General features: G+C 38.8%; 2 protein-coding genes across 4 annotated transcripts; one reads left to right on the top strand and one right to left on the bottom strand.

Annotated features, from left to right (window-relative positions):
• Positions 1–46093: 46093 nt before the first annotated feature.
• Positions 46094–113076, bottom strand: SGCE (sarcoglycan epsilon). Of its 3 annotated transcripts, XM_082846791.1 has the most exons (12): positions 112953–113076; positions 96735–96842; positions 87254–87376; positions 85254–85411; positions 79244–79316; positions 74705–74903; positions 63816–63978; positions 61212–61423; positions 60242–60268; positions 59326–59514; positions 49071–49114; positions 46094–46258 (listed from the first exon to the last, which is right to left on the bottom strand). In XM_082846791.1, the coding sequence occupies exons 1-12, from the start codon at positions 113059–113061 to the stop codon at positions 46242–46244; spliced, it is 1422 nt and encodes a 473-aa protein (XP_082702917.1). In that variant the 5' UTR covers positions 113062–113076; the 3' UTR covers positions 46094–46241. The 3 variants fall into 3 exon arrangements, with proteins under 3 accessions (XP_082702917.1, XP_082702915.1, XP_082702916.1); XM_082846789.1 differs by lacking the exon at positions 96735–96842; XM_082846790.1 differs by lacking the exons at positions 60242–60268; positions 96735–96842.
• A 6715-nt stretch (positions 113077–119791) lies between these two features.
• PEG10 (paternally expressed 10) lies at positions 119792–121009 on the top strand (the record flags this gene model as incomplete). Its single annotated transcript, XM_082846830.1, has 1 exon — positions 119792–121009. The coding sequence occupies one exon, from the start codon at positions 119792–119794 to the stop codon at positions 121007–121009; it is 1218 nt and encodes a 405-aa protein (XP_082702956.1).
• Between the last annotated feature and the right edge of the window lie 18541 nt (positions 121010–139550).

Below are 139550 nucleotides of genomic sequence, written 5' to 3'. Positions count from 1 at the left end.
AGTCTTTATGGATAAGAGGTTATTGTGGTATTAGTTACCACAATGATAGCATCTATGGTATGTTTTAATATTTTTTCTGCATTGACTCACATAGTGATTATTTGCATTAATCATACCATTCTTCAGAAAGATGTTTAACAGAATATTTAGATATGCTAAAATTTAGATAAAACCACAGATTCTCTAAAACTCAAATTTTCTATAATATAAATCATGTTGAAAAATCTATCATCTGGCCCCAAAAGGTACTTGCTTGACTCACTGTAACCCAATCCTTCCCCGTTTCCCTTGTCAAACGGTCCCATTTTTATGGATAGCCAACATAGCATTAAAAATTCAGAGCCTTCACCTAAAACCATTCTTTGTACCTATGAACTGGATCCTATTATTTGTTTTAGGTGCTGGTATAAGATAACATTTATATCCTACCATTCCATTGTAAGATAAGTTAACCAGTTAAAATTTTAAAGATGGGTGAATATTATTTCAAATGTTAGTGAGCATAGTAAGCTTTTGAGCTTGGTAAAATTAACTTTAATGATGAACATGTCTGTGTTTGATTATGTATATTTTTTACTACCTTGTAAAAATATGTATATAGGGCTTCCCTTGTGGCGCAGTGGTTGAGAGTCCGCCTGCCGATGCAGGGCACACGGGTTTGTGCCCCAGTCCGGGAAGATCCGACATGCTGCAGAGCGGCTGGGCCTGTGAGCAATGGCCGCTGAGCCTGCGCGTCCGGAGCCTGTGCTCCGCAACGGGAGAGGCCACAACAGTGAGAGGCCTGCGTACCGCAAAAAAAAAAAAAAAAAAAGTATATAAACTATTAAGCCTAAACAAATAAACCATAGGACCTAGGGCAGAACCTTCATAAAACAGACTCAGTAAGAACAGTTTGTCAAAGAACATGCAATTTCTACGAGAATGCCTCTCCCCCTTTAGATTGATAAGAGGGGAAGAGGCAGTCTAGTAAACTTGAGAGCCAAGTTGGAATTTTTATGTTGAACAATATTAAATCGCTAATATGCTATCATTTTGACCTACAAAAATGGCAGTTTCATAGGGCTCAACTTAACAGTTTCCCTTGATTAAAACATCAACAACAACTTGGGTAGTTTCCTGCAGAATTGATCTTGACAACTTCAAAAATTCTAAATATTAAGATACTCATGCTTGAAAAGCACGTTTAAATCTGTATTGGTCTTTTAATGAAATCCCTCCTAGCATCTTGTATTATATGAATTAGAATTATAAAACTTCCGTAGAAGAGCCGAAAGGTAGTATAAACGAGACTTATTTTCCAAAAGTAGAGATGAACATATTATGAGCTATAATACATCTAACATTAAGAAATAAGACTTAAATTTCTGTGATTAAAAAACTTCCGACAAACAAAAGTCCAGGACCAGATGGCTTCACAGGCGAATTCTAATAAACATTTAGAGAAGAGTTAACACCTATCCTGAAACTTCCCGGAAATTGCACGGGAAGGAACACTCCCAAGCTCATTCTACGAGGCCACCATCACCCTGATACCAAAACCAGACAAACACACCACAAAAAAAAATTACAGGCCAGTATCACTGATGAACATAAAAACAAAAATCCTCAACAAAATACTAGCAAACCGAATCCAAGAACATTGTAAAGGGATCATAAACCAGGATCAAGTGGGATTTACCCCAGGCATGCAAGGATTCTTCAGTATATGCAAATCAATCACTGTGATACACCACATTAACAAATTGAAGAATAAACGCCATATGATCATCTCAATATATGCAGAAAAAGCTTTTGAGAAAATTCAACACCCATTTATGAGAAAAACTCCAGAAAGTGGGCATGAAGGGAACCTACCTCAACATAATAAAGGCCATATATGACAAACCCACAGCTAACATCATACTCGGTGAAAAGCTGAAAGCGTTCCCTCCAAGATCAGGAACAAGACAAGGATGTTCACTCTTGTCACTTTTATTCAACATAGTTCTGGAAGTTCTAGCCACGGCAATCAGAGAAGAAGAAACAAAAGGGATCCAAATTTAAAAAGAAGTAAAACTGTCACTGTTTGCAGATGATGTGATACTGTACACAATTATTTACAAAATACTTTTTAAAATACCATTCCAAAGCATAAAAATGGGGTAGATCAACATTTTAAAAGGAAATTTATGCTTACCTAGAAGTGTTTATCATGTGCAGGCAAAATCTTCATCCTTAAAAGTAACTTTTATGATATTTAAATTCAGCTGATTGTATTAGCATTTACTTCACTAATACCTAGTGGTCCTATTATATAGAAGACATTTGAGAGAATTTTTTAATAATGAAAATCACTTAAAAGGATCATAAAATTAACAAATTTTTAAAAATTCTATAGCTACCACAGATGGATTATTTCTTTTAATCGCCACTTCTAAAATAATAAACTAGAATTTAGCACGTGGTAAAAGTTCTCCATGTTTATGTCTTTTTAATATGAATTCCAGCCAGACCAATCTTACTGTTCCCCAAATATACTATTCCTTTGTTCCCACTCTTCATCTACCTCGATCCAACTTCTTTAACATAGAATTTAAACTCCGCCTTTTCTGTGACACCAATACTTTATCTTTTAAACTATTCTAGCATTAGTTACCTGGTGCCATTATGTTGTCATTTCTTCCATTCCTTCAGTAAGACTGTAACTCCAGAGTCAAGATGGATATAGTAACGTGTTATACACAAAGTAGGTATAGAGAGGCTTGACCATCAGCTAACGGATTCTGGCTTTATTTTCTCCCATCTTAGAAACAAAATTCCTCTATCTCTAGCATTCCCAAAGCTAGTGCTTCGTTTTATCTTCTCCAGACCTGAACTGTTCTTGTCAAGATCAGCAAGAGCTTCCATACTGCTAAATCCATTGATGAGTTCTGAGTTTTCACCCTACTTGACCTATGGGCAGTATTTGACGCAGTTGATTTAATGCCTCCCTTTTCAACCATCTCCTTCACTATGCTTCCAGGACATCACCATTTCCCATTTTCTCCCTACCTCAGTAGCCATTCCTTCACAGTCCTGGATACTGGATCCTCTTCACACCCTCAGTCTCTAAACAATTTCCCAGAGGTCAGTTCTCAGAACTTTAGGTGATATTAAGGAGTGAGTATGAATAGTCACATGGCTTTAAACATTATCTATATTTTGATGTCTGCCAAATTTTTGTCTTTAGTCTGAACTTCTTCTCGAAAATTCAAATCCAGATACCTACCTGCGTACTTTAACATCTCCATTTGAATATCTAAAAGACATCTCAAACTTAACAAGTCTAAAACAAAACTAAGCTTCCTCACTACTGGCCACAAACAAAAACACCCACAGTCTTTTTCTCAGTAAATGGCAACTACATTCTTCAGGTGCTCAAATAAAAAATTTTTGACTCATACTTTTTGTCTTATATTTTAGTAAAACTTGTCAGCTTCATCTTCAAAATATATCCATAATTCAATAATTCAACCACTTTTCATCATCCCCTATGTGATCACCTTGTTCCAGAAGTCCACCAGCTCTTTCCTGGATTATGGTACTAGTCAGCTTCATTTTTCTCTGTAGTTCCAACATACTTAACACTTTTTATTTTCCTATTTTTTTAATCTTCCATCTCCCCCCATTAGAATGTAGTCTTTCTGAGGACAGGGATTTTTCTGTTTTACTCTCTATGGTATCCACAGCTCCTAGAACAATACCTCTCAATTATTTGCTGAATGAACTAATAAATAAATGCTCCAGAAACTGTCAAGTACTAACCCCATACAAGGCAGGTGGGCAGCCCTGCAAATGATGAAAAGGAAAATTATTTTCCCAACTGCCTTCTTAGTGATTTGGACAGGAGGCTAAAGATATACTTTATTTGGCTGTTAGCATGTTGTTTTGAATAATGTTATAAAAAATTTAACCCACTTATGCAGCCAGATAAAGAGTGAGTTTAAATAGTCACATGGCACATAACCTGTGACTCCGCAGCAGGGTAAGAGTCTTTCTGTCCTGGATGCAAACTACTTGCAGACCTGAGTGCTTGCCATACCAGGTAGAACATAAGCTTTCACTCGCTGTGAGTCCCACCGTTCTTCATTGTTTTGCTTTATGCTGGGGGAAAATGTCAACTGCAATTTGTCATTGTACTTATACTATTTGTTATAGTAGAGAGAATTATTTCTTTGGAATCCTATCTCTATCAAAATTGGAAAATGAAAAGATAAACTAAGAAAGCCATGTATTTTTAAAAAAGATTGTGCTTTTTGTGGAAGTCAAAAATATTCTTCTGTGTTCAGACAAAATGTGACTATGTCATAAAATACTACTTAAAAATACTACTTAAACCATTATGAAATAAACTATATTAAAAACTATTGCCAGTACCTAGAAATGTATATATGAGTGCCAGTATAAGTAAAATCAGATTAAGTAATTAAATGGAAACCTGAAATTTCAACAGGACTTTAATGAAAATTTTTAAAATGATAATGCTGTGAAATTCAGATATATATTAAGTGAAAAAATTGCACCAGAACATTTAACAGATGGTAAGTTTTAAAAGCATATCCATTGAATATAGCAGAAATTACATGCCAAAAAAATAAGCTTTTGAAAATAAAAGGCTAACTAGGAAAACTTATCTCCCTTGGTATATCAAGATATGGCTGAGAACTTACAGAGGAAGTTTATGAAAAGCGTAATTTGTGACATTTTCTATTGCAGTTGAGAGCACAGGTATCAGCAAACCACCTAGTTAATTATATTTTGCTTACACTGAGAATTCTAATGTAACGGACTCAGAAACATACCTATGTCATGTTCATTATAAGAAAATGATTTACTGATTTGATTGAGGAGATCTTAAAGTTTGATATAGGCTAATATTAATAAAGTTAATTAGTATGATAACAGAAAGTGCTATTGTGATGATCCATGGACTTACAAAATAAGACTGAAATTAACGATGTTTTGCAAGGACATGGAACTTAAGTCCACTCATTTCATTCCCTGGGAATGGCTTTATGCTAAATTTTAAAAACAGAATACATTCTGGATATAGCCATTGATATCATAAACTGCAAGTGTTTTGTGGGTTATCTTATAGACAGGTCAGTGTTTTGTTTGATAGATTGGATGTACCATATGGGAGCCTGCTATATGACAGGAGGTTAGATGGCATTGTACTTAGAGATCTTTAGAACTATTGAAAGAGATTAAATTTTATACATAATTTAAGAGAAAATGACCATTAGCCTAATTTCAAAGACTGAAATAAAGATGGCCAATTTTGACTGGCAGTTCAATCTGTCTTACCAGTTTGGATATTTTTCTGCAAAGACATTCAAAACTGAATATATGACTCAATTTGTTCATTCTCAGGATAATTGTGATTTGGGGAAATGTATTTGGCAACATTTATTCTGGTTCATTTTCTTATGCTAAAAATGGTTTCCAGAGAAGGAACGATTGGCAACTACATTCCCCAAATTATAGGGTTGACGACTAAATTCTAGAAAACTTTTTCTGGTTTTAAATCTTATAAAATGTAAAAGCGCTATATGTTTTACCTTTTCATGTTAATAGTGATAGTAAAAATGAGGTATGAGAAAAAAGTGGAATTTCTATGGTTGCCATTCAATATGGTACCAGAATCTAAATATGACAAAATTTTGGAATACCTGAATTCTATGTAATACTAGGAATAGTTGTCCTAAAATATAAAAGCTATTATACAGGTATTTTATCCATTATGAAGAATTTTGGGGACTATGAAACAGGATAAAATGAAATACTTTGTCTTTAAAGGATTCAAAGATAAAATTTTACTGAGCATCATAATGGAAATATCTGACACTTTATATCTTAGTAAAGAATGGTACCCAAGATTCTTTTTCCAAATTCAAGGTAAACCAAGAAAGAAAACATTTTCCCTTTTCTAATTTAAAATATCTCCGATATTATAAATGTTTATGTTATACTAAAGGCTTACACCCTCATACATTAAAAATAAAAAGGTTTGATTCTCTATCTGGCAGTTGTGTCTTGTTTTTTTTGTTTTAATTCTTAACCTTCTTTATTCTACTTTCTATCTAGTCAAAGTTCTTGACTTTTGACCATAGCTTTTTCATAACTAGGTATGTTTTGTTTTGTTTTGTTTTGCCTGATAAGTCATAGGGTCAAGGTGCTGCTAATAAAAGGATTAGACTCTCCTCTATGAGACTAGATTAGATATTAATGTTTGGAGTGGCAAGATTAGTTTTAACTAAGTAATTCAGGAGAAAAATAGTGACAGCCATCTCTGGTATAGAGAGAGTAAACTAGAACTAAGAACCCACATTTTCCTTACCTCATCTCCTTCCATCTCACCCCCACCTAGGAACACTATCACTAAGAGAGAAAAAAATGATGGAAAAACATTTGGTTGAAGGCCAAGGGGTCCAGCACTTTCAAAACACATTCGTACACAAGGGACACAGAGCTGGAGCACTTACAGACTACAAAATTAAAAATGGAAACTATAGAGAAGTAATACATGGGCACGGCTATCCAAAAAAGAATTCAAATAGTGTAATGAAAGGGGTAGGACTTGTACAATTAGATGTATAGACACATTAAGCTACAGTTATCAGTGTGGGATAGATGCAAGAATATATAGATTGACAGAATATGAAACAAAAACATTTTAATTCCAACAATTAGAGTAAGGTAATATTTGATTTCACATTACTAAGGAAAGATAGACATAGTCTTTAAATGGTCCTCAGACAACTGCTTAATTATGGGAGTGGGGGCAGTAAATTCCCTTTCTTACTCCGGATACTAAAAGATATTTAAGATGATTAAAAGGTTTAAAGACTATCATCTGAAAATGACCCTACTTCTGAGAAGTAGTGGTCATGTAGTGGATGATAGTGGTGCTGCTTTTATCTGAGTGTGATGAAATCCATGGTTTTACTCCAGCTAACTTGACAGATGAATGTGCGGTACTCCAGCTAACTTGACAGATGAATGTGTGGTAAGTAATACCACGTGTGGTCCTGTCCACCTTGCAGTCAGCTGATGTTCAGGCCATTGTTCTCTCCAGGTTTTAAGGAGGACACAGTCTCCAGGTCGGAAAGGATGTAAGGCTACTTCCGTTGGATAGGCAGACCGAATTCATGAACAGGGGTTAGTATAGTGCCCAAAGTTTTAACATGATAGACAACTGCTAGGTCTTTAGAGCATTTATAGATTCTCCCCACCCCCAGCAGACACCTGGAATGGTCTACCATACAATATTTCAAAGGGGCTTAATTTAAGCTTGCTTCTGGGAGCCACTCTGATCCATATCAGGGCAACTGTCAAGGCCTTATCCTAAGTTAAATTAGTCTCTTGACATTTTAGCAAGGCTCTTTTTTAATTGATGATTCATTTTCTCGGTTTTTCCTATTGATTGTGGTCTCCAGGATGAACATAGTTTCCAATTAATTTGCAATGCTTTAGATACCTGTTTGATTATACTGGAGACAAAAGCAGTCCTATTGTCACTTTGAAGGGTGTTAGGGAATCTAAATCAGGGAATAATTTCCATAAGGAGGACTTTAATCACTTCGGAGGCTTTTTCTGTCTGGGTGGGATATACCTCCACCCATCCTGAAAAAGTATCCAAACACTAGCAGGTATCTGAAATTTCCTGCAGCTCAAGGCATTTGAGTAAAGTCTATTTGCCAATCCTCGGTGAGGCAGGTTCCTTTGTGTTGAGTCCCCATCTGGGGAGGTCTGACAGCAGTCTTCAGGTTATTTTTAAGCACAAATCATGCAATTCTGAGTGACTTGCTGGATTATCTTTTGTAGGTTAGACCCCATTATATACTTTTTAGTCCATTGTAAGGTGGCATCTCTCATAATGGGTACTATTATGAATGTGCTGCAGCACAGTGTCCAAGAGTGTCTCAGGGATCAAAACAATTCCTTGTGCACTACATTTCCAGCCAAGCAAGGTGTGATCAAGAGTGAAACCCCATTCTTTGGCCCCCTCTTTGTCCTTTTCTACAAAGGAGATCTTGGCCCAAAAGAGGGATTGGAAACTCTGACATATATAAGAATTTTTGTTTCGGGGTGAGGTCTCCTAGTTGGCATTCTAGAGATTGTAAGAATGAATGATTTCATACTCCTCCAGATACTCCCGTGACCAGGACGGATTGAGATGTTTTCTGTGCCACTTTGATGTCTACCACAGACTACGTTGCACCTGTATCTATCAGAAGGTCAATCAGCTCATTCCCCAGGACTCCTATCGGGAAATGGGAATTAGATGCCTCAAGTCCAAGGGAGCCCCTGGGCCTCTTCATTCATCAGAGTGTCCCTCTCTTTCTACCATATGAGAGGCTCCCGTCTTTTATTATTCTTACGTTTTAGCTTATGGCAATCCAATGTCCTTCCTCCTTACAGTAAGCGCATTGTTCCTTCCCCAGTGGTGGCTTACCTCTCTTCAGGTTACTCGCCTCCCAGGAATCCAGTGCCACTACCAGAAGAGTGGCATTTCTGTTAATATTTGTTTTATGTATTTAGGTGCTCCTATGTTGGGTGCATATGTTAATGAACGTAATATCCTCTTCTTGTATTGATCTTTTTATCATTATATAGTGTCCTTCTTTATCTTTCTTTATGGCCTTTGTTTTAAAGTCTATTTTGTCTGATACGAGTGCCGCTACCCCCGCTTTCTTGTCATTTATTTACCTGAAATATCTTCTTCTACCCCCTCACTTTCAATCTATGTGTGTCCTTTGCCCTAAAGTGAGTCTCTTGTAAGCAGCATACTGTAGTCTTCTGTTTTATGTTTTTTAATCAAATCTGCCACTCTTGATTGGAGCATTTAGTCCATTGACAATTAAAGTAATTATTGATAGATTTAAAATGGCAAATATATATCTTGTTTTCCAGTTGATTTTGTATTCTTTGTTCCTTTCTTTGTTTTCCCTTTTGTGGTTTGATGGTTTTCTTTTGTATTATGTTTGTGTTTTCTTTTCGGTTTTTGTGAATCTATCGTATGTTTTTGATTTGTGGTAACCCTGCTTTTCAAGTATGTTAACCCATTACTATATCTATTTGCTTTAGACTGGTAGTCCTATAGGCTCAAACACATTCTAAAAAAAAAAAAAGTACATTTTCTTACTCTCCTCCCCCACATTTTATGGTTTTGCTGTCCTCTTTTACATTTTCATGTTTTCCTTTTGCTCTTCATTGTAGTTATCATTGCTTCCACAAAAACTTTTTTGATTTTCTTTTTAAATCTGTATACTGGCTTATTTAAGTCATTTACTTTCCAATTGTTATTTTCTCTTTCCTATAGGTTCTTGCTTCTTTTCTATTTAGAGAAGACCTTTCACTATTTCCTTTAGGATATGTTTAGTATTGCTGTATTCTTTTAGTTCTTGCTTGTCTGAGAAATTCTCACTTTCTATTCTAAATGATAATATTTATTAATACTCTACCCAGCAAGATTAACAAACATAAAGGGAGAAGTTGACACAAATACAATAATATAGGAGACTTTAACACCCTACTCACATCAATGGACAGATCTTCCAGACAGAAAACCCATAAGGCAACAAAGATATTAAGTTACACAATAGAATAGTTAGACTTAAAAATATCAATTAAGACATTTCAGATTTTTTTTTGGATATATACACATTCTTTTCAAATGCATATGAAACATTCTCTAGGATTGACCACATACTAGAACACAAAACAAGCCTCAACAAATTTAAGGATAGAAATTATTTCAAGCATCTTTTCTGAACACAATGGCATGAAACTAGAAATCAACCACAGAAAGAGAAATGAGGGAAAAAATAATTACATGGAAACCAAACAACATGCTACTGAAAAAACCAATGGCTCAATGGTGAAATCAAAGAGGAAATTTAAAAATACCTTTAGACAAATTACAATGAAAACACAACAATACAAAATCTATGGGATGCAGCAAAAGCAGTCCTAAGAGAGAAGTTAATAGCAATGCAGGCATTCTTCAAAAAACAAGAAAAATCTCAAATATACAACCTAACCTACCACCTAAAAGAATTTGGTTTTGTCACTCTTTTTCTAAAGTAAACAAAAGGAAGGGAATAAAGATCAGAGAGGAAATAGAGATTTAAAAATAGAAAAAAAATCCATAAAATCAAGAGCTAGTTCCTTGAAAGGATAAACAAAAATCAACAAACCTCTGGCCAGACTCATCAAGAAGAAAAGAGGACCCAAATAAACAAAGTAAGAAATGAAAGAGGATAAATAACTGATACAACAGAAATACAAAAAATAAAAATAAAAAAATAACAGAATACTATGAAAAATTTTGAAAAATTATATGCCAAGAAGTTGGACAGTCTAGGAGAAATGGATAAGTTTCTAGAAACACACACCTCATCAAAACTGAATCAAAAAGAAATAGATAATTTGAACAGATCAATCACTAGAAGTGAAATACAATCTGTAATTAAAAAAAAAAAAAAAAACTCCCTGTAAACAAAAGTCCAGGACCAGATGGCTTCACTGGGGAATTCTACTTAACATACAAAGAACTTCTTTTGAGCCTTCTCGAACTCTTCCTAAAGACTGAAGAGGGAACACTCCCAAAGTCATTCTATGAAGCCACCATCACCCTGATACAAAAACCAGACAGACAATACCAAAAAAAGAAAATTACAAGCCAATATCTTTGATGAATATAGATGCAAAAATTCTCAACAAAATATTAGCAAACCAAATCCAACAACACATAAAAATCATACACCACAATAAAGTTGGATTCATCCCAGCGCCACAAGGATGGTTCAACATAAATCAATGTGCTACCCCACATCAACAAAAGACAAAAAAGCACATGATTATCTCAATAGATGCAGAAAAAGCATTTGATAAAATTCAACATCCTTTTATGATTTAAAAAAAAAAACCTCTTCCCTCCTTATAGAGGGAACATATCTCAACATAATAAAGGCCATTTATAACAAACCCACAGCCAACATAATACTCAATGGTAGAAAGCTGAAAGCCTTCTTGCTAAAATCTGGAACAAGACAAGGATGCCCACTCTCATCACTTCTATTCAACATAGTATTGGAAGTCCTAGTCACAGCAAACAGACAAGAAATAAAAACATCCAAACTGGAAGAGAAGAGGTAAAATTGTCATTATATGCAGATGACATGATATTATATATAGAAAACCCTAACGACTCCACACAAAAACTACTAGAACTGATAAACAAATTCAGCAAGGTAGCAGGATACAAGATTAACATACAGAAATCGGTTGCATTTCTTTATACTAACAATGAAATATCAGAAAGGGAAAGTAAAACAAACAAAATCCCTTTTAAAATCACAGCAAAAAAATAAAATACTTAGGAATAAACCTGACCAAGGAGGTGAAAGATTTATATGCTGAGAACTGTAAAGCAGTAAGGAAACTGAAGATGATTCCAAGAAATGGAAAGATATCCCATGCTTTTGGACTGCAAGAATTAATATTGTTAAATTGGCCATACTACCCAAAGCAATCTACAGATTTAATGTGAGCTCTAGCAAATTACCCATGACATTTTTCACAGAACTAGGATACTAAAATTTACATGGAAGCGTAAAAGACCCAGAACTACCAAAGCAATCTTGAGGAAAAAGAACAAAGCAGGAGGCATAATCCTCTCAGACTTCAGACAGTAGCACAAAGCTACAGTAATCAAAACAGTGTTGTATTGGACAAAAACAGACATATGGATCAATGGAACAGAACAGAGAGCCCAGAAATAAACCAACACACTTACAATCAACTAATCAACAAAGGTGGCAAGAATAGACAATGGAGAAAAGAGGGTCTCTTCAGCAAGTGTTGGAAAAGCTGCACAGCCACATGTAAATCAATGAAGTTAGAACACACCGTCACACCATATATAAAAATAAACTCAAAATGGCTTAAAGACTTAAATATAAGACATGACACCATAAAACTCCTAGAAGAGAACATAGGCAAAACATTATGACATAAATCATATAAATGTTTTCTTAGGTCAGTCAGTCTCCAAAGGCAATAGATATAAAAGTAAAAATAAACAAATGGGACGTAATCAAGCTTATAAGCTTTTACACAGCAAAGGAAACTACAAACAAAACTAAAAGACAACCTATGGACTGGGTGAAAATATCTGCAAATGATATATTTCCAAAACACACAAGCAGCTCATAAAACTAAACAAGAAAACCCAATCAAAAAATGGGCAGAAGACCTAAAAAGACATTTTGCCAAAGAAGACATACAGATGGCCAAGAGGCACATGAAAAGATGCTCAATTTCGCTAATATTAGAGAAATGCAAATCAAAACTATAATGAGGGGGTTCTGAAGATGGCGGAAGAGTAAGACGCAGAGATCACCTTCCTCCCCACAGATACACCAGAAATACACCTACACGTGGAACAACTCCTACAGAACACCTATTGAATGCTGGCAGAAGACCTCAGACCTCCCAAAAGGCAAGAAACTCCCCATGTACCTAGGTAGGGCAAAAGAAAAAAAGAAAAAACAGACAAAAGAATAGGGACGGGACCTGCACCAGTGGGAGGGAGCTGTGAAGGAGGAAAGGTTTCCACACACTAGGAAGCCCCTTTGTGGGCGGAGACTGTGGGTGGCGGAGGGGGGAACTTCGGAGCCGTGGGGGAGAGCACAGCAACAGGGGTGCGGGGGGAAAAGCGGGGAGATTCCTGCAGAGGATCGGTGCCGACCGGCACTCACCAGCCCGAGAGGCTTGTCTGCTCACCCGCCGGGGCGGGCGGGGCTACGAGCTGAGGCTCGGGCTTTGGTCGGAGCGCAGGGAGAGGACTGGGGTTGGCTGCGTGAACACAGCCTGAAGGGGTTAGTGCACCACGGCTAGCGGGGAGGGAGTCCGGGAAAGGTCTGGAGCTGCCAAAGAGTCAAGAGACTTTTTCTTCCCTCTTTGTTTAATGGTGCGTGAGGAGAGGGGATTAAGAGCGCTGCTTAAAGGAACGCCAGAGACGGGCGCGAGCCACGGCTAAAAGCGCGGAGAAACAGAAACAGAAACAGAAACAGGCGGGAGACGCTAAGACTGCTGCTGCCACCACCAGGGAGCCTGTGTGCGAGCACAGGTCACTAACCACACCCCTCTCCCCGGAAGCCTGTGCAGCCCACCACTGCCAGGTTCCCGGGACCCAGGGACAACTTCCCTGGGAGAAAGCACGGCAGGCCTCAGGCTGGTGCAACGTCACACTGGCTCTGCAGCCGCAGGCTCGCCGTGCACTCTGCGCCCCTCCCTCCCCCCGGCCTGAGTGAGCCAGAGCCCCCGAATCAGCGGCTCCTTTAACCCCGTCCCGTCTGAGCAAAACACAGACGCCCTCCAGGGACCTACACGCAGAGGCGAGGCCAAATCCAAAGCTGAGCCCCTGGGAGCTGTGAGAACAAAGAAGAGAAAGGGAAATCTCTCCCAGCAGCCTCAGAAGCAGCGGATTAAAGCTCCACAATCAACTTGATGTACCCTGCATCTGTGGAATACCTGAATAGACAACGAATCATCCCAAATTGAGGAGGTGGACACTGAAAGCAAGATTTATGATTTTTTCCCCTTTTCCTCTTTTTGTGTGTATGTGTATGCTTCTCTGTGAGATTTTGTCTGTATAGCTTTGCTTCCACCATTTGTCCTAAGGTTCTATCCGTCCGTTTTCTTTTCTTAATAATTATTTTTAATTTAATAACTTTATTATATTTTACTTTATTTTATTTTACTTTATCTTCTTTCTTTCTTTTTTCCTTCCTTCCCTCCTTCCTTCCTTCCTCCCACCATCCCTCCCTCCTTTCTTTCTTTCCTTCCTTCCTTTCTTCCTTCCTTCCCTCCTTTCTTTCTTTCTTTCTTTCCTTCTTTCTTCCTACTTCTACTAATTCTTTCTCTCTACTTTTTCTCCCTTTTATTCTGAGCCGTGTACAGGAAAGGCTCTTGGTGCTGCAGCCAAGAGTCAGTCCTGTGCCTCTGAGATGGGAGAGACAACTTCACGACACTGGTCAAAAAGAGACCTCCCAGCTCCACATAATATCAAAAGGTGAAAATCTCCCAGAAATCTCCATCTCAACACCAGCACCCAGCTTCACTCAACGACCAGCAAGCTACAGTGCTAGACACCCTATGCCAAACAACTAGCAAAACAGGAACACAACCCCACCCATGAGCAGAGAGGCTGCCTAAAATCATAATAAGGCCACAGACACCCCAAAACACACCACCAGACGTGGACCTGCCCAGCAGAGAGACAAGATCCAGCCTCATCCACCAGAACACAGGCATTAGTCCCCTCCACCAGGAAGCCTACACAACACACTGAACCAACCTTAGCCACTGGGGACAGACACCAAAAACAACGGGAACTACGAACCTGCAGCCTGCAAAAAGGAGACCCCAAACACAGTAAGATAAGCAAAATGAGAAGACAGAAAAACACACAACAGATGAAAGAGCAAGATAAAAACCCACCAGATCTAACAAATGAAGAGGAAATAGGCAGTTTACCTGAAAAAGAATTCAGAATAATGATAGTAAAGATGATCCAAAATCCTGGAAATAGAATAGACAAAATGCACAAAACATTTAACAAAGACCTAGAAGAACTAAAGATGAAACAAACAATGATGAACAACACAACAAATGAAATGAAAAATACTCTAGATGGAATCAATAGCAGAATAACTGAGGCAGAAGAACAGATAAGTGACCTGGAAGATAAAATAGTGGAAATAACTACTGCAGAGCAGAATAAAGAAAAAAGAATGAAAAGAACTGAGGACAGTCTCAGAGACCTCTGGGACAACATTAAACGCACCAACATTCGAATTATAGGGCTTCCAGAATTAGAAGAGAAAAAGAAAGGGACTGAGAAGATATTTGAAGAGATTATAGTTGAAAACTTCCCTAACATGGGAAAGGAAATAGTTAATCAAGTCCAGGAAGCACAGAGAGTCCCATACAAGATAAATACAAGGAGAAATACGCCAAGACACATATTAATCAAACTGTCAAAAATTAAATACAAAGAAAGCATATTAAAAGCAGCAAGTGAAAAACAACAAATAACACACAAGGGAATCCCCATAAGGTTAACAGCTGATCTCTCAGCAGAAACTCAGTATGCCAGAAGTGAGTGGCAGGACATACTGAAAGTGATGAAGGAGAAAAACCTGCAACCAAGATTACTCTACCCGGGAAGGATCTCATTCAGATTTGATGGAGAAATTAAAACCTTTACAGACAAGCAAAAGCTGAGAGAGTTCAGCACCACCAAACCAGCTTTACAACAAATGCTAAAGGAACTTCTCTAGGCAAGAAACACAAGAGAAGGAAAAGACGTACAATAACAAACCCAAAACAATTTAGAAAATGGGAATAGGAACATACGTATCGATAATTACCTTAAATGTAAATGGACTAAATGCTCCCACCAAAAGACACAGATTGGCTGAAGGGATACAAAAACAAAACCCATATATATGCTGTCTGCAAGAGACCCACTTCAGACCTAGAGACACATACAGACTGAAAGTAAGGGGATGGAAAAAGATATTCCATGCAAATGGAAACCAAAAGAAAGCTGGATTAGCAATTCTCATATCAGACAAAATAGACTTTAACATAAAGACTATTAGAAGAGACAAAGAAGGACAGTACATAATGATCAAGGGATCGATCCAAGAAGAAGATATAACAATTGTAAATATTTATGCACCCAACATAGAAGCACCTCAATACATAAGGCAAATACTAACAGCCATAAAAGGGGAAATCGACAGTAACACACTCATAGTAGGGGACTTTAACACCCCACTTTCACCAATGGACAGATCATCCAAAATGAAAATAAATAAGGAAACACAAGCTTTAAATGATACATTAAACAAGATGGACTTAATGGATATTTATAGGACACTCCATCCAAAAACAACAGAATACACATTTTTCTCAAGTGCTTATGGAACATTCTCCAGGATAGATCATATCTTGGGTCACAAATCAAGCCTTGGCAAATTTAAGAAAACTGAAATTGTATCAACTATCTTTTCTGACCACAATGCCATAAGACTAGATATCAATTACAGGAAAAGATCTGTAAAAAATACAAACACATGGAGGCTAAACAATACACTACTTAATAATGAAGTGATCACTGAAGAAATCAAAGAGGAAATTAAAAAATACCTAGAAACAGATGACAATGGAGACACGATGACCCAAAACCTATGGGATGCAGCAAAAGCAGTTCTAAGAGGGAAGTTTATAGCAATACAAGCCCACCTTAAGAAACAGGAAACATCTCGAATAATCAACCTAACCTTGCACCTAAAGCAATTACAGAAAGAAAAAAAACCCCAAAGTTAGCAGAAGGAAAGAAATCATAAAAATCAGATCAAAAATAAATGAAAAAGAAATGAAGGAAACAATAGCAAAGATCAGTAAAACTAAAAGCTGGTTCTTTGAGAAGATAAACAAAATAGATAAACCATTAGCCAGACTCATCAAGAAAAAAAGGGAGAAGACTCAAATCAATAGAATTAGAAATGAAAAAGGAGAAGTAAAAACTGACACTGCAGAAATACAAAAGATCATGAGAGATTACTACAAGCAACTCTATGCCAATAAAATGGACAACCTGGAAGAAATGGACAAATTCTTAGAAATGCACAACCTGCCAAGACTGAATCAGGAATAGAAAATACGAACAGACCAATCACAAGCACTGAAATTGAAACTGTGATTAAAAATCTTCCAACAAACAAAAGCCCAGGACCAGATGGCTTCACAGGCAAATTCTATCAAACATTTAGAGAAGACCTAACATCTATCCTTCTCAAACTCTTCCAAAATATAGCAGAGGGAGGAACACTACCAAATTCATTCTACGAGGCCACCATCACCCTGATACCAAAACCAGACAAGGATGTCACAAAGAAAGAAAACTACAGGCCAATATCACTGATGAACATAGATGCAAAAATCCTCAACAGAATACTAGCAAACAGAATCCAACAGCACATTAAAAATACACCATGATCAAGTGGGGTTTATTCCAGGAATGCAAGGATTCTTCAATATACACAAATCAATCAATGTGATACACCATATTAACAAATTGATGGAAAAAAACCATATGATCATCTCAATAGATGCAGAGAAAGCTTTCGAAAAATTCAACACCCATTTATGATAAAAACCCTGCAGAAAGTAGGCATAGAGGGAACTTTCCTCAACATGATAAAGGCCATATATGACAAACCCACAGCCAACATCATCCTCAATGGTGAAAAACTGAAAGCATTTCCACTAAGATCAGGAACAAGACAAGGTTGCCCACTCTCACCACTCTTATTCAATATAGTTTTGGAAGTTTTAGCCACAGCAAGCAGAGAAGAAAAGGAAATAAAAGGAATCCAAATCGGAAAAGAAGAAGTAAAGCTGTCACTGTTTGCAGATTACATGATACTACACATAGAGAATCCTAAAGATGCTCCCAGAAAACTACTAGAGCTAATCAATGAATTTGGTAAAGTGGCAGGCTACAAAATTAATGCACAGAAATCTCTTGCTTTAATATACCCTACGGATGAAAAATCTGAAAGTGAAATCAAGAAAACACTCCCATTTACCATTGCAACAAAAAGAATAAAATATCTAGGAATAAGCCTACCTAAGGAGACAAAAGACCTGTATGCAGAAAATTATGACACTGATGAAAAAAATAAAGATGATATAAATAGATGGGAGAGATATACCATGTTCTTGGATGGGAAGAATCAACATTGTGAAAATGACGCTACTACCCAAAGCAATGTACAGATTCAATGCAATCCCTATCAAACTACCACTAGCATTTTTCACAGAACTAGAACAAAAAAATTTCACAATTTGTATGGAAACACAAAAGACCCCGAATAGCCAAAGCAATCTTGAGAATGAAAAACAGAGCTGGAGAAATCAGGCTCCCTGACTTCAGACTATAGTACAAAGCTACAGTAATCAAGACAGTATGGTACTGGCACAAAAACAGAAAGATAGATCAGTGGAACACAATAGAATGCCCAGAGATAAACCCAAGCACATATGGTCACATTATCTTTGATAAAGGAGGCAGGAATGTACAGTAGAGAAAGGACAGCCTCTTTAATAAGTGGTGCTAGGAAAACTGGACAGGTACATGTAAAAGTATGAGATTAGATCACTCCCTAACACCATACACAAAAATAAGCTCAAAATAGATTACAGACTTAAATATAAGGACACCTTAAAACTCTTAGAGGAAAACATAGGCAGAACACTCTATGACATAAATCACAGCAAGATCCTTTTTGACCCACCTCCTCGAGAAATGTAAATAAAAACAAAAATAAACAAATGGGACCGAATGAAACTTCAAAGCTTTTGCACGGCAAAGGAAACCATAAACAAGACAAAAGACAACCCTCAGAATGGGAGAAAATATTTGGAAATGAAGCAACTGACAAAGGATTAATTTCCAAAATTTACAAGCAGCTCATGCAGCTCAATAACAAAAAAACAAACAACCCAATCCAAAAATGGGCAGAAGACCTAAATAGACGTTTCTTTAAAGAAGATATACAGACTGCCAACAAACACATGAAAGAATATTCAACATCATTAATCATTAGAGGAATGCAAATCAAAACTACAATGAGATATCATCTCATACCAGTCAGAATGGCCATCATCAAAATATCTAGAAACAATAAATGCGGGAGAGGGTGTGGAGAAAAGGGAACACTCTTGCACTGCTGGTGGGAATGTGAATTAGTACAGCCACTATGGAGAACAGTGTGGAGGTTCCTTCAAATACTACAGATAGAACTACCATATGACCCAGCAATCCCACTACTGGGCATATACCCTGAGAAAACCATAATTCAAAAAGAGTCATGTACCAAAATGTTCATTGCAGCTCTATTTACAATAGCCCAGAGATGGAAACAACCTAAGTGTCCATCATCGGATGAATGGATAAAGAAGATGTGGCACATATATACAATGGAATATTACTCAGCCATAAAAAGAAACGAAATTGAGCTCTTTGTAATGAGGTGGATAGACCTAGATAGAGTGTGTCATACAGAGTGAAGTAAGTCAGAAAGAGAACGACAAATACCATATGCTAACACGTATATATGGAATTTAAGGGAAAAAAATGTCATGAAGATCCTAGGGGTAAGACAGGAATAAAGCCACAGACCTACTGGAGAACGGACTTGAGGATATGGGGAGGGGGAAGGGTGAGCTGTGACAAAGCGAGAGAGAGGCATGGACATATATACACTACCAAACGTAAGGTAGATAGCTAGTGGGAAGCAGCCGCAAAGCACAGGGAGATCAGCTTGGTGCTTTGTGACCGCCTGGAGGGGTGGGATAGGGAGGGTGGGAGGGAGGAAGATGCAAGAGGGAAGAGATATGGGAACATATGTATATGTATAACTGATTCACTTTGTTATAAAGCAGAAACTAACACACCATTGTAAAGCAATTATACCCCAATAAAGATGTTAAAAAAAATATATATATATATATATAAAATGAGGCATCACCTCACGCTGGTCAGAATGGGCATCACTGAAAAGTCTACAAATAATAAATGCTGGAGAGGGTGTGGAGAAAAAAGAACCCTCCTACCTCTGTTGGTGGGAATGCAAATTGGTATAGCCACTGTAGAGAACAGTATGGAGGTTCCTTAAAAAACTAAAAATAGAACTACCATATGATTCTGCAATCCCACCCCCAGGCATATATCCTGAGAAAACTATAATTCGAATAGATACATGCACCCCAGTGTTCACTGCAGCACTATTTACAATAGCCAGGACATGGAAGCAACCTAAATGTCCACTGACAGATGAATAAAGAAGTTGTGATATATATACACAATCGACTATTACTCAGCCATAAAAAACCAATGAAATAATGCCATGTGCGGCAACACGGAAGGACCTAGAGATTATCATACTATGTGATACAAAACAGAGAAAGACAAATATCATATGATATCACTTATATGTAGAATCTGAAAAAAAAGATGCAAATGAACTTATACACAACACAGAAATAGACCCACAGACATAGAAAACAAACTTATGGTTACCAAAGGGAAAGGGGAGGGGGAGGGATAAATTAGGAGGATGGAATTAACATATACACACTACTATATATAACAGATAACCAACAAGGACCTACTGTACAGCACAGGGAGCTATACTTAATATTTTGTAATAACCTACAAGGGAAAAGAATCTGAAAAAGAATAGATATATAGAAGTATAACTGAATCACTGCTGTACACCTGAAAACATTTACAACACTGTAAATCAACTATACTTCAATATTAAAAAGTAACAGAAAAAAATAAAAAGTGGCATTTTGCTTTGCAATTTCCTTTTTCTGTCATTGTTCCCTGTTGCTGAACACTTTAAAAGCAACATCTACCAATTGAGAACTGTTCACTCCAAATGCACCATTTAATTTTTGCAAATTTCTCCTGATACCTGAGGCACCTTGCCCCAAAAAAGATCAAATTTACCATTCTCATATTTTCAGGGGCCTTGGGATCTGCATCAGTATAACGTCCGTAGGCCTGATAAATCCTTTCCAAAAATTCAGAGAGGCAGACCAGTGGAACCGCTGCCAGCCCACTCTCGGTCCACACAGCCCGTGGCGCCAGCCACCCGCTGCCATGGGAGTGCAGGTGGAGACCATCTCCCCCAGGGTCCGGCGCACCTTCCTGAAGTGCAGGCAGACCTGCATGGTGCACGACATGGGGATGCTTGAAGATGGAAAGAAATTCGATTCCTCCCTTAAACAAGCCCTTTAAGTTTGTGCTGGGCAAGCAGGAGGTGGTCTGAGCCTGGGAAGAAGGGGTTGCCCAGTTGAGTGTGGGTCACAGAGCCAAGCTATCTCCCCAGACTATGCCTACGGTGCCAGTGGAGCTTCTAAAACTGGAATGACAGGAATGGCTCCCCATCCTTGGATGTGCCATGGAAGGATCTGGTGCCTCCAGATGCACACAGTGAGTCTGCAGGGAGCTTTCCCTGATGTTCCACTACACTCTTTGTATAAACATCTTCCCTGACTGAATGTGTTCTGTCACCGGCTTTGCTCTTCCCCTTTCTCCTCGTATGTACGCTGACCTGAACTATACGCCATAAACCTCAAGTTACTCATTTTAGCTTGCTTTCGTTTTGGGGTGAAGATTGAGTTTCAGTCGTTTGGATCTAGGTTTCCACTTAAGTATTAGTCAAGTATTAACAGCACAAGTTATAGATTAACTTTAGAATAGGAATTGGTGCATGGGGGTGGGGTGGAGTGTGTTCAAGAATCTATTTTATTTTGGGGGATGAAAGTTTTATCTATTATATATTAAACATTCTTGCTGCTGCTGTGCTGCAAAGCCATACCAGATTTGAGGCGCTTTTAAGGGCCAAATTATTCTCCAAGTTGAGAGATGTCCTTGGGTTGAATTAGAAGCCCTACCCAAAACTAAAATGGGATGCCCAGTGCCTCCACTGCCCCACCCCTGCCCTCCCCTTAAACCCTGTGCCTTTTGACAGCAGATCGTTTTCACTGAGATGGTAGACACTACAGCTATCTGTCCCCAGGCCATCAGGGACCTCTGAAACCTTCATGGCCCGGCTTTTTTTTTTCCCCCCCCTATCCTGTGATTTTTCTAATGGATATTCAGGACTCTTGTAATCTCACAGCTATACAAGCTCCACTTCCCAAAATTTAAAAACTGTAATTGAAAGTTAAATTGAGGGTGCTGTTTGTAGACACTTACCACCCATGAAAGCCCAGCCACCATGACAAATCCCATCGTCTTAAGAAAGTCATGTTGGCCATCACAGCTTCAGCATCTCCTGGTTTTTCATGCTCAGCTTCTCCCCTCTCTCACCTTTGCTGTCCTGTGTGGTGATTTGGTGAGAGAAATTGATGCCTATTCCCCCACCCCTATCCCCACCCCCTGCATTACATAGGTTTCAAGTTTTATTATTGCAATAAAAGTGCTTTTATGCTGGCTTTTCTCAAAAAAAAAAAAAAAAAGGAGTCTTCATTTGGTTTCTGTTGAATTTCTTGAGTTTTGTTCAAACTCTTGCTTTGGTATCCCTTTTCAAAGCCCTGCCAAGATGCACTTACGGTAGAGCTCATATAAGGGCATTCCTCACTCACTGGGGTCCCAATCTGGCTCAGCTGTGGGTACTGCCAAGTGGGCTTCAGGTGTATCGTTTGAGTCTCTTAGGTAGAGATGGTACTCTTCTTCCCTGGCCTTATCAATGACCATTCTTCGTTCATCTCCTGTAAGCACATCCTCCCTCTAAGGAGGGTTGCGATCTTTCCAATTTACAAGCCTGAGGTGGAGAAAGGAATATGGATCCACAGAAGCCCAGCTGGTTTCCATTTGCATTAAGGCCTCCTAGAGGCTATCGGCACAAGGGAAATTGCCCTGCTCCAGAAGCAGCTCCTGGTTCAAACTGAGCACCTTGTGGAGGTCTTAGATGGGAATACCAGACTAGGTCCCTGCGCCCAAGGAACTAACACAGGATTTTCTAGTTGCCCCTATCAGAAAGTGGGGCAGTCTGACCACTTCCTGATCCCCAGCACCGGGAATTGGGGCTGGGTCGGAACAGGAGGCAGTGGAAGGGGTGGATATATTAGTATAATGGCTGGAGCAGCGGGGACAGTCAGCTCCACCAGAGGTTGGAGCAACATATCCTCACCCTCATTCCCTTTCTTTTCGTCTTGTATGACAGATTTTCCCTTGGTTTCTTTTACCATAAAGGTGACGACTGTCTGACTTTTCCTCACCCTGATGTAATAGCACAAGTGCTGCACACACAGGATCATCATTCTTCCCCGCTCCTTCACAGAATAGCTACAGAGCCATTCAAAGTCCACCGTAAAACCATAAATAGCAATTGATCATCTCTAACCATTAAAAGAATGCGTTCTTCCCTTGACATTAGCCAACCAGGCTGAATTTTGGAATGGTGATTTTGGTGATTTTAGGAACCCAGTGGAAACTTTTTCTCCCTGAGAATATCCCGCTTTCAGACAAGAACAGACAGGTTTTTTGTTCTTGTTGTTCCTTTCCTCCATTGACATCAGTCTGTAAGTGGAGAAACGGTACCAAGACAAAATGAAATGAAAAACCCGAAGAACAAACAGACAACCCTCAACAAACCCTCAAGTTTGGTCTCAGGGTTTTACATATCACAAGAAACATCAAGTTAACCCCAAGGCAATGTGACTCCTTGGAGAGCTGTTGGATCCAGACCAACAACACAGGAGACCACAGACGATGTACTTGACACAACAAGGGTGACAGTACGTGGTGCACAGGGTCCCAAGGTAACCTATCCTAAACCCCTTGTGGAGATCCTAACTGGTACTGTGGCCACACATCGTTACAATAAAAAATCTTTCTCTCAGTCATGGGTTCATAGCTGTAATCACATCACTTAACCAAAATGTGCTTCAGAGAACTTGCTTTAGTAATAGTTGAAACATTCCCCCCTTTTTTTTTTTTTTTTGTGGTACGCGGGCCTCTCACTGTTGTGGGCTTTCCTGTTGCGGAGCACAGGCTCCGGATGCGCAGGCTCAGCGGCCATGGCTCACAGGCCCAGCGGCTCCGCGGCATGTGGGATCCTCCCGGACCGGGGCACGAACCCGTGTCCCCTGCATCGGCAGGGGGACTCTCAACCGCTGCGCCACCAGGGAAGCCCCTCCCCATTTTTTAAAGACAGAAATACAAGACAAACAAAACACAAATGGTGCACACAGATGCTAGCATTCAAAGAAACAAACAAACTTGTTCACAAATCGGGTAAAATTCCGAGAACTATTTTCTCTCTCCAACAGGGTACTTCACTCAAATACAAAACAAATTGGCTCATTCCAGAGGAAAAAGCCCCAAACAGAGGAAAAAGAGTTTCTGGATGTACAAACCAGAGTGACTTACCCTACTGTATTGAGCCCATCAGCTTCCAGATGTCGATTCCTTGCTCCAACTGCCAAGCCCTGGGTCAGCCAGTTCCGTTTTGGGAATTTTGAAGGAAAGACCCTCAGGACAAGTGGTCCTGGCAGCTGCTAGGGCCTTACCTGAAAATTCCCCAACTGGGGATGGCTGCCCACCAGCAGCAAGGCTCCTAGCTAGCTTCGTCAAAATTTGTTCACTAAGTTCAAGCTTGTACTGCTCAGTGCACGACCAGCCAATAAGTCAAGTGATGAGCTCTTGAGGCAAGGAATAGCGAATTTTTTGGAAAGCCAGCAGACAGAGAACATGGCGGGCTAGCGTCCCAAAGAACCATCTTCCCCAAGTCAGCATTCAGGCTTCTTTTATACTGAAAGGGGAGGGGTTAAAGTCCTGGTTCCAGCCAGAACCCAGAGGGCGTGTTAATTTATTCCTCCTGCGGCTGTTCACAGGTGGGCCTGGTCAGGATGTTTCCTTTGAGCTAAACAAAGGTATTTTAGCTAAATGCGTATTACCTGGGAGGCAGGGTTCCCAGATATGGGCCTTTATGTATAATTTAAGCTTATAGGCAACATCCCTTTAGTGATTCACTTGCAATAGAATACAAAGTTTCTTCCCTATTACAAGTAAATATTTCAAGATGAGAAAAGATCTACTAAGAATGAAACAAAAGATAAAACAGAATTGTTACATCCCATTACATAAAAATTTAAAACCAATATGCCAAAAGATATTAATAGAAAAAATACAAGCCAGAAAATTTTAGAACATGAGTATTTGACAAAAATTTAATGTCCTGTGTGTATATAGAGCTCTTAAAGTTTTGAAAAACCAAGATATTTTCCAAATTTCAGTTGGCTCCTGATTAATTCTAGACAGAAGGTCACTTCATTCAGATACCTTGATGTACATTACGCAAATAATTTAACTTGGAAGAACATCAGGAAATCACAGTACTCAAAGCTAGGCTTTCTATGGATGTTTTTTGGGAGTTGAGGGAGGGGAGGATTAATTTTAATGGCCACTATATTTAGTTTGCCTTTCTTACACATTTTGCAGACTAATATTAATTAAGACTAGGTTATATTGAGCAGAAGTTTGGAACCTAAATGGCCCATCTGTCTGAGAGTACATATTCCATTCTTTTTTTCTAAAGAGAATCTTGGCCAAGCTTTAGAGTACTCCCTCAGAAACTCCTGATTCTTAGACTCCTAAATTATCCCAAAAGGTGTCGCTCCTACACTTACTCGATGTCCTATTGTGCTACTGCTTTTTCCCTAGATCTCTGGAATAGTAGAACTCCAGGTGTAGGATATCCAGTTTTGAACTTTCAGTTATGTAGTATCTATCAGCTATGGGTTTGGCTTGGGCCAAGTGTGTAAAGGAATATTAAAGATTTGGTTTTTACCACTTCCTCAGATCCTTTAAAATGTACCTCAGAATTAAGTCAGGCAAGCACCCAGAAAAGACCACCAGTGCAGTATCTTCCTTCTGTACCCCCAGGATTTGCCTTTGGTTTGAAGCCCTTGGTCAGCATTGCAGGACACTCTACAAAACCATTACATGAAATTTATCATCATGTCACTGTAAGAATGTTGTTGATTACGTTACACAATGGCCTCTTTATACAGACTCTCAAGAGTTATTTCATTCTGGCCTTAGCACTGGATATTTGTGCTTCTCCTGAACAGTTAGTTCATTTGCTACTATCTTATGGACACTGTGAGCTGGCTTTTCAAATATGCTGATAAAAAACTAGAGCTAAATTTGTGCTCCATCCCAGAATACAGGGCACTTTGGTCTCTGTTATTTATATTAGCCTCATTCTTGGCCCCTTTTCCCTCTCATCTACTTCAAATGATGTTATCTGACTATACTTTTGCCCAGCCCTGTAAGCCATCTTATGTCCTTTCTTCGAACAAGGCAGTGTGGTGGTCATAACTGTCTTCAGACCATACCACCCAGGATAGCAATAGAGGCATACCCAGTGTAGCTCATAAAATGTTCCGCAAAGCATTCACAGTTCTCCGTCTAACTCTTCATAAAAACAAGGCTGAGAGTTCTCCTCCTGTTCCCTCTACCTTATTTCTTCCTTCTCAGCCAATACTGTTTCTTTTTTTTTTTTTTTAATTACCAAAAATTCTAGTGGTATCTGTGCTGGTTCCTTTCCTAACTCCCAGCTCTGTTTCCCTTCTGGAGGTTACTGCTCTGAGGACCAGATGCCAGGCCACAGCCTCAAGATGTTGGTACACATGTGCCCTCAGGAAAGGGCAGTGACCTCTTCTGTGGAAACTTGCTTCTCACTGTAACATCGTTATGCTACTGCTCTGACAGCATCTGGCCCCGGCCAAGTGACTTCATTTTAAACCATAAATCAGATGCTGTCTCCCCACTAGAATGTAGTCTCAACTGCCCCCTTTTTCCTGTATCCCAGAGGATGCTGGAGGATTCAGGAAGATTCCTCTGTTTCTTGTGGCTTTAGTTTTCCTGGCCCTTCAGAAAAATTTAAGACACCCTAACGACCTGATATGATGTTGACTGAAAGGAGAGTGAGGTCTGCCCCATGCTCAATCCCCACCCTACACACAGGGGCCTTGAGGGAAATAGCAGTATTATCTCTAGAGGGACTCTAACCCATGAATTCCCAATCTGTAGTCTGTGTCAAAGTGAGGAGTGACCCTTGGCAGAGAAGAGAGGAGGAAGAAGAACCTGGCACTTGGAGGAGGTGTTGAGTAGACCATTCAAGATAGGAGGTTACACTACTTCCTTCCTTATTACCTTTTCCATATTTTTTAAAAGGGGTCAGTGTTAAAGAGGCCTCTTCCATGCAAAGGTCAGAAAAGGCCTCTCTGAGAAGATCATATTTAAGCTCTGGTAAACTCATATATAGCTAAAGAATTCTTTGAGGGAAGGTGTTTTTGTTGGGTTTTCCTTTATTTTTGATGGTTGGGCTGATAAGAGAATCAAGTCATAATTATTTATTTTCAGTTTTCAATTTTTTTCTTAATAAAGTGCCTATTCATTTCCTTTATCCATATGGAACTAAAAGCTTGCCTTTCGGTAATCTGTAAGCATTCATTGTATAATAGGATGACAACCCTTTGTCTAGTTTTGCAAATACTTTCCCTGGTTGCCATTCGTCTTCTATTTTGACTGATTATAATTTTTTACATAAAAATGTTCAAGCTCAAAATTTATGTCATTTTTATTCATCTCTTTCCCTCAAACCATGATGCATTTGTGATACCTGTGAAAGGAAAGGGGAAAGGATAGAAATTTGGGTAAGGAGCTGCAGAGTGCATGAAACCCTGAGAAGTCTCAGGCAGGCTGTTGAGGAGACCTGGAGCAAGGATCACCCATTCAGAGGAGTCCTGTGTCAGAGGGGAATAGCTCGGCGAATGGACACCCACCATGCTTGCTGTTGGCTGGGGGCAGCCCAGGGAGATGGAGACCTCAGCCTGAACAATGAGGCAGCTGCAAAGGTGCTGTATCTGCAGACTGTCCACTACGGCCTTCTTCACATCGGGTTCTCTTGAAGGGCGATGTGAACAGGGCACCTCCACAGCCATCACAGGTCACCCCTGGTGTTGGACATGAATCCGTATCCACACATTTCCAGGAAATTTGTCCCACGTGATTTCCACCACTTTTTCTAAAGATAAATTTTCAAAAGAGAGGTGAGTGGGACAAAATACAGTCCTTGCATCTGCAGTTAGCCTTCGGGCCACAACTGATGCTCACACCTCCCTCCTCCCTCCTCCGCTGCCAATTCTAAATCCCTTTTGCCCCCAGCCATGCAGCTCTCCGTGGCTTACCTGGAGTTGTGATCCAAACTCTCCTTCTGGAAGGGTCTGCGTTCTTGGTAATCATACTCTTATCAGGCTGGGTTCCGCACACATTCTTTCCATCCGCCGTTGTGTAAAAGCAGTCCCACCTCCTATCGCTGATTAGGATCCTCTGTCGCTTCCAAAATGGTGACTCCTCTTCTTACATACTGGTTCATGTGTTTTGGGGGGAGATCTGAGCAGCACACCTCCATGGTCACCCCAAAGAATAATGAGGGAAGTAGTTGTACTCAACAGTAATAAAGAAACCCAGAAAATTACAACTAAATTCACGTGCTACATCAAAGGAGGAGAAGAAAAAGTTGGGAATAGCGTCTTATATACAGGACAATTCATAATATAGTGAACACAGGATTTTAAATTAGCAAGGAAAGGAGGGGAAAAAAATACAACTTAATTTTAATCTAATCTCTGATACAGAAAGTATAGCTTAAACATATACCCAAAAGAAGAAAACAAAATGCACAGGATTGGGATACTCATTTATAAAAAAGAAGTATTTCTCTTGGTCAAAAGAAATGCCATAAATAAATTGAAAGGCAAATTGAAAAAAATATTTTAAAAATGAGTAGACCTGTTTTTAATATTCTTACATAAAAAACTTTTACAGTTTTATTTTTTTAAAGCAAGATTTTCTCCAACTGATGGCTGGTTTGTAGTTTATGATTTCATGTGGCATATCACTACATTCCATTACTTTGGCTACATTACATAAATAGTTTAACTTGGAGGGTACATCAGGAAGCAACAGTGCTCAAAGCAGGTTATTCTATGGGAGCTTTATTGAGTTTTTCCTTTCTTTTTTTTTTCCAATGTGCCACAGTGGGCTTTTGGTTACGCCTTCCTTAAACATTCTACAGAATAAAATTATTGAGTCTGTGCTATATGGAGCAGAAATTTGGGTCCTCAATGGCCCATCTGTTTGTGATTAAGAGCAAATTCCAAGTTTGTTCCTGAGGAGCATCTTGGCCGGTCTCTACCCCTCACACACCACTCATCCTGGTGCGGCACGACCATGGTTCTTCTGGTTTTCAAGATGCAGAGAGAATGTTTCCCTTAACCCACTGTCCCCTGCCAGCTACTATTTAAATTTGCACTCTGAATCAACCAGACAGAATAGCTGTACGCCAGATATTGCCAGAGGGGTTTTACACTTTCCTATTTATTCTGCTAACTGTAATTTTAGTCTTACTGCTTCTATCCTGTTTCATATTATTTTATTACTCTTTATTGTTGTGATTGATTTTTCTTTTCTAACATATTGCAGTCGTCCAATTTTTTTTCTTTTCTACAGATTTAAACCTTTGATATCCTGCTTTTACCAGACCCGTGGTTATCTTTCTTTCCTCAGAGTTCTAATTTTATCTGAGTGGGGACATGTAAAAGGAACAGGCATATTATTGGAACAAAAATTAAAATTGCCCATCACTTCCCGCATGAAGCATGTGTACACTTCATTTTTGGCAAGGTGCTAGCTTTGAAAATACCAATGGAGTTATAAGGAGAGATCAGAAAGAAGACACCAGAGGATTGGTAAGCCTCTCTCTCAGCATTCTGCTCGTCTTTAAAATACCAGGGGAGATATGTGGAGATAACAGAAATAGGAATGTATACTGGTGCCAGCCGTGTCCTCTAGCATCTTCTCTCAAGGTCAACTTCGTTCATTATTTATTTTCATGTATTTATTTTTGAATAGGGAATATATTTAGATGGTTCAAAAAATATTAAAAGAAAAGTTTTATTTGTCCTCCACAGTCCGTCATCTGCCTAACTCTCATGACTGCTACTCCCCCAGGACATGAAGCCACTTACACTAGCTTTTCATGTATTCTTACAAAGTCTCTTTATACAGCACAAAGAAATATATATTCCCATTTCTTTAACGTAAAATATACTATCCTGTCCAGGTTTCTGTACTTTTTTTTTCACTTAGCAATATTCCTTGGAGATCTTTCCCTATCAGTGTATAGTTTCCCACTGTTTATTATGCCTGCATAGGGTTATATGGCAACAGCAATCTACCATTCCTTTATTGACTCCCACATTGATCCACCATTCTCTTATTAATTTGTTCCAACCAATTGCTATTACAAATAATACTACAGTGAATAGATTTATTTATAAGGTCATTTTCCACCAGTATGAATCTATATATAAGTTCCCAGATGTGGGATTACTGGGTCATAGGGTATATGCATTTTTAATTTTCATATTTACAGCAAGATTGCTTTCCTTAGGGATCCTAGCAATTTATACTTCCAACCAACAACGCATCAGTGCTTGTCTCCTACAGCCCACAGCCCCGATGGAGTGTTATCAAATTGCATCCTGTCATATATTTAAAAGTAGTTACTAATTCCATTTCTGTGAATACTTTGCCTATACTGTTTGCTCATTTATCTATTGTTGGTCCTTTTCTTATCAACTTCAAGGAATTCTTTACACGTTTGGGAGAGTAGCCCTTTTCTATAAGATACAGATACTTTTTCTCAGTCTGTCTCTTGCTTTCCTTATGGTGTTTCTGCTTTGTAGATGTTTTATATACATATAAGATTTTGTCAGTCTTTTCCCTTATGACTTCTGGATTTTTATTTTTTTAACATTTTTATTGGAGTATAATTGCTTTATAATGTTGTATTCGTTTCTGCTGTATAACAAACTGAATCAGCTATACGTATACTTATATCCCCATATACCCTCCCTCTTGTGTCTCCCTCCCACCCTCCCTATCCCACCCCTCCAGGTGGTCACAAAGCACTGAACTGATCTCCCTTTGCTATGCAGCTGCTTCCCACTAGCTATCTATTTTACATTTGGTAATGTATATATGTCAATGCTACTCTCTTGCTTCGTCCCAGCTTACCCTTCCCCCTCCCCATGTCCTCAAGTCCATTCTCTACGTCTGCGTCTTTATTCCTGTCCTGCCCCTAGGTTCATCAGACCCTTTTTAAAAATATTTTTTCTTTTAAGATTCCATATATATGTGTTAGCACATGGTATTCATTTTTCTCTTTCTGACTTACTTCACTCTGTATGACAGACTCTAGGTCCATACACCTCACTACAAATAACTCAATTTCATTTTTTTTTATGGCTGAGTAATATTCCATTGTATATATGTGCCACACCTTCTTTATTCATTCATCTGTTGATGAACACTTAGGTTGATTCCATGTCCTGGCTATTGTAAATAGAGCTAAATGAGCATTGTGGTACATGTATCTTTTTGAATTATGGTTTTCTCAGGGTATATGCCCAGTAATGGGATTGCTGGGTCATATGGTAGTTCTATTTTTAGTTTTTAAGGAACCTCCATACTGTTCTCCATAGTACCTGTATCAATTTACATTCCTGCCAACAGTGCAAGAGGGTTCCCTTTTCTCCACACCCTCTCCAGCATTTATTGTTTGTAGAGTTTTCGATGATGGCCATTCTGACTGGTGTGAGGTGATATCTCATTGTAGTTTTCATTTGCATTTCTCTAATGATTAGTGATGTTGAGCATCCTTTCATGTGTGTGTTGGCAATCTGTATATCTTCTTTGGAGAAATGTCTATTTAGATCTTCTGACTTTTTGGATTGGGTTGTTTGTGGTTTCGGTATTGAGCTGTTTGAGCTGCTTGTATATTTTGGACATTAATCCTTTGTCAGTTGCTTCATTTGCAAGTATTTTCTCCCATTCTGAGGGTTGTCTTTTCATCTTGCTTATGGTTTCCTTTGCTGTGCAAAAGCTTTTAAGTTTCATTAGGTCCCATTTGTTTATTTTTGTTTTTATTTCCAATTCTCTAGGAGGTGGGTCAGAAAGGATCTTGCTGTGATTTATGTCAGTGTTCTGCCTATGTTTTCCTCTAAGAGTTTTATAGTGTCTGCCCTTACATTTAGGTATTTAATCCAGTTGGAGTTTATTTTTGTGTATGGTGTTAGGAAGTGTTCTAATTTCATTTTTTATATGTAGCTGTCCAGTTTTCCCAGCACCACTTTCTGAAGAGGCTGTCTTTTCTCCATTGTATATTCTTGTCTCCTTTATCATAGATAAGGTGACCATATGTGCATGGGTTTATCTCTGGGCTTTCCATCCTGTCCCATTGATCTATATTTCTGTTTTTGTGCTGGTACCATACTGTCTTGATTACTGTAGTCTGTAGGATAGTCTGAAGTCAGGGAGCCTGATTCCTCCAGCTCTGTTTTTCTTTCACAAGGTTGCTTTGGCTATTCAGGGTCTTTTGTGTTTCCATAGAAATTGTGAAATTTTTTGTTCTAGTTCTGTGAAAAATGCCATTGGTAGTTTGATAGGGATTGCATTGAATGTGTAGATTGCTTTGGGTAGTAGAGTCATTTTCACAATGTTGATTCTTCCATTCCAAGAACATGGTATATGTCTCCATCTGTTTGTATCATCTTTAATTTCTTTCCTCAGTGTCTTATGGTTTTCTGCATATAGGTCTTTTGTCTCCTTAGGTAGGTTTTTTCCTAGGTATTTTATTCTTTTTGTTGCAATGGTAAATGGGAGTGTTTCCTTGATTTCACTTTCAGATTTTTCATCATTAGTGTATAGGAATGCAAGAGATTTCTGTGCATTAATTTTGTATCCTGCTACTTTACCAAATTCATTGATCAGCTCTAGTAGTTTTCTGGTAGCATCTTTAGGATTCTCTGTGTATAGTATCATGTCATCTGCACACAGTGACAGCTTTACTTCTTTTCCGGTTTGGATTCCTTTTATTTCTTTTTCTTCTCTGACTGCTGTGGCTAAAACTTCCAAAACTATGTTGAATAATAGTGGTGAGAGTGGGCAACCTTGTCTTGTTACTGATCTTAGTGGAAATGCTTTCAGTTTTTCACCATTGAGGATGATGTTGGCTGTGGGTTTGTCATATATGGCCTTTATTATGTTGAGGAAATTTCCCTCTATGCCTACTTCTGCAGGGTTTTTATCATAAATGGGTGTTGAATTTTGTCAAAAGCTTTCTCTGCATCTATTGAGATGATCATATGGTTTTTCTCCTTCAGTTTGTTAATGTGGTGTATCACATTGATTGATTTGCGTATACTGAAGAATCCTTGCATTCCTGGAAAAACCCCACTTGATCATGGTGTATGATCCTTTTAATGTGCTGTTGGATTCTGTTTGCTAGTATTTTCTTGAGGATTTTTGCATCTATGTTCATCAGTGATACTGGCCTGTAGTTTTCTTTCTTTGTGACATCTTTGTCTGGTTTTGGTATCAGGGTGATGGTGGCCTCATAGAATGGGTATGGGAGTGTTCCTCCCTCTGCTATATTTTGGAAGAGTTTGAGAAGGATAGGTGTTAGATCTTCTCTAAATGTTTGATAGAATTCGCCTGTGAAGCCATCTGGTCCTGGGCTTTTGTTCGTTGGAACTTGTCCCTTCAGGTAGGAAAACTGAGGTCACATGGCTAATAGGTGGCTGAGCTGGGATATGAACTCAGGGAACCAGGCTCCAGTGTCTATACTCTTAACCACTACATGAAATGATCCTCCCTCTTCACCCTAGAGGATGCTCATCCTGCCCCTTTTACAGCTGAGGACACAGAGACCCACAGCCTATTTCATAGAAGTTCACACAGCTAGTGACGAGGCGGGCCAAAAAGAGTTAAACTCATGTGTCTACTTCCAAGTCTTGTGCTCTCCTACATGGTACACGGCCTCCCTTTGCTATCCTAAAATAAATAAATAATTAAAATTTTTAAAATTTAATTTATTCAGTCACATAAATGACCATGGCAAGAGATTAAGGGTGTGCCTCTCAGATCTTCCCAATCAAACCAGAGGGCCTCTAAGAAACACAAAGGTGCTGTCCCTCTGCCATCTCAGCAGGAGGCAAAGACAGAGAAGGAATTATCTCCAAAAAATCTAGGGATGGCTTTTGTCTACTGAAGTTGATCTCAGTGAGATCCACAGAAAGCCCATAAAGTTCTTGAGAAAATCGTTCCAGTGGAAACTCTGCCAGCTGGGACTGAAAATGACGGCAAACGTACAAATTAAAGGACGCTGTTTAATACCTCTCACCCACCCCCAAAATCTACTGGCAGGAAGCAGGATAATACATGCTACCTTTCATGAAAAAGAAAGAGTGACTCAGAGGATGGAACCAAGAGTCACGTAAGATTATTCCCAAGCCTTGAAACCTAATCTAGGAGAAAACGGTTGCCCCACTGGATTTCAGAGCTGTTATGGATCAATGTTTCCTTTTTATCTACCATTTTCTCCCCCTTTTGAACCAGAATGTTTATAACTATTATCCTACATTTCTCTCACCACTGTAGCCAAGGTATGTTGGGGGGAAAAACTTGTTTCTTTAGTATCACAGGTTCACAGGTTAAGAGAAATCAGACTTCAAGAACTTCACTTAACAGATGACACCCAGGAGCCTTATCTGCATCTGATTTAAATAATGTTTGACAATGAGGTTTTGGACTTTGAGCCGATAATATCATGAAATTCAAACTTAGATGATGAGATTTTTTTTACTCTGAGAAGGTGCCATAATAGGATGATACTCCTGGGAACATTGCACCTAGGAAAGGGGCAAATGTTTGGAAAGGACGTGAATCTTTGGGAATCAGAGGAAGGACTGTGATAGGCAGAATTCTAAGATAGCTTCCACTATTCAAACTTTTGGTATAATTATACCCTGTATAACCCCCTCTCATTGAGTATAGAAGGGACTAAGAATCAGTTGACTTCGAGTTCATTAAAAAGAGATTGTCCCCAAGTTTGGCCTAATTAAGTGAACCCTTAAAAGAGTGACTGAGCCATTCCTAAAGGGAGAGATTCAAAATGAGAGAGATTCTCCTGCTGACTTTGAAAAAGGAGATACCACGCTGTGAACTATGCAAGACGCTACACGGCAAGGAACTGAGAGCAACGTCTAGGAAGTGAGAATTGTCTCCAGCCTATAGCCACCAAGAGAGCAGGGACTTCAATACTATAACCACAAGGAACTGAATTCTTCCAACAATCAGTGAGCTTGGAATAGCACCCTGAGTCTCAAATAAGATCATAGCTCAGGCCAACACCTTGACTTCAGCCTGGTGAGACCCTGCACAGAGGACTCACCTAATGCATACCCAGCCACCTGACCCATGGAAACTGTGAGATAACACATTTGTGTTGTTCTAAGCTGTTAAGTTTGTGATAATTTCTATATAGCAATTGAAAACAAATCAATGACTGTTATACATCTCCAATGCTTCCCTCTTTTAAAAAGTATCTATTTATTTAACAAGTACCTATCTCATCATTTTATGTGGAATTGTGGGAATGACGCAAATTACTCATACTTTAGTATATGTCTCCATATCAAGAGAGACCACACACAAACAGAAGCATCTGAACCTGATGTAGATCATAAAATCTTGTACTTTAAGTCTGTTGCTGTGTTTGGATGAGAATTTGGAGTCTTGAAAAGGGTTTAGTGTATTTTGCATGTGGTAGGAACATAAACAATCAGGGCCAGTGTGCAGACTATGGTGGATTGATTGAATTAATGGCCCCAGTTAATAGCTGCCCCATATTTAGTATACCTGTAATCTTATATTCTTCTCCTACTCTGATTTAGGGCTCAGTCAGTTTACCTGCTTTGATCAATGACATATTAGCAACTGTGTCACAAAGAGTGGCTTGAAAGAAGATGCACATTTTCTGATAACCCTTTTGTGTTTCTGCCATGCTACGAGAACATGCCCATGCCAGCCCAATTAAATGAAATAAACCTGGAGGAAACCACGTTTTCCCACCATACCAGTTGAGGCCACCCTAGATCAGTAGTTAGTCAACTCCACAACACATGAGGAAATTTAACTGAGACTGAAAGAAACTTCTAATAAAACCCAGCTTAAATGGTTGACCCAACGTGAGCTAAAAAATGCTTATTATTTTGGGGGTAATTTGTTACACAGCAGAACTGTAGCAGTAGATAAATGACACATCAAGACATAAGCTGCTTAGCATAATCTAGTTGAAGGATACATCTTCCATCCAATTTAAAATTTTTCAGGCACTTGGCATTTCTCACAAAATAGAATATTTCTCACCAAGTAGGCTTGTGAGTCACTCTGATGCAGAATGTGTCAACATAATAGATCCAAGCTATTTTAAGAAAGACCTCACATGTTTAATCCATGATTATCAACTATAAAGATGTAGCACCAATGACACTGTTATGTCTCACTAGAAATTCTATGTGCAGTCAATAAAGAATTCTCCTATCTCAATGAACCTGACTAATTTGGCTTGGCCTGGGAGTTCACAATCTCAACATTCAGATTCCTGAACACAGGAGGAAGCAATTTTAATTATTCATTTCAATTTTTCAATAATTTTCAGAGAGGAGGAATCACCACAGATAAGTTAGGCCATAACTCTATTTTGAAATGTGTTTGTTCTCCTTTAGGTTTGTCTAAGATAGCCCTGTGTTACACATTCACCTGAAACAAGAACCCTGGACTTCATTATCTGTATGCATGACAGAACCTTTGAACACTGTGCGCTGATATAGACATTACCACGCATTAGTATACATGTCCAGTTAACGTTTTACTAATACTGTCTGTTGGAGCCAATAAAATTTGTTTCAGAGGCTTACCACAAACTTATATACACGAAAATTTGGCAAATGGCATAGAAAATTTCTCAGATTGCACGTCTACCTTGCTCTTTGCCCTAGTAAGAGTTGGCCTCTGTAACTAAGAAAAAAAAGTTCAGAACTAAACTCTTGGTTTTATCCTTGATATATATTCTTTGCTCAGCCTTCTCAAACTCAGTAAATAGATCAAAAATATACCCAGGAACTAAGGCCATAACTCTGGAAATTATTTTCATTCCTCCTTTCCCCAAATTTCCAAGCCATCAACAAATCCTATCAATTTTATATACAAAATATATTTCTCAAAGACAAATGGTTCTATCTGTTTTTTCTTCCTCATCCTATTTCTCAAAAGTTGCTCTTCTTTCCTCTGCATTAACTCCTTGCCCTTTTATCCATTCTTAATATTTTGTTAGAGTGCTATTTTTAAGAATTTTTATTTTCACATAATTTCAGACTTGCAAAACGTTTTAAGTATACTACAACTAGTACCATATACTTAAAGTTATCAAATGTTAATATTTTATCACACTTGATTTTTTTACTTCTATCTATATATCTATCTCTCTATGTAAATTGCAATTTATTTATTTATTTCTAAATTATTTATTTAGAAATAATTTATTTATTATTTACATAAATAATAATTTACTTATGTAAATTTATTTACATAAATTTATTTCTAAAAGAGCAATTTATTTCTAAATTTATTTATTTACAGTTTATTTCTAAAAGAGCTGAGAATTCCAGCTCAAGATCACACATTGCATTTGGTTGTAATGTCTCTAGTTTCTTTTAATCTGTAGTTCCTCAGTCTATAGCTCCATGAGCTTGATGCTTTTGAAAAATAAGGCCAGTTATTTTGTAGAATGTCTCTCAGTTTGGTATTATCAAATGTTTCTTCTTGTTTGATTTAGGATATGCATTTTTGGCAGAAATATCACAGAAATGGTGGTTCTTTTGATGCATTATAACAGGAGGCACGTAGCATAAACTTGTCCCATTACTGATGGTACCTTTGATTGCTTGGTTAAAGTAGTGTTTTCCAGGTTTCTTTACAGTAAAGTTACTGTTTTTCGCCAAGGTAATTGTTAAGATATGTTGATCAAAGCAGGATGTTGAAGAGATACTTACACACCCATGTTCACTGCTTCATTATTTACAATAGCCAAGCGGTAGAAGCAAACCAAATGTCTATCAACAGATGAATGGATAAAGGAATGTGATATAGATATACAATGAAATATTACGCCACCTTAAAAAGAGAAGGAAATCCTGTCATATACTACCACATGGATGGACTTCAAGGACATTATGCTAATTGAAATAAGCTGGTTATAAAAGGACAGATACCATATGATTCCACTCACAGTAGTGAAGTAGTCAAAAAGTAGCTGAAGTAGTCAAAAATCATAGAAACAGAAAGTAGTAAGGTAGTTGCCAAGGACTGAGACAAGGGGGAGGAGAAATCAGTGTTTAACAAGTATACAGTTTCAATTTTGCAAGATGACAAAGTTCTAGAGATCTTTTGCACAACAACGTGAATACAGTTAACATTACTGAACTGTACACTTAAAAATGGTTAAGATGGTAAATTTGATGTTATGTGTGGTTTTTGTTACCACAGTAAGAAGAAAAAACAGGATGGCCAGAACACTATGTAAAAAATGTTCATCTTTAGTGATAAAGAAGTATTAAATAGAACCACCAGTACCAGCGATGAATATTATTACTTTTGTCATCTTTGACAACCTGTCTTTGCATAGGTTAGGATGTAAATTGAAAACATTACCTTCTTTGAAAGTATTTTGGCAATATAAATACATTAAACATGGGGAAATAAAAGGATATGTTGAAGTCCTAACTCCCAGTACCTCAGAAGTTAATTTATTTGGAAATAAGGTTGTTGTAATAGTTAAGTCACACTGAAATAGAGTCAGCCCTTAATCCAATTTGGTTGGTATCCTTATGAGAAGAACAGAAGAGATACAGAGACACAGACACACAGGGAGAGAAGGCCATGTGATGACAGAGATAGAAGGGCTGCCACTGCAAGCGAAGGAATGCCAAGATGGCCAGCAAACCCCCAGAAACTAGGAAAAGACAAGGAAGGATTCTCCTCTAAGGTTGTAGAGAAAGCAGGGCCCTGCTGACATGTTGATTTCAGACCGCTAGCTTCCAGAACTGTGAGACCATAAATTCTGTTGTTTTAAGCCACCCAGATTATGATATTTTATTATAGCAGCTTTAGGAAACTAAAACAGTAATTAATCATTACACTGTACAGAGATATTTTGAGTCTATGTAAATATCCTATATTACGGTAGAGATAGAAGATGTGTGTGTGTACATATATACATCTATATATCTTCTAGCTCTGTTTATTGGGAGGACTTAGAAGCAATGACACTGTAGAATATCTAGTACCCAGATCTTAGTTTCTACTTAATTATCTATTTATGATTCTTGTGTTAAACAGTTTTCTCCGTGGTGGTTGCAAAATGATGATTTGCTAATTCCATCATATCTTCTACATTAGTTGATATTCTACTGTAAGGAAGCATTTCATTCATTTATATCAGTACAGATTCAGGGACTCTTATCTACAGTTTATAATACATTACTATACTTATTTTGTTACCCAAATTGTCTTATATTTGGCCAGTGTGAGCCCCTTCTAGCTGGCTCCTGAATTCTTTTGTAAACCTCCATTATTCTTTGGACATTTAAAATTTTTCTGGCACAAGAAGGTGTTCTGGGTCCACGCTCATGCTATTCCATCTGACAAAATTGCTAAGGGTGACTGACAAGTGATCATCTTTCCAATTTTATCTTAAGTGTTTTCTCTTAAGATAGACCTATTCTGATCATTTAATCTAAGCAGTTCCCTTCTCCAGTCCCTATTACAACACTCCTTTAACCTTCACAGCCTTTACTTATTGACATTAGATTAATTCCTTCAACAAATATTTATTTAGCGCCAACTAGTGCCAGACATTGTACTAGACTTTGTTTATTGTCTTTCATAACACATTATGTCTGTTTTATTTACCAAACGTAATTCAAGGCCTAGAACATAACAGGTTCTAAATAAATATTCACTGCATGAATGAACAAAATGACCTGATACCAAATCCAATTAGAAATTTTGAGATGGTTTGGGGAAAAAAAAGGAACAGGGATATATTATTCTGTTAGACCAATTTATCTCAATCTTACCTCATTGTTTTAGCACTTAATTTGCTTTAGGCACACACACGGACGCCCAAATTTAGGTAATAAAAAGAAGCTTGTCATATAAAAATCATTAAATATGTTATTTATAAAATTACTAACATAAGTCCACAATACATTACTGAAAACTCTTGAGAACAGGTATATTTTAATATTCAATTGTTTTAAGATTCTGTAAGTGCAATTAATATAAGGTATGTTCCTTATATAACATATTCAATAAGGTAAGGGCAATATCCTGTAATAAATGTTAAACTTTCTATAGCAAAAAATCATACCAGGGCTTCGGTGGTGGCACAGTGGTTAAGAATCTGCCTACCAATGCAGGGGACACAGGTTCGAGCCCTGGTCTGGGAAGATCCCACATGCCGCGGAGCAACTAAGCCCGTGAGCCACAACTACTGAGCCTGCACGTGTAGAGCCTGTGCTCCACAACAAGAGAAGCCACGACAATGAGAAGCACGCGCACCGCGATGAAGAGTAGCCCCCGCTCGCCGCAGCTAGAGAAAGCCTGCACACAGAAACGAAGACCCAACAGAGGCAAAAATAAATAAATAAATTAATTAATTAATTTAAAAAATCATACCAAGTAGGATTAAGAAAGATAATATAAGTACCCTCATTTTTGTTCAGGTCAAGTTCTATCATTAAATGGATTTTCTATGAAGCTGTGAAAAAAAATTGACATCTTTGGATTTGGAAATAGCAGACAAGGGACTGTCAACTTAAAATCATATATTTTTCTACAAGAATTCAATGCAGCATTTCTCCAAAATGTGTTTATTCAGCTCAATTATTATATCTAGGCATTTTCTTTTTTGTTTTTAATTCCACTGAATTAAAAATTCTATCTGATAAATTAGGTCACTGAGGATGACAGAACTACTTATCTGCATAATTATGTCCTTCATTTTCACATACAGCTATTAGTCCACAAGCACCAATCACATGTTTTGTCCAGTCCACATCTGTGGGACGATGCGTGTGTTCACCACTTTTTCTTCCTGAGTACACAGGAAGACTACATTTCCTACCATCCATGGCAATTATGTCTGGGTGACAAGACATTACCAACCACCAGAGCGTAGATAAGAGTGAGAGATGCCATTTCGAAGCCCATCTCTTAAAAACAACCAACATGGGCTTCCCTGGTGGCGCAGTGGTTGAGAAACCACCTGCCAATGCGGGGGACATGGGTTCGAGCCCTTGTCCGGGAAAATCTCACATGCTGCAGAGCAACTAAGCCCATGCGCCACAACTACTGAGCCTGCACTCCAGAGCCTGCAAGCCACAACTACTGAAGCCTACACGCCTAGAGACCGTGCTCCGCAACAAGAGAAGCCACTGCAATGAGAAGCCCGTGCACTGCAACGAAGAGTAGCCCCTGCTCGCAGCAACTAGAGAACACAATTAGAGAAAACCCACACGTAGCAACAAAGAGCCAACGCAGCCAAAAATAAATTAATTAATTTAAAAACAAAACAACCAACATGACCTTTCAGCTTTAATTTCCTTTTCCATAGAAATCCTGGATATCATGTGTTCCAAATCATATAGTATACAAAATGGTGGAAGGCTGACATAGTTGCACTGTAGTGTGATATTAGTGAGCAGTAAACTTTCGTTGTGTTAAGCCACTGTGATTTCAGGGATACATTTGTCGCATCAACACAGCTCACAACATAATTTTTCCCTAAATGAAAATCAGTCCTCTCACCGCATGAGACTCCAATGATGGAGCAAAAAAGTCATCAAGCCATTCTCCCTGATATATGAATCTCATGTATATCACAAGTCGACTTGTATGCTGTACATCAATGATTTCATCTCACTGCAGACTGAAATGTCAGCTAATAAATACAAGTGATAGTAATTGCCTTTAAACATTGTATGTTAATAATACTATGCAAAATCCAGCAATGCCCCTTGATCAAGACATTTTGCTAATAGCTTATTCAGCTTTCTTTCTTTTTCTTTCTTTCCTTCTCGTCTCAAGTGTCCATAGCATCTCTGAGCTTCTCTGCCCCAGGTTTTTCTCCAGAGCACCAAGATCTCACCCAGCCTACTCACAGCCAGAGCCCACAAGTATGTGAGTCAGTGAATGAAAGACTAAACCTTCTGTCACGTGGAGGGAAAATTCTGAGGTTTATGCTCCATAGTTCATTACAGAATCCGCAGTAGGACCAAGTTCTGCTTTCCAGAATAATAGCCAGATGCATGACATAACCTTCACTGTCTTTCCTTCTGACCGCCTCACTCTTTCTGCTTCTATACTCTGGCTTCCGGGGATTACGTCCCAAATGAACGAGCTATTCTGGGGGGACCCAAACTAATTCAATACTTCTGTGGTACTGCTACCTTTCATGAATTTATCTATAAAAGCAATCAATTTCATTCCCAATTGTTTTTATTAAAAAAAGAATTACATATTGTTTGAAAATGATGCAAAAACAGACAGCAAACTAGTTACTGAGGTACTAGGGAACAGATTTCTGATCCAATAAAATCCACTTTTTTAAGATGAGCACTTTTCTGTTTGGGCTTCTTTTATGTAAAATCCTCACCCCAAATCATGTATTCTCGTACATAGAGACATATATTCTATATTTGCAGTCGGAGCCCTAATCATTCCATATGTTCATGGCATTATTTTGAATTATAGTACATGTACATATTGGTATAGTGTGCTTATTGTTGTCAGTTTTCTTCTTCAGTGAACCATTTCTGAACCATTGATCCACATTTGTGATTGGGAATGTAAAGCAATACTATAGAGATCCACTGGAGCCTCTGGAAAGTAGATGCTGAAATGGAATTGCAAGTGCAAAGGTTTATTGGGGCCAAAGCTGTGAAAGATAAGAGGGGATGCAAGCAGAATTGAGCAAGGAAAATCTTCAACCCATGATGGCGATCTGACACCTCTGGAAAGAAAGGTGGGGGGGAGGGGAAGCTGGATTGAGCAAAGAGGTCATCCGACCACAGTGCACATCTGACAGAGTCACAGCCAACCCAATAGAAAGGTCCAGAGAAAAGATTTCCCATCAGAGGAGTCCCAGACCCTAGGACTCAGACCATGCTCAGTCATGGCTGAAGGGTGCCTGCCCAGGAAGTTTCTCTGTTCAGAGGCCAAAGGCAGGTCCTGAAAGTGCTAACGACTGGAAGCTGTCAGTTAACTGCTCTCCTTGCAGCTGAATGGCAAGTTCTTTCCTGAAAGAAGACCTAAGCAGCACGCTGCCATGGCTGTCACAGTTTAAAAAGATATAAGCACCAATATGAAAACTACATGATAAATTACCTAAGATGAACTGCAGCCTATGAATGGAATGCAAAGGGAGATGATCTAACCACAGAAACCCTTGCAGCCCATGTACAACCTTTTAAAACGTCAGATTTATTAATAACATAGTATGGTTTCAATAAAAACCTAAGTAATATTACATTTTAATTTTGTGAAATGTGAATAAAATACCATCCCTGCCTTTCTCTGTCCATTAGATTCTGGCAAACACTCAACTTGACGTACCCTACTCTTCTGCTAGCCATTGGAGGAATAACTGTAGCACAAAATGTAGCTGATCCACGAGTGTTCCGGTGACATACCGAGGACCAGATTTCTCATCAACTTTCACGGCGTCAATGACTATGTATACCCAGATGACTTACCAATCATATCACCAGCCCAGACCTCTACTTGGAGCTTCAAATTCATGTATCCAACAGCCTACGTCTCTCGGTTTTCTCAAGGGCACTTCAAGTTCACCTTATGTACAACTGAACTCATACTGTTTTCCTCAATCCTGGTTCTTATCCAGTATCTCTTATAACAATGGACAGCACTACCATTTGACACGGCCCCATCAGAATTAGCCCCTCTCTTTTCCTTAACACCATTTCCAAAGTATCCAATGTACCAACAACTGCTGTTTTTCACCTCCTAAATAGCTCTTTTGTTTGTTTGCTTTTATTTCCATTTCTCTAGGACGTGGGTCAAAAAGGATCTTGCTGTGACTTACGTCATGGAGTGTTCTGCCTATGTTTCTAAATAGCTCTTGAATATCTCCATTTCTCTCCATCTCTTCTACCACCAAAGTTATTTCTCCAGTTATATCTACAATAGCCTCCTAGCTGGTCTATCCACTCACACTCTGCCCACCTCCTCTATCTCTTCTCTATATTACAGCTGGATTGATTGTACAAAAATGCAAAGTATGACCACATCACCATCCTTCGTTCTTAAAATGCTTTTGCCTTTAAAGTCATGCATGGTTTCGTCCTACCCGTTATCTTGGGTCTCACTTTCCCAACACCTCCTCCCTATACTCCATACTCTGGCTGCACTGAACTTTCCGGTAAACTCCTACACTCATCAGCAACTCTTCTCCCCAAAGGACTTAGCAATGCTCTTCTCTCTGCCTCAAATACTCTTTTTTACTCCACTTCATCTTATCAATTTCTACTCATCCTTTTGCTAGCAGAGCAAACTTCCTTAGGAAATCTTTTGTGACCCTGATGACCAGGTCACATCCCCCTGTGATAAGCTTTTATAGCACCAATGACTTTCCCTCATAGTATTTATCACAGTTGCAATTTGACATTTATTTGTATGACAACTCGATGAATGTCTGTCTTTCCTACTAGAATGCAAACTGCATGAAGACAGAACCTGTGTTTCGTTTGGTCCACCACAGTGTCCTCAGAACATGACTCGACTCATATTAACATATTGGGTGTACAACAGACAAGCTGCTAGAAGAGTGTTCCATAAGAAATTCCAAAATGCAAATTTGTGAGGCTGCTCCATCTTAGAATGGTTTGCTTGAAAGTTTTGATCCATCCCCTCAATTGGGTATAGTCAGGACATGGGAAGCAAGAGCTCAAATCTTGGACCACTGAACCCAGAGGTCACACACCCCACCTACATGCTATATCTATACTCGGAGGCTCCAGCCTTGATGTTGTTTTCTACTTAATTATTCTGTAAGTATTCTCTTAGCCTCAAATTTAGCCTTAACATTTTTACCTAATGCTCTCTTCTATCATCGGTGTAGACATATAGACATGAACTTCCCCAAAGAGAAGGTCATCATTTATTGAGTGGCCATGGAAAAAAGAAAAGTCACAAACTTTTAGGGGATATTTGGCATCTAGAGCTGAGTTTTCATGAGTTCCTGAAAGTGCAGACAACCATTGCAACTGGTTTTTTAGGGCAACAGCTTACTGAAAAAAGGTGTTCTAATGTAAGTTCACCATTGGGACCCCAAACTCACCATGTACTCATTTGCCTCAAGCTGATCAATCCAGGAGAATAGCGAGTGGCAATAATACCCTAGATGTCTTGGAAAGGAATATGAGGTAAATCTTTAAAAAACCAAAGATCCCACATCCTCTGTTAAGTCCCAGGAAGGTGTGGCTGGGAGGGGGCGTTTCAATGTCTGTTAAGTCCCAGGAAGGTGTGGCTGGGAGGGGGAGTTTCAATGTCAACGACATGGTAGACTATTTCCCTTAAGTGGAAGACAAGTTGTACACAACACTAACAGGGAACCTTCTTGGATTCTGGAATCAGATCTAGATAGCATTTGTGTATCCTCTGACCAATTAATAGGTAACACAGAAATCTGCCCAGATCAGATTAAGAGAAGGTTTTCTGGTCTGCAACAAAAGCGGCCTGCTAGTTGGCCTGATGACCACATTGATCCAGTGGTGTCCAAGATGCATGAAGCATGTATATACCAACATGGTATAAGGAAACTCTGCTAAGCCTTGAAAGTAGTGTTACCACAGGGAAGCCTGGGGTTTTGGAGCTAATTCATGTCACCATCAGCAGGTAACTATTCTCTTTTTGAGTAACAACTCCTGGCGTGCTTCTAAAACCAAAGATCTGATTATAGAGTCAGGTTAAGTATGCAGTCTGGGCTGCCCTTCATGAACTGGGGATCATCAGATCATCACAGTCCAAAGGGCCACGTTTACCCTAAAACAACTCCAACGAGTGGTATATAAAAGAACAAGCTTTACAGGCCACAAGGATAAAAGTATTAAGTAAATGGGTAGCTCACTTGGAACACAGAAGCGTAGACATTTTATACATTATAGGAAGTGCTTAATAAAAATCTCATTAAATAAAGAATCAACACGCGAACCTGTTCCTAGCAATGAAAGATTCCTACTACACAGGAGGCAATCAAATACTTTCTGAAGTAAATTTTGCCAGACTTCAGGCTTCATTAATAATATTTATTTTAAAGATCACTTTTCATTGTAACAAATATAAAGTCATCAATGTTTTACAAATTGTCAAAAATGCTTTAAGTACCAAAAAAAATACATTAGTAAAATGAATGTTATTTTGTATTATTTGATATATACTTGATACTGTCAACATGCATACCATATGTCAGAAAAGCTCATGCATTATTGGAAGAGAGCAAAAATAAGATATAAGTGCTATATTGTCTGATTACAAATTCATTGCTTCGGTTAGTTTTCTTTCTTCAGGGATACCATTTACCTGCAATGTGTAAGAATGAATATGGGCATGAGTTAAGCATGGACACTTTTAGATTTGGAGCAAAACGAATTACTGCAAGGCGTAATGTTCTATCTTCTTAACATAATTTAAAATAATTATGTTGCATTATTTCTCTGCATTTGGTTTTCAAAAAAAAGGAAATTCTAAATTAGTCATCTGCTTCTTGGGTCAAAGCTACAATGTTCTGTATTTCTCAAAAGGCACGGCCTGAAAATTCCTCCCACAATAAACAAAAAGAATGAGTTTGACTGCAGGACGTATGACTGTACCTTTTAATCGTGGCTCTTTAGAAAATATCATGTGGTTTGGAAGGGCAGAGAAAATGAGAAAACCTGAAGGGGCATCAAAACTAATGGCTTGGGCCTGGTCCAAACGGTAGTGCTATTGTCAGCTCTTAACTGCTCTATTATCTCAGCCAGTGCTTAAGTCCAGGATTACAACCCCAGCAGCTAGTTCATTTCTTAAACTTCTGATGATCTTTTAAAAGAAAACAACTAACTAAAGAAAACAAACTTCAAAATATACCCTCCCTTGACAAATTCCATACAGCAAGCTGCAAACAAAATGACTTGATATCCATGGGACAAACACTGTGCTTAAATTACCTTCATAAAGAAAACTGTGACGTTAGCATAGTGCTTTGAGGTAGCTGGAAAAAACAAATTATGAAAATCCTGCACTAATGTTGTTGCCCCTTTGCGATACCAGGATAACCAGGATAGAGGGACAGCAAAGCTGTTGTGCACAGGAAAATACATACACAGCACTGAATCCATGCATGTGCAGACAGAATGGAATAACTTCTAAATTGAGAAACAAACTTCATGTTTTCATTCACATGAACAGAACTGGGAATAAGGAATGTAACTTGCCCATTTAGCTCTTCTCTTCAGGAGGTACGACTATTTGGTGTTACATTTATCAGAGGCAGAAACACAAAAATCTAATATCATAATTATAAAAGATGCCAGGCTGGTCTCTCTCCCTTTAGCACTTAGGTACTTTGGGGACTCATCAAAAACAAGAACAAGAAGAAAACAACCAAGAAGGTATGGTGTACTTTAGGCAATAATACAGAAAATTACAGAAAAATATAAGAAAACAAGAAGGCAATAGGCTATAAGTGTTAACTAAAAAGGAGATGAAAGCTTTCCTAACTCAAGCAAAATGCTTGTTCCCCAAAACCTGTCTTAGAAAAATAACTTAGAAAATTATGTTGAACAACCTAAAATCCCCCTAGGGAAATTCTTTGGCTCTTATAACATTTGCTCAGGCATAAATTATCTTTGTATTTGGAAACGGTGCCTATTACTAAAACGTAGCAAGCTAACAAGTCTACTTGCTAAAAATTTATACAACTATTAGGTAAATCTCCCTAACATCATCTACTTAGGTTTCCTTATTTCTCCCAATGGGAGGGGGGGAGAAGTCAAATCTAGATTTTTTAAGTATTCGAAAGAACTATTCACTATTTTTCTAGATATTGTCTTCCTTCACTCCTTGTCTGAAATAATTAAGAATCAGAGGTATGACATCTTAGGAGAGATGGAAGTCTAGGAGGTTAATGAGGAAGAAGTTCTAGCATTTCCATTGAAGAAATATTCTTTTAAGATTATACGTCTTTAAAAAAAAGTCATGAAATTAGTGGTAGTAGGGATTCATTTATTTCTTTGCTCTTTAGACAACACACAATTACAGCAGTTTGTTCCTTCATTAATCTCCTGAATGCTCACACAGTAGCACCACTGCATTAATATACTGAACAGTCTTGTTGAAACATGTTAGCATTTAATTAAAACAAGCAATCAGAATTGTGGGGGAAATTCTTATAAACGTTATTTCATAATTAAAATCTGATGAACAACTTCATTATACTTGCCTCAAATCTTTGAAAAGTTGTCAAACGAAAATCTCCTTAAATTCCCGAAAGCAGTAATAGAGAAGATAATTTTTTGAATGAAAACAAGCAATAATTTTCTATATGTGCCTAAAGTTTTTATGAGACTTACTTAATAGCTTCCCTACCACAATACCACTATTCATACTCAGAACTCCACATCCAACTTACATTTTTAAAACTTCTCTGGCTTTTCCAAAAGAGCTACAAAGGCACTACTGGTTGCTCAGCAATTAGAACTAGGAATCAACCACTAATTAGAAAACAATCATGAATAAGTTATCTACTTGGTACAGAGATGAATGAAATAATTGGCTGTGGAAATTTTTTAGGGACACTTGAAAGAAATAAACTTAAAGAAAGCAAGTCTTAGGGAAATAGAATAGTCCAGGGAGAATTGCCCGCCATCTTGTTGTCACTGGTCATGTTATAAGAGCTTTTTAAACGGCATTAAAACCAGACCGACCATTTCTCATTTATCCCCCTGAAGCCTCAGTGATTAGTCACAATGGTTTCCTTTTGTAAGAGTCAGTTTCAAGCTGCTCACTTACTGAGACAAATCCTGGAAGCATCCAAGCTAAGAATTTTTCATACCAAGGGGAAGAATAGGGAGCTTCACTGAAGGAAGGGGATTTTATTCAGTCTTCCTTAATTAGACAGGACCTCCATGGATGCGTTTGCTGTAAGATCATTTACCCTGTGTTTATCACTCTTATGCCAATCTACGCAATGATCTAAGCTATTATTCAGAGGTTCTAACTCTGATTAAGGAATGACACAACTGTTTGGCCTCACTTGGTGAAGCTAAAGCTTCATAAATTATCTAGTCGTATAGTTATCTTTTGATCTATTAGCTTCGTTCATAAACATGAACTTATTACTTTTCGTACTCACCTGTAGTCTGCTGTTGGGGAATCTGAGTCTGATGTGGCAAGTTCCTAGAAATGATTAACATCTTTTAGTAAAACTGTATTTGTCCACACACATGTTAACAGAGAGCAGACACATGAGCATGAAAAGCTTTATAGCTGGAAAGACCCCAGAAATCATCTGATCCAGCACAAACACATCCCCCCACCTCTCATAAGTTTATGGATGAGGAAACTGAGGTCTGAGGAAGATGAATAATAACAATATGTGATAATGTTCATGGAGTTTCTACTACATGTTATACTCTACCTCACAACAACATAGGAGGTAGGTATTATTTTTCTCAATTTACAGATGAGGAAGTAGGCTTGGAAGTCCAAGGCTACGTAGCCAGGAAGTGGTGGATAAAGATGAGAACATAGGACTCCAGGGCTTGTGTCTGTAACCTGTACACTTTCAGATCCAGGTCTAGAACACATATACACACTCACAGAACAACATATATTACCATCTTCATTCACTGTGCCAAACCTGTGCTCCTCCATCCAAATCCCAGGGAATGACACTGGCTATCCACCCAACTGCACCAGTCAAAGTATGGAAGTCATCATTGACTCTTCCCTCTCGTTCAGTTTCTACAATGAATCCCTTGGGAACCCTTCATGACTCTCCTCAATCTCCCTTGGCTCTGTTGGCGTCTTCCCCATCTCCACTGCTACCTTGGTTGAAGCCATCATCTCTCATTTGGATCTCGGCTACTGATCTGAATTATCTCCTCATTCCCATTCTTGCTCCCTTATAATCCACTGTGCACATTGCTGTCAGATGATCTTCTGAGACACAAATCTGATTATGTCATTCAAATGAACACATTTCATTATTTCCTTATACCTACTGCAAATTAAGTTTCTTAGTGTGATCTGGAAGGCCATCAATGTATCTGGTTCCTACGTGGAGCCCTCCCTGAACTTCCTGAAACAGAATCACCGCCACCATGGCCACTATCATCTCTTGCCCCCAGCCAGCTCCCATTTATCCTTCCAAACTCAACCCAAAATTTGTTACAGTGGACTCATATTACTCCTATAATTTAAAAATATCCCACAGGAATGTTAATTAAAATATTTAACTTATTATTTTTAATTTAAAAAGTAACATCTCAAGTACCACCTCTTCTATGCCCCCTCACTCTCTAAGCACCCCTTCCCCCAACTAGGTTACCACTGAGCAGGCTTCCATACACAAGCGGTCATTGTATTTCTCCTCACATAATGTTTAACTGCCCCGAAGTGCCTTAACAGTAAGAACGTTCCTATTTTGTTTAGTATCCCTAGCAGTAAGCATGCAATAAATTATGTTTGGATGAATACACGCAAAAATGAAGATACTTACAAAGATTCACATAATACACATGTTTATCAACACTCATATTCACCCATGCATTTTCAGATTTTGATATGAAAATTAGTTTACAAAAATGTACAATTTAGATTCTGTGTGGAAGAAATTCTAGGAGTCAGTCCCTTGCAACAGAGTAGGGCTTGATCCAAGCCAGGGATTTTCAAGGTTTTTTGTTTCTCTTCAGCAATGGAATTCCTTTTAATTGAAATCCTAAGCAGAACTCTTGATGTACAAAAGAGATAAATGTGAGGTTGCCCGGGTTGAAACAAGGGAGCCAGGAATCCCGCCTGCTTTGTTTCCTTTGCCTCACATGCTGGACCCTAAGGCATTGGTAAGAAACCTCCAAGAAACAAAGTTTGAAAAGCGTTGATCTGAATCATTTCAGCCAGGCAAATATTATGCTCCAAATACAGTGATCTAAACTCGAAAACAGTATATACTAAATACTGTTCAAACTTAAACTAATCCACTGGAATGTTAATGACTTCAAGTGAATTTTTTTAAAGTTTCAGTTCCTTTTAAAATATATGGTTAAGGAAATAAAGTCAATTCTAATTCAATTTGAGGAAGTTACTTAATAATTCATCTCAATAATTACATTCTTTTTTTGCTATTCCCTATCAGCCCTACTTATCCTTGTGTGGTCTCCGAGAGTATTTTCCTTGGTTTGTTTATTCTTTCAGTATTTCACACAATGTATTTATAGTGCTTTTGATCACGAAAGTAAAAAGATTAATTTACAAACCACAGAAAGGAAATTAAGTTACAGATTTAAAGACGGGTAAACAAACATCTTTACTACCAAAGTCAAAATGCAATTTCACGGACATTTGGGAGGGGGATATGAGTTTTCTTTTAACTTCTCAGGTACAACTACTTTGGGTCTATTCTACATTAGAAATGAATACGGCACACCTTGCGTGCACACGCATGCACACACGCACACACACACACACACGTCCTCATTTCCTATCATCTCTAGCTCTACCTGGCCTATTAATGGATTAAATCAATACATTTTGACAAAATAAAGATACCAAAGAGGACAAAGAAAGCCTTTCAAAAGCCCTAGATCAGGATAACCAAATTCAAAATCAATCTGTGAATGAAGTAGCTGGACCCCACTCTCTCACTGGCCAATCCACCTGACCCTTCTGTGGAACACAGTTTTAAAACCACGGATCAAAGTCAATCTACACTCTGTCATTTCTTCTCTAGCCTTCGGGGTTTTTTTTCCTCTCTTGCTACAACTTTCTAAACAGCAATGGCCTTGGTTAGGTTTGAAGAGAAATGGTTAGTTCAGAAAGTGCTACACAAATGAGTAAGAAATCTGGAGGAGAAGTATGAGCAACTGTGTGTATTACACTGGTTTAGGGATTTAAAAGTATCTGCAGTGAGCGTCCCAAATAAGTTTGTTAAGTTTGAACAATGTACATGTGCTCCTCACAACTTCAACTGAAACTCAGATGAGTTACATACAAGTACAGTGTGTGCAACAAGGTGCTCAACAAAAAAATACGTGGAGATTCCACATCCCCAGAGTCTCCAATGTGCGCACACATGACTGATTTTGCGGTTGACCAAACTTGTGGCTACAAGTAAGACTGTGAGTGTTAATATACTTATGATGGGCATATTTGAAGTATGTATTCCATTTAAAGATTGAAGGGAGGTAACTCATAAGAGCGCTGCTTCAGGCATATTAGAAAAATGCCCACAACTGACTTTGCTATAGTTGAGCAGACAATGCAGTAAGAAAATGGAAACGCTTCTATCTTTGGTGAAAGCAGGCTGCTAAAGGCAATTAGACAGGAAAAGTCGGGGTTGACTTCAAACAGAAGTCCTATAATCCTTCAAAGAAAGGACCTTTATAAAGTCATCAAACTATTTAGAATAATTAAGCTATTAGTGGACTGGTGGAAAGATTATTTTGCGTAAACTGAATTATGTAGAAAAAAGATTTACAAAAACTGTAATTCTCTAAATTATTAGCATTAATTTTTTTCTATTTTTACTACCATTAACGACAGGCATTTAAATAGAAAATTATGTAAATTGGCTATTGCACAAACTCTATCCTTCAAGAAAGCAAAGGTAATAACTTGCAAATTAATAAATAAGTGATTTGGGGGAGTACACAATTATTTATTATTTGTGCAACCATTTTAAAGTAATTTGACATTCTTGGATATCCTGTAGAGTAATTCTATGAGTAAGGTTGATGATTATCAACTCATTATGTTCCTACTTGCTTGAAGACTCAAAAGCAAAGAAAGGCTGAGGGATTTGTATAAAGCCACAGAATCCATGCCAGAGTTGAAAACAAATGACATTAGTTTAGTTACGTGGAACACAAAACACTTCTTTTGAATTAGTATGTATTCATTTAAAAATAAGAAATAGTAATATCTTTTTGGAACTTCTCAATTATCAGCAAAATTGACATTACCCAAACCTTGAATTTTCTACAAAATTTTTTCTACAAAAATGCTGATGTGGACCCTATGACTACTTTTACTAAGGAACCAGGCCATTATTTTGCTCAAAGAAGGAAGGAAGGACACAAAGAAATTGGAAACATCACCACAATTTTAAATTTCAAGATCTAATTTTAATTAAAATCAATGTAGAATATACGTGGAATATAAAGAAGAAAGGAGAAATTCATTTATTTTAGGTTCTTTTCCCTACTTTTATAAAGCTGAAAGCAAGCCTACCACAGCTTTAAACTGAAGAAGTCCAAATCTCTAGAACCAAAATCCATCAGAGAGATACTATATCTATCACTTTTAGCATATACTCGCTGAATTTTTTTAAAAAGTCAATGGCTCTGAAATATCCTTGGCTGCTCGACACTTCTTGTCAACAGGAAATCATTATCTTGATCCCCCCGAAACAGTCTCTTCAACTGATATTAACTTTCATTGAAACCTAATTTTTTATTTATGGAATTTTACCATGAAGCTGGTTCTCACTATTACCCAAGGGAAGACAAATGGAAAAATACTTTAGATAAAAGCTAAAATGATTAGTTACTAAATATCTATAATTAGAAGACTTAACTCTACTTTTATACTTGTTAATTTGCAAAAGATTAAACACAACCTACTTCCTGTCTTGAGGGAGACCCAAGCACCCTGGATTAAGTGTTATGTTTAGTATAATGAACAAGGAAAATTTTTGTATAGCCAATTAAAATCTTCCTAGAAAATGTTTGGGTACTTGCCCCTATTATTCCTTATATAAATTCCTCATTGACGAGGCCTCCCACTCAGGAAAAATCAATTGATACTGATGTTGGGATTAAAAAAAGAATAATGAAGAGGCAGATCTACCCCCTAAAAGACCACATAATACACTACAAATTAAAGAATAAATTATTTTTTAGAAAATGGAATATTTGGGATCCTCCAGTCAATACTTCACATGAAATCGCAAAATGAGCACAGTTTCCAGGTGGTTTTTATCTTTTCAAGGTTTACCGTTTCTCTGTCCCATTCGGATATCATTTTCTAATCAGCACTAATCTCTCACTTCTCCACACCATCCTCCTCGGCAGTTTAAGGAAGTGTGAAAATCTAGAGGCACAAAGCCCAACACTCTGGACTGTCCCCTTTCACATTTTCTTTTGCACAGACCCCTCAGGGGGAATTAGGAGAAACTGTTCCCCCTTTAAAACGTCCCCCCCACTCTCTCCACAACAGAAATACTAGAAATAATGAATCCTAAAATGTAGGTTCTTTAAGTATTTAAAGCTGGGATGCCCAATGTTTTTTTCCTGCTCCACCATAATACATACGTCCACCAGCTTCCAAACTCCCAGAAGCAGGGCCCTGGGATCTGTATTGCAAAAGCCTCACAGGGGAGTGTAACGTGCAACTTGGTTCGGGAATAACCAGGCTAGACTACTATCTCTCAACATTCCTTTTAGGACCTAAAATTCTATGCCTTGGAATTTGACTTTCTTAATTTAAATCATTACAAAACTTATCTTTGAAGTACATCAGTCAAATCTGTATCATATTTTTGATGTTACATCTTTGGTCAAAAACGTAACCTCTAATCACAACAATGATTCTTCGGGCAAGGCAAACTTACTTTTAAGAATTACTTTAGAATGTGATTTCTAGCAATGAATTGTAATAAGTCAGGGGACTGCCTATAGAGGCAAAAATTCTTCTTCCTATTAATGGTAACACGTATTCACTGAGCTACAAAGATAACAGATTAAGTACAGATGCAGGCAGCCTGACTATACTGTGGGATGGGGGGCACTCTACAGAAGACACGGCTAGTGCTCCTCAAGACTGTCAAGGTCATGGGAAGCAAGAACGGTCTAAGAAACTGCCTGGAGCAGAAGAGACTAAAGAGTTATGCCAATTATTGTGTCCTAGACAGAATCTTGGAGCAGAAGAAGCACATTGGGGGAAAAACTAGTGAAATCTGAAAAAAAAAAAAAATCTGAAGTCTGGTTGATAGTAAAGCACCAATGTTGGTTTCTTAGTTGTGACAAACTAAGGGACTGTACGATGTTAACGATGGGAGAAATGGGGTGGGGGAATCTCTGGGAACCCTGTATTATCTTTGTAACTTTTCTGTAGCTTGAAAATCATTCCAAAATTAAAAAGTTTATGAGGGCTTCCCTGGTGGCGCAGTGGTTAAGAATCCTCCTGCCAATGCAGGGGACACGGGTTCGAGCCCTGGTCCGGGAAGATCCTACATGCCGCGGAGCAACTAAGCCCGTGCGCCACAACTACTGAGCCTGTGCTCTAGAGCCCACAGCCACAACTACTGAGCCCATGTTCCACAACTACTGAAGCCCACGCGCCTAGAGCCCATGCTCCACAACGAGAAGCCATTGCAATGAGAAGCCCGTGCGCCACAACGAAGAGCAGTCCCCGCTTGCTGCAACTAGAGGAAGCCCACGCACAGCAACGAAGACCCAACACAGCCAAAATTAAAAATAAATAAATAAATTTATTTTAAAAAAGTTTATGAAACAACAGATATGTTAGCAAAGATCAAAATTAATTTGCCTTATATTTTTATATTATGTGATAATTTTAAAAGTCTGTCTATATTGTCTCTCTGATCTGAAAAGTAGAAGGAACACGGTACAAAATGAAATCCCCCCTTTCTAGCAGGTGTCCCGTCTCCTGGGCCTGCTCCAGTTTCCCTTTCCACTATCTGTTCAATCACCTTGCCCATAACCTGAATCAGAAATCCTTCGAGGTCAATGACCACATTATCTATCCCTGACTTGATATCAAGATTGGTAAATAACCTAATCTCAGTTTTGACCTAATTTAGGTCTCTTATCCATATCTCGATTTTATCATCTGCAAATGATTAAACATTTTTTTACTGTCTAATTTAAGGTGCCAGTCTGGAGTCCTATGAAGCATTCTACCAAAAAGAAAAGATGACTGTGTAATTGATAAATAACTGTGGCAGCCTCCCGTTACACAACTGCTACGAGTTCATAGACCTCGCTGTTACGAGGTTCGCTATACCTCGTGGACTGACTTGTTTAAAAGACCCAAACAAGTTTCTATGCAGCTCTGAAGGAAAGCTTTGCATGTTCTTGAGTCTTACTTAGAAGCCTACATAAACTTTCAGCCCTATTATGCCTGAATATTTCTGCTGTCAAGTCTGAAGAATAAACACAAAATAATGTAGCTAGCCACATTATTTATGAATGATAAATTCAGTACAGCTAGTATGAATATGTGAAGATGCATGCCCTTTTAGAGAGGGTTAATTAATAAATAACAGGCAGCATTATCCAAGGATATACCTGGTTATCAAGTATTGTGATACCTCATCGAATATCTCATTTTAACATTGAGAATTCAGTTCGATCCAAATGACCAAAATATTTATGTATGTGTGTACTTGGGCTAAAATAAACCTTCAAAAACAGGGAAGGAGCAAAAGCTGAATTTGCGTAAAGGACAGTTGTGATGAATCTGAAACAATAAATTCTCTATTATCTGGCATGGTTGGAAAATGAGGTTAATCACATATTCTGGCTTATAGGGAGTTACCATAGAGACTGTGCACATATTATCCATTTCCAAGAATAAAAGAAAGATAATATAAACTCAACACTGAAACCATATTGAATGTAATTTAATTTTCCTCTGATGAGTCAGACACACTTGATGATCTTGCAGTGCCTCAGAATAATCATTGTGAACATCATCAATTATCTATGTACCCTATTTATATAGAAGTGCTAGTTAATGGACTTTTTCCATTAGCAGAAATCTGAATAATATAAAGGTTTTCTGGACTTAAAAATACATGTATGGTCAAATTGTTGCAAGTTCAATAAAATAACCTATGGCATTTGCAAACAGAGAGATCTGATCAACATAAGGACAGTCTTGATGGGGTTATGGAAGGACCAGGAAGATGCATTTAGTTATAAACTAGGTAGGAAGTTTTCTTTTGCTTGTATATTAGTAGCAAAATTGCAAAGTCCTAGGAACATAGAATCAAAATAAAATTTAAAGAGTTATCCTTATTCCCAACAAATATGGTCAGAAAGCGTATCTAAAAAGTGACCCAGGCTTTTTTTCCTCCCTTAAATTTTTACTGACTTAAAAACATATTCAAGTTCCCCTATTCATTATAATGAATATTTCTCTCCTCTAAAATTTGATAGCATTGTTATTTTGTCAATAGAAGATTTCCCAAACTGTGTTCTTTAAATAGAGTTACCTCTTCCGATCTTTTCCGTGCTTTTCACAAAGCACATCAACACACTAAAGGCTCTGAGAACTCTTGTAGTTTAAACACAAAAAACAAAACACCCTGTTTCTCAAGTGTATTTGACCATTTCATGTTTGAAAATATAGATCAACCTTTGAAGAATAAATATCGACATTTCACTAGCATTCTTGGGTAAAGAACATAAGAAATGGAAGCCTTAAAGAATTCTTTAATTATTTTCATTTTGAAAATGAATGATAAGGCTGCTCATAATTTTCATCTAAAAAAAGACAGGAGAGATTGCTAAATTGTGAACTATTACAATATTCTTGAAATTTTCCTAATTTTTCTCATCAGTATCTAATAATCCTGGTAAAGTAGGTTTCATGATGACCCTCTAACCATCAGAGGACATAGAAATCCATCAGTTCCATTCAGTACAACTCAATTTTGTGAGACTTTAATATCTACATCCCTGATAGAATATTGTTTCCAAAACTCAAAATTTTAAATGTATGCAATTTTCCCTACTGCTAATGGAACTTGAATCAATTACACACAAACACACACACACATACATGCACACAAACACATACCTTGGTCTGTCCAACAGTAAGTACGTGTTGTCAGAGGACTTCAGGAAAATATTCATAATACTTTTAAGAGTCTCATTCTCTACCGAGCTAGCTGGGCGCGCTTTCACAATATTTTTAGATTGCCAAACTATTTTGGACAAACTTATAGTCTGACTGTCTATAATACTCATATTAATTACTGTTTAATCTTCAAATTACCACATGCTCTTTACACGGTTGCAAAATAAGCATTTGCAATGGAAAAATACACCCAATATGGTTCCCAAATAAATCTTTAATCAGTAAGAGGTTACTTTTATATCATATCCTAACGTTTGTGTGTGTGTGTGTGTGTGTTGGGGTGAGAGGGCCAGATTTTTTTGTATATCCATTGTATTTACAAAAGTAAACTGAAAAGGAGGATCTCAAAAGCAAACCGTGACTTCCTTGGGGAAACTGAATTTAACGCATTTTAACATATGGTTAAAAAAGAAAAGAACAGCCATGTTCTTAGAAATAAATGACACTTTTACCTACAATTCCCTTATACCAAAACCGAGCTTCTAGACATATAACATGGGTTCTCAAGAGCAACTGGCCAGTCTCCTCAACCAATCTCCTCCACACCTATCCCTTACAAAGGCCTCTTCCCAGGCTTTCTAACCATAGTCCTTCTAGCACTACAGAGAAGGTCTGTACTAATAAATTGTGTTTTGAGCCAAAATTGGAACTACTCATTTTGATATATAAGCAAATGACAAAAAACAAACAAAAAAACGCTGAAAACCCTGAGGCAAAAAAATTAGATTAAATAGATCTGTGGTAATAACATTAAAAACAATAGGTTAACAGAACCAAACAATTCTAATAGTTCTAAAAAGTAATCCATTTGCTATGCTTTAGGACATGCCTCTCTTTTCACAATTAACTCATCTTTGAGCAAGCATATGTTAGTTTATTAGCAGTGCCAGTTTCTTAAATATTAAGAGGAATGTCATCTTGTTTGGATTAGTGAAGGAAAAAAAGCATTTCCTGAAGGTAATTCTATTTATTTGGGTTAGCACCATGGGGTTGGGATCTACACTATCAGTATTTTGCTATTTTCTCCTCCAGTTATAAACAAATAAATGCAACAACAATGAAGACGTCTGGTCTTGAAAGACATTAAGTAGATATATTCATGCATTAATAATTACGGTTCCAGGGGCTTCCCTGGTGGTGCAGTGGTCAAGAATCCGCGTGCCAATGCAGGGGACACGGGTTCGAGCCCTGGTCCGGGAAGATCCCACATGCCGCGGAGCAACTAAGCTCATGCACCACAACTACTGAGCCTGTGTTCTAGAGCCTGCGAGCCACAACTACTGAGCCCACGTGCCACAACTACTGAAGCCTGCATGCCTAGAGCCCATGCTCCGCAACAAGAGAAGCCACCGCAATAAGCCCGCACACCATAATGAAGAGTAGCCCCAGCTTGCCACAACTAGAGAAATGCCACGCGCAGCAACGAAGACCCAACGCAGCCAAAAATAAATAAATAAATAAATTTTTTAAAATAATAATAATTACGGTTCCAAGTGGATACTTACTGCTGTGTTTGCATCAATGGCATATTAGTGCTCTCATAATTGTCTGCGTGTAGAGGAGGTACGATTTCCCCAGTCACAGGGTGAAACACAGGAAGTGTTGACAGGGGCCATGCTATCTCTCTATTCTTGGACATGTCACGAAGTTCTTTGGTAGATTTCTGAATAGCACTATGATGGACCAGTTGGATGCTAGGTCAAAAAGAAATAAAACCACATATACTTAAAATCACATATTAGCCCCACAGGTCATCAGTTTGAAAAAGTTACAAAATCATTTTTTCTTTTTAAAATAAGAAGACATCATTTAACTCTGGGCATTCTACAAGTTATTTCAGAAAAAGATACATTTCATATACTTTTAACATAACAAAACTGAAAATTAGAAACTAATTTTTAAATAAATGCATCTCTCATTAAAGTAAGCTATAAAGCACTGCGTTACTATTACAGCCCTAGGTAGCAAACTACTATTCTATTTAATTTCTACGATTAAGATAAAACTACCATAGCTTTTATATTGTTGCTTCTGATGGGGCATTTATAAATACTCACAGAAGTTTCATTTTATGGTAGGTTATTACTGTAGATTCAGGAAAACGTGTATGAAAGGTCTTTTCATCTGTTCTCTGGTTTATAGAAATGCAGATTGGGAAATCACATAATATAAATGGCAAGTTAATATGCTGAATCTGAAATATTTTAGTTTTAATTTTTATCTATATAATCTTAGTTTTCACACACTTTTTATTTTTAGTCTCACCCCTCCTAAAGATCTCTATTTAGAAAGCAGCTTTCACATTTATGAAATAAACTATGAAAGATGATGAATGGGGAAAAAAAAAGCATGACACACATGTATGGAGCATGAGAAGCAACTGAGAAATGAAAAAGAAAATAACAGGAAGAAGACACTTACTCTGGTGTTTGCATGTTTCTCTTTTCCCTAGAAACAAAACAAAATTTATGAATTAAATAATAGCATTGATATTTGGAACATTAAGACTATATGCTCATGGATCTTGCACGAGGTGGAAATGCTGACACTGTTACTATTAAACGCAACCAGGCAGCATTTGCCACCAGGTTTATGACGTTACTTGGATGAGTACACATACAGAGATGGAATACTGGTGAGAAACGCACAGGAAAAAATGAAAAAAAAAATGGAGATTAAGAATCAAGCTCTTGGAAATAAGTTCCATGACATGATGAAATCAGGCTACATGTAAAAATGGAAGAACTTGTTACTTGCTGCTTTATTAATTTTTTATCCTTTGTTTTGTTACCCTGACTTCCAGATAATCTCGGGAGATTATTTTAATTGACATAGATGTCCAGAAAGTACTAACTATTCATGAAGTGAAGACTCATTACTCAAATTATCATCTCATTTTCATTAATTTACTCCTAAGTTTTTATATATCTATATATACCTTTAAATATTTAGGTGGTATCGCCCTGTTTGATAGCAGAACAATTTCAAGAAAAATTCTGACCATCATTTCTGATCAAACTGACTGAGACAATTTATTTATTTAAAGTGCAATTACCATGTCAATAGATTCCGCAGTCTCTGCTTACACAGGATGGCTTGTATAACCAAAATATCTAGCCTCAGTTATTCTTGGGACTGTTTTGCCTGCAAGAATTTACATCTAGCCTTAATAATTTTTGAATAAAGTAATTATAACCTCTAATTTAATTTACTAGACTCAAAACTATTTTACTTCATTTTAAAGGAATAAAGTACTGTAGTTTGACTTGAACACAATTTCAATTCATTTATAAAGTGTTTTATGCACTAAATGAAACTTGGCTTTTAATGGAATCTTATATGTTATCTTAGTAGCTCTATAATTTTTTTATTAGTGATTTAAAGTACTCACACTCCTTCCCGTCGGCAGCACATGATATAAGCAAGTATTAGAAAAAGGACCAATGCTACTGCCGAGGGCACAGCCAGTGTAATTAGGAAATCCGTGTAATAGTCTCTGCTTTTCAAAGAATCGGAAGGGGGTTTGTATTCTCCACCATCAGGTAAAATCCCTTCTCCACGAATCACTTCGTGATAGGTGGACACTTGCTTTGTTTTATCAACCTGACACAAAAGAAGACAATTACACATCAAATTAATAGTTGCAAACATTATGAGAGTTTAAGATCTAGACATATCAAGACAGTCTTTGACTAATATCTAAAAAGCAATCTTTTCCAATTACTTTATCACCTTGAACTTGTAATTATTTATGGAAACTAGGAAGAAGTAATGCATAAAAGTAATAAATTAAAGGGTGTATATTGGCCTACTTTCTAGGTCCTTCCCACAACATATATACATACATAAACGTATACAAATATAACAAATATGTGTGCATGTGTAGGTGTGTGTGTGTACAGTTGTTCTTTTTCAGTTTACTTCCTCCAAAGCAGAAGTCCTTCACACCACTCTGTATATTTCTTGTTTCCTAGTGACAAATCTCTAGTGCAGATGTTACAAACTGTGAACTGGCTGACTTCACAGCCAGTTCATACTCACAGTATGTGAGTATGGTTTCTAAGGTTAGTAATAGAGAGAAAAAAAAAGAGAGAGAGAGACAATTTCTACGTGACTACAACCTTGATCTTTCTGCCATCCAGCTGACAGAAGTAGTTTTTAGGAAAGATAGTTTAAGGAACAGGTAACCCATCCAATGCTACAGTTTCAATAAATTCTATTCCAGGCTCAAAAAATGTACAACAGTTGGACTATGTTAATTTACCTCCACAGTAATTGAACTGCTTTCACTATGTTGCATTTAATTATGCTAAGGTTTTTACTGAAGGGCACTACAAAAATAGCCATGTGAAACTTGTTACTACATTTGCTCGCGGCTTAAAAGAATGTTGGGGAGAATTATCTGTGGCATTTCTCAGCATCCTCTCCCATAAAACTCCACTGGAAGAATTTTGTTAATGATACAGTGCTAGTAAAAACTTTATCTTCTGCCAAGGAATTGACGCTCTGCCTCCTTTAAGAATGAGAACCAAATAACAGATGAATTTCCTCATTTAATCTGGGACATTAGGAGGCTTATTGTCAAACTTGACCTTAGGCTTATGTTTTGGTCAAGTTTAGGTCCTGATTTTCCAGTTCTTTTATATTTTATGTATTATGTTTATTGTCTGACCCTTTAATTTAAACCTCCTGAAATCTTCTGTGGTAAGATGTGACCTATAAATAAATACAAGTAAAAGAAAAAACCGAAAATTCCCAAGCTTTCTCTTATGAAGTCTTACCACAGAAATTAAAATCTTCAAAGAAGTCATTTTTAAACCTTTAGAAATTAGATAATTTTCCTAAACATGAACACTGTACAGCACAAGCACAAATAAAATGGTGTTGTCAGGGCCCACTGTCTACTGGCTCTGGTGAGAGGCATCTATTTAAGTTATGATTGCAGCCACTCAGTCTTTAGCACCCTTGTATGGTTAGCAGGATGACTGAAATATTGAGCTTTGTAAATAATACACATAAACCACAGCATCTGAATAATTTTACTTGATTTGAGAAGACAGGGCAAGAGCATTATTTTCCTAAGACACAGCGACATGGAAAGAGGAGCCTGGGGCCAAGGGCCACAGGTGCTAAGTGCCACAGTGTGAGCAGTATGTTCTCCCATCCTGGATCTGCGAAAAGTGCCTGCCGCTGGTTCTCTAAGACATGAAGTGACAGTTGTGTTTATGTGTTGATATTTGTTCAAATGTCAACTTTAAACTTAGACCTAATTCACTCACCACCAATCATCAAGAGTTGACAGAAGTTAAATCTAAAGGTCGCTAAAGAAGTGAAACAACTTTCCTATCTTCCAGAAAGGAGGATCAAAAAATTTAATATAACTTATATATAAAATATCATATATACCTTTCACATACAGGAATTCTTACCCATATGTTCCTAAGTCTTTGAGCATGTTAATAAAAAAGTGATTTAGAAAGAAATAGTTAATATTTACGGGGCTGGGGGTAAGAGTCTAACTTTCCTCTGCTTTTCCTTTTATTCCTTGGTCTCTCCCTACAATCTGCGTTTCTAGGACATTGAATCATAGCACAATATTGCTTTATTTCAGATTTGTGATTGTATTCTGGTCTCCGCTTCCCAAGTGGGACAGTGGCAGCATATCTGAGGCTTCCTGCTCATGTCACACTGACTCCAAAATCTATCCTGACTTAGCAGCCACCTGGATGTCCAGGGGGAACACTTGGACCACCTGCCAAGCTAATCTGGCCCCCACAACTAATCAAGAGTAGACTGAGTACAAAAGTGGAGGTACTAGTTCTTAAATGGATGCACTTTCAACGGACTTGCCAAATCCTTAAAGTCAAGGGAAGTCAACGGCAGTTAACAAAGTAAACCCAGGATTTGTTCCTAAAAGCAGTTCAGGTTTTAGTCAAATGCTATCTCCAGCCACATCACTTCTAATTACATTTGCAAAAACAAAATAAAAACTCACCAACGAAATTTTGCACCAGTCGATGTAAAACTGAGTACGAAATTTTTTATCACACGTTATTACAGGCTCCATTTCTTGACTGCATCTCAATTGATTCTGAGGATTTTCAACTTCTCGTAAACAAGAAGAAAATGGAACGTCGGCACCAACCATGACATAAACGCTGCAAAAATGTGAAACACTCAGGTTATCCTTTAAGAAAATTGGGAACACTGAAAAACAATCTACCCTGAAAGCAGGATTTATCCTTTTGAATTGAGGGATTATCTACAATCATCCCTAAGGTAGGGGCCTGGGCTTTAAAAGCAGTGATTCATGTAGGGGCTTCTTTTCATTCTTTCCTTTATTCAACCAATATTTACTGGGTGCTTTGGTGTACGAGACACTCTCTTGATTCCCTGTTAATTTCTAAAAATTTTTTCACCCTAATTAATTCAAAATAATCATGTATCATATTTCAATTACAATATTGGGTAGACTACATTCAAAAATATTCTTAAAGTAAATTGTTTAGAAAATAATATTAGCACTAAAATAATTATCAGTAATAAATCTTCATCTGATTTCATTTTTAATAAGATTGTGATATTACATCCTGGAGGTGTGGAGCTGTAGGCAGACTTCTCCATTCTACCTAAGAGTTTTATCCATCAGCTTTCCTACTGCAGAGACCCCTACTGTTAGGTTCCTCATTATAAGGTCCTTCAATCTTTAAGAAGCTAATATAAAAGAAAAACTATTGTTTGGTAAATACAAATTAGGCAAACAAAATGTATTTTCTTGATGTGTATCTTGGCAACTAGGGGAAAAGAACTCTATTCAATTTGCCAGTAAGAGTTTCACAATAAAAGTGAAGATAGGGATAATAGCATTTAAATAATCTTGGAGCAGCTTAAGAGGGTAGGAATTTCATAGGTTTTTTCCAAAAGAAAAGGGAAAACCAGGAAATTACTCTAAATAAATATTATTTCTTTTCCTATTGACAGTGCTATAACTACTTACAAAATGGAATAAATCCATCAAAATTCCAGCTGTCTTCTTTGCAGAAATTGACAAACTGATCTTAAAACTCATATGGAAATTCAAGGGACCCACCCACACACAAAATTCTTGAAAAAGAAAAACAAAGTTGGAAGACTCACAATTACCAACTTCAAAACTTACTATAAAGCAATAGTAATGAAGACAGTGTGGTACTATCGTTAAGGCTTGGCATGTAGATCAGTGGAATAGAATTCAGAGTCCAAAAATAAACTCTTTAGTAAATTGATTTTGTCACAGGTGCCAAGACAATTCAATGGGGGAAAGAATAGTCTTTACAACAAATGGTACCAGAACAACTGGATATCCACATGCAAAAAAAAGAAGGTGGACCCCCATCTCACACCATATAAAAATTTACTCAAAAAAAAATCAAAAACTTAAATGTAACAGCTAAAACTATTAAACTCTGAGAAGAAAGCAGACACAAATTTTAATGACCTTGAATTAAGCAACAGTTTCTTAGATATGACACCAAAAGTTCCAGCAATAACAGGAGAAAATAGATAAATTGGATTCTATCAAATTTTAAAACTTTGTGCTTCAAAGGACATCATCAAGAAAGTGAAAAGGCAACCCACAGAACAAAAGAAAATCTTTACAAGTCATATGTCTAATAAGGGACTTATACCTATAACATATAAAAGCCTCTAACAATTCCATAACAAAGAGACAAATAATCCAATTTCAGAATGACAAAGGATCTGAACTGATATTTCTCCAAAGAAGGTATACAAATGTCCAATAAGTGCGTGAAAAGATGCTCAACATCATTAGCCATCAGCAAAATAGAAGTCAAAACCACAATGAGATACCACTTCACACCCATTAGAATGGCTACAATGAAAAAGACAGACAGTAGGAAGTGCTAGCGAGGATGGGGAGAAACTGGAACTCTCCTACTCTGCTGGTGGGAATGGAAAATGGTGCAAGTGCTTGGAAGACAGCCTCGCAGTTCAAGAGATTAAATACAGAGTTACCATATATCTCAGCAATTCCACTCCTAAGTATATACCCTAAGAGAAACTTAAATATATGCCTATCAAAAAGCTTGTACATAAATGTTCACAGCAACATTCTTCTTCATAGTCAAAAAGTGGAAACAATCCAAATGCTCATCAACTAATGAATGGATACAAAGTAAAATATCCATACTTTACCCAGCCATAAAATGGAATGAAGTACTGTACATGAAACAACATGGATGAACCTTGAAAACAATATGCTAAGTGACAGAAGTTGGTCACAAAAGACCACATATTGTATGACTCCATTGATATGAAATGTCCAGAATATGCAAATTTATAGACAGCAAGAAAATAAATTGTGGTTGCCTAGAGCTGGGGATTGTGGTGGTGGTGACTGTTAACGGGTGTGAGAGGGGAGTGTTGGGAGGATAAAAATGCTCTAAAATTGACTGTGGTAATGACTGTACAACTTTGTCAATAAACTAAATCCACTGAGTTATATATACTTTAAATAGGTGAATTGTATAGTATGTAAAGTATATCTCAATAAAAAAGCTGTTTTTTTAAAAAAAAAAGAAATAAAAGTATGGCACAAAAATTCAAATGTATGTAAGTATGAAGTCACACCCTTAATTGACAACTGTGCCCCAGAGTACCATTACACAGATTCATTTGGTTGCTCTTTATGTGAATTTTATATTTGGACTTAATTTGAAAGACTTTTTAAAAACTATGGTGTCTTTGGGAGACAAACAGTATATAATGGATTGAAATTTAAAATCAAGTTAAACATTTATAAGTTCAGAAAAAGTAGATATAAAAAACCACTGGTGGGGCTTCCCTGGTGGCGCAGGAGTTGAAAGTCTGCCTGCTGATGCAGGGGACACAGGTTTGTGCCCTGGTCCGGGAGGATCCCACATGCCGCGGAGCGGCTAGGCCCGTGAGCCATGGCCGCTGAGCCTGCGCATCCGGAGCCTGTGCTCCGCAACGGAAGAGGCCACAACAGTGAGAGGCCTGCGTACCACAAAAAAAAAAAAAAAAAAAAAGAACAAAATAATGCTATTTGCAGCAACATGGATGGACCTAGAGATTGTCATACTGAGTGAAGTAAGTCATACAGAGAAAGACAAATATCATATGCTATCATTTATATGTGAAATCTAAAAAAATGGTACAAATGAATTTATTTACAAAACAGAAAAAGAGTCACAGATGTAGAATACAAGCTTATGGTTACCAAGGGGGAAAGGGGATGGGGTGGGGGGAAGGGATAAACTGGGAGATTGGTATTGACATATATACACTAGTATATAAAAAATAGATAACTAATAAGGGCCTACTGTATAGCACAGGGAACTCTTCTCAATACTCTGTAATGACCTATGTGGGAAACGAATCTAAAAAAGAGTGGATATATGTCTATGTATAACTGATTCACTTTGCTGTACAGCAGAAACTAACACAACATTGTAAATCAACTACACTACAATAAAAATTTAAAAAAAGAAATATATTCCATTTACAACAATTTGTTAACTTTTAAACTTCATATAAAGCCAATTTCTATCCCCTTATTAACTGCTTAGCAAAGACCATATTTTTCCTTGATAACTGTGAAATATATTTGTAAATACAGAAATAAAATAAATATTTTAAAAACTGTTAGAAGTTCTCTTGCTTTTACATAACATTGATTTGCATTTATAATTAGTAAGATTTTAAATTAATTCACTTCAAGATAACATAAATAGGCATAAGCATACGTTTTGGGTGCTTTGAAATGTTTTATTTTTTTCCTCAAATTATAAAAGCAATATAAAAACATTACATAAAACGTGGGATATAAAAACAATTAACTTCTATTACCAAGATCACGATTTTCATTTTCCAATGTACCTTGCAGAATACTTTTCAAGTGCATATATTTTAGCCTAATTGCAATCAATCTCTAAAATATAATTTTGTATCCTGCTTTTTCACTTAATGCGTCATAAGCATTTACCATATTGTACAGTCTTTGTAATTATGTTTTTATAGAAGTATAATTTTTAAGTGTACATGATTTATTCAGTAATTATTTCAGAGTTGGACACGTAAGTTGCTTCTCATTTTTTGATGTTATAAATAATATTGTAAAGACTATCTCTGTGCATATTCTTTAATGTTACTATCTTAAAAGAGATGCCCAGAAGTGGAAACATTTTTATGACAGTTGACACATACTGCCAAACTACTTTCTTCTCTACTTGGATGATCCAGAAGCTTCACAAACTTAATATGTTCCAAACTGAGCTCATCATCACCCCACCCCACCTCCACCTGTTGCTCCTTCCATCATCTTCTCTCTTGGTGATTGGCATGGCCAGATGCTCAAGCACCATCATCTTTGACGCCTGTCCTTTTCCCTACATATTCAATCTATCATCAGTCTCTGACATTTACCCTGAAAGAACTCTCATACACACCGGTCCACTTTGTTCCATCCCACTGCTACCACCCCAGTTCTAGTCACTGTCACTTTCCACAGGGAGTAAAGCCAACAGCCCCTTGATTGTCCTCCTTGAACCCAGTCTCTCACTGTTCTCAGGGAGCCTATCTGCAGAATGAATGATACCAGTTTACAAACAGAAGCAACTGTATATTTGAAAGTTGCTAAGAGAGTAGTTCTTAAAAGTTCTCATCACAAGAAAAAAAAATTGTATCTATGTGAGGTGATGGATGTTAACTAAAGTTATTGTGGTGATCATTTTGCAATATATACTTATATCAAATCTTGATGCTGTACACCTTAAACTTATCCAATGTTATATCGTCAATTATATCACAATAACACTAGAAAAGTAAATAAGTTAATAAATAAAATGCAAACACACTACTCAAGAGAAGCAGATACTGGATTTGCCTTGTAAGTCAAAAAAACATGTATTTATTGCTTCTTTTATAGAGCCAGTAAGTTTCAACATGTTGGCTTTTTAAAAACATAATTTTGTACGAGGCCATGTATAACAATTATAATTCTATGCTATATGTGCTAAAATACATCTTTCCTAATCTGCTGTTTTCCCAGATCTTTGACATGCAGCTTTTTTTGATTTGCAGCTATTTTGATAGGCTAGCCTTTTGATAGGCAGAAATTTAAAATTTTTATGAAGTGAAAGGAGGATGATCTTTACCTTCATGACCATAGCCATATGTTTTCAAACTTTCAAATATATGTAAACAGATGGGATGGGAGCATATTATCAAGTTCAAGGCTCTCAAGCAATGTTAACGAAACATGGTGACTCACAATCTTAGGCACTGGGTACTCTGAGTAAAATTTGTTCCTTACGAAGGATTTTTTCTTCCAACTTGAACAACTCAATTTCCCTTGAGGTAAAAAGCATTTACTGAGTCCTTCACACATACAATGTGGAGAACCGCGTTACAGGTAAACAATTTAAGTCAGGGGCTTCCCTGGTGGCGCAGTGGTTATGCATCCGCCTGCCAGTGCAGGGGACACGGGTTTGAGCCCTGGTCCGGGAAGATCCCATCCCACATGCTACGGAGCAACTAAGCCCGTGCGCCACTACTACTGAGCCCGCGCTCCAGAGCCCGCAAGCCACAATTACTGAAGCCTGCGTGCCTAGAGCACGTGCTCCCAAGAGAAGCCACAGCAATGAGAAGCCCACACACCGCAACGAAGAGGAGCCCCCGCTCGCCGCAACTAGAGAAAGCCTCCGCACAGCAAAGAAGACCCAACACAGCCAAAAGTAAAAATAAATAAAATAAAATAAATTTATTAAAAAAAAAATTAAGTCAAAACTCTGGTTTTTGTCAGCAACAGCCAGATAAACAGATCCAGTGATTGTATTTTTTTACCTAATTGTCCAAGTAATGAATGTATTTTATTCCTTCTTTTATGTATATAGGAGACAAGGGACAGTTTAGAGAAGAAAGTGTCCACATATGCTACATGTTGCCTGGGAACTCTTGAGCTCTTGAAAGAAAATGCATCATGATTCCTGCCTCTCTGCTCCACCCCACTTCTTTGTTCTGTGCATATCAGTCAATCAAAAAATAAGATGAAAAATAAAGAAGAAATAAAATTAAATAAAGAATCTAATTCAGAATAAGAAATAAAACAAAGAATAAGGTCACTTCTGGACTCTAGTTCTACTGCTTGTTACTCATCTTTACTGGAGAAGGGATGAATTATCTTAACAAAAGAGGGAACTGGCACACAAGGCTCAGACCTTTCTGGAGTTTTTATTTGTGGGAGGATTTTCCTGCTTGCAGAAAGGAGGCATTTAGGTTTGGTCTATTCTTTCAGCCATGTGGTAGGGCTTAGAAGGCCTACTTGCTAAAATGAAAATTTTAATATAAACCATTTTCTTCAAAGGTCCCTAGTGCTTCAAGATAAAAACCCAAACAATTCTTCCAGGTGTACGAGGCCTTACATGGTCTGGTCTTTGCCTCTTTGGTCATTATCATTTCTGGATCCCTGCCCCCCATTTCCACACAAAGTAGGTTTCCAAATTGACCAGGCTTCCTCCTACCTAATGGATTTTGCCCAAGCTGTTCCTCTGCCTAGACTCTCGCTTTCCCATTTTTTGAGCTGGCTAATTTGTACTCATATTTTAAACTCAGATCAGGTTTCATCTCCTCTATGAACACTTTGACATGGACCAGAAGTGGGAGAGGAGCCGTCTCTGTGAATACCTCAAATGTGATAGGTACAACACTGCTTTCTAATTATCTGATTACTGGCCTGGTCCCTAATAGATGTGAGCATAGACTGCATTCTTTAAAATCACTGTACCCTAGAGACTAATACATTATTCCCCCATAAAAAATACTTAATAAATGCTAAACTATGAAAGAAAAAAAGTGAATCTATGCCTAGAACTTAGAAGAACAGATATTAAAGAAATATAGTTATAGACATATAGTTTAGACATATAGTTGCATTGACTTTTAAAATTTATTTATTTTTATACTTATAAAAATCGACTCATATTGGCTTCCAATTTTTACTTTATTAAGCCTTTTTTAAAAAAATTCCAATCTCATATCACCATCATTCCCTAAAAGAAAGAATAGTTGCATCAAAAACACAGGAGGCACGTTATTTAAGAATTAAAGACTGGGCTTCCCTGGTGGTGCAGTGGTTGAGAGTCCATCTGCCAATGCAGGGGACACGGGTTCGTGCTCCAGTCCGGGAAGACCCCACATGCCGCGGAGCGGCTGGGCCCGTGAGCCATGGCCGCTGAGCCTGCGCGTCCGGAGCCTGTGCTCCGCAACAGGAGAGGCCACAACAGTGACAGGCTCGCGTACCGCAAAAAAAAAAAAAAAATTAAAGACTATCTTGTAAATCACCAAACATGGGGACAGATTCAGCAGAGCACTACAGACTGGCCTAGGACCATGACCTCACATCAGACCAGTCTTTGGCAGCCTTTGACTTACATTCTCTTCTTCAAGTGTAACTTCTCTCTGAGCCCTTTACAGGGCAAAACACAGACAATTAATTAGAGGGAGTACTTTGTGAGATTGTCTAGAGAATAAACTAGGATCCTCTGTTGTTGACTGAGGATAGATCCACACGCTTTGGTAACCAGAGGAAACAGTGGTAGGTTTGACAATCTCTTATGAAAAGTGAGTATATTCTTTAATCCTCACACCCCGTCATTCCCTTCCTAACCACCATTTACACCGCATCACTCACCCTGAGTTGGCAGCTCTGCCATGCCCAGAATGAAACATGAACCTGCTCCTCTTTCCACCAGCTTTATCCCAGGCTAAATGCATCCATGAGTCCTTAGCCTCTGGCTCAGTGTCAAGAGCAAAGCAGCCCTGAGAGCACACCCAGAGAGAGCACAGTTGCCCTGAGGTTATGGGTCTGGAAAGTGAAAGGGAATCTTTTCAGGAGGTTTAGGGTTCCTTTGCAGGAGCTTACTTACTTTGAAGGAAATATTTATAATTGTTTTCTGTTAGATTTAGAAGAAGTTTAAAGGCTGTCAGTGAGGTCGGCAGAGATGAAAAAAATGCACATCAAGAAGGATGAGGAGCTGGGATGCTGTAGAGGGGGTTCTTGACGACTGACACTTAAGGGCACTCTGGGCCGTGGAAGGGCTGTTAGTTTACTCTGAGGGTCTACTACTGAGAGCTCCTCTTTGTCTTCTGCTGTTGGTTTGAGTAACATGGAAAAGTTTGCAGTTAGTAAATTGTGGCTGCCGTGCGTAACAGGAAATACTTTCGAGGAGTTTTTTCTTTTTTTAATCAGAGACTGAGACTTATGCAAAATATTAAGTAGAACACGGTTATTAGGTGTTTAATTAACACTTCTAAATATACTTTTAAATAAAATTTTAGAAGATAAAGGGATGCAATTCCTTTGCATCTCTGATCCCACCCTCAATCTTTTCAATTTTTTTTTTTTTTTTTTTTTTTTTTTTCAGTACGCAGGCCTCTCACTGTTGTGGCTTTTCCCGCTGCGGAGCACAGGCTCCGGATGCACAGGCTCAGCGGCCATGGCTCACGGGCCCAGCTGCTCCGCGGCATGTGGGATCTTCCCGGACCGGGGCACGAACCCGTGTCCCCTGCATCGGCAGGCAGACTCTCAACCACTGCGCCACCAGGGAAGCCCTCAATATTTCATTTTTAAAGAGATTTATAGTCCATGTTATTTTCAAAACAAAGTACAGAGTCAAAAAGTTTTGTAAGTGAATCAAGAATCATGATATACATCATTAAAAAGAAAGGAAAGCACAAGAGATGAGTTAAGCACTGGATTTATTTCTAAATTGAAGGCAACAGCGTAAAAAAAAAACCCTATTTTTGTTACCTTGACATTATGTAACAACCAAAGAAAATATGCAAAATCATTCCCAGGGACAAATTTTTCTCCTGCAATTATATTCCAGTAGGATCTTATTTCATTGGTGCACATATAGGGACCCTGGAGTAACAGAGTTGGCACTGGGTATAATTTATAGAAAATCTATTTTAAAAGACTTATTATATGAATACTCTGTAAAGGTTGCGGCTTAACATTAAATTAAAACTCATGGAAAGCATTTCAAGTTGGGAAAGGATCTGAGACAACAGGGTCCAAATAAATGCCACGGGACTGACAGCACATGCCTCCCGCTAGCAGGTGTTGGGGGGTCAGTCAGCTAATGACTGAATTCTCCAACAAGTACTTGTAGGACAAAAAATTCTGTTCTTAATTTAGAGTCACATGCTCAGGCCCAGCCCTAGACTCAAAGATCCGGAATCTCTAGGGGGAACCAGAGGCCAGGAACCTAGGTATATTCTTCATAAAGCTCTACTGGCAATTCTCAGGCTAGACATAGTTGCGCAGCCCTGTTTTAGGTCAGAGTTTGGTTTAGAGAGCTGTTAGTTCAATTTAGCCTAGTTGTTTCTTAAAGTGCCTCTACGGGTGGGGTCTACACTACTGGTTAGAGAAGCGGTGAGCCCAGAAGAAAGCACAACTATGGAAAACTCTACCAATACCTGGTTTTCATGTTGTTTCCTCCAACATCTTTGGTCATTGTTTTAACAATCACTGTGGAACACATTACCTTAAAAACCTGTTGAAAAGATTCCACATTTGGAGAACGTCTTGAGGGGAGATACCCCTGTTCATCTCCTTCTATGGTCCTCCTTCAATTACTCAATTGGGAAAGAGATCCATGTTGTACCTCTCAAGTAAAATTTTAAGCTCCAGAATTATGTTTTCATAGAGAAAGCCAACCAGAAGATGATAGGCAAGCGATAAAGCAACTATTTTCCTCCAAGCACTTCTATGTGTGCTTGACTGACTTCAAAATCCATTATCGTACCATACAAGGTACAATTTAATTCTGAAATTTGTAACTTGGACTTTGCAGCTCATTGCTTATCCTTTATCCCCCTTCGGACTACTCGCTCATACCTCATCTATGTCTATTTGTGATCTTTTCCCTTATCTCCGACAAAGTTCTCCTTTAAAGTTTCCCTTAAATTTGATTCTTATTAACCCAGATATTCCAGTTAATTCCAGATATCATCTGTATAAATGTTACCTAGAGTATGGATAAAGGAGGAGTTGGAAAAGGACATGCTACATAAAATGTGATTTATTCCATATCTCGCATATTTATAGGATTGGTTTTTAAAAAGGCAGATCTGCCTCAACTTAGGGAACAGAAATTAAACAGCAAAATTTCATCTGACATTGAGATTCGATCTGTCAATGTACCCAGGCATAAGGAGTGTTTCATAACCTCTACAAGAATGTAAGTCATACTCTGAATCTGTAAGGCTTGAGAATAGACAAGTCCCTTTCAAATGCATTGTCTCGTTGAATCATTACAACAACCCTGAGGGAGAGAGTATAGTCCCCATTGGAGCAGATGAGGAAGTTGAAGCCCAGAGGAGTGCAGCAGTTTGCCCAGTGTCACCCAGCTTGTGAGTGACAAGGCCAGGCTTTAGGAATGGGTTTCAAATCCACCCCAGCCATCAATCACCACCACATGGTGGAAAGAATGTTAAAGGCGAAGAAATAGTTTCCTAGAATAAAGTTACAGCAGTCTGTACATCCTTCTGCAGCTGATAACTGGGGCATCAACTTCCTTTGAAATTCAGGACCCTAAATAAACAGCTTCTCTATGGAAGGTACAAAAGACTTAGTGCTGTAATTTATGATGTGGATCCTGATCTATGATTAGATTTCACAGGACCTGGAACATCAGATATAAAATCTCTTTGTCAATACAGAAAATTGCTAGTTTTTTCTTATCTTTACAATAACTATTTCTTATTAAAAAGAAAAATGCAATAGGCCATCTTCCATCTATAATAAGTTTGATAAGATCACCATATTTAAAAATCCATACTTAAGGTAAGTCTGCTTACCCCTCCTTCATGTCATTGATGGGAAGCGGAACCCTGCCGCCCCTGTCTAGAGCTGACGTGATGTTTATGGCGTTCAGACGCTCTGGCTGCCACACATTTTTCACGGCCCCAAGAAAGTCTCCGAGAACCTCGCTGGCCAACATTTCTTCTACGTTCATATTTTTAATGAAGAATTCTGCTTGATACGGTAACGGGAAGTCTAATTTTGGTGAAAAAGGGTATGCATATCTTTAATGAAGTAGTCTTTTGAAAGGCAAACAAAAGAACCATTTGAGATTTGTTGATTTCTGTCACAATCCTGGCTTCCGGGAACGATATTATTACTGGCTTTATAGGCTTTCTATATAACAGAGGATATATCTAAAAACACGACGTACATTAGACCCAGAACTTTATCTACAATGCAGTCAAATCTAAGGGACAGCAGGGCAATTCACAATTAGAGAAAAAAAATAAGAAGGACAAGAAAAAAATGTCAAATCTCACATCTGTCGCTAACTTGCCAGCGACCTGCCGGCCTCCTTGTCCTGTCAATGTACTCAGGAAGAAGGAGCATTTCCAGAACTTAGAAAAGTATTTTGTACTTGTAGTGTTTTCAAGCTGACAGATCTTCAAATACATTGTTTAATTTAATCGTTACAATCCTAGGTAGTGCTATTTCCCATTTGAACAAAGGAGGAGGCTGAACACAGCACCATCCTTTCTAAATAGAGAAGACATGGCAAAATATCTATACTTGCTTGTGGGTTGCTTATATATGATATGGAAAACCATATTTTTAATTTGCAGTGTTACGGATCTTTTTAGAGCATGCTAAAACATCACGTTTTACTAAAATAAATATTGACTGTATTTTCAACAAGAACTTTGAAATCATAGCTATTTCATTTTTTGGATCACTCCATAATTAAATATTCTAGAGAAATAATATTTTAAATTTCTCATGAAATTCCACACCTCACATTGTTAGAGATTGAGTTCGCTTTTTCCCTCCCCAATGTCTCATCAGTAATTTCCCTCTAAAGATGCCAAAATGAATATTTTAAACCAACCCAATGTCCCATTCAGACTCTCAATACAAGTAACTTTAAATAAATATAATTTATTTCAGCTTCTCAAATGTTACTCTTCAATTACAAACTATCATTTCCTGTGTTCTGGTTGTTCTGTTAAGACAAAGGATAGCTTTCTTTTTGTTTAGTAATATTTCTGTAAGAATAAAGGCTACTTTTTTTTTTAATACTTACTACGAGGCAGGCCAAGCTAAGGGAAAGAGGTGAATTACCGTATTTAACACTCACAAGCAGAAGGTAAGCAGGTACTTGTATTTTTCTCCATAGGTTCAGAAAGGGAAGCTGATCTTTCGATCATTTGAATTTACCTCATATGATTTTCATCTAAGCTAAAAGAGACTGTATATATAAAGTGCTCAATGGAGCTCCCAATATAGAGTAAGAACTGAGAAAATGGTAAACTTTAGCAATTCTTACAATAACATGCACAAGTTAATTACTTGGATTCTGCACTTTACTTAAAAGGAAAAAAAATACGTCTGGACTATACACGGATTTAAAGTCCCCAACAATAATTATATTATGTATATCCTCTGACTTATTTCATTAAAACTCACGTACTATATGTTCCTATTTCTTATACTATTTTTATCTCATGTACTATTCCATTCTTATTTAATAAACAAAACACTAAAGTTATACGACAAATAACTGAAACCTTGATGACTTCATTTATTATCAAGCCTCTTTAATATTAAAGGACATCTGATGCCAGAGATGAAATCAAGGAGATATTCTGGCTTTCGAGTTTTCAGGAGAGTTTTCTGGAGTGTGGTGTCTCTCCCTAAAGACTAAGTCTTTCAAAGCCCTAATCACAGAAGGCTCTGTACTCATCCCCTACCCTGTAATTTATTCTGCTTATGATTTTGTTAGATTTGTTTGATGTATAGCCCATCTGCAATCTTCTAAAATATGCTATGTTTATTCTCTTTTATGTAGATAAGTTTCCTGTTTTATACTGATACGTTTCCTGTTTTATACAGATAAACAGGAGCTTAATCATGCTGCATTTTTCCCCATACTGAGAAACAGTCATGCAGAAAAATGTCATGAAGAACAGTTTCTTGGCAATAAATAATACTTATAAATAATACCAAGGGGTATGCTAGAAGTCTATCATCTATTAATTTCATTCAGTGAAATTTTTCTAAAAAAGCGTGCAAAACTTTTTCCTTATTATCAGTGCTACTCCCTGGAGAACGGTTACTTGGCTTTCCCTAATCCATGTGACCCTCCGTGGCTCCTTTCTGAGACTTGCGGCCGCCACGCCCTCCGAGGCTCCAGGCTGTGCAGCTGCCTGCCGTCTACCCGGCCAAGTGCTGCTGCCAGGCCTCCCAGAGATGAGTCACAGTAGCTTTCTAACTTTGGGGAAATCCCGTGCCTGCTATATTTGGATATCACGGAGGCCAAGGGAACAGTAGCCAACAGATTGGTGGCAGGCCTCTGAGGCACTAAACCCAATTTAGAGAATCACTCTATGTACTCTCCTTGAGCTCCATGCTGTACGATTCTACATGACTAATTTCCCATTAGGTCTCCCAGAGCAGGAGACTGCTGGGCAGGGAGTTGCACCGAGCATGGTTATCCGGATATTCAACCCTTGTTACTTCTTTCCTAACCTTATCCGGGAGAAACGGCATGTGTACAGGCCATGCTCAAAGATGTACGTCCTAGTGTCCACATGCATTCCATCGAGACAAGCAAGGAAAAATGCCTGCCATTTGGTGCACTGATTTTCAGAGTTTGGGCCACTGACCCTTATGTAAAAGGAGGCTTTCAAAATCCACGTACTCGTGCTCCCTCAACCCTGATTTAAATAAGTAGCCCCTAATGCCAACTTTCAATCCTTCAGTCACCTAACAGTCTTACATTAGTATCTGCTTGAACACGGGTCCCCACATGTGTACTATGTATTGAGTACATGTGTGTGGACCCATGTACTCTGTATTGACAGATGCCTGTGTACTCTGTATTGACAGGACTGAGACCAGACTTGAGAAGGAGGAGATTCAAAACTGGAGACCAGGCTATCTTTCAGTTTGTAGGGGCTCCCATACCTGACAAAGGGTTTTGAGTCCCTCTGAGAGCATAATAGTGAGGTTAGTGGTCCAAGCCCACTGCAATGGAAGTATATAACTAAACTGATGGATTCCCAAGGAGAAAGGGAACTTCGCAACCATTCTGCTCATTAAAGGTACTCCAAATTCTACAAGGACAGCTTGGACTGGATGCAAGTATCCAATTACAATTGGAGTCAAGAATAAAAATCTCCTTGATCCAAACATGAATACCTTCCAAAAGCCCTTGGGAAGTAGAAAAGTGGGTAAAGAGTCTTCTGTCCAGGCCAAAGGAACTGGTACTTGGACTTTCTTTTCATATATGAAGGTCATTTTAAATTTTAAACTAGCACATTTGTTGTCTGCAATTATTACAGCTAAAATGCCTGGGAAAAAAAACTCATGCTAAGGGTTTCAAAAACTTCCAGCAATCTTCTCCCCAATTATGTACTGCATTATCAATTCTATCGAAATTGCTTTCTTTCATATGCTGTAAAGGTAATTTTTAACTCAGCCTTTACTGAATTATTATGAATTCCAAATTAGTAGGCTCTGATAAAATGTGTTGTGTTTGCTTATTTGTTTTCAATCATACTAGTAAATAGAAGTAAGAACTTTCCTATCCAGGATGCACAACTGTTTTACTGTTTTGGGGGGGAAAATGCTATATCAGTTCTTCTCCTGTCACCCTCATAAATGATATCTGGTATAGTATCCCATGATTTATAAACTTTAACCACAAAGTGTTTAGTGGTATGTATTTTTCCCATTGAATGCCAAAACAGGATCAGAATATTTGAGAGTGTAATTCTTGGAATCTCTCCTGTGTCCCTAACCTTCTAAATCCTTAGGCATCACTTACAATTCAAGCATGTGTAACAATAAATTGTTGTTGGACTCCAGCAATTACAGATGCATGATTAGCTATTTAGAAAGGAGACTGTGACCCAAATTATGGTTTATTTCTGTCCATCAACAACTCTTTGTCATCATATACAACCAAACTACCACCGATGATAGGTTTGAAAGTAAAATAATACCAATCATGCATTCTACGATCAGCCCTATGTCAAGCACATTTTGAGACTTAAATGATGGCATCCTTACCTCAGACTTATGAGAGAAATAGTATTCTTAGTCTCACTTTACAGATGATTTAACCAAGGCCTGGAGAAAATAAGTGGCCTCTACATTTGGTTCCCTACCCTGAGGTTTTCAGCACCAAAACACATCATGATATTTTACAATGAATTAAATATTGCTTAGTTTTCTACATTTTACTATTTCATTAGTTATAGTAGGTATGTGGTCCTTTAAAATCCTTAACTATGTTTTACATACATATAAAATATAATGAAATACTTCTTGCAAATAAGGAAACAATCAGCAACGTATTTTTCCATACCTACCTTCTGCTGACATTATATTAATTATCAAATTATGCCTTGCAGTCTCAAAGGTACGCCTATTGTAGGCAGTTATCTATTAGAAAAAGAAAGTCGTATTAAAGAAGTAAAATGTTATTCGGAAAACGAAATTCATTAAGGACAAAATGAAAACAAATTGTCGTTCTTTCCATTTTCATTATTTGTTTATATACTTACAAAATATTCCTTCTCTGGACAAGAATCCAGAGCTTTTAGCAATATTGTGGGAAAATAGATAATTAGGTATATTTAACATGCTAAAACAAGTTAAAATCAGAAAAACCCTTTTATAGAAGACTGTTAAGTGCCAGTAGCAATGCAGATGCATCATTAGTAAATGGATTAACCATTACGAATTACTTACCAGAGCTGTTCTAAAATTTCAAAAAAGCCAAAACAATATATTGGTGTACTTTTAAATGGAGCTTAAGGATCATACCAGAAAGTACACTTTAAAACAAGCACATCTCTGTGTTGTTTGCATTCAGTACTAAACTGCACACCAACCAGTCAAGAAATGTCACGAACCCTTTGGAAATCACATCTCACAATGGGAGTAGAGCAGTAAGGATCACAGTCTAAGAAGATGATGGCAAATGCTCAAAAACACAAATCAATCCCTTCACAGAGTCAAATATTAGTAAATGTTTGCAGAGCCAATGAACTTACATCAAAGTCAATTCAGAAACAGCCACTGCAAACAACAAACAAAGCAAAGGCCAACAACAGGATACGGCTTCAAAAATCAAGGAATAATTAACTTTATAACAGATATTAAATCACTCAGACAGGCCTGCAGTACCTCAAAAAAACCCCAAATGATTGTGTAAAAGTCTTAGCATCCCAGCACTAGCCTTCTGGCAGTAACTGCAGCTGTAGTTGACACTGAGACAAAAAAGACAAAACTGATGCAAACTGAAAAGAAATATCTTGCATATTTAAAAACAAGTATCAAAGATTTTAATAGCATCACATATGAGCTTTAAATAAAATACATTACACTCATCAGAAATATTATTTGAGAGAACAGTGAAAATCAGAAGTTTGGAATAAAAAATTCCAAACCTTTAACAATATTTCAAAGTACATATTCTGAAACGTGTCTTATTCCACAAAGATAAAAGCACTTATCTCTCCACAATTTGTCAAATTTCTTTTGGATTTAATGATTTCTTTGCTGCTCTCTATTGGGACACATGATCAATTAGGTTCACACTGAACACTAAAATTAAGACTAGTCATTAAAATTAACGAGGCATTATTGTTCACAAGCAAATGAAGAAATGCAAAAACATTTGGGAATCCTCATGATTTTAAAAGTTTACCCTGCAAAAAATTTAATAATATTCTCAGTGGAAAAAAAATACTAGATACTATTTGTTATAATATCTCAAAGCTAATGCTAGAAAGAGAGATTAAACATTTTCAGATTAATGGCAATATTTTTCTGGCTAGCCTACCCATAATTATCACAAATTTCATTACTGTAAATTTCATAAATTCTAATAAGTGTTTTTAAATCAGAGGCTACACAAGAGAGTGAAGAACCTTTCATGAATCCGGAGGAAGAATTTTATTACCTGAATTTATATTTAATGCTTAATTTTAACAGCTGTAACAGAATGCAATTCTTCTATGACTTATAATGAGATATTTAAATACTGTAATATTCTCAGTCGAATTCTACTTATCATGATGATGTGAAGCCCTTCATAGCAAAGAGGTATGCATATTTGTGAACTTTCTGATCCCCTATTTCTAAAATAGTGGCTGATCTATTTTAGATGCTTAATAAGTAGCTACTGAATAAATTAATTAGTGGATGTATATGATTAAATATTAGTTTAAGATATGCAAAATCTTTTGACTATATTATTAATAGAATATTTTTAAACACTGAAAATATGTTATTATATATGGATGTAGAAATGAGTTATTTACAGATAAATCAATACTGTGTTAGATGAAAGATATGCTAAGTTTTCATAATCTTCTTAAAAAATTTATTTATTGGCTGCATTGGGTCTTCCTTGCTGCACGCAGGCTTTCTCTAGTTGCGGTGAGCGGGGGCTGCTCTTCGTTGCAGTGTGCGGGCTTCTCAGTGCAGTGGCTTCTCTTGTTGTGGAGCACGGGCTCTAGGTGCACGGGCTTCAGTAGTTGTGGCCGTGGGCTCTAGAGCTCGGGCTCAGTAGTTGTGGTGCACGGGCTTAGTTGCTCCGTGGCATGTGGGATCTTCCTGGACCAGGGCTCGAACCGTGTCCCCTGCACTGGCAGGCAGATTCTCAACCACTGCGCCATCAGGGAAGCCCTCATCATCTTTTTGGATATTATTTGATACATATTCATAACATTGTATGTTGGTAGTAAGGTGTAATGCACCCCTGTGAATCCTGGTTCAACACGTGTTTCTCTCCTACCCTAGCCTCTTGCCTCTCTCCAACCAGAGTAAACATTTTGGATTTTGTGTTTATCATCCCATCCATTTTAAATATAGTTTTATTATCCATGCATGTATGCTTAAAACATATTGTCCATTTTTCTGGGTTTTGAGCGCCTATAAAAATAGTAAACTGTATGCAGTCTTCTGGGGTTTGTTTGGTTTTTTTCAACATTACGTTAAAAACATTCATTCATGTTGCCAGGCAAGCTTAAGTTCATTGCTGCTATAAATGTTCACTGTGCGAATACCCCCCAATTTATCTATTCTCTTGCTGCTGGACTTCTGGATCTCAACTGGTTTGTGGGTTTCCAGTGTTTTCCTATACACACATTGCTCAGTGAACATGACTGTGCATGCCTTTGGGTGGACATTTGCAAGTGTTTCTTTTTCTTTTTCTTTTTTCTTTGGCCATGCTGAGTGGCTTGCAGGATGCTAGTTCCCCGACCAGGGACTGAACTCAGGCCACAGCAGTGAAAGCACCAAGTCTTAACCACTGGACCGTAGGGGAATTCCCTGCAATTGTTTAAGTGCATATCTGGAAGTGGGACTGCTAGATCATAGGGTACAGTGATACTCAGCTATGTGAAATATTCGGTTTTCCAGCCCATATCCGCTGCAATGACCTTTACTGAGGATAAAATTCTCACTGAGGTTCTAAATTGAATATGCCTCCTTACTGAGGAGAGTAAGTTTCTTTACTTAAATGGCACTGATGTCTCCTCTTTGGTGAAATGTCTGTTCATGTCTTTTTCTTATTGAAATTGTAGGAGTCCTTTTTTATATTTGACACACTTATCATTAGTCGGCTAGATATATTTAAAATATCATCTTCCAGCTTGTGGGTTGTCTTTTCTTTAATGTTTTCTTTTGATGAACAGAAGTTCACAAGTTTAACATGGTAAAATTTATCAATCTTTTCTCTTAAATAAAAAAATTTAGGTGTTATTTAAGATATCCTTCCCTCCCCCAAACTCAGAAAGATACTCCTCTACAGTTTTATATAATAGTTTAAATTTTTGCTAAATCCTTAATCTACCTAGACATGAGTTTTGTATTTCCTGTGAAGTAAGAATCTAATTTTATGTTTGCCATATGCTGAGCACCAGTCAATAAATTGACCTCCTTTTCCCTAATCTGTGATCTCTGGCACCATCTCTTTAGACATATATCATTGTTCTTTACGTAGATGGATCTGTCTCTGGGCTCCCTATTTTATTCATTGGTTAATTTGTCTATCCCTGTATCAATACAAACTTATGATTGATTACTACATATTTACAATAAATCTTGCTATCTGGAAAGGAAAGAAATCTTTCCCCTTTTTATTCTTCTTTAAGCATGTCTTGATTTTGCTTTATTATCTTCTTTATAAATTTTAGAATTAGTTGCCAAGTTCCATGAAATAACCTACTGAGATTTTTTTATTGGAACTGCATTGAATCTATAGATCAATTAGGGGGAAAGTGATGCTTTCATGATTTTCAGTCCTCCTACCCCTGAATGAACTATCTTTTCATTTATATAGGCATTCTTTAATATCAACAAAGTTTTATAATTTTTCCCATACAGAACTTGCATACCTTCTGTTAGATTTATTCCAAGTACATTATAATTTTGTTGCTACTAAAAAAATGGTATCTTTTAAAAACATGTATTTTTCTCAGTACTTGTATTTAATGAATAAATATAACTTAATTTTTTATATTGATCCCATAGCTTACTGCTAGGCTTTCTGAAGATTTAATAGCCTATAGACTCTTTATATCATTGACTATTCCATTTCTTCCTTTCGAATAGTTATAAATTTCTTTTTCTTTCTTTACTGCACTGGATAGGACTTCTAATATATTCTGTAATAGATGTGATACAGGGGGTCATTCTTGTTTTGTTCCTGAATTTAAATGGCATTCCTCTAGTGTGTTCCCATTAAAAAATGATGTTTGCTATTATTTTTGATAAATAACCTATTAGGTTAAGGAAGTTCACTTATATTCCTAGTTTGCTAAGAGTTATTTTTTTCTTATCAAGAATAGGCGTTGATTTTATTACATGCTTTCTCTGAATCTTCAAGGTGATTGTGTTTTTCTTTTTTAATCTAGCAAGGTGGTGACTTACATTTATATATTTCTATTATAACTTTACTGAATATTTTAAAGATTATTTTGACAATAACTCCAAATAACTTTCTTTCTTATATCTACATATATTTCTATCTTATATCAACATTGCCTTAAGAAAGCAGATTTATAGATAGAAATCACTGAAATGTCATGTTAATACAAACTTCAGTTCAAATGAAGAAACACCTTCTCTCAGCCAGCATGGAAGCTCATCTCCAGAGTCCACGGCTGATTAAAACTTTGGAGAACAACTCAAAGCATGTAATCTCCTGAGAATCTACAGAAATTCTACAAATTTTTGGTGGTAGAAAACATGCCACGCAGGACATATGCAAACTCCGGGCAATTCCACTAGCAGTTCCTATGCTGGTGCCCTGGTCACTACCAGTAAGCTTTTATGGAATTGAAGAGTTAAATTCCAGTTTAAGATCCTAGAGGCATCTAGGCATAAAACTATAGTAGGCCTCTCCTGCCGTTAATGGCCATTATAATTCTGATTTTGTTAGGTATAGTAAAGAGTAGAACACCTTTAGCTTTTACATCCATTAAAAAAAAATTAATTCCCATTAAAGGTTTGATGTCATCACTGTTTTTGTTTCAATTTCTAATATCTTCCAGGTATGATATTAGGTACTGGTAAAAATCTGATTAATTATAGCACCATCATCACTCCCGAAGTAAAGGTCAAACATATCTGCATGGCTTACAGAGCCCTCAAAGATCTGCTCCTACCAACATCAACACCTCCATTCCCATCATTTGCCCTCTGGAGTGCATCCTGTCCTCTAGCCACACCTGTAGTTCTCTAAGACTATGTGGTTATGTTTATGCCTCCAAGATTTTGATGTGCTGCATCTTCTGCCTAAAATAGCCTTCCTTCTACTTAGTGAATTTCTATTTACCCTCTTATAACTCTGCATCAAACAGCCCCTTCTTATTATAACAGTTATGTCAGTGCTGGCTAAGTTTGGGTTTCCATTCAGTGCTTCAACCCCTGAACTGTAAGACACGGCAGAGCACAGCTACTATTCATCTTTCTACCACCGACACCTATCATAATGTTCAGCACATGGTAGGGGCTCAAAAGACGTCTCCTTAATGACTGAATGAACATGAAATCTGAAATTAAAATTTGGAGAAAATAAGTGTTTTAAGTTTTTGTTCATTTTATTAAATAGAATTCATAGTAATTTATTTCTTTTAAATACCTTTTAATTTTTTTCACTAATTTAGATGATGCTTTTTTACATAAAAGCTGAAACAAAAACCTCTGTAGATGAACAGAAAGGAATGGTACATTTGCAAATGTTATCTAGTGTGTTTTCATGCATAGAATACTGAAAACCACTGCCATGTAATTTTAATCACAACATTTGAAACTCAAATTACAAAAAAATCAAGAATATAATTTTGCTCTTTCTAAGTAAATTACCTCAATGACTGTTGGTTTCCCCACATTTTCAGCCGTTGGAGACCCATATAGGACTCCATCACTATATGGTGTCCTTTGGATATACCGAAGCCATCCAGGCCGGTCTGGGTAACCCATTAAATTTGTGTTAAATGTTATGGGATCATTACTAATCTCGCCTAGGTAAGAAACACAGAAGTAAGATATAAGACAGTTATTTTCACATGTTGCTTTGATTGTTTCAATAAAAATATGTCTGTCTAAAATTTTTTTCTTAACATTTGTAGCAAATTAAATACACACCAAAAGAAAATCCATCTGGGAATTTAGATTAGGGCCTCATGTAAGAAAAATATCCTTTTGGTTGTTTAGTTAGTCTAGAAATCTGATTCAACAAAGAAAGCATATTCACACAATTTGGGGGTAAATTTCCTTTTCTTTTTTGAGGGGAGGAGGTCACATAGCAGTGGAAAAGTTCTACCAATGAGACAACTATCTTTCAGGAAAATCCCCTAATCATGTTGATGTATTCATTCTTCTGAGAAGCCTTCCTTTCATGAAACTCTGAGCACTATCAAACTCATCTTAAGGGATATCTCAAAATTATAAAAGCGTCATCAAAACAAAAATAATCTAATTTAAAAACAATGGAGAATGAGTTGAAAAAATCCAAGTCCAAAAGAACTGCAATAACATGACATTTATTAATAATAAATAATAATGGTGTCATTTTATCAGCATGTGCCTGGCCTCTACAGGCACTATTTCATCTGATTTTCAAACATACCAATGAAAGTAGTACTCTTATTAGCCTTAATTTTATTGATGAAATACGTAATTTTCCATGTTAATTCTTCATGGTCATATTAAGTGGTGAAACTAGAATTTTTTTTTTTTTTTTTTGCGGTATGCGGGCCTCTCACTGTTGTGGCCTCTCCCGTTGCGGAGCACAGGCTCCGGACGCGCAGGCTCAGCGGCCATGGCTCACGGGCCCAGCCGCCCCGCGGCATGTGGGATCCTCCCGGACCGGGGCACGAACCCGTGTCCCCTGCATCGGCAGGCGGACTCTCAACCACTGCGCCACCAGGGAAGCCCCTGAAACTAGAATTTAATCTTGGCTGAGTCCAGAAATATGCTCTTAACTACATTTTCTTCTCCAGTGTTGAAGCTGCTGCTCACAAGGTTTAGCTAGATAGTTTTGCAAAAAGAGAATGCCCCTCACGAGAACACATTTTTTAAGTAATTGATGAAAAGACTGCCTTGTTTCTTGAATGCTGGTGAGAACATGCTTAACTATATTTTACGAGTGTTTTCAGGTATGCTATTCATCATATAATCCACAAAAATAATATTTATATTAATTCTAATGCTGGAATTTTCAGAAATTCATTTTTATTTGTTACTTAAGAGTCATAATAACAATGTATTTTCTCTTGCTATTCTTTCTGTATCTTCGTTAATTTGATGGCATTTGTGACAATCCAACATAACATAATTTAAACCGATAGTAAATTAAATAGGACTTCGTAACTGGTATTACTTTGAAGAAAAATTAATCTCCATTATATGATTATGAAGTTATATAAAATTATCTCATATTGTAAAAGTTTTTTTGAGAACTCTTTCTTAATACCATATTTCAATCTCTTCTACAACATACGTATAGTTTTCCAAAAATCAATGTACTCTGTAAGATTCTTAAGTCTTAATGTGTAAAATTGTAATTGTACATCTATAATTATTTTTCTGAGAATATAGGTAGATCATTTGTCAGAAGCACAAAACTCAAGACTAGGAAATCAGAAATACACTTTCTTTAAATTTCAAAAATGAGTTATTTCCTTCGGTAATTAAATTTCTAATCTTAAAATGGGAAATATTCTATAACAATCAATTTATTACATATCCAGACCATGTCAAGTAATGTCAGTAATATCTGATCATATATCATCTAGATTATGCACATTGAACAAAAAGAAAAATTTAGTAAATTAACCACTTTTTATCCCGCCAGAACATACCAGGTTTTGGGTAAGGTGGAAATTCCCCCTTAAAATACTCTCTTTCCAAAACATGTACAAAGAGGACACCTGCAGATGGGTAGACATTCCGATCAGAGTGCACCTTGGAGAAAATAGTGTACACTGAAAACAAAGAGGGAAGATAAGAGACAGAAAGACAAATAATGAGCTCTGCTTTTGAAAATTCACTTACACTGTAAAGAAGGGTTTCACTATGTAGAAATTTCTGAGAAAACTGAAGCAACATGCAAGATTGTTAAGAAGTTTGCTTTAAAGGGGAGTGGTTTTAGGACAAAGCATGGAACAACTCTCAACTTGCTGTGTTTATAGACTTTTCAAATATTATGTAAGTAGAATTAGGCATATTTAATATTTTAAATTATTATTATATAATAAAGACATCCATGAAATCTCTTTTGTAATTTTTATGGAGATTATTACCAACAAAATACATCATGAGAACTGATCAGCTATATAATTGCTACAGTATATTTTTTCTTTTTCCTTTTTTCAAAGCAAGGTATAAAGAGTCATTTTTTTTTTAATGGTAACAATCTCCACAGTATTAACTGTTTGCCAGACAGAGCATATCAGACTACATAATACCATTGATATATGTAAGATGACTTTCATATATATTGATACTTATAAAAATGCATTGGATACTCTTTCTTTGAGTATTATTCCCCCATCTTTCCTGGAAATGATTTATTCCACTTTACCTGATCTCGACATTTAATAATTCACACATACAGTCTAGTCTATTATGCTACCTCCTAAATAAGCAATAACAATTACATCACAAAATTCAGTGCAAATCATTTCTTTAAGTGAAATGGGGCAGATTTCATGATTTACTGGTTACTTAAGATACATGATGTGAGTACATTAAAATGACCAAATTGGTTTGATTAGTTTCAACTTATCGTTTTTTTCCTCTGATATCATCATCTCTACCAACACAATACTGCCATTACCCTTGTCACCTCTACAATCTCTTTTGATTTTCTATCTTCCTGTTTGGCTACTGGCTGCAATTTTTAAACAGATAAACCCTATCAGGCAAGTTCTTTCTCTTAGTCACTGATGGATTTGTAAATGTAGTAATTAACCTTAAGAACTCAAGGCTGCTCACTCCCGGGCTCACAACTAACTAAAAGCCCTTGGATGGCAAAATCACTGACAGTGAATTTTTCAGCATAAAAATAGGAACTCCCACAAAAATGTTTCTTTATCTGTGAAAACTTGCCCCTACAGTTCTGTGGATGGCTGCCAAAAATGGGGAACTGAACTAAAATATTTGGCTTGTAGCTTCATGTATCCATAGCTTTACTACTAAAAACACAACTTCAAAGGCTGTGGTAACAGAAGGAAGGAAGCGGCAAGTTAGGTTTAAATTAGGTAATAGGGAGGCTCGTTCTTTCCTGACTTGTTTTGTACTAGCACTGGTAAGCATTCCCATGGCATTTAGAATACCCATTCTCTACCCAAGAGCAATTTACTCACCTGTGAAAATGGTCCCGTTCCAAAAAAACAAGAATAAGTGAATCACAGAAAAATAGTAAGGATGAGAATTAGAGATTTTTCACCAGCTGGATTCCATGGCATCCGCTGAATGCTTGGTGCTGTGGAGAATGTGAAGATGAAGGAGACCCAGTTCCTGCCTTTCATGAGCTCACCATCTGGTTTGGGAGACCAACACTCCCCTAACTAGGTATGACCCCAGAGAGACAAACTGCTCTGGCAAGACCTGGAAAGATGGTGAAGAGCAATGGAAGCTGGAAAGACCTGGGAAAGGTTTATATAAGAAGTAGAATTCAATATGGCTTTTAAAGTGCTAGCAAGATTCTGAAACTCAGAGATGGGCAATTTCAGCGTTGAAATGTGCAAGATACAAAAGTGGGATACTGCAGGGCCCTTTCAAGAAATGGAATTAAGCCAGTAACGCTAGATCCTGGTAGGGGGGAGGAAAACTGGGAAGATGAGTCAAATTATGGAGAGCTGTGAACTCCTGGTGAGAAGTTATTTCATTCTATACAGAAAGGTGTTTAAATTCTAGATCACAATCCTACATCCAAGGCACAGGAATGTTTTGCATAATTCAAAGGAATCTCTTTGGAGCTTATCCAATTTATTCTTTTTAGAGATTAAAAACACCTTGAAGTCCAGCACTGAACTTTATTTACCTTTGTTATTTTCTCGGCACCTAGAAGGTGTCTGGCATATGTGAATAATTTTATAAATGGATGAATACATTCTAATACAAAGCACTGTAGAGGGAAACACAGTTCTCATGTTTGTGTTCTAAATATATATAATACTTAACTTCATTTTCAGTTTTGTAACCTAAATTAATTCTCATATGTGTGTAGCAGTTTATGGGTTACCATCCTCCATTTACATTATAAACTACTAACAGTCTCCCGTAGTTTTTGCTGACATAAGGTGGTAAAAGCTAGCTTATAAATCAAAAAGAAAAGTTGTTCATATTAATAGTATTGAAATGGTCCTATTTTCTACATGGCCCATGGCAGGGCCTAAAATAGAACCATAGAAGGGTACTTGTCACTGTTTATTACCTCACTTCAAGGACTAGTGTAGAACATCTCACTTTCTGCTTTCATCAAACAAAACAAACAAACAACAAACAACATTTCTACAATCTACAGAGCCAAACCACAATCTACCGTGGCCCTCCTGGGTTTTAAGATTACATGCGCATCTCTTTATTCATGTGTAAAACTGCCTTTCTGCAATCTGCTGAACTGCATACTTGCTGGTCAGTTACCTTGGCAACTCTGCAGTAAAGCCCGCTTCACTGTAAGTATAGTATGCCATTCACTTTGAGAAAAACATGATACAGATGTATGACACACTCATCATCTAGAAATGGAAAATGACTATGCCACTATGTTTTGTTTGTGAAAATAATACTTCCTTTCTGTAGCATCAGTTTAAATTATGGGCACCCACAGCACATTTTAGAGAAGTGCCCTTTACCTTACCCTTCCCATTTGTTACTTGCAAAAACAAATAGCTCTTCAACAGAGGCTATTTGGGCAGTATTTACACCTAGCTTCCTTTCAAAAGCAACAAAGTGACACAGAGAATTCAGACTTATGGGCTCTTGTTCTAAACATGAGCGATATAAACAATACTGATAGGGTTTGCACTAACACCAAAAAAGTCTGTTACTTAACAGTGAACACATGTTGCACTCACGTATGTCTAGGTAGTACTCACAAACAGCAAGCTTGACTGCATATTTTTTTCCCTAAAAGGAAGTCTTGAAAATGAAATTGAAACACTTTAAGAATCTCTGAAATACACATCTCTGAAAAAAAATCTCTGAAGAGTCTCTGAAATATACAAGCATACAGTGCCTTGCTAATCAAGCTGAGGTCACAGGGTCTGGCTGCTCTGTGGATTGCATGGCTTTCCAATCGTCTAGGGCTGCAAATCCATTACCTCTGCAAACACATGCCACTGGATACAAATGAAACTAGAAACCGGTCTGTGGCTAAATCCGTGCAAATCCATCACCATTAATGGGCAAAACAATTAAACCAAAAGTCCAACCCACGGGGGGGGGGGGGGGGGGGGGTCAAAAACATCATCTTCAAACCACAAGGGTAGCTAGATTTGCAAAGATTAAAAACTGAAGACGGGTAGTCGTAAATAACGGCATTTTTTACAGGAAAAATGACACATCTGAGTTGAAAAGAGCAAAAGGATATGTGGGCAAGTGGCAGGGTTATATTTCACCCTCCCTAAATGCAGGTCCAATATTCCTTGTTAACATGCTACCAAAATCTTTCTATAAAACTGTTCCCTGTATGTTTTAATCATAAGGCATAGAAACTACAAACCATTTTCGAAAATGTATCTTATGGGACAGCAGAGAGCCAAGAACCAAGTAACAGACGGTGATGGCGGTAGCAATAAAGTGGGACCTCATGCTAGCTAAATAGCATCCTGTCTTCCTTTATTAATAGTCCATTTGGAATTCTCTCCCTATGGGAGCAACACTGAGATGAAAATATGAGGGTGCACATTTGTGTGCTTATTTACAATTACTTAAAAACAAAAGCAAATCTGTATGTGTTTAGTAAACATCAAATTTTGAAAGGGTTTGGTGGTGCATTGCTAACGAATCTAGAGCATAACACTTCACAATTATCACAATGATTTTTTTAATGGCATATGCACGTGCACAGGCACATACAAAGTCCACTCTCTACAAAACAGTCCGGAGAACCCCTATCAGCCCTTTTTCTGCATCAAGAACAAGGACATGACTATAAACTGGCTGCTGAGTGTGACACCCTACAAGTCTCAGCTAGATTTAAGTCTTAAAGTCTCTCCTCTGAAGTCATAAAGGATTGTCAGTATTCACGTCAAGGTGATCGCTCTCTCATAGATGCTTTATCAACAAATTAATCACTTTAAAAGGTCCACTTACATCATCATTTTCTAATTTTTGCAGTTTGAGAGAATACAGTAAAATCTCAGTTTAGCAGGAACCCCAACGAAGGAAACATTTTAGAGACCTGAGTTTTCTAAAGTACTCAGCGGTCGATCCTTCTTCATTATGGCATAAGATCATCATTTGGCACATCAATTATTGCACTTCCCTCTATAATACAGTCATGCCCTTATGGACTGTTTGGTTGCCTTGTCATTTACCGATCCCAGTAGCACTAGCGGGTCACCGTTTGCTAATGCTTTTTATGGTTGTGTGTTTTATAGATTTTCTGTTTTCTCATCTGTAGACACGTTGTCAGCCGTCACTTCTCATTGCTATCCATATGTTTCCTGTAACAGCTCCTCTATCCCTTCTAATTTGCTGCTATTAATCCGCTGCAGGTTTAGAAACGAGGCTACCAAGTGAGGTGGGACTGCATGTTAAAGTAAGAACCAATTTGTACTGTCTTAACGCACGCAGGGCTCTGCCAGGTGTGAAAAACAGGAGCCTGAGTTTGCTGCATCTATTCTTGCTACCCAGAGACCCTTTTGTGGCGTATTTCCTGATTCTTAGTTGACACAGTATACTTCTGAAAGTCTTACTATAATTGGGAGACAGCCATTACTTGAGGAGGTGGCAACATAAACTCTATGTATTAAATGCATTCAGAAATAAATAAGTGTACCACAGAAAGTCTTAATTCAACCCATATGTTACGTAAACAAACTGCCAAACAAAAGGAGGGGATTTAATGTGCTGTATAAAATAATTTCTTACATATTTGATGTGTGGGAAATATACTGCATAATTTAAACGAAGAGATCTATTGATTAAGTGATCTATTAACCTTAGCAATAGCTAAATCAGCCTAAGAACATAACACACTAAAATAAGTAATTTATTAATAAGAAACTGAAGCCCATTTCCAAAAGCATTTCAATTTTCTTAATTTGCCTCTCGTGTTCAGAGAGTTTTAAGACGTAAGCTACTCATTGGGAAACATGACAAGGGTGCTTTAACTGAGTGCAAATTAGTTAAATAAGACAGCGCATATTTTCCAACTGTTCATAGTATTGCCTTAATAGTAAGTATTATTTGAAAAAAATTTGGATAAGAATGATGAAGAAGACTTTTAAATATGTTTAAAATACAAAGATCATACTGAATAGCCACTTATCCGGTACAGCTTTTAGAGTAAACTTTTGCCTAAGCAACTAGGTATCCCAATTCCTTAAAATCCTATTTACAGAAGAGACACCACGTCTCTGCTAAAGAATTGGAGTATTATTAAAAAGAAAGTTACACAAAAAATACAATTGCTGAAAACTTATTTTACTATATGATCATCTCTGATAATTAGAAACTGTAAGTACGGACAGAAAAAAAATAAGACTTGACTTCTCTTTTATAGTTTTAATAGCTAAAAGCTCTTTATGACACTCAGAGCCCCTGTATACACAGCACTCCAAGAAGCTGCTACCAATTAATGGGAATTGATTATAAGAGATGAATTCCATTTGATATCTCTGCACCAAGAGAACTCATTTCAGGGTTTTCAGAGCTTGATATATTTATGGTTTCCTTCCTAATTTATTTTTCAATGTGTTATTTCTATAGTCTAATTGAAATTTAATTACTAGACCAGATAATGTCTGTAGAAAAATAGTTTGAAAGCCATCAATATGCAGCCAGGTACACAACCTGTTTTGGTTTTGTTTTTTTCTTTCCTCTTTAAAATTTACCCTGTGTTTTATCAATCCAGCTTTATAAATCTTGGCTTAGAGTCAAAAGCTTTTCTCGGCAGTCTGCCGAGTTTACTCAACATCACCCCTTAAGTTTACTCAACATCAAAGTACTGAAGGCCATTCATTGGGCAGTGGTCAGCTATTGTTTTATTTCAGTCACAGATAGTCCACACCTGGGCTGTAGAGCTCATCATGGGGAAGGCATTAAATTGCCTTTTAAAACTTCACTCCTCTAAGAGATAGGACCACTTTTCTCTACATGAGGTAGAAAAGAAACCACTACTTGGATCTTTTTCTACAAGAAGCAGAAAGGTTACTTTGTGAGATTCCCCTCCCCCCAACCAAAGCCACTTACTAAAACCATTTTTCTACACTAGAGTTAAATATCCTGATTTTTCCATAGAATGATCATGTGTTTGTTTTGTTTTGTTGTTTTTTTCTTAAATGTCGGCTGGAAAGTGGTTGCAAACCGTATTTAATTGGTAATCAATAAACTTGGTCTCATAGAACACTGCAATTGAAAGGGGCTTTAGATGTCATCCTGTCAGGGCGTGCCAAATAACTTTCTCTACTAAGAGACACATCACTGCATTACTTCCTGCTTGGATATGGCCTCAGCATTCTACTCAATCCAGGATTCCTGACAGATAACATCAATCGGAGTTTGCATGCAAAAAATCAAGTTCAGTCCTTCATTTTATAGTTAACAAAACTGAACCCAGAGAGGCTGAATGACAGGTTCAAGCTTACAGGACTAGGAAGAGGAAGAGCCAGGACTTGAACCCAGGGTAGTTACGTATTTTGTTGATTTGCTAACATGACGTAATACATTTGGTGGCTGTCCATTACATTATTACAACCCACTAAAGTAAACTCATTACTCTCTGTGTAAGATATTTTAATAATGCAGAACTATCATGATAGGATTTAAATTAGAGGAGGAGACCAGGAAGGTAGAAGCTAAAGAATGAGTTCAAGAGAAACTGAGGAAATAAGAGAATGCGATAATCTGAACTGGTTACCTCAAGATGTATTGATCATTTCGATTTTGAGAACTACAGTTATGGCTCAGGTTCCAAGGAGAAAATCAGTTTGAGGTCCAGAGGGAGCATGAAATTTGAAAAAGGAAGAGATGGAGATTCTAGAGAATGCTATGGTAAAGGCCTTGGAATACATCTCACTAAGAAGAGCACCATAGCGGAGCCTGACAGCCGGTTAGAGAGCACCTTCATGCAAAATCTAATAGGAATGGAGGGACGCGCTTAAAGAGGACAGAAATTCTAGGGGCCAACGTGAGAAAGAAGAAACTGAAGACAAGGGAAAGGCTGCAATTTAGTGCAAAATAGTGTGAAGTCCAGAGGAAGGGTCTCTAGTGATCTCGTGTGAGGCAGCAGGAATCACGGCAGGTCCCAAATCCCTGGGAGATGCCAGAAGTAAATTGCAGATGGCAATACTGAGGGCCTTCTGGGGCCATAATTGGTAAGATTAGAAAACGGGAAGGGGCTTCCCTGGTGGTGCAGTGGTTAAGAATCTGCCTGCCAATGCAGGGGACAGGGGTTCGAGCCCTGGTCCGGGAAGATACCACATGCCATGGAGCAACTAAGCCCGTGGCCACAACTACTGAGCCTGCGCTCTAGAGCCCGCGAGCCACAACTACTGAGGCCGCGTGCCACAGCTACTGAAGCCCATGCGCCTAGAGCCCGGGCTCAGCAACAAGAGAAGCCACCACAATGAGAAGCCCTTGCGCTGCAATGAAGAGTAGCCCCGCTCGCCGCAACTAGAGAGAGCCTGTGCGCAGCAACGAAGACCCAACGCAACCAAAAATAAATAAAGTAAAATAAAAAGAAAACAGGAATAGTGGATGTGCCGAAGAAGCCGAAGGCCCTCAGCCTGATTAAGGAGCAGCCCAGATAAGGTAGTCGGGGGTGATTCCCTTGAAGGAAACAGAGAAAATCCCTTGAGAATATCTAAGGAGGGTGTGGGGAAAGGACTGTGGGATGATGCGCTTAGATCCTAGAACAAGTGAGTCTAGTGCTTTTGAAAACAACTTTTTGTGAACTTTTCATGAGAGTTTACTGTTATAAAACTCTTTTCTTTTATATTAGAGATGAAAATTCCTTAAAAATGCAAAGGTGTTTGTGGGTTTGTTTCAAAGACAGCAGAGCAGAAGAGATGCTGGGAGCCTTGGTCCTACTGTGAAACAGATCTGGGAGTAGAAGATTCTAGCTGAGGAATAATTTGATGCTAGCTGGAAAAAAGTCAGTGACCCCCAACTCAGAAATATAAGAAGAAAATGAGGTAAGCCAGGAATCACTCCTACAAGATACCTAGAAAGTTTTATATGGCAGTAAGGCCATTTTATCACATAAAATTACTGCTCTTTTCAAAATATTTTAAAACTGTTGTTTTTTTTTAATAGATATTCTGGTTACCCCAAAGTTATGGAGACTAGGCTACTGTTCTGCTAATGTTCTGTTCATGACCACATATAGCCCAAATTGTGTGTGGGGGTGGGGGGGAGGGTACGGTTAAGAGGGATTATAAAGACAAGTAATCCAGAAATATTAAGTGAAAGCTCATATTGATAACTGATATTTTTAAAACAACTAATCTTTTGGTTATTAAGTCAGTCTTTTTCTCCCTGATGAAATGCATTATTTCAAAGGTCCTGACATATTGCTAATGAACACATTAAAGATAGGGAAGAAAAATTTAGAAGGACAATCAATCATTCAAGGGTCAGGCTATCTTTTCCATAGAAAACAAATGCCATCTAATTAGTTAATAGCAAACATACCAATTTGGTTTTGCAACAAAAATCATTCAAAAAATCATCCACAACTAGCCAAAATATTTTATGACCATTTTTCTAAGGTTATGTAAATACTGTTTTTAAACGATTTATGTTAAATGTACTTCTTAATGTTTTTCAGTGTTATAAGTAAATTGTTATAATACCCACACTGGGACAATTTTCACCAGTGGCAAGCTAGTGACTGGATAAGAGGCAACAATAGGTTAAAAACAAGAATTATTTTTGGTTAAAAAAAAGGGAAAACTACAGCAAAGGAAAAACACTTGGAGAATAATGGATTAAGAACACAGAGGATCAGAAGCTTTAGAAGATTAGGAAAACAAAATTTGATTTTTTTCAGACTGACTTATCAAAAAAAAAAAAAAGTCCACACATGACTAAAAAAGCAAAAGGACTATTGGAAGCGGACATTTAATTGACTCCCCAAAAGGATTTAGATTTACAACCTAAACTCACCATCTTTCTTCCCAGCAGTCATTTTTCTGCTGATAATAAAATTGTTGGCCTGTTTGGTCTTCCAGTTAACTGTTCCACTTATGCCATCAGCACAGCTTAATAAAAAAGCTTTTCAGAATAAAACAAATGCACAAAAAATGAAATTAATGTCAAATTAAAATGACTATCACAAATCACCTACTACGTATTAACTGGTATCAGATTCCTTCCAGCCCCAGTGAGCTGTTTAATTCCATTCAATAAATATCTGTTGCATGTCAATACAAGGAATATATGGGGATACAAAGTAAAGACACAGTTCCTGCCCTCCAAGGAGCTTACAATCTATAGGGATTGATAATTCATGTACCAAAATATATATGTAATATATAATATAGTGTATACGCATAGCAATTACACATATACACACAGTGGTAGAAAGCATAGCTGCTACAATAGTACTGAGAGGGGAAGCAATTTTCCCTGGCTAGGAATGTTGTGATAAGTCTAAAACGTCTTTGAAATTTACAGTTGAGTTTTGGAAACATTACACTGGCAGCAATGAACAGAATCAGGGTCAGTGGATACTAAATAGGGGGTTATCTCTGGAGTGTAGAGTAGCAGTCAGCCCATAATCAGGGGTTGAAGAAAGGAAGAGTAAAGGTGGGGCCAGTTACAAGACATCATGGGAGAGAATACTGACAGTACTTCTCAAATTGCTGGATGTGGGCTAAAAAAAGAATAATGGCTTTGAAGTTTTGATCCAGGGTGACGCAGAACAGTGATGTATTAGGAATGCCAAAAAAGAGTCCATTTCAGTAGAAAGATGACAAATGTATTTGGGGATATGTTAAATGTGGGGTACCAGTTGGATATCCAGGTGAAACCACCTAAGAAGAAGATGGAAATAGAGCTCTGGTTCACAGGAGAATCTAAGGCAAGCTTTGGATGCAGATTTGAAGTTCATCACCAGAGAAATGATTATTGAAGCCAAAGCCCCAGTGCAATTCCTTAAAGAGATCATGCTCTCAGGTAACACGCATTAGACTGTCAGGTACAAAATGATCTGGAGAAGATACACATTCACGTTCTTGACCTATTTGCCTATACTATTTCCAATCATCCAAACTACCAATCTTACTGCTTACTCCCCCATTTTTCATCCTTATCTTCCAGACTTGATACGTGGGTACCATTTTCCTAACTACAACATTGGGTCACCATCTCATTCTCCCTTCCTCTAGCCATCTCAGATATGTTCCCTTTGAGTTCAGCTCAGTTCCCAAATCCCCCAGGGTGTACCCCGTAGTTTTGTCCTAGCTTCCGGGGTTGAAATATATAGCAAGGAGGAATGCACGAAAAGAGGGACAACAAAGGCAGAAGAACATGTTAATAAATACATTTACATAGCAAAAAACAGAGGATAATTCAGCAAAGAAATAAGAGACAAGGCGGTCAGAGAGGTTGGACAACTGAGCCTTAAGTGTCATATACATATGTCAACGGAAGAGTTGTCAAAAAGGAGAGTGTGATCAACATCCTCACTTACTGCAAAAAGGTCAAAGAGGATGAGAGCTTAGAAAAGATTGCTAGATGTGAAAGGGGAGAAGTTATTGGTGACTCCTTGAAAGTGCAGTTCCAGTAAAGTGGTAAGAGTAGAAGCCAGACAGCAAAAGGCCAAGACGTAGATGCAACAAACAGGGTTAATCTTTTAAGAACACTGGCCAGAATAGGGAAGCAAAGAGATAAGATGATATGGCAGACTGAGGAGCAGCAAGGTAGAGAAAAAGATTGTTTATTTTCGCGTAGGGAAACAAATTTTGTTTATAAGCTGAGGAAAAGACATAAGGAGAGAGAAAGAGACCAGGTGTAATGAAAAGGAACATAAATGATGAGACACAATCCCAGAAAAACTAGAATGGGTGGGACCAAGCAGAAACATACAATATACATGTATTTGTATATTGTACAGCATATACAAAACATATATGCTTTATACAAGCATATAAAGAAGATACTTCATGAATCAGAGAGTAAGGACAAGTGAAGAGAGAAACATTTGTTGGGGTACAGGACACCTACTGTTGAAAGAGCTCCTCACCCTAGTAAATCAGAGGTGAAATGGTTATTTCCTTCTCAAACTGAATTCTGAGTAAAATTCTAAACTTAAACTAAATTATGAGAAATACCAAGTCCCCTTCCAAAATGAAAAAAAGAATACAACTCAAAACCCAAGTTATTAAAAATAAACAATCAAACAAAACCTCAGGTGATCATTTCAGTGATACCTGGGAGTGGAAATCAAAGGCCTTAGCACCCCAAGTGAATAAATGAGTTGGTTGGTATTGAATTTTTAAATTATGTAAACCTAAGTATACTAATTTTATATCTACTAAAAGACCAATCTTATGGCTGATTCACCTAATAAATGGTTGATTCACCTGAGAACTGAAGTTATGTCCTTTTAAATCTAGATGAAGAATACAGTAGTCATTTCCTAAATAATTTAAGCTAAAATGGATCAGAAATGTTCATGGCCTCTTGCGGCAAAATATCCCACCTCCAAGGGTTTTCCTAATTGCTGGGTTCCAAAGGCAACATGCTAGTTACATAAGAATCCCCTGGGCAGCTCTCTAAAAATACATATTCTCACACACCCCAAAAACTACAAAATAAAAAAATTTAAAACACACATTCATGACTCCACCATGGAGAATCTAGGTAGGCGGGTTACACAGTTTCATCAGGTGATTCTCACACACAAATACGAACTCTAGAAGACCAACAGAAGACCTACAGAACCCAAGGGTATGTAGGATATTCAACCAAGTCACATCAAATGTGACAAACGTAGGGCTAACCTTATAACTGAAAACTTTACTCTCTCTTATCCCCAACAGATGCAGCCAATTTGCAAGAACATGAAAGTCACTGCTGTACAGTGGGAAATCTCAACCTAGAAAGACAGGAAGCAAGTAGCCAAATTCTTCTCTACAACTCTTCAAAAAACAATGTATATATGTGGACCTGACAAGGAACATTTACATTTAAATCCATCACATCACCTGGTCCTGAGCAAGGTGCTTTCATGTAGACTGTCTAGTTCAATCCATACAAAACCAAGAGATCTGTTAACATGTCTGAAGGTTATAGAGGCTTCATCGAACAGCAGAATGGAGTAAACCCTGCAGGCAAGCAGGCACGCTTCAGAATCCTCCACTTTTCCATGGATTGGGGAGTTACCATAAAGAAAGAAGGGCTTGGGTGTCCAGACAGCACCCCTTTTGTTCCTTCCTTTATTCTAGCCCAGTGGTTCTCAGACCATGCTGTGCATAAGAATTATTGTTCAGTTATACACACAAAACTACGCATAATGTACTTCATAAGTAATTTAAAGGATTTACTAGGGTAACTTAAGTCTATGGAATTTTTTGCCTTACTCTGGCTTTTAGAACCTCACTAACCCGTAAGATTTAATGTCACTGCACATCCTTGCCGGGTGAACCAACGTATCATTGCTCATGCTTTCCAGGTCCTATGTAAGTGCAGCCTACTTGGCTTTCACAGACAAGAATTTCAAAATTCAAAAGACAAATGTGATTCGTGCCTCAGTTGTTAAAAAAGAGAGGCAGGGTAAAATAGTTTAAACACATCTCACAGATATAGCTCTGTTTTAAGGCTGGCATTGCTTTGAGCATATTCAATTTTTTTAAGTTTATATTGATCCCTCTAAAGTCCTACTTCGACCACAGGAGACCACAGTCCAATAAATCTAAATAAAAAGACACCTTTTTACTGCTCTACTCACCAGACAATGTCAATAAAGGCAAGACACAACACCGCGGATAATGTGTCTGCTTAAACATTCAAGTCCCACACCTTGAGGGAGAAATCTCAGTAACACTGAAATATCTATTTTTCACTGTGTGTCCAAGATCATGGATCCACTTAGCTAACTTCTTGTAAAGAAAATTATTGTAATCTGTACATTGACAAATGCAGAATACTCATTGGGGAAAAAAAGGTAGTATTTTAATAAGTTTAATTTTCATTAGAAAAGGAGCACACCATTTTTTTTCTGTGAGAACAAATTTCCTTAGGATGGGAAAACATGACTCAATTTTTGAAACTATTTACTCTATACATTACTTTTCAAGATTAAATCTAGTGTGTAAAAAAATAAAGTCAGCCTGTATAGACTGATTCTTGGACTCCTTCCAAAGATAACGGGCCATCCTCAGAAATCCTGAAAGAACTCCACTGTGCTCATTGGGTTCATGATAATCTATGCTACATTTGTACCTGGATATGAGTTTTGCTCTAATTCATAAACACAAAAGCAAAGAATAATATGAATCTTGTGTTTACAGAGCCCAGACTAAGAAGACAGTCACACAATTAGCTAGCATAGCATGGTATACAATTTAACCAATTCCTCAATGCTCCCTCTCAAAACTCATCAAAGCCTGAATTAATCCAATGGTGACTGGCATGCCCTTAAATTCCCTAGAAACCATTCAATCCTTAAAGTTTGTCTTAAGGTTCCATGATTCATGCGGAGTCTTGTAGCAGCATGACTGCATCTCATCTGGCCTGGGGCAAACACTCTCTGAAGAGACATGACTCTCCCAAACCTGAATAATTTGCTGACTTAGTGAGGAAGGGTTTGCTATTTAATAAAAGCAATTGAAGAGCTGTGAATAGTGACTGATTGCTGACGAGCTAATCAAAATGTCAAGGGATAGAAATAATAAATAATAATTTAGTCTGACATCACTGTCCAAGTAAATAGCAGAATATGCCAGATGAAATATAATCTGATTAACACACTCACCTTAGAACCAAACTGTCAAGTCTTTCTCTTGTTCTCTGTTTCATCTGTCTCTTTTCCTATTTCACTCAAAGGGGACAAAGACTTCGTTTTCATAAATAGGATAGACAGCTCATGTCGCCTACATCTCTTCCCTTCTCTTATCATTCCCCATGTCATTATGTCTCTCCCTTGCCCTCTACATTTTCTCTTCCCTTTTCTATGCACCTATCCTTAATACTTTTAAAATTGTCTCTTATGCTGAAATCTTGTTTTTATATTTTTCTCTCTAAAAATGTTAGCTGATATTATCATTAGCTACCAAGTTTTGAGTGCTAAGTACAAGGCACTAAAGGTTTTATACATAACTATTCTAATCCTTACATCATCACTGTGTGAAACAGGTATTATTACTTCCATTTTACAATGAGGATAAGAAGTCTTAGGAAATTATGTAGCTTATCCCAGGTCATTATGTTTAGTACGTATCAGAGTTGGATTTTGAACCCATTTCTTGACTGACTTCAAAGTCCCCGTTATCTACTCATCAATACGATCCCCAAATGGTTAAATGGGAAAGCACTCTGTGAACTGTATATTTCTTAAGTAATTTGAGATATTATTATTATTACTAGTAGGTCCTCTTCAACTTACTTTTCTTTCTAGAAAAAAATAAGTTTTCCCTGACTGCTGGATAAGAAACAGCTAGCGAGGAGGCAATACCCATGAGAATTAATCTTATGTGTTATGTACGTATGTACACACACACACAATTCATTAAAAGAGGAAAGCTAAAAGGTTAGTTGGAACCTATGGAGAAAAAAATGGCTTTGCTGAGAACTGTCCACCCCAACCTCAAAGGGAGTCAGAAAAAAATATTCCTAAGAGAAGTGTAATAGCAAGACTTCAAACTGAAAATGCCAGAATGAGAAGCCTCTACACTTTGTTAAAACAGAAGAGCCTGGCGGGGCAGAACGTAAGTAATTAATATAATTTAAAGTTATTAGAATTTTATAATTTTAGCACAAGCTAGGTAAGATTTTAGACTTTAGAATGAAATAAAAATTGGGAGCACAGAAAGGTAGGGTTTAAATCAGCATCTCTGGAGACAGAGTGCCTGGGTTCAAAACCCCAGTTTTTCTCCACTGGGCGAGTTATTCAATGTCTCTGTACCTCAGTTTACTCATCTGGTAGGGCCAGAACAGTGCCCACTTCATAGAGGCATTGTGAATATTAAATGAGATAATACACTTAAAACCCTTAGAAGAGTGCTTAGCACACAATGATGTTCTCAAAAAATATAAGCTATTATCACATTTACTCTTCACTTGATATGAAGGAAATTTTAGATTTCTTTAAATGTGTTTTTTTTTAAAAAAAATAGATGTTCAAATGGAAAAACTATTGTCACTACAGTTGGCATTATAGAATATAGCACTCTTTTTTTTTTTCTTCACGGTCATGAGACACATGAAAAATGATATTTGTATGGCAGAGTGGAGTAAATGCTAGAGGCTGCTCACCAGCGGAAGGAGAAGCCCAGGGGCTCCAACCACCCCAAACTTCACAGGGCTAAGAAGACGGCAGCTTAGCAAGTCTTCATTCCCAGTACCGGCCAAGGCAGACTGGTTGAGAGCTGCAAAAGCCAGGTGTGATAAGAAGCAAGTTATAATTGAGGATACGGGGTGGGGGTAAGCTGGGACGAAGTGAGAGAGTGGCATGGACATATATACACTACCAAACGTAAAATAGTTAGCTAGTGGGAAGCAGCCGCATAGCACAGGGAGATCAGCTCGGTGCTTTGTGACCACCTAGAGGGGTGGGAGGGAGGGAGACGCAAGAGGGAGGAGATCTGGGAACATATGTATATGTATAGCTGATTCACTTTGTTATAAAGCAGAAACTAACACACCATTGTAAAGCAGGTATACTCCAATAAAGATGTTAAAAAATTAAAATAAAATAAAAAGAAGCAAGTTATATTGATATCTGTACTCTCTGACGCTCACAAACTCTTAGGTATTTATTCTGAGGAAATAATGCAACAAAAGCAAAAACTGCATGGACACAAGATTCGACTTTGCATGACATATATCAAAATTGGATGAAAAATTAAATGTCTGATAAAAAAAAAAGTGTTGGTTTGATAGAATAGTTCATGGAGAAGGGAGGGTTATTCACTTCTCTTTGGAGTTTTACACCTTTGCTCAAATAGCCCAACCAAGGCACGTACTGGGTTTTCACTGCCCGGAAATGGTACTATCTATATTCTATCTGAGAAACACTAGATGCATAAGGAGCACCAGTGGGACCCTTGAAAATGGGATACATAATATATGCAGTAGTTACACGCACCATTACAATTTAATGTCCTCATCTGCAAAATGTTGGACTTTTTTGAAATTAATAAAATTAGCGAAAGTTAGAATACAAAATACTATGCAGACGGTGAAATCTAGCCTAATAGTGCAATCTAGTGGGAAAGGATTAAAAGGCAAAGTGGTTAAGAGCTACTGGGTTAGGGAAGCAAAACTGTAGGAAAAAATTCTGCTCAAAATAAAAAATATAACAATAATATACTAATGGGTCTTTACTTGAAACAGTCATCACTTTTCTTTATTATAGAAGCCACACATTTTCATTGTAATACATTCAAATAGTATAACCAGGAGGGTATAAAATATAAAAGTCCCCTCCAATGCCATCCTCCTAATGCCACTGCAGAGAGTACCCACTCTTAATAATCCCTGCATCTTTCCACATTCTATGCATATGCAAACGTACGTTTATACACATACATATATAAACACACACATACACCATGCTTTTCTTTACATAATGTGATCACACTTTCTCCCTTAGCATATATCTTGAACGTGTTTACATGATATCACATTTTAAGACTGCAAAGCTTCATGCTGTGTGGCTCAATCATAATTTATTTATCATCACCTCAAACTCAGCCTGTCCAAACTAGGACTCCTGATCTTTCCCTTAAAGTTTGGTCCTCTTCCGGCATTCTTCATCAGAAGCATGGTATCACCATTCATTCTCATGAATACAACAGAAATCTAGAAATCATGCTTGATATTTCCTGTCACTCTCCACCCCAATGTCAATCCACAACCCACTCCGATTGCTGTTTACCCCTCAAGATAACCCTCCTATCTTCATTTCCCCATCACCACCCTAGCCTGGAGGTCATCATCTCTATTCTGGGTTAGTAAAGTAGCCTTCGAACTACCGCTTCTATTCTGACCCCTCCAATCCTTTCATCACAATGCCGCCAAAGTGCTCTTTTTGAAATGCAAATTTGATCAAGTCCTGCTTAAACCCCTCCAAAGACTTCCCGTTGGTTTTAGGATGAAGATTACACTCTTTAAGGCAGTCTAACAGACCCGGGAAAATTTGCTCCCTGACCCCCTATCTAGCCTCCTTTCATATTGTAGTTCCCCTTCCCTCCCGGCTCCAACATCACTGGACTTTTTCCAACACCTTCTATTTGCCAGGGCAACCTGCCCCAGGGCCTCTACAGAGCTCTTCCTTTGACCTCAAATATACCTTTCCTCTTCACCTCTCTTAACGTTTACTCATCCTTCAGATCTGAGTACCTACTCAGAGAAGCCTTCCTTAATCCCCCTGTCTGGCCAAATCCCCTGCTTAGAAATTCTACTAGTGTTTGTAGCACTTATCATAGTTCTGAGGGCACATTTATATGTGTAATTAATTGATTAATCTTTGTCAACCCCGCTAATGTAAAACTTCCCTAACGGCTGGGAAAGTGTATTCCCCAGCATCTAACACAGTCTCAAAACCAGTCCAATACTCAAAAAATAAATGAATGAAAAAAGTATTAGTTAGTAAGATGACCCAATTTTTTTCTAGTTTTTCATTATTACTATCAATCCTACAATAAACGTCCTTATATTTTTATTTTTCATCACTTAAAGGAGTATATTTGTAAACTAAACTAGAATTTAAACGGCTAGACAAAAAATAACATACATTTCAAATTTTGATAAGCACATGTAGCAACCTGTTCTGTTTCCACTTCTGCAGTACTGGCCTTTGATTAGAATCAATTCTATAACTACAAAAAAATGAAAGATGTTAAAGGTGCTACACTGATTTAACTCTTTCATAGGACAGAAGAGCCACAGACATTTTACCGCACAGTGAGAAAACACCAATTTGCTAAGGAGAGAAAAAAAAAAAAGAAAAACCATGGGGCTAATTTTTTCTTCTTCTGCATTCCAAAGTAAAAAAATCAACTTTACTTCTATGTCTATTGCTGAAGAAATCAGGAACTAAAATATTTCACTTTAACTGCTATAGGAAAATTAACTGCGATCTCTTCTTTCAAATTCACAGTGAACCCCAAATCTCCATGATAATCAAAGTGGTGACCAGATGAATGAGTGAAAAGCTAAAGAATGGGAAAGAATTTACACTGGAGCTGCCTAACTCCTAAACATTTTTGAAACGAGCGGCTTCATTTGTCAGAAGAGAAAAAGTCTGCCTTCCGTGTCACAACAGATGCCGTGGCGATTCCCGTGGTACAGAATGCCAAAGAGCTGGTCTAAAAAATCTGATTAGTCCAAGGCAATTAAGTAGAAAATGAGACGTGCTAAAGACGAGCGCTTTTTAAGTGATAAGACACATTTAAACCGCGATCGCATAAAGAGGGCATAGAAATTCTTAGATGAAGACACGAAAAATGAGAATTTTACCAAAGTGACCCAAGAAGAAAACAGCACTTCAGCTTTACTAATATGTTGATTTTTGCAAGAATAGAACATTAATAAGCACAGCAACTCATGTTTCAAGGCTACCTGTTTATTTCCTAAGATAACTTCTTGAAGTTTTAAATTTTAAACGTTGGAGATCATTTGCTTCCCAAACCCAGGAGCAGAGGAGCGAGTATTGCATTCAAGGAATTGCAAGTAGCCGCCCGCAGATCAGGTGCGTGAGCGCTGACAAGCCAGCGCTCATCGCTGAGCATTTCTCTCTCGGAAATATGAGCTTAACTCAGGAACGCCTGTGGCATCTTCAACAACTGGGAACCCAGCCATCACAAGTTGCCCGGTGTATTACTACTATCCCACAAAAGTGCACGACACTTTTATAAAAGATAGAGAAAATAAGAAGAGGAGAAACTTGTTCAACATGAAAAATACACTTCACATAGTCAAGGTTAGCTTGCCCATATATCTGACCTAACAATTTGAGTGGAGGAGAAAGTTCTGGGTGTGGGGAGAATAGGCAGGAGTAAAAGAGGCAGGAAAAAGTTGGTTGAAAAAGATGACTGAAGAATGTTCTCTTCTTTCTTCACATTTCTCATCGGAGTCTTAGTTTCCAAGGGTCAGGGGCATAAAAATCGTTGCTATGGAGTCAGATGTGTTACAGGTTATCAGTTCTTAGAAGTGGGGTCCCGTGTGCATACTCTACAAGTTAATTTTGAGCAATCACATTTTCAAAGTTAGAGATGATAATCAAAATAAACAATCAATAGGCAGATGAAGAGGAAAGAAAAATCTGTCCCGAGACGTGTTTGAAACACTAAGACTGGCAGTCAGAAACGAGGCTAACTTGAAAGGAAGAGAAGTTAAAAGAGCACAGGGGCGGCAGCTACTTTTGATTGAAAGGTTTTATTTTCTATTGAAAAGCTAAAAATTGTAACTGTTAAGTATTGCAAGGACATATAAGGGGGTGGGGCGGGGACTGCAGAAGGGAGAATGGCTCCACATTTCCCCTGAGTAAGAGGCTCCAGCAGCTGAGGTCTCAGCTGCCCAGCAGCGGTCCACTCCCCCTTAACCCAGGGCGCCCCCCAAGGCATCTGCAGCCACTCTGCCTGAGAAGCCCGTTCTCAGCAAGCAAGAAACACTAGGAAAGGAACAACTCTAGGAAGCAAGTTAAAGCCAGGATAATTTGCAGGGGGGGAAACAGCTTTACTTCTACAGATTTTCATGTTTGAAATGAAATGAGAAGGGAGGAAAGAATGTGTTAAAATGTCCTGTTGCAGCTATTTTCAAGTTGTAAGAAATCAACCTGCAACACATAGGACTATTCTTTTTAGATAGTTGATCAGAAAAAATAAAATGTTTCCATCACAAGTATCTTTGCTATCCTACACTAAAATGTTATTATGGCCTTCAAATTAAATATTCATTACAAGAAAGGTAAATATTTCTGATACTTTAAAATAAGAGACCAAGTAAAGGTGTTAAGTTGATTCCCTTCCTGAGCTGCACTGTTAGAAAGGTCTCAAGTTGAAATCCATCTCTACCTTTCACCCACTGCAGCTAGATGTGCTTTCTGAAGCAGACAGAAGAGAGTTTACGTCTACTTTTAGTCTTCAAGCTAAACATTTCCAGACCCTTGGAGGATACCTCCTATGACAGGATTGCCAGACCCCTCACCATCCCCACAGACTGTTCTGGAAGTTGTCTACTTTGTCAATGTCTCTCTTTAAACGTGACAGCCAGAAATGGACACAATAGTACAGATGTGGTTAATTAGAGCAGGGTACTGTTAATTTTTGTGACATATGGACACTACACTATTATCGGAATCTAAATTTGATATTTTTGTAGCCATGTTATGCCACCAGTTCATACTAACTGTCCTTTTCCTCAAAAACTGCCACCATGTAAAGTCACCTCCTTCCTTACACACCAATGAATTATGATGCATTTACTGCTATAAAATATATTTTTGAATAGCACTACAGCCTACTTAAACCTTGTTAACTCTAAATTCTGTTATCTATTTGTATCAGTTAACCTTTTTTCAAGTCAACCATGGATTTTAAAGCAAGCATCTTAGATCTTCATCACAGTTATCCATAAAAATGTTGAAAAAGAGAAGACCTAGGGCAAAGACTTGTGATCCTTCACGAGGGACCACTCCCAGACCCAAACCCAGTAAACCCCACACCTGGTGGGTACTGGCTCAGCCTGCCTCATGCTCACAAAGCAATCCTGCTAGTCTAACACAGCATCTCACACACAAGAGCATCCTAAAGCCTTGACAAATGCTTAGCTGAAAGCAAGATTCACTTATCTTTCAAAGCAAAGTGTAAAAAATCTACACATATTAAAATTATAGTCATGTAAAAATATATATGCACATGGAACAAAGACTAGAAGGGAAGGAACATCAATGGAAATGTTTCTTCTAGTGTCAGATGGTGGAGATTGTTTTTTATTCAATACTGTCTTTACTATAGTTACATTGTTTAAAAAAACTGAATTTTGCTTAGACAGAATTTTGCTTGGAAGCAGTTCGGAAGCAGTTCATGTGGAACAACTTTAAGAGCATTGAGACTCTATCTGATTCTACCAACCTGAAAAATACTTGTTGATCTTTAGAAACACCAGCTTCCTTTTCTGAATTATGCACTGATGCTTTTGGCTTAATATTTTTAGAAATCAGGGAGATAGCAAACTGGAGAACTGGATCCTAAAGTTTAGAAAAACCCTGGATGTCATGCATGTGTGTGTGTGCCCAAGTGTCTGTCTATCTGTCCATGTTTGTCCGTCTGTCTATCTGCCTACGCATGTGTATCTGTCTTTCTATCATGCCTGTCTCTCTGTCTCTGATGGAGGGATTGGAAAGGATAGAAAGAAAAAAATCACAATGTTAATACTTCTGTGAAGCTCTGGACTTAAACAGAGCTCCAGACCAAGAATCTCTAACGGACACATAAACCCATGTCATCTATTCACTTACAGTCCTTTTTTACACTAAGAGTAGGAAATAAGATCAACAATAGAATTTACACTTCGGTGTTTAGAACTGACTTAACGGTAAGTTTTAAGAAAAGGGATCAGATAGAGTAAGCGTGGAGGGTTAGTAAAAAAGAAAAAGAAACAAAGTAGCTGGTTATTTTGGAGAAAATGTGATCCATAAATATTGCACTTATTACAATACCAACCAATCTGTATATCAGATTGAGAATTTTTTAACATGTCAGGGTTTCTTCAATGCTTCAACACTTTGTTTGGAGCATGGTTTTTATCAGTGAAAACCAGTGCTAGAAACTGGATACGTGTTACTTTTCTTTCTCATCGATTTTCTCACTGTCCCTTGCTAATTTTCAATGTCTGAGAGACAAGTGAAAATTCCGCTTTGCTTAGAAAAACAATTTGTCCACCATACTAGAATTTAAACTAAATATATGAGGTAAAGCAACAGTTTTTGGATTTATGGCAAACTCTTATAATAAATGGATAAAATGATCAAGTACTAAGTCCAGTTAATATTTGACAGCTGAAAATTTTACTTTGCTTAGAAATGAATTTTTCCTAATATACTAAAAGGTAAGTCAAATGCATGTGGTAAATCAGCAGATTCATAGAGCCACAGCAAACTGTCATCTAAAATAGATAAAATGTCCGACTAGAAAGTCCAGTTATTATTTGACAAGTGAAAATTCAACTTTATTGTTTTGGAATACAATTTTCCCACCACCCAAGAAATTAAGCTGAACATATAAGGCAAATCAACAGCTTCACAGATACATGGCAAATTGTCTTAAATAAATAAAACGTCCAATTAGAAACTCTAGCTATTATTTGACAAGTGAAAATCCCACTTTGTTTTTAAATACAATTTTCCCACTACACTAGAAGTTAACATACAGGTGGTAAATCAACAGCTTCATAGATCCACAGGAAATTCTCATAAAAATGGATTAGAATGTTCAGATGCAATGCCCAGTTATTATTTGATAAAGTATATAATGCACATTAGCACCTCTTTTTGCTTTGCGTGTAATCTTGTGCAAAACGGGTAAGAAACAAACAACATTGGGAACAAATATCTGAGAAAATCCAAAATTCACTCATGATATCAAATGTCAAGAAAGTGTTTTAAATTCCTGTCTATTAAGTTGGGGGGTGTAGTTTTGTTGTTTTAGGTAACGTGTTATCTCAAGTATTTATCTATTAACATTGTATTTTTGTTTTTATGTTTAACATTGTTTTGCTGCTTTAGATTAAAAAGTTTTATCAAAACTACTTATCTACTGATGTTGTTTTTTCCTTAGAAAAATCTATTTCTGAGCAAAAATTATTTCATATGTAGAAGAATAAAAAACACAAGGAAATATAACAAATGATTACTATGTGTATGTTAGAATAGTGAGATCAGAGGAAACTCTATTCTTTGGTTTTAAATATTTCTGTACCAATGTTGTTCATTTAAAATTTTAATTAGAAAAAGTAATTAATACTATTTCCTTTTAAAAATACTCTGCAAATTTAATGTTATTAGATAGTTAAGGCTCCTTGAAGAGAAAAAATGGAGGAAATTAATTTGATCCCATTTTCAATTTTTAGAAATTATACATGCGCAACTCTGTGAAAAATGTATATTATTTACGCACATGTATATGCATAGATAAAGTAGAGCCCATAATGTTTACTGGGGTTATCGCAGGATGAAGAGATTACAGGTGATCTTGATTTTCTTCTTGATATTTTTTTCCCCCAGTTTCTGGAGTTTTTCTTCCCTAAATTTTGTACAATGAATAGGAATTACTTTTATTATGATAAGGATAATACTAAAGCTGTTTTTTTCCCACAAACACACCCCCCACCAAAAAAAATCCTGGCTAACATTTTGAAATAAAAATTCAAATATGTTCAAACTTTAAAAGTCTTGGGATAGATTTTTAAACCTGAATTTTCTCTATCACCTATACTATTTTTTAATTTCATTTTTTAGAAAAAAGAATGTCTATCAGTTAACAAACAAGTAGATGAAGTAACTTTCCTGGATTAAAAATGCTAAGAATTTGACAGTCCGGTGGTCACTAGAACAGTACTCTAGCATACATAAGAAATCCTGAAATTCTACATTGCAGAAAAGAGTGAACATCCTAAACATTAAAAGGCACTAGGCACTTCTACACAGTATAATTATGTTCACCCAACTTCGTAGAAAAATATCTTTCAGTGTTGGAAATCTGCACTTCATTCATTCGCATATCTGATAGTCAACATTTTATTTCTGATTAAAAAGTAGAATCTCAATAAATGTGCTACAGTTCTGTTTACTCCTAGAAAGGCTCGCTTTAAGTGAGATCTCTGCCATCGTATCATCTACAATGGGTCAAATTCTTATCTATCCTCCTACAATGGGTCAAATTCTTATCTATCCTCTATGTATAAAATAATCTGTAGCAATGTTACTGAAATATGCTCAGTTTTAGCCTTTATATACAAATGTGTCTCATCTGTGTTTCAGGAACCTCACTCAGTTGTAGGCAACTGGTTTTTCATTTTAAACTTCTTTTACTAAGATTATCAACAGATTGTCCCTTTCCTCAGTGCGTAACACTCTGAGGCACTTAAATGGAAACCCACGTTAAGGCTTTTTTTCCAGCATCCTTCCTCATCAGTATTTTAAAGTCTTGTAACTCACTGCAATTTTCTCTAACGTAAAATATATATGTTTATATGTATAAATATACACAAATATTTGCGGCCGAATCTCGGCAACACGCTTCAAAGGATTAAACGTGCGGTAACCGTGACTAAATGTATTCATTCACCCTACAAGATTTAGAAAAATGTAATGTTGCAGAGAGATCTAGGTCTCTGCGTAAACCTCGTAATCACCACCACAAGGCCGTAGCTGGGAGCCTCCGAAGCCCGCCAACTACACTGGAGGCATCCACAGCTGTTTCTAATTGTTTTTGCTTTCTCGAAATAGTGCACTTGGTGGGGCAAACCGTTCTGTTTGCAGCATCTCTGGCCCCCAGCCGAGGTTAACCTGACCTCAACACCCTGTTTGGCTCCTAGCGTTTCATGATTCCTTCTCCCTGCTCCGCAAAACCTAAGAAAAACGAGATTTCCGTCGCCGAGAAATTCTCTTAGAAAGAGGGGAGAATTAGGCGTTTCAAATGCACATTTTTGTGTTCTCTCCAGATCGGATTCAAGAAAAGGAAAAAAAAGATGCGTTTGTGTAGAGGGGGGCGCAGCTTGACACCCATTTCCTACGGCGCGCCTCTGGGCCGCAGAGCCCCATTCGCGGGGTAAGCCACAACCCCCCCCCCCCCAGAAATGGTCAACGACCCCCAGCTCTTTCAGGCAGGGATCGGGAGAGGTTCACCACCAGGACTGCTGGGGGTGGGGTGGGGGAGCAATGGGAATGGAAATTGGAGATGGAATTTCGGCGCCTCCGGGCAGGGAGGGGCCCGCAGGGGGCGCGGAGAAAAAAGGCCAGGGGTCAAGCCTGGTAGGGGACGTACAGGGCCCGGGAAGTGGGGTGCGGGGCGTCCTGGAGGAGGGGTGCACTGGGGATTCCGCAGCAAGAGGGGCTGATGCCCAGAAAATGCACCCGGGTACCCAAAACCCGGGCGGGGGATGGGGAAGCGGCGGCCTGTTGGCCCCAGGACCTCCCGTCGCGCGCGGGCCACTAACCTGTCAGCAAGAAGGTGCCAGTGGTTGCGGGGCTCATCCTGCGTGTCCCCCGACACTGTCCCGTCCAAGCACAAGGGTCTCCCAGCTCCCACCACCAGGGCAATTGCATTCTTGGCCTGCCTAGGCCGGGCCGTCCTCGATTCTCCACTCCCCTCCCTTTCTTCTTTCCTCCCAGCTTGGCCAGTTCAGCATCAGCATCCTGCACCCCCTCCTTAATCCCGTGCTCCCTCTAGCGGCGGGCCAGTGTAGCGTGGCCATCGCCCCCACCCCCATCTCCCCCACCCCCCATCCCCCATCCCCTCCGCCCCCGCTCCCCCCTCCGCCCCCCTAACCCGCGGAGCACGCTGGGATTTGGCGCCCCCCTCCTCGGTTCAGCCTATATAAGGCTCCCAGTCGGCGCTCTCGGTACACGCGCTTCAACTTCGGTTGGTGTGTGTCGAAGAAACCTGACTACGACCTGAGGAGACCAGCGAAGAGGGACCACCGAGCCTCGCGAAAGGTCCGCTGAGCGGGCTCGCGTCCGGAGCCACTCCGGGCTGCCGAGCACCCAGCGGAGCCCACGCCTGGCACAGGTGTGGGACCCCGTCCTTAGTGTCTTCGCAGAGGAGTCCTCGCGTGGTGAGTATGCGGTGAGGATGTTTCTTTTTTTTTTTTAAGATCACATTCATTCCCCCCTTCTTATCGGAAGCTGCGGGAGATGGAGTAGCGCCTGGAATGTCTCCACGCACACCTTGTCACGCCTTCACTGGCTGTGCCCCAAAACTGCATGGAGAAACCTAGCCTTCAGGGCTTTGATTTCCAGAACCTAAGTCCAGATACGGACTGTAGACACATATGAGCTGCGGACAAACATGAGCTGTAGACGGACATGAGCTACAGACCAATTTGCAAATGCGCTGCAAAGTGATATGCACTACAAACTAATTGGCGCTTCAAATGCGCTACAAACTGATGAGCGCTTCAAATGCGCTACGGACGGATGGGCGCTTCAATGCGCTACAGACTTGATGGATGCTTCTTTGCGCTAGAACCAGTATGAACTGCAACGATATGTGAGCCGCAGACTGATGACTGATTTGCGCTCTAAATGCGCTACAAAATCTGAGCTGTAGAAGATAAGCTCTACAAAAATGATAACGATTAGCACGACAACAGCGCTTCATTGCGCTCCAAGACACAGGAACCGCAGAGGTACATGAGCTGCGGAACAATTTACACCTAAAATGCGCTACAAAGTAATAACAGCTGCAGAGGTACACAAGCTGCACTGTTTTGCGCTACAAAGAAACCAGCTGAAGTGCACATGAACTGAAGAGTAAGATTACTCTGTCTTCTTGGAGGAACCCCACCCTTTGTCTCTTACACACCTTTTGGAATGGCTCCCACTGTTTTTCTACAGGACGGTTCTCTGCATGATGGTGCTGTTAGACAAAATGGAGCCCTGGGCAAAAATTAGTGTTTAACATTCTGCCCACACCACTCCTGCTATGGCAGTGGAGTGGAAGGGCGCTGACTTGAGCGTAAAAAATCTTTTGGTGGTGGCAGAGCGGGCTGCCTTGCCTAGTTGCGCTTGATTGAAGTGGCGGTATAGTTGTAGTGGTGGCGCGAATTGGCGTCCAGCAACAGTTTGTGGAAACTGGTTTGCTTAGTCTTGGAAGGCGCGGGGTGGTGGTGGGGGGATTGGATCTGGGGGTGAGTGCTCTTGTTGCATGAAATGAATCTGCCTGTTGGAGGCTGGTGGGAGGTGCTTGGGGAGGGGGGAATCCTGGGAGAGGCATGCAGCCAGTCTCAGACCTGCCCCGCCCATCCTAGCGCGCCTTCTCTGCAGTATCTCCTAGGAACAGGCTTAGCACCTCCCAGCACCTACTCAGAGCGCGCCTCCTCTGCGGCGCGCCTTCCCAGAGCGCGCCTTCTAGACCCTGCCTCCCCAGACCCCGCGCCTCCCCGAGCCCGCCTCCTCTGAGGCGGTTCCTCTAGACCCCTCCTCCCTCTGAGCCCCCCTTCTCTCGAGTGGCTCCTCCAGACCGCACCTCTCAAAACTTGGCCCCGCCCTGAACCAGCCTCTTCTGGGCTGGCCTATGGCCCCACCTCCCCAGGGCCCACCTGCGCCTGCGCAGTGTGGGCCCCCACCCCTCCCATCAGGTACCCCTCCCATCAGGTACCCCTCCCATCAGGTACCCCTCCTTTGCGCCTGCGTCTTCGCTGCCTGCGCCTGGCTGCACAGCCCAGCTCTCCTGCGGTTTCGCTGCTGCGGTTTCTCTTCTGCGCCGGTTTTGCTTTTTATCCACCAGTGTCTGATAAATATAAGAAAAACAAATAAGGACAATTAACAACAATAATAATTATACATGGCATTAATAAGCACTTTGCATATGTTAAACAACATAATCGCACAATTTAAACTCCTGATAGTGGCTTATGAAGGGTGCTTCCAAGCTGACGTGGCTGGCGCCTCTAAAGGCAATCTAGCTAAACGTTTTTACTGCAAATGAAAAAATATTTTAAATGCTTTTAACATCATTAAATTTTAAGATTTTTTAAACCTTAAAAAATTAAAATTAAAAATTTAATTTTTTAAAACTAAAAAACTCAAGTTCTTTTGACACACTAGTGGACCTTTGTGGTGGGACCTACTGGAATCGGATGCTTTGGTGGCTACAAAATAAAGAACAACTTGAACTTTGTTTCACAGGAGTTTTAAGTGACTTTGTTGATGCTACTGGCTTGGCCTCTGAGCAAGGATGAGGTGTTTATCTGGATTTTTTTCTTGGAATTTTAGAGGATTAGCCCTGGCTAACTTGCCTACATAATTGTGCCTGACACATTGTAGGCACAAATAAGTGTTAAATGACCAGAGTAAACTGGTTTATTCAGTGTCTTCCTTGGTGTCTGCCGTTGTGTTCTGGTTTTTTGCTCCTGGCTATTTCCTATGGTGTTTTGCTGTCCTGGGTTGTCCAAGACATTGCTTGCCTTATCTCTCTCTCATTCAACAGGATCTTTAAAAAAAAAAAAAAAAAGCATTTTTAAGCTCCAATAATGTAAGCAGTAATTATAATTCAAAGCAACTAAATTCAAAACACTCAAAATAATTAGCTTTTTTATAAACTAAAAAGCAAAAGCTAATTATTTAAATTTGGGGCAAGTGGATTACTTAATGGTACATAATTGTCATTTGAAATTTGTGTAACGTAACAAAGTGGTTACATGAGAAAATATAGATTGAAGGTTTTAGCTGGCATTTAAAAATATCTATATAAAACAAATTTATAGCTAACTGCCAATCCGCTATTTATGTTTCTAACTAAATGAAGCAATTTTAAAACCTGGTTCCATATATTAGAAACCATGAGCCAGGAGTGTTACAGGGGCATTTAGAAGCACTGGCTCCCAAAAACCTGTCACACCCCACCAATCACCCCTCCCCCCAGCCCCCAACAAGTATACAATCTATGGATAACGTGTGCTAATCATAATTACACCTTTCAGTAAGTCCCCAGGCCCCTTTTACCGACCTTGCCACCCTGACCCCTCTTCTCTTCGGAATTTGTGTCTGCATTTTAAAGAGGTTCAAAACAATGGTTTGAAAAATGTGCATATTATTAGAATTTGCATTTCGCAAATAGTACTCATAGCTCTCAAAAAGAAATGTGGACGTTTGCAAATAAAACAATTAAGCACTGTTTAATGAAGTGTCATTTACTAGTGCGATGTTTAATGTATGGCGGGGTTTTGGCTACTTTTGCACCTTGGTGTGTTTGTAGGGGGGGTGCGGGGGATAGAAAGTTTCAAAAGTCATTGTGAAGAGTCAAAGATGAAGCAAATGTCTTTACTTCTTAAATAGAGTAATACTGAACTCTTTTTCATGTCACCTTTACGGTGGCATCTGTCCCAGGGAGCTTAGCTTTATGCTGTGTGTCCTTCCAGGTTTTAGGCACGGGGCCCCCTGACCCACCTTCCCAGTCCAGCCCCTACTAAGGGGGTGTTTAAGGAGCCATAGTCCTATATTCAAGTCAAGTTACCGTTCTCCTGTTCCCATGTTAACTGGTGCTCCAATTGCTGTTTAAACATTTGTAAACTTTACTTATACTGTTGACTTGCCTGCCCACTGCCCTATCACTTTTAATGGTTAAACGACTCTGTTCTGGGCAGTTAACTCTTTTAGGACTTAGAGTCCCACCCCAAAATTACAAACCCCGGGAGTGTAGGCCTTAGGCCTGATATTGGTAAAAATTAAGGGCCTCAAACCGGTGATCTCGAAGGTAAAAAAAGGCCCTGAATTTGTTTGACCAGCACTGTATTTAAAAATTTTACAAGAATTAAAAGATGGGGGGGTGGGGTATGCATCCCCAAGTTAAATAGTTGCAGCCCCTTCCTGTTTTCCTATCTCCAGTCTCTTCTCACCTTTATATTACCTTCCTGTCACCAAAAGCATTTGAATTTTAAACTCTTATTAACCTTCTGTTTCCAAAAACCATACAGTGATTGTTTGCTGATTTCCTAATGTGTTGTTATTTCTCTCCTATCCTGTTTTGCAGATGTGAAAACCATCAGACCTGGGCCTCATTAAAGCCCACCCCAGTGACTGTGATTGACATATAGGTTGTTAACCTTCCTGACCTGGGTCGCGATGCTCCAGGCCATGCTGTGAATGCCTTTTCAGAAGTCTTGTCTCTAAGTTTTTAAGTATTAGTGTCTTGATGACAGAAGTGACACCTGAGTCACCTGACCTGCGCTTATTAGTTGCTTTTTAATGGGACATTAAAACTCTTAAGTTTAATTAATAAAAATTGCATTATTTTGTGACCTCATTTTCTGAATGTCACCAATATAATTGTCTTTAAGCAGCTGGAAATGAAACAATGTCACAGGCTATGATGTGTTAATTACATCTTCTGATATTTTTTTTCTAAACTTGAAGATTTTATCTTGCATGTCAACTATTAGCTGTTTCCATAGCCTAAGCTACTAAAGTAATTAAGTAGCATTTAAAACTATTAAAATGGCACAGTAATTCTGTCCCTTAAGGACTCTACTTGCTGTATAGCCACTCCTTGAAGAGGCCATACCCACAGTCCAGGGCATAGGGAAAATGGCTGTGGATGGCAGGGCTGGGGCAGGGGAGGGGCCCAAAGAATGAGGAGGGGTCTTAGGAAGGAAGGAGGAAGGGGTATTTCTCTACAGCCAGGCATCATGTTTGATTACCATCACCTTTTTTTTTCTCCCTTGTACACTATTGGTTGAAATATTAGCTATTTTTCACCTAACTTCTCTGAATAACACATTTATCTTTGTGGCTTTATTTTACATAATTAATTTGGTGTCCATTTTTTACCTTGATGGGTCAGAGAAGAACAGGTGACCAGGACTGCCAAGTTAAAATGTAGTGAATAGGCAGTCTGCCTGCTTTACATATTATATTTTTAAACTTTTGAGCACTTTCCTAGAGTTTTCCAAATATGAGAATTTGATGCCTGTTAAAAAAATCATCAAAGTGTTAAAATAATTACTCGAAATGAATTTAACCCTATTTCCAGGAAGTACACAGGCCCTGTGTGCTGATTTATTATATGTATGATTTATTGTCACCCTACCCATAATTAGGACATTTAACCCCCCTCTCCCCTCCCCCCCCCCACACACAGTCACTCATCCCGCTAGGAGTGACCCATCCCACTCTCAGTTACAAACTTTTGGGTGGGGCTGTATTGACAAACGTTTTTTAAAAACCTGGTATTGCACACTGGTGACCTGCAAGCCTCATGAGGCCCTGGATTTGTCTGACCAACACAGTATTTAAAAAAAAAAAAAAAATTAGTATCTTTAGTGGGATGTGCATCCCCAGGTTGCCATAGTTGCAGCCCCTCCCTGTTTTAATCGCAGCCTCATTACACAGAAATTTAAAGTTTCTGTTCTTTATTAATAACTTCATTAATATCAGCTAACAGTTACTGAATACTCACTAGGTGCTTTACCTGCATTATTTAATTAAATCCTTATTATAAGTTTGAGGTATACTATTATTGGGCTTCTTTGAATGTCCCATTTTATAGCCCAGCTACTCCTAGGAGATGTCAATTAATATTTGTTGATTGACTGCATAATAAGGAGGGAAACTGATATACACAGGTTGCTACTCATTGCCATTTCTGTCCCCAAGGGAATTCTCTTTGGGAAATCAAATTATGGTCCGAAAAGTAATTCAGACAATCCGAACTGGTCTGGTGGCAGTTGTTGTTTTTTTCGATGACTAGTTGCCTTCTCTGTAGAGGTGGATCAGGGTCGAGACAGTGGGCCAGAGTGCCCCTCTCCCCCCAGGTTGATGAATACAGGCACTGTGATTTTTAACTCACCCCTCCCCCTTCTTTTTCTTGGTTTTCTATTGGCTGGAATAGTAGCAACTTTTCGGGTAACTTCTCTAATAATAAAGTTATAATTTTGACTTTATTTTGTGTAACTTTTCCACTATCAATCTTTGCTTGAAAGTATCTTGCTCTGCTCTCTCCTTATAAAACTTCTCGTTTGGAGTGTCTCCTCATTCTTTATGAGTCAGTAAAGGTCATAATGCTGTTGATACAGTTGTGTATTGTTGAATCATGATGAACAGGTGATTGTTGAGGAGGAAAAAGTCATTTGGACATCAAAAAGTAGGATGCTTTTCATTATCTACTGTCCTACTGATTAATAGCTTTTTTGCAGGGCTTTTGTCTGTTGATGAACTATTGATGTGAGCAAGCAGAACAAAGAGATGCTTTAAATACTCATGTGTTTAGAGTACTTTAGTAGATACTTTAAATGATAAAATCTTCTTTGTATTGTGGCGCTTTAAATGCATATGTTGAATGTATGCTTTTATCTTCACTTACAGAAACAAAAAGCTTCTGAAAACCAAAAGGCGAAAGGGTGGAAGAGGAGGCCAGGATCCAGGCCTCTCTCCCCACCGGAGTGAAGCTGCACTTGGGAGGTCTCCTCCCACCCCACCTCTCACCCTGGGGCCCGACTGCCCACCTCCTCCTCCTCCGCCTCCCCCCAACGATCCTGCCTCCCCCTCCAGCGGCCAAAGGGGCCAGTACAACCCCAACCTGGCCGAACGAAGGCGGGAGGATCTCTCTGAAGAGATCAACAACCTCAGAGAGAAGGTCATGAAGCAGTCCGAGGAGAACAACAACCTGCAGAACCAGGTACAGAAACTCACAGAGGAGAACACCTCCCTCCGCGAGCAGGTGGAGCCCGCCCCTGAGGAGGAGGAAGATGACATTGAGCTCTGCGGAGCTGCAGCCGCTGCTGCCCCAGCCACTCCGATCGAGGAAGAGAGCCCAGAAGACCTTCCCGAGAAGTTTGACGGCAACCCAGACATGCTGGTGCCTTTCATGGCCCAGTGCCAGCTCTTCATGGAAAAGAGCACCAGAGATTTCTCCATTGATCGCGTGCGCGTCTGCTTCGTGACAAGCATGATGACCGGCCGTGCTGCCCGCTGGGCCTCCGCCAAGCTAGAGCGATCCCACTACCTGATGCACAACTACCCAGCCTTCATGACCGAAATGAAGCATGTGTTTGAAGACCCTCAGCGGCGCGAGGCTGCCAAACGCAAGATCAGACGTCTGCGCCAAGGCATGGGGTCAGTCATCGACTATTCCAACACTTTCCAGATGATCGCCCAGGACCTGGACTGGAACGAGCCTGCCTTGATTGACCAGTACCACGAGGGCCTCAGCGACCACATTCAGGCGGAGCTGTCGCGCCTCGAAGTCGCCAAGTCGCTGTCCGCACTGATCGGCCAGTGCATCCACATCGAGAGAAGGCTGGCCCGGGCAGCCGCCGCCCGCAAGCCGCGCTCCCCGCCCCGTGCGCTGGTGATGCCTCACGTCAACAGCCACCACCAGGTAGATCCGACTGAGCCCGTGGGAGGTGCCCGCATGCGCCTGACCCAGGAAGAAAAAGAAAGACGCCGAAAGCTGAACCTGTGCCTCTACTGTGGGAATGGAGGTCACTACGCCGACAACTGTCCTGCCAAGGCCTCGAAGGCTTCGCCGGCGGGAAACTCCCCGGCCCCGCTGTAGAGGGACCTTCAGCGACCGGGCCGGAATTAATAAGGTCCCCACAAGATGATGCTGCTTCATCGCCACACTTGCAAGTGATGCTCCAGATTCATCTTCCGGGCAGACACACCCTGTTTGTCCGAGCCATGATTGATTCTGGTGCTTCCGGCAACTTCATTGACCACGAATACGTTGCCCAGAATGGCATTCCTCTGAGAGTCAAGGACTGGCCAATACTTGTAGAAGCGATTGATGGACGTCCCATAGCATCGGGCCCAGTTGTCCATGAAACGCACGACCTGATCGTCGACTTGGGAGATCACCGTGAGGTGCTGTCATTCGATGTGACTCAGTCTCCGTTCTTCCCCATCGTCCTAGGGGTGCGCTGGCTGAGCACACACGATCCCAACATCACGTGGAGCACCCGATCGATCGTCTTCGATTCCGAATATTGCCGATACCATTGCCGGATGTACTCTCCGATACCACCTGCGCTCCCACCACCAGCACAGCCGTCATTGTATTACCCGGTGGAAGGATACAGAGTTTACCAACCCGTGAGGTATTACTACGTCCAGAATGTGTACACTCCAGTAGATGAAAACGTCTACCCAGACAACCGTCTGGTTGACCCTAACATAGAAATGATCCCTGGAGCACACAGTATTCCCAGCGGACACGTGTACTCACTGTCGGAACCCGAAATGGCAGCTCTGCGAGATTTTGTGGCCCGAAACGTGAAAGATGGGCTCATTACTCCCACCGTCGCACCCAACGGAGCCCAAGTTCTCCAAGTGAAAAGGGGGTGGAAACTGCAAGTTTCTTACGACTGCCGAGCTCCCAACAATTTCACCATCCAGAATCAGTATCCTCGACTCTCTATTCCAAATTTAGAAGACCAAGCTCACCTGGCGACGTACACTGAATACGTACCTCAAATACCAGGATATCCGACCTACCCTGCATATGCCACGTACCCGACCTACCCGGTAGGATTTGCCTGGTACCCCGTGGGGCGAGATGGACAGGGGCGATCGCTCTATGTCCCCGTGATGATCACCTGGAATCCGCACTGGTACCGCCAGCCACCGGTGCCCCAGTACCCACCGCCACAGCCGCCGCCGCCACCGCCGCCCCCACCCCCGCCGCCGTCTTACAGCACCATGTAAATACGCATCATGTCCTTCAGGATCTCTGCCCTCGAAATGAACTCCTGTTCAGCTTCTCAATCAGTGACTGCGTGCTAAATTGGGCTATTGCACCTTCAGACCAACCTGAGGCACAGGTTTTCTCTGAAACGGCTACAGAAGGTCAGGGCCACCCTGGACTGGGGCACATCCTAAAGCACCCACAGACCTCCACTGTTTGGTGGAAGTGACAAAGTATTTACCAACGAATCATCTCTGTTTTCCACCTTAACTGCCAATCGAATTAAAATTCGTAATAAGTTTACTTCCCAGCAAACCCTGGAAGCCTGGGTTTTACCTGCTGAAACCTCTGTCACCATATGAATTATTGGCTGCCGGGTTCCTCATTTGATAGTTACTGAGAAGCTGATGCAAACACAGGAAATGCTGTTTTCTTTATGGAGGGGGAGACAAGGAGGAGGAGGACATGACTTTTCTTGCAGTTTCGGTACTCTCTTTACATCTTTGGAGGACCGAGGCCTTATTAAGGAAGCCACAATTATTGGTGCAGTGTGAAACGGCTTCCATGATCTTTCTGCTGCACCCTTTGAAACTTCACCATCTTCAGACTCCACTCTCATGATGCAAGGAGCAGCAGCTCAACTGGTTCCCCCAGGAGCAGGCAAAACCCCTGCAACAGAAACACCTCAGGCCTCGGAAGGAAGTACGCTTAGATGGACGTTGGCATGTGTGAGTGTGCCTTCACATCCTGGTGCAAATCACATGTACCCAATAACTCTGGCTTTGTCACAACACCTTACCATCACCATGCCAGCAGTGGCTTCCACAAAACCTTAAACCTGGTAACCAGAGACTATTGGTGGCTCCAGGTGTGTTAGATGTTTGTGAAATGTGATCACCTCTCAGTCATGTATGAGGGCTAACGAGTAGCAAATCAAAAGGACTCCTAAATCCCCATACCCAACTCTTAAAGGGGAGACTCAGAGTTAATGTTACCACCTTGACCTGGAACTTCAGAAAGAATTTTCAAGAGCGTTGTTCATTGGCTGGAAGAGCATCACCTGAAGTCTTGGGAGCATCTATCCGTGTCTGCCTCCATATGCATCTGGGCATTTCATCATCAGTCCCCTCACTAGACTGTAGCACTAGGATGCTTAGGGAGGGGGAATGATTTTAGCACCCTCTAGGGGTTGGAGCCGATAAGCTGCCAGGAATGAAAGGCCTGCGAAAGCAACTCAAAGCAACAGACAACACAAGAGTTGTCTTCAATCCAGTACCATCAGCTGGTGTCTCCTGGACGCTTTGTGCTAACCTGGCACTGCCTGACTTCCTTTAGCCTGGTCCCTTGCTACTACCTTGAACTGTTTGTCTAACCTCTCTCTTTCTATTTACTACTGCCACTAACCCTGCTGCAGGATTTGTGTCATCCTTCCTGCCTGGCTGCTGAGACTCTATTTTGCTGCCATGCATGGAGAAGAAAGAGGCAGGCTTCTCGGAGCATGTGTTTCAACACACAGTCTCCAACAGTTTGAGTAGGAAAACAACATGGTGTATATTTCAAATTGCCTGTCATGAAGAGGAGTCTCATGGTGAAGTTTCACTTTTCATCAACATCATCTTTCACATATTATCACCCACCCTTATCCTTGCATGTTTAAATACTTAAAAGTTTTAGCTGTAGGTTGATAGTGTCCTTTTAACAGTGTTTTAAAGTGGTGACTCTGCTTTCAAAAGTGATTTCCATTGAATTACAAAGTACTATCCAAGTCTTATTGTTAAATTAATTAAAATGGATAAGTAAGGTAGTGTAAAATATTTCTTTACTGTGAACTCTTACAACACTGTGAATGAGAGCCTCCTCAGAACTGGAGTACCTGTATAATAGTTCATCCTGTTCATCTTTAAACTTCTGTTTTAACATCACCCATAATTTCAATTTTTTTTTTATTGGGCCTTTAAAAACTCACACAAAATGATATACAAATTCAAGGAAGATACCTAATTGGCTATTTAATTCAAAACAACTTTTCCTTTTTTTTTTTCCCCCAATGGAAGCAGAAAGCTTGTCAGTCACTCGTATTTTAGAGTAATTCCTTTTTAAATGGTGCATTTGTGCTTCTGGACTTTTTGAAGCGTCACTTCAGTTTACCTCAGATACCAATCCATCCTCCATACATTTGAATTTAAGTTGTTCTGTGTCACATTTACAGTTGTCACTTGATCTTCAAGCTGCAGAGGGCCTAGAAATGGGCTATTGTCTGCAGCCCCGGCATGTGCACATGGACATTTGCCATCACTACAAGCAGAAGTCTGGAAATGTGGCAACAACAGCTGTCAGGGAGAGCATGGTGGTGTGGGTGAACGACTCACGGATGAAGTCCCTGACACGCTTTTGGCTGTTTCGTAAAGCTTGTGAAAACCTGTTTGGCAGTGTGTACTATGCTCTATAGCTGTATATGCCATCTAGTGTAGGTGTTAAGGATAAGTAATCTCAAGTTTATTCTGTAGAATCAGAATTAAGTTTCCTTTTGCTCATGTGATTTATTTCATTGCTGTTGATCAACTATTTTAACTGAATACAATCTTTTTGGCATTTCCCAACAAAATGCCTTATTCAACAGAAAGGGGAAAGCAAAGAATTAAATCTCTAAAGAAGGTGGAAAGGGAGCAATATAGAAACAAAGGAGATAAATAAATTAAAACATCAAAATTATTAAGAAAAGCCAACAGTCTACCTTTTGAAACAAATTGGCAAAATTGATTGACTTTTGGCCCAAATTTTCAGTGTTAATTAAAAAAATCAAGGAAGAAGGTATAAGCTCCCATTGTTAGGCGGACGTGGAGAGAACTAGCTAAGGTCACCATGTTAGGTTGTTGAAACGGAGGAAGTTTACATACATTTCTGAAGGGTCAATTTAGTTTGAGCAATGAGGTATTTGTATTAGATACTGGAAGATGGAGAATTAGTTGGAATAAATCATGTGAGCTAGCACAGTGAACTTGCAGGTGCACAAAATAAGAGGGGCACATCTACGTAGTGCAGTCTGGATTTCTGTTTAAGTTTGCAGGTACCTCTTGGACTCCTGAATTGATCCAGTCATCATCCACCACAGATGTCTAACATCAGATAGAATTCCAAGATTGGCAACAGAGAACACTCTGCTAGAAAGACCTGGGCAGAGATAAAGGACCACCTGCAGAGATGAAGAGCCTGATGGGAACCATGCTGTGTTTTCATCTTAAAGAGAGAATGCACATAGGTTGGGACTGAAAGTTCTTTGTTGTTTCAGATTGTAGAATGCTATCAAATTGGTCTGTGGAAAATTGCATTGTTTCTATATCTTTGTGTAATCAGTATAAGTAATTGGGGATATATATATAATCATAAGTATTTTAGAGTGGGAGGGACTATTAAGTAATCTTAAGTGGGTGGGATTAGTTAAAAAGCATGATATAATATTAGATATCTCTGTAAGTGGACATGTGTACTTACTTGTGATCCCTTACCCTATGATTGCTACCCCTAAAGGTTTCATATAAATTCAGAGGGAACTGCAGGGAGATCAATCTTTTTAGGGCTATTGAACATGGATAAAAACCTAGTGGGAGAAAGTTCAAAGATGACTGGATAAATAATTTAATAGAGCCACTCGGCCCTGCGTATTCACTCCAGGGATTGAGATTGTAAGCAAAGCCTTTAGAGAGTTAGGATAGATAGATGCCCTTTGAGAAGTTGTTGCTGGAGTGAAATTGATAATGTTGGATAGTAAAGATTCATGGAAGTTTCAGGAAAGTGATGAATAAGAACCATTGCTTATGCCCCTGTCAGTAGCCCTCCTCCTCACCTCTGCCCCTTTTCCCTAACTCTACACCTCCTACCTATCCCTGCCCCCTCCCTGCCCTTCCCCATTTTATTGCTGTTTTCTCTTTACTCTGTATTTCTATTTACTAATATTGTATTGATGTTAGAGTAAAAATTCAATAAAGATTTAGTGGTTAAGTGCAAACTGTGTCTCAGTCATTTCAGCATACACTGGCACAAAGTGAACAGGGTCGGGGGGAGGACAGGAAAAGGGGAGGGGGGAAGGAGGGAAGAAGCGGGAAGGGGGGAAAGAGGAAAGGAAGGAGGGGTGAGGAAGGGGGGAGGGGGGAAGGAGGAAGGAGGGGTGGAGAGAGAGAGGACAAGGGAGGGTGAAGGAAGAAGGAGGAGTTAGGAGGGTAGGGGGTCTAGAGGATGGGGTTGGGGGTGGGAAGAGGGGGGGGAAGTGGTGGGGGTAATATAATGAATACATCAATCAAGCCACCCAGTATCCATTATTTACCCAGAATACTCCAGGAAATCAACGAAATCATTCCTGCTGCAAACGTTAATGTATAAAATAAAGCCACACAATTAATAGTGACTCTATGGACATAATAAACTTTTTAAGCTGCAAAACTTTAACATATAAATTAAAGCCACACAATTAATAGAGATTCTACTGACATAATATATAAAACTATTTTTATATAAATTTTACTTGGAATATTTGAGGTTTATTAATAGAAAATTATTAAAACTTTAGTGACGATAAAAAAATACCAAATATAGTCAGGTATGACGTGCAGAGAAATTAGGATACAGATGTTTTTAATGCCAAGTAACACTAAAACAACATCAGAGTGATCATGAAAGTTATCTAAGGAAAAGTGACAAATGAGGTTCATGAGGCACTCAACCTATCAAATTTCAAAACATAATAACATTAGAGTTGTAGAATAATTGGCTGCATATATAAAACCTGAACTAAATGTATAATGGTAATCATTTCACAATATAAGTCAAACCATTATACTGCATACCTTAAACTTATGTATGTCAGTTATATCTCAATAAAACTGGAAGAAAAACACCAACAGATTGCCAGCTTCCCCCCTCCTTAGAAAAAGAAAACCTGAAAAAGGGACTCTTGATGATGTGCCAGTTTTGAAGAGTTACTGGGTTCATGTGACATGGTGATGACATAAACACAGTCGTTTATTGGGAATTACACATGGGAGACGATGACTAAATGGAATGATCTGGGGTAATGATGGACACACAACCTAAAAACTCTCACTTTGGAAACACACTATCCTGAATAGTTACACATCCAGCCCAGAGCTCACAAGGTCTCCAAGGTGCCCTGGGTGGTGGGTGGAACTGGCACAATTGGTAGTGGGACACAAATGCTCGCTTTGGGGGGTGGGGGTTACTTATAACGTAGACAATATGGTGTTAGAGCTATTAACCAAACCACTTTGAAAGGAAACTAAAGTACCCTATACATCCCTGTTTTGTTACACCTACACTCCTCCCCCTTCTGATCCCCACCTCTCTTCCTAAACCACATGATTAAACAAAACTTAAGGGAAAACACACAGATTATAAAAACATATAAAAGCAATTAAACATATGTGGAGAAGAACTGCTTTTGATCCATACCTCAAAAAATACACTAATGGATTCCAGATAAATCAAGAACTACAAAAAGGAAGAAGTTAATGGCAGAAGAGGGTAAACAAAATTACTCATGGAATCATAATCGCAATCAAAACTAAGACCAGCGGTTTTGAATTCATAAAGAACTGCATAACATAATGAAAAACTATATGGTACACACCTATAAAATATGTGATAACTAACATATTACCCAAGCATCTAATATTGTCCTGGAGAAATTAAATACCCAACCCCCAACCTTTACTCATTTTCTGGCTTTTTAAAAAATATATAAAGAATCTAGATGGATAAATAAATAATAAATAAAGCTGTGTGTGTATGTGTTCTGGCTTCCTTGAATATATGTAGAGAACAATCTACATGGATAAATAATTAATAAGTAAATAAATGTGTGTGTCTCCTGGCTTTCTTCAATATACGTAGAGAAGAATCTAGATGGATAAATAGTAAATAATAAATAAGTGTGGAGAGGAGCTTCAAGATAGCGGAGGAGTAAGACGTGAAGATCACCCTCCTCCCCACAAATACATCAGAAATATGTCTACATGTGGAACAACTCCTACAGAACACCTACTGAACGCTGACAGAAGACCTCACACCTCCCAAAAGGCAAGAAACTCCCCACATACCTGGGTAGGGCAAAAGAAAAAAGAATAAACAGAGACAAAAGGATAGGGACGGGACATGCACCAGTGGGAGGGAGCTGTGAAGGAGGAAAGGTTTCCACACACTAGGAAGCCCCTTTGCAGGCGGAGACTTTGGGTGGCGGAGGGGGAAAGCTTCGGGGCCACAGAGGACAGTGCAGCCACAGGGGTGCGGAGGGCAAAGCGGAGAGATCCCCGCACAGAGGGTCGGTGCCGACCAGCACTCACCAGCCCGAGAGGCTTGTCTGCTCACCCACCGGGATGAGCAGGGGTTGGGAACTGAGGCTCGGGCTTCAGAGCTCAGATCCCAGGGAGAGGACTGGGGTTGGCGGCGTGAACACAGCCTGAAGGGGCTAGTGCACCACGGCTAGCCAGGAGGGAGTCCGGGAGAAGACTGGAGCTGCCGAAGAAGCAACAGATTTTTTTTCTTGCCTCTTTGTTTCATGGTGCACGAGGAGAGGGGATTAAGAGCGCTGCTTAAAGGAGCTCCAGAGACCGGTGTGAGCCGCGGCTATCAACACGGACCCCAGAGACGGGAATGAGACGCTAAGGCTGCTGCTGCTGCCACCAAGAAGCAAGCACAGGTCACTGTCCACACCTCCCCTCCGGGGAGCCTGTGCAGCCCACTACTGCCAGGGTCCCGTGATCCAGGGACAACTTCCCCGGGAGAACGCACGGCGCGCCTCAGGCTGGTGCAACGTCACGCGGGCCTCGGCCACTGCAGGCTCATCCCGCATCCGTAACCCTCCCTCGCCGCAGCCTGAGTGAGACAGAGCCGCCAAAGCAGCTGCTCCTTTAACCCCGTCCTGTCTGAGCGAAGAACAGACGCCCTCAGGCGACCTACACGCAGAGCCGGGGCCAAATCCAAAGCTGAACCCCGGGAGCTGTGCGAACAAAGAAGAGAAAGGGAAATCTCTCCCAGCAGCCTCAGGAGCAAGCGAATTAAATCTCCAGTCAACTTGATGCACCCCGCATCTGTGGAATACCTGAAGAGACAATGAATCATCCCAAATTGAGGAAGCGGACTTTGGGAGCAACGACATATATATATTTTTCCCTTTTTCTCTTTTTGTGAGTGTGTATGTGTATGCTTCTGTGTGTGATTTTCTATGTATAGCTTTGCTTTTACCATTTGTCCTAGGGTTCTCTCTGCCCTTTTTTTTTGTTTTGTTTTTGTGGTACGCGGGCCTCTCACTGTTGTGCCCTCTCCTGTTGCGAAGCACAGGCTCCAGACGCGCAGGCTCAGTGGCCATGGCTCACGGGCCCAGCCGCTCCGCGGCATGTGGGATCTTCCCGGACCGGGGCACGAACCCGCGTCCCCTGCATCGGCAGGTGGACTCTCAACCACTGCGCCACCAGCAAAGCCCATTTGTTTTGTTTTTAAGTATAGTTTTCAGGGCTTGTTATCATTGGTGGATTTGTTTTCTGGTTTGGTTGTTCTCTTCTTTCTTTCCTTTTTTATAATAACTTAAAAAAATTTTTGAAATAATTAGTTATTGTTTTTCATTTTGATAACTTCTATTTTATTTTACCTTTTTCTTTCTTTCTATCTGTTGTTCTCCCTTTTATTCTGAGCCATGTGGATGACAGGCTCTCAGTGCTCCAGCCAGGAATCAGGGCTGTGCCTCTGAGGTGGGAGAGCCAAGTTCAGGACACTGGTCCACCAGAGACCTTCCAGCTCCACGTAATATCAAACAGCAAAACTCTCCCAGAGATCTCCACCTCCACGCCAAGACCCAGCTCCACTCAATGACCAGCAAGGTACAGTGCTAGACACCCTATGCCAAACAACTAGCAAGACAGGAACACAAACCCACCTGTTAGCAGAGAGGCTACATAAAATCATAATAAGGTCAAAGACACCCCAAAACACACCACCAGTGAAAGGCAAGATCCAGCTCATGCACCAGAACACAGGCACTAGTCCCCTCCATCAGGAAGCCTACACAACCCACTGAACCAACCTTGGCCACTGGGGACAGACACCAAAAACAACAGGAACTACGAACCCGCAGCCTGCAAAAAGGAGACCCCAAACATAGTAAGTTAAGCAAAATGAGAAGACAGAGAAACACACAGCAGATGAAGGAGCAAGGCAAAAACCCACCAGGCCTAACAAATGAAGAGGAAATAGGCAATCTACCTGAAAAAGAATTCAGAATAATGATAGTAAAGATGATCCAAAATCTTGGAAATAGAATAGACAAAATGCAAGAAACATTTAACAAGGACCTAGAAGAACTAAAGATGAAACAAACAATCATGAACAATACAATAAATGAAATTAAAAATTCTCTGGAAGGGATCAATAACAGAGTAACTGAGGCAGAAGAACGGATAAGTGACCTGGAAGATAAAATAGTGGAAGTAACTACTGCAGAGCAGAATAAAGAAAAAAGAATGAAAAAAATTCAGGACATTCTCAGACACCTCTGGGACAATATTCAATGCACCAATATTCGAATAATAGGGGTCCCAAAAGAAGAAGAGAAAAAGAAAGGGACTGAGAAAATATGTGAAGAGATTATAGTTGAAAACTTCCCAAATATGGGAAAGGAAATAGTTAATCAAGTGCAGGAAGCACAGAGAGTCCCATACAAGATAAATCCAAGGAGAAACATGCCAAGACACATATTAATCAAACTGTCAAAAATTAAATACAAAGAAAAAATATTAAAAGCAGCAAGGGAAAAACAACAAATAACATAGAAGGGAATTCCCATAAGGTTAACAGATGATCTTTCAGCAGAAACTCTGCAAACCAGAAGAGAGTGGCAGGATATATTTAAAGTGATGAAAGGGAAACCCTACAACAAAGATTACTCTACCCAGCAAGGATCTCATTCAGATTTGACGGAGAAATTAAAACCTTTACAGACAAGCAAAAGCTAAGAGAAATCAGCACAACCAAAACAACTTTACAACAAATGCTAAAGGAACTTATCTAGGCAGGAAACATAAGAGGAGGAAAAGACCTACAATAACAAACCCAAAACAATTAAGAAAATGGTAATAGGAACATACATATCTATAATTACCTTAAATGTAAATGGATTAAAACCTCTAACCAAAAGACACAGACTGACTGAATGGATAAAAAAACAAGACCCGTATATATGCTGTCTACAAGAGACCCACTGCAGACCTAGGGACACATACAGACTGAAAGTAAGGGGACGGAAAAGATATTCCATACAAATGGAAATCAAAAGAAAGCTGGAGTAGCAATTCTCATATCAGAAAAAAATACACGTTAAAGCAAAGTCTATTACAAGAGACAAAGAAGGACAGTACATAATGATCAAGGGATCAATCCAAGAAGAAGATATAACAATTGTAAATATTTATGAACCCAACGTAGCAGCACCTCAATACGTAAGGCAAGTACTAACAGCCATAAAAGGGGAAATCGACAGTAACACAATCATAGTAGGGGACTTTAACACCCCACTTTCACAAATGGACTGATCATCCAAAATGAAAATAAATAAGGAAATACAAGCTTTAAATGATACATTAAACAAGATGGACTTAATTGATATTTATAGGACATTCCATCCCAAAACAACAGAATACACTTTCTTCTCAAGTGCTCATGGAACATTCTCCAGGATAGATCATATCTTGGGTCACAAATCAAGCCTTGGTAAATTTAAGAAAATTGAAATCATATCAAGTATCTTTTCTGACCACAACGCTATGAGACTAGATATCAGTTACAGAAAAAAATCTGTAAAAAATACAAACATATGGAAGCTAAACAACACACTACTTAATAATCAAGAGATCACTGAAGAAATCAAAAAATACCTAGAAACAAATGACAATGGAGACACGACAACCTAAAACCTATGGGATGCAGCAAAACCAGTTCTAAGAGGGAAGTTTATAGCAATACAATCCTACCTTAAGAAACAAGAAACATCTCAAATAAACAACCTAAACTTACACCTAAAGCAATTAGAGAAAGAAGAACAAAAAAACCCCAAAGTTAGCAGAAGGAAAGAAATCATAAAGATCAGATCAGAAATAAATGAAAAAGAAATGAAGGAAATGATAGCAAAGATCAATAAAACTAAAAGCTGGTTCTTTGAGAAGAAAATCAAAATTGATAAACCATTGGCCAGACTCATCAAGAAAAAAAGGGAGAAGACTCAAAACAATAGAATTAGAAATGAAAAAGCTGAAGTAACAAATGACACTATGGAAATACAAAGGATCATGAGAGATTACTACAAGCAACTGTATGCCAATTAAATGGACAACCTGGAAGAAATCAACAAATTCTTAGATATGCACAATCTTCCAAGACTAAACCAGGATACAGACCAAACACAAGCACTGATACTGAAACTGTGATTAAAAATCTTCCAACAAACAAAAGCCCAGGACCAGATGGCTTCACAGGTGAATTCTATCAAACATTTAGAGAAGACCTAACACCTATCCTTCTCAAAGTTTTCCAAAATATAGCAGAGGGAGGAACACTCCCAAACTCATTCTATGAGGCCACCATCACCCATATACCCAAACCAGACAAAGATGTCACAAAACAAGAAAACTACAGAACAATATTACTGATGAACATAGATGCAAAAATCCTCAACAAAATACTAGCAAACAGATTCCAACAGCACATTAAAAGGATCATACACCATGATCAAGTGGGGTTTATCCCAGGAATGCAAGGATTCTTTAATATATGCAAATCAATCAATGTGATACACCATATTAACAAATTGAAGGAGAAAAACCATATGATCATCTCAATAGATGCAGAGAAAGCTTTTGATAAAATTCAACACCCATTCATGATAAAAACCCTCCAGAAAGTAGGCATAGAGGGAAATTACCTCAACATAATAAAGGCCATATATGACAAACCCACAGCCAACATTGTCCTCAATGGTGAAAAACTGAAATCACTTCCACTAAGATCAGGAACAAGACACAGTTGCCCACTCTCACCACTATTGTTCAACATAGTTTTGGAAGTTTTAGCCACAGCAATCAGAGAAGAAAAAGAAATAAAGGAATCCAAATCGGAAAAGAAGAAGTAAAGCTGTCACTGTTCGCAGATGACATGATACTATACATAGAGAATCCTAAAGATGCCACCAGAAAACTACTAGAGCTAATCAATGAATTTGGTAAAGTAGAAGGATACAAAATTAATGCACAGAAATCTCTGGCATTCCATACACTAATGATGAAAAATCTTAAAGTGAAATTAAGAAAACACTCTCATTTACCATTGCAACAAAAAGAATAAAATACCTAGGAATAAACCTACCTAAGGAAACAAAAGACCTGTATGCAAAAAACTATAAGACACTGAGGAAAGAAGTTAAAGATGATACAAACAGATGGAGAGATATACCATGTTCTTGGGTTGGAAGAATCAACATTGTGAAAATGACTATACTACCCAAAGCAATCTACAGATTCACTGCAATCCCTATCAAACTAACACTGGCATTTTCACACAACTAGAACAAAAAACTTAACAATTTGTATGGAAAAAACAAAAGACCCTGAATAGCCAAAGGAATCTTGAGAAAGAAAAACGGAGCTGGAGGAATCAGGCTCCCTGACTTCAGACTATACTACAAGGCTACAGTAATCAAGAAAGTACAGTACTGGCACGAAAACAGAAATATAGATCAATGGAACAGGATAGAAAGGCCAGAGATAAACCCACACACATATAGTCACCTTACCTTTGATAAAGGAGGCAAGAATATAAAATGGAGGGCTTCCCTGGTGGTGCAGTGGTTGAGAGTCCACCTGCCGATGCAGGGGACACGGATTCGTGCCCCGGTCCGGGAAGATCCCACATGCCGTGGAGCGGCTAGGCCCGTGAGACATGGCCACTGAGCCTGCGCATCCGGAGCCTGTGGTCCGCAATGGGAGAGGCCACAAAAGTGAGAGGCTGCGTACCTCAAAAAAAAAAAAAAAAGAATATACAATGGAGAAAAGACAGCCTCTTCAATAACTGGTGCTGGGAAAACTGGACAGCTACAGGTAAAAGAATGAAATTAGAACACTCCCTAACACCATACACAAAAACAAACTCCAAATGGATTAAACACCTAAATGTAAGGCCAGACACTATAAAACTCTTAGAGGAAAACATAGGCAGAACACTCTATGACATAAATCACAGCAAGATCCTTTTTGATCCAGCTCCTAGAGAATTGGAAATAAAAACAAAAATAAACAAATGGGACCTAATGAAATGTCAAAGCTTTTGCACAGCAAAGGAAACCATAAGCAAGATGAAAAGACAACCCTCAGAATGGGAAAAAATATTTGCAAATGAAGCAACTGACAAAGGATTAATCTCCAAAATTTATAAGCAGCTCATGCAGCTCAATATCAAAAAAACAAACAACCCAATCCAAAAATGGGCAGAAGACCTAAATAGACATTTCTCCAAAGAAGATATACAGACTGCCAACAAACACATGAAAGAATGCTCAACATCATTAATCATTAGAGAAATGCAAATCAGAACTACAATGAGATATCATCTCACACCAGTCAGAATGGCCATCATCAAAAAATCTAGAAACAATAAATGCTGGAGAGGCTGTGGAGAAAAGGGAACCCTTATACACTGTTGGTGGGAACGTAAATTGATACAGCCACTATGGAGAACAGTATGGAGGTGCCTTGAAAATCTAAAAATAGAACTACCATACGACCCAGCAATCCCACTACTGGGCATATACCCTGAGAAAACCATAATTCAAAAAGAGTCATGTACCACAATGTTCATTGCAGCTCTATTTACAATAGCCAGGACACGGAAGCAACCTAAGTGTCCATCGACAGATGAATGGATAAAGAAGACATGGCACATATATACAATGGAATATTACTCAGCCATAAAAAGAAACGAAACTGAGTTATTTGTAGTGAAGTGGATGGACCTAGAGTCTATCATACAGAGTGAAGTAAGTCAGAAAGAGAAAAACAAATACCATATGCTAACACATATATATGGAATCTTAAAAAAAAAAAAAGGTCATGAAGAACCTAGGGGCAGAACGGAAATAAAGATGCAGACCTACTAGAGAATGGACTTGAGGACATGAGGAGGGGGAAGCGTAAGCTGGGACAAAGTGAGAGAGTGGTAGTGTATATATGGACATATATACACTACCAAATGTAAAATAGATAGCTAGTGGGAAGCAGTCGCATAACACAGGGAGATTAGCTTGGTGCTTTGCGACCAGCTAGAAGGGTGGGATAGGGAGGGTGGGAAGAGGGGAGACGCAAGAGGGAAGAGATATGGGGATATATATATGTATAACTGATTCACTTTATTATAAAGCTGAAACAGATACACCATTGTAAAGCAATTATACTCCAATAAAAATGTTTTTTAAAAAAAGTGTGTATGTGTGTGTGCGTGTGTGTGTTCTGGCTTCTTTGAATATATATAGAGAAGAATCTAGGGGGATAAATAATAAATATTTAAATAAATATATGTGTGTGTTCAATAATTACTGATTTCTTTTAATGTGCCAGACACTAGACCAGGTTTGGGGGACACAATGCACAGACCGTGCACTGAGATACCAAATGCAATTAAAGGATGAGTACCCAAGGATTCTCCTGCCAGGGAACCCCAACTTTCTTAGGCACCATTGTTACCCAAGTTATTTGTGACCAGGCACAATTTAATCATCATTTAGTGCAGACAAAGAATCTTTCTTAATGTTTGGCATTTGAGAATTTTTCTAGAATACACTAAATTTCTCAAGTGTTTGTTTTTATTAGTGTTTAAATTAGAATTAGAAAGGATCAACAAGAGAAAGGGAGGCTAGATGACCCTCTCCTCCCAAATTAACCTTCCAAGAAACCCTTTTAGGTCTTCCCTGGTGGCGCAGTGGTTAATAATCCACCTGCCCATGCAGGGGACATGGGTTCGAGCCTTGGGCAGGGAAGATCTCACATGCCGCAGAGCAAATAAGCTCGTGTGCCACAACTACTGAGCCTGAGGTCTAGAGCCCGCGAGCCACAGCTACTGAAGCCCACATGCCACAACTACTGAAGCCCGTGCGCCTAGAGCCCATGCTCCACAACAAGAGAAGCCTGCACACCACAATGAAGAGTAGCCACTGCTCGCCGCAACTAAAGAAAGCCTACGTGCAGCAACAAACACCCAACGCAGCCAAATAATAAATAAAAGAAACGCTTTTAGCGTACAATAAACCTCCCTAATTCTATTTTCAGATAATCACTAGAGATAGATGACACATGTACATCAGAAATCTTGCTTCCTGGAAACTCAGGTTAATTTACAGAATAACATTTTGATCCAGGATAATAATGATTATTAATTACTCTGAAAGATCATTAATTACTGTTTTATATCAGGCCTTATAGTCCTAACGTAAGAAAGTAGCTACATTAAAATGATCAGTTATATAACTTTGTATCACTGGCTACTTCTTTTCTGCAGTCCATGTCATAAACCAAGGAAGGAATAGGTGAAAGTTATAGCCAGAGACAGCCAATCATGAAAATTCATTATAGATTAAATTCTTTTAAAAAATAACAAAAAACATTTAATCTATTCTAAAAGGTTTCAACATTATTGAAATAACCTGATGTTAGAATAAGCCTAATAAAAAAACACAGCATCCTACCTTCTAAACCTAAATTGACTTCAAGACTATATATTGTTCTTTTCTGTAACTCTGAAATGAACACCTGAGTACCACCCCAAGTTTCATCACTGCCTGCAATTCTTAAGATTAATCGCAAGTAAGGTAACGGCGTTTTATTAGCTTTAGGGCCACAAAATCTGTATATCAAATTACCAATTTTGTGTCAGTACAACACTGAAATAATGCCCAATTCTAAGAACTAGGTTTAAGCCTTGTTACTAGGTACTAAAACTCACCAAAATCAAAGCTGGGGTTGGGGAGAGTGTTCACTGATTACCACTCTCCTTTTTTGAACCTGCTTGAGAATGAACACAGGAAGTTAGATGTGGATTAAAGTGCTTCTTCTTCTTCTTTTTTTTTTTTTTCGGTATGTGGGCCTCTCACTGCTGTGGCCTCTCCCGTTGCGGAGCACAGGCTCCGGACGCGCAGGCTCAGCGGCCATGGCTCACGGGCCTTAGCCGCTCCGCGGCATGTGGGATCCTCCCGGACCGGGGCACAAACCCGTGTCCCCTGCATCAGCAGGCGGACTCTCAACCACTGCGCCACCAGGGAAGCCCTAAAGTGCTTCTTTTAAAAATTTTTTGGATTAATTTTTATGGAGATTTAATTGACACATTATATTAATTGCAGGTGTACAACATAACCATTCAGTACATGTATAGATTGTGAAATGACCAGCACAATAAGTTCAGTTAACGTCCATTGCCACACATTTTTTCTTTCTTGTGGTGAAGAATTTTTAAAATTACTCCCTTAGCGACTTTCAAATATGTAATGCACTATTATTAACGATAGACACCATGCTATCATTATATCCACAGGACTATTTTTTAATAACTGGAAGTTAGTACCTTTTGACAACCCTCACCCATTCACACACCCTCCACCCCCCACCTCTAGTAACCACCAATCTGTATATATGATTTTCTTTAGATTCCACAAGTTAGCAAGATCATATGGTATTTGTCTTTCTTTGTCTGACTTATTTCGCTTAGCATAATACCTTCAAGGTCCATCCGTGTTGTCATAACTGGCAAGATTTCATGCTTTTATGACTGAATAATATTCCATTGTGTGTGTGTGTGTGTGTGTGTGTGTGTGTGTATATATATATATATGTATGTATTATCTATTCATCTATCAATGGACACTAGGGTGTTTCTTTCTTGGCTATTGTGAATAATGCTGCAATAAACCTGGGGGTGCAGATATCTTTTTGAGTAAATGCTGTCATTTACTTTGCATAAATGTCCAGAAGTAGATCATGTGGTAGTTCTGTTTTAACTTTCTGAAGAACCTCCATACTGTTGCCACAGTGGCTGCACCAATTTACATTCCCACCAACAGTGCACAAGGATTCCCTTTTAGCCACATCTTTCCAACTCTTATTTCTTGCCCTTTTTTTTTTAATTGAGAGGCCATCTTTTTTTAAAAAATAAATTTATTTATTTCATTTATTTATTTTTGGCTGGGTTGGGTCTTCGTTGCCGTGCACAGGCTTTCTCTAGTTGCGGCGAGCAGGGGTTACTGTTCGTTGCAGTGTGTGGACTTCTCACTGCGGTGGCTTCTCTTGTTGCACAGCACAGGCTCTAGGCGCACAGGCTTCAGTAGTTGTGGCACACGGGCTCTGTAGTTGTGGCTCACAGGCTCTAGAGTGCAGGCTCAGTAGTTGTGGCGCATGGGCTTACTTGCTCAGCTGCATATGGGATCTTCCCGGACCAGGGATTTAACCCATGTCCCCTGCATTGGCAGGCGGACTCTTAACCACTGCGCTACCCGGGAAGCCCCTCTTGCCTTTTTTTTTTTTTTTTTCTTTCTGTACGCGGGCCTCTCACTGCTGTGGTCTCTCCCGTTGCGAAGCACAGGCTGCGGACGCGCAGGCTCAGCGGCCATGGCTCACGGGCCCAGCCGCTCCGCGGCACGTGGGATCCTCCCGGACCGGGGCACGAACCCGTGTCCCCTGCATCGGCAGGCGGAGTCTCAACTACTGCACCACCAGGGAAGCCCCCCTCTTGCCTTTTTGATGATAGCCATTTCAATAGGTGTGAGGTGATACCTCATTGTGGTTTTGATTTGTATTTCCCTGATGATTACTGATTTTAAGTATCTTTTCTTGTACCTGATGGCTACCTGTATGTTTTCTGTGAAAAAATGTCTATTCAGATCTTCTGCACATTTTTATATCAAATTGTTTTTCTGTTGTTGAGTTGTATGAGTTCTTTATATATTTTGGATATTAACCCCTTATCAGATAGATGATTTGCAAATATTTTCTCACATTTGGTGGGCCTATTCATTTTCTTCACAGTTTCCTTTGCTGTGCAGAAGTATTTTAGTTTGATTTAGTCCCACTTATTTATTTTTGCCTTTGTTGCCTTTGCTTTTGGTGTCAAATGCAAAAAATCATTGCCAAGACTGAGATCAAGGAGCTTACCACCTATTTTCTTCTAGGAGTTTTATGGTTTCAGGTCTGACGTTCAAGTCTTTAATCCATTTAAGTTGATTTTTGGGTACAGTGTAAGATAGCGGTCCTGTTTTCTCAGTACCATTTATTGAAGAAACCATCCTTTCCTCATTGTATATTCTTGGCTCCTTTGACATATATTA

This window comes from Leucopleurus acutus (genome assembly GCF_964270905.1).
Source record: "Leucopleurus acutus genome assembly, chromosome: 9".
Taxonomy (NCBI): domain Eukaryota; kingdom Metazoa; phylum Chordata; class Mammalia; order Artiodactyla; family Delphinidae; genus Leucopleurus; species Leucopleurus acutus.
This window is presented reverse-complemented; position numbering and strand designations above follow the sequence as displayed.

What these genes read in the sequence shown, in the direction of transcription:
- SGCE (XM_082846791.1), bottom strand. Translation starts at nt 113,061, where the DNA reads ATGCAATTGCCCTGGTGGTGGGAGCTGGGAGACCCTTGTGCTTGGACG. An exon ending in TGGCACCTTCTTGCTGACAG is followed by an intron (nt 96,843 to 112,952) that starts GTTAGTGGCCCG and finishes TATTCTGAAAAG; the next exon opens with CTTTTTTATTAAGCTGTGCT. An exon ending in ACTGGTGCAAAATTTCGTTG is followed by an intron (nt 61,424 to 63,815) that starts GTGAGTTTTTAT and finishes CTTTTGTGTCAG; the next exon opens with GTTGATAAAACAAAGCAAGT.